Here is a 144,179-nt window from a genome sequence, read left to right on the forward strand (position 1 = left end):
GCTCTTAACATTTCCTCAACTTGAGTATAGGTCACTGTTCTATAAAACGTGTGTTTTTTTTTGTTCAGCAAAATACATCCAGAATGCAGCTGCCTCATTGGTATGTGGATGATTTAACAATGCAGACACCACAACACAGGACATTCTGATAAAATGTAAACAGCGCTGTTTTTTCCAAAATACCCTAATGTTTATAATGAGTAATAAGGCTCTCTTTCTGTTTTGTTTCCAAAATGCTCTCTGTCTGAGCAATACCTTTAATACCTTGTCAGTTCTTCAAATTTGATCCAGGTGATGTGCATCAACGGGATTATCAGCATGGGGGACAAAACTTTCATATATCTGGGCTTCCAATGTTGATCACCATTCACATCTTCTGAGTTAATCCACAGGAATACAGCTCGTCAAAGATGAGTTCATGTGACCAAAAGCTTAATCGGAGAGGAGAATCTGAGAGGAGATGGGTGAGAGATTGACGGAAGGAATTCCAGGGCTTACGAACCAGACAGGGAAGAGAAGAAACAGGTCATGCAAACCAAACCTGGGTTGGACCAGTTCAGAGATCTCAAAGTTTTGAACAGGATAGGGGAAATGGGCTCCTATGTCATAGATCATAGAACATTTAAACACAGTACAGGCCCTTTAGCCCACAAATTTGTGCCAACCTATGCAAACCTACTCCTCAACAATCTAATTTTCCATATCTCACACTCATAACCCTCGATTTTTCTTACATTCATGTGCCTATCTTTTGAATGTCCCTATATTCCAGCCTCCACCACCACTCCTGGCAATGCATTACAGCCTCCCAGCACTTACCTCAGACATTACTCCTTGCTCACCTTAAACAGTTACCCTCTGGTATTTTCTGTTATAATCCCATGAAAAAGGAGCTGGCTGTCCACTCTATCTAATCTTATATACCTCTATTAAGTCACCTCTCATCCTTTGTTGCTCCAAAGAGAAAAGCCCTAGCTCTATCAACTTTGCTTCATAAGACATGTTTTCCAATCCATGCAGTGTCCTGGTAAATCTCCTCTGCATCTTCTCCAAAGCACAAACATCCTTCCTGTAATGAGGCAACTAGGGCTCCCAGTGATTCTAGTCATCAGGAAGATGGGAGGTCATGGAAGGATTTGAAAATAAAATGATTTCTCAGATTGTCTCTGGTGGGACAAATTTCAGTCAGCTAGGTTTGTTTGGATAAATGATTCTGAAATGGAAGGGCTGATGAACTTCTCCCTCCCTACCCTTGTACTCATCCATCTCTTGGGCTGGAGTCTCTAAACTGAGAATTGATCAAAGCCTATACATGAAACATTGGTTCACCCAGTGAAAGAAAGGAAGAAAGCTTGCATTTCAATACCACCTTTTGCATCCTTATGGATCATCAGACATTCTTTCCAGTCAATGAAATACTTTTGAAGTATCATCGCTTTATAATGTTGGAGACATAGCACCTTTGATAGCACTTTACACAGCCAGAAAGACACAGATGCAAAAAAACAGTATCTCTGACAAGTCAAGCTGCACCCAAAAAAAATTACAGCAATGTATTCTGGAACAGCTGTGTCATTAAAGGATTGATTCTCCAACTTTGCCTAAGGTTATGAGAGATAATGCATCAACAAGCAATGTTGCTACTGAAGAAAAAGATCCGAGAATGTCTCCTCCAATGTTTTTCTCTGCATCAGGCATTGATACTACCAGTTATTCTTCAAGCTTATGAACCCCCATATGTATGTATGATGACACTATCCAAAACACAAATTTTGTGACTTGTTCATGACAATAAATTCTGATTCTGATCAAACAAATTGGGAACATCCTGTCCTAAAAGGCTGCTGAGGGTGGGCACAGTTAGAAACTTTAAACCTGAACTTGATAGATTTATTAGTCATGGGTTTGAAAGGTTATGGATTTAAGGGGGATAGAACAAGTGATTCAGCTGCTGTAACTGTAGATTTTTAAATACATTTCTGTAATTTTATTATCCTGTTTTAAACACCTTACTGGAATGTAATTTGTTAAAATCCTCTTTTTTAAATAGAATAACATGAGTTAAATCTTTGTTTTAACATAAGAACATAATGGGAGCAGAATTCTACCATCTGGCCCGCTCCGGCATTCAATAAAATCACAGCTGATCTAGCTATGGACTCGAGACCACCTACCTGCCTGTTCACCATAACCCTTAACTCCCCTATTATTCAAAAATATATCTCCAGTATGTCTTTAATACATATAATGAGGCAGTCTCTACTGCTTCCTTGTGAAGAGAATTCCACAGATTCTCTCTTTGCGAAAAGCAGTTTTTAAATTTTATTTTATTTCCAACATGGTAGAAGCTCATACTGGCCATTTAATCCAACCCTGTACATTTTGAAGGTTGGGAGGAAACCGGAGAAAACCCATGGAGTCATTGGGAGAATGTACAAACTCCTTATAGACAGCAGCAGATTCAAACCTGGGTTGCTGGGGTTGAAATAGCATTGTGCTGTCCACTAACCATCCTACTCTGTCTTAAGCCTACTTCCAGACCCGTAAGGATTTTGTCTCTACGTCTCCATATTTGTAAGTATGAAGCAAATGTGTAATACACAAAAGTGCTGGAGAAACTTAGCAAGTCACCCATTGTAGGAGTTTCTCCAGCACTTTTGTGTACTGAACTACAATCACAGCGTCTGTAGATTTTCTTGTTTAACAAGCAAGTATGTAAGTTTATTTGTAAGTGTGTCTCTATTCGTCTGGAAGTATGTTGTATGTATAAATATATTTTGATATTCAACATTCTGACAGCTTTCAGGTAAATGAGGTGCTGGCGTCTAGTGCAGTACACAAAAGTGCTGGAAAAACTCAGCAGGCCACACAGCATCCATAGAAAGCAAAAGGCTGTTTCAGGCCTGGGCCCTTCTTCAAGTATGCTGAAAATCTGGCAAAATGCCTGAATAAGAACGGGGGAGAAGGGGGATGAATGCAGGCTAGCAGGTGATAGGTGGATACAGGTGGGAAGGGGATTAAGAGAAAGAGAAAGCTCCAATTGTTGGCTAAGACTTGAGAGCCTCTCAATATCCAATTGTTCTTCAAACCTTTTCCAAAAATGACCCATTCTACCTTCTCTCATCATCCATTCCTCAACGTGGAAACAAGGAATGGTGACTATGAAATGATCAGATTGCCTTGAAAACCTAATATCTTTCAGGAAAAGAAATCTGCCATCCTGGCCAGACATGGCCCTGGATCCACCCATGTAATCAACTCTTAATTGTCTCAACACGACGGACATGGGTTATGGATGAAGAATAAACATTGGCCTTGCAAGTGACAGTCACATTCTGCGAACAGATAAACAAGAATAACATTCCCTGCAAGCCTGACTGCATCGAATCCTGGTCCCTCCAATTTTCCTGCCCTTTTTTATACTCTGCTAAGCAAACTTCATTCCCATATTGTTGGACTACATGATTTTACATTAAAGTCCACTTTTCAAGAAGGATCCATGCAGTGAAGGAAACATATTTTGATTTTAAACAGCAGACTGGCCTGCACCAGGCTAGAGAAGACACCGTCAGATTATTGGTATGACACTGTAAGTTGGCTTTGGGTCTGATGCAAAGATCCATGTTGATAAACCTTGCAAGTACTGGAGATAAACTGCGTTAAAGTTGTTCCTAATTTCAAGTCATCCCCCCCACCCCCAACTCACACACGCACACACTCTCCATTGTAATTTGGGAAAAATATTTTTTTCTTTAAGTTTACTTGTTTCTCTCTTTAACCTAAGCAGCAAGGCTGACAATGGGTGGACTTTGTGACGAGAGATTTCCAGAAAGATCAGGTTTACCTGGTGTGACTCTTCTACCCACTACAAACTGCTGCAGCTTCAGCCCAGTGAATTCCTGCCTGGTGTGGCTCGATCCAGGAGGCAAGCATTTCAGCCTCTAGCTGCTCCTTCTCATTGCATGAACTGCAAACTATTTTAGAAGCAACCTCTATCACGATAGAAATTGTTTGGAATTCCTGATGGTTCAGCACCTGGCTCACTCACATGCCTACCTCCTGGCTTCCTTTCCCTTGGCTCATCTTTCCTATTGTTTCCCTCACCTGGTTCCATCTGTCCATCATCCTCCCTTATCTGGTTCTACCAATCACCTTCCAGCCCTTTGCTTCCTCTCCCCTCTCCACTGGCACCATCTGCCTATGTTTTCCTTGTGGGTTCCACCTATCCACCCAGCAGACTTTGCATCCACCCAGCAGACTTTTCTCAAGACTCTCCCCGGCTGCATTTGCCACCCATACCCCAGCTACCCATCTGGTTGCACCTATCACCAACCAACCTCTCCCTTGTACAACTATAGAACACAGTACAGGCACTTCAGCTCATGATGTTGTGCTAACCAATGGAAACCTACTCCACAACTATCCTTCCCTACCTCACACCCAGACTATCTAAGAGTCTTTTACATATCCTACCAGCCTCCATCACCACTCACGACAATGCTTTCCAGGCACCCACTACTCTCTGTGTAAAAAAAACTTACCTCTGACATCTCCCCTAAACTTTCCTCCCCTCACCTTTAATAGATGTCCTCTGGTGTTTGCTATTGTCAACCCATATTGTCCCCCGCTAAACTTTTCCCCTTTCACCCTTTAACCCATGTCCTCTGGTTTGTATCTCACCTACCCTCGGTACCCCTCATCATTTTGTATACCTCTATCAAATCTCCTCTCATTCTTCTACACTCCAGGGAATAAAGTCTTAACCTGTCCCTGAAACTCATGGAATTCTACCCACAGAGGCTGCCTGATGTTCTGAGTTCCTCCAGCCATTCTTTGCTCAAGATGCCACCTGATAATGTAAGTGTGAATACAGGAAGTGGAAATGAATGAGACATTAATCCATTTTCCAATGGTTCAGTGGGCGAAGATGGGTGAAGTAGATGAGGAAGGGGGTCAAATAAATAAGCATAGCAAAAACTGAGTGTACATGAGGAGCTGGATGATCAAACAAGGAAAGGAATGCTGAGCCTTGCTTGTAATCCCAGAAACATTCACAAGATGACCGAATTCATGATTGTTGTGGCATCTGGGAATGCAACAGGAATCTTAAAAATGTGACTGAGACTTAATGATGGGGTTGAGCACATTGTGGAAAAGTCTGGAGGTCAGGAATTTAGTTCATTAGCTATTGCACAAACCTCAAGACAATTCTTGGAGACCATAGGCAAAAGCTTTTGCATCAACAGTCTCATGTTGAATTGAATTGCTTGTTGATCTGCACTGAAATACCATGAAAAACATTGTTTACCATGCTATTCAGGCAAGTCAACCTATCCTAAAGAACAACAGGTCGTGTAAAATAGACAAAAAGTGAAGAACATCATGCAGCTTCTTAACCTCTCTGTCAACTTGTGCTGCAACTTTGAGAAATCTACGCACTTGGGCCCCAAGATCGCCCTGTTCCTCCACATTGTTAAGAATGGTGCTGTTAACCACATACTCCCCCTTCAAGTTTAACCTTCTAAAGTGCATCACTTCAATCTTGAAGTCCATCTGCCACTTCTCTGTCCAACTCTGTATTCTGCCTTTATCCTGTTGTAACCTACAACAACCTTCTATACCGTCCACAACTTCTCCAACCCAACTATTGCTGAATGAAGCCAGGTGCCTGTCCTTCTGCAAAACTGTTATGTCCTTAACACATTTAAAATAAAATTGCAAATGCCAGAAGTTTGAAATAAAAACAGGAAGGGCTAGGGTTTATATTTGAGATAACTGGAAGCAATCTGCCGTCTTTGATCTACTGTTGTGGAAAGAGGTGATGCAAGAGTCATAACCAGAAAATACCAAGAAAATAAAATGACAAAACAAATCTGGGAGGGGGGGGGGCAGTGGGGGAGAGAAAAGAGTTAACATTTCAGGTTGATGACCTTTAGATCAAAGAAAAGTTAGAAAAGAGGGAGGGATGGAGAGCGGCAAACCTTCCCAATGGTGGGGTGAAGACTGCAAGAAGACCAACTGCCAGGCCCAATAAATCCTGCACAAGTCAGTTTATACGTTAATTGATCTCAAAGTTCGCACTAAAAGTCACTGTGGCTTTGTCCATGGAATCACCGCAGATTAGGAGATTCGCTGAAAACTTTCTCAGCAATTGCTCACTGAAACAAGTGTTCACTCTGTTCAACCAGAGACCAGAGGTTCTCCACATCACCATCTCTTTCTTGTTTCATCAACAGCTGAAGGGTTTGGTGCTCTGTCAGACGACTTCATTCCTCACACTCTGCCTGCTTCAGACAAACATTACTGAGGAACTTCTTATTGCTTTAAGTAAAAACACAAATTTTAAAATTAAAATTTAAAATTTTTATATTTTAAATTTAGACATACAGCATGGTCAATGGCCCATGAGTCTATGCCACCCAATTTACACCCAGTTAACTACACCTCCGGAACATTTCAAATCGTGGGAGGAAACTGGAGTCCCTGGGGAAAACCCACGCAGACACAGGGAGAAGGAACAAACTCCTTACAGACAGCATGGGATTAAAATCCCGGTCCTGATCACTGGTGTTGTAAAGGCATTGCGCTAACCGCTGCACCAACCGTGCCACCTGCTGGAGGAACTCAGCCAGTCTCGCAGCGTTCATTGGAGATAAAGACATATAACTGACATTTCAGGTCTCAGCCTTTCTTCAAGGTATAAGCAAAGAACAGGAAAGCTTCAGAATAAAGACTGGCAGGGGGAGGAGTCCCGACCAACAAAAGGTGTTAATTGGATATGATAAGAGGAGAGGTAAGAATTGATTTGGGCTCTGTGAAAGGAGACAGAAAAAAAGAGAGAGAAAGAGACAGAGAGCTGGTGGAAAGGCAACAGGGGGAAGAAAGGGGGGGGGGGTGGTTGGGTGGAAGGTTTAATAGGAACCAGAAAAGCCATTTAATGCCATCCGGTTGGAGGGTGCCCAGTCAGAATATTAGGTGTTGTTTCTCTAGTTTGTGGGTGGTCTCAGTCTGGCAGTGCATGATACCATGGACAGACGTGTCAGCAAGGGAATGGGATGGGGAATTGAAATGGGTGGCCATTGGGAAATCCACACTATTTCAGCGGACAGAGTCAGGGTGCTCAACGAAGCAATCAACTAGTCTATGCCCCATCTCTCCAATGTAGAGAAGGCCACAATGGGAACACCAGATGCAGGAGATGACCCCTGCAAATTCACAAGTGAATTCACATGGGGTCCCAAATGATGGTGAAGGTGGAGGTATGGGTGAAAGAGGAGCATCTCCTGTGGTTTCATGGATATGTCCCAAGGGGATGAATGGTGAGAAGGGAGGAATTGACAAGGGAGTCAAGGAGGGAACGGTCCCTGGTGAAGGTGGCGAGGAGAAAATGTGTCTAGTAGTGAGATCATCTTGTGGGTGGCATAAATGGTGGAGGAGGGTATATTGGACATTAGGTGAGGACAAAGGGAATCCTGTTCTTGTTGCACTTGGAGGCAGAGGAGGCCCAGGCAATTGGCAGGTAATGGGGGGATAGCCATGTTGTTTGAAGGAGGTGGACATCTCTGATGATCTGGCATGGAAAACGTTCTCCTTTCCCATTGACATACTTTCCCTATCACCCTGAGTCACGATAACTTCTCGCAGTTACCTTCGGGCAGAAGGTACATAAGCCTGAAGTCCAGTATTTCTAGGTTCAAGAACAGTTTCTTCCAACAGCTTTCAGGCTCTTGAATTTCCCCCATACCACCCTCATCAGAACATTACTCCAGGATTAAAAATCACGGCCTTATTGTAATATTACAATTATTTTTGCACAAACTGCTTATGTGAACATATATCCATCATTTTATTTCTTGTGTTCCAATTTAAATTTATACTTATTGTTTATTAGTGTGCAGGCAAACAAACAGAATTTCAGTGCATTTGTATTTTGTATTTATGTGTATGACAATTAACTCTCCTCCTCCTCATCATCATCATCTCCCCCACCCTGCCCATGGCTTTGGTCCTATCAAGAATGAAGCTTCACTCCCACTTTTGTCAACCCAGACCCATCACCTCTGAAGATCCAGGTTGTCTCCTTTTTTTAAGTGCCAATGTCTTTTGTTCCTTGCTGCTTGGAAGAACTAGAGTTTCCAACCAAGCCACTCAAGCGAGGGAGATCATTGGGATCCAAAGTCAAAGATCCATTTAGTCGTCACCAACAGCAAAGTTAGGGAGTGAAGGGGGGGGGGGGATCACTGTGTGCCTCATGAGGATTCTGCAGCAGCTGGTCAGACATGACAGACATGATGTGCAATCTACCCCTCTTTCCAAAGTACTGCACTTCACTGACCCATCAAACCAGGCACAGGTGTATGCAGTTCAAATCACCTCATTACAGGAGGATGTAGAAACTTGAGAGCGTTGCAGAGATTTACAAGGATGTTGCCTGCAATGGAGAAAATAATTTATGAAGCAAGTTTGACAGATCTAGGGCTTTTCTCTTTGGAGTGATGAAGGATATGAGGTGACTTAATAGAAGCATATTAGTGTACAAGATTATGAGGGCTTAGATTGGGTGGGCAACCAGTACCTTTTTCATGGGGTAACAGTAGCAAATACCAGAGTGCATCTATTTAAGGTGAGAGGAGGAAAGTTTTGGGGAGATGTCAGGGGCAAGTTTTTTTTTAAAATACACAGAGTTATGGGTGTCTGGAATGCATTGTCAGGAGGAGTGGTGGAGGATGAAACAACAGGGACATTTAATAGACTCTTAGGTAGGCACATGGTTGTAAGAAAATAGAGGTTGATGGATGCATAGTAGGGAAAGGCTAGATTGTTGTGGAGTGGGTTTATATTGGTTGGCACAAAATCATGGCTGAAGGGCCTGTTCTGTGCTGTAATGTTCTATTTTCTACATCATTAAGCATGGTGGGTAAGTATTTTGTCTATCGTGTGGAGGTCTGGGATTTGTGTCACTGGTAACATTGTTTTCTCTGCTAGGGCACTGCCATCCAATAAAGATAAACATCTTCCCACAAGTAGTGAGACTACTGAACCCTCCGAGACACTACTATTTATTTAATAATATTTATATATGTGTATACGTACTGCACCTGTATAGCTTGTCTGTATGCATGTTATGTCGATATGTATGTTTGCATGTTTTTACACCGAGGAGTACTTGTACAATCAAATGATAATAAACTTGAACTTTATTGTCGTGCACACAAGTACAGATGTACAGAAATTCTTACTTGCTGCTGCCACAGATACATTTTGTAAAAAAAAACACAATAGTGTCCATTAAATTACCCCAGATAATAAATATAGATAGGTTGGGCGGCACGGTTAACGTAGCAGTTAGTGCAATGCTGTTACAGCGCCAGCGATCAGGACTAGGGTTTGAATCCCGCGCTGTCTGTAAGGAGTTTGTACATTTTCCCGTGTCTGCATGGGTTTTCCCAGGGGTTCCGGTTTCCTCCCACCTTTCAAAATGTACTGGGGGTTGTAGGTCAATTGAGTGCAACTGGGCGGCACAGGCTCATGGGTCAAAATGGCCTGTTGCCGTGCTGTATGTCTAAAAAAATGTTTTAAATTCCATTATAGTAGAAGTTATGGTGGTACCTATACAAGATAAATATGTCATTTAAATCGTGCAAGCAGATCTTTTGTAGACCCAGAGTTGTTTTCAGTTATAGTAGTACAGGGAGGTTCAAGAACCTGATGGCATTGGATAAAAAACTGTTGTTGAACCTGAAGGTGCTGGTTTTCAGGCTTCTGTACCTTCTTCCCAAAGGTAGTAGTGAGAAGAGGTTGTGACCAGAGACAGTCCATTCCATGCACTCACCATGCATTAAACTTACCTCCATATCTCCTATAAACTGCCCCATAATTTTAAATACATGCCCTTTAATTTAACCCTGGGAAAAAGATTCTAATTGTTTATTGTATCAATGCTTCTCAAAATCAGGTCTCCTCTCAGCCCCTGATGCTTCTTCTTTTCTTTGGCTTGGCTTCGCGGACGAAGATTAATGGAAGGGTAATGTCCATGTCAGCTGCAGGCTCGTTTGTGGCTGACAAGTCCGATGCGGGACAGGCAGACACGGTTGCAGCGGTTGCAAGGGAAAATTGGTTGGTTGGGGTTGGGTGTTGGGTTTTTCCTCCTTTGTCTTCTGTCAGTGAGTGAAAACAACTCATGTTTGTCCAAGGGCCTTTGATCATATTGGGGTCTTTGAAGAGCATGTGGTTCTGGACGATGTGAAGCTCCCAGCCACACCCCGTTCCAGGAATTGCGTTGGGACCTTTCAGAGTCTGAGACATGGCCAGGGTCACTGGCTGCCAGGCCAACCAAGCAAAGCAATGGATGAGACAGTGTTAGAGTGAGTTGTTTGCTGCTGGGTCTGGTGAAGACCCCTGCCATCTCATCACTGCAGGTATCAAGGGCTTGTGGGCGCAAATGAACCTGGGCCAGGTGGTAATGTTCTTTGGAGCCCGATCCTGAAGCCCTCCAATGGGAGCTTGTCACACACTTTGTGAGCACTCTCCAGGTAATGCCTCCGTGTTGCTCCACGAGGTAGAGAGACCTCTCCTGCACACTCTGTGCAGTTCTAGTCACCCTGTTTCGGGAAGCATGTGGGGCTTTGGAACAGATACAGAAGAGATTTACCAGGATATTGTCCGGATTAGAAGGTATGAGCTATAAGGAGTTGGACAAGCTTGGGTTGTTTTCTCTGGAGCATCAGGGGCTGAGGGTAGATTTAATTTCGAGAGGGCTCAAGCCTGAAACATTGGTGATGTATTTTCACCTTTGCTACAAAAAGGCACTGTTTGACCTGCTGAGTTTCTCCAGCATTTCTGTGTTTTTTCAATAGAGAATTAGAATCTTTTTCCTAGGGTTGAATTAAAGGGCATATACTTAAGTTAGGTGGCATTTTAAAGGCGAATTTGGGGTAAATTTTCTACATGTGAGGGCTTGGAACCAGTTGCAAGAAGTAATGGTGGAAGCAGCTGCAATAGGAGCATTTATGAGGCTTCAACAGACATATTCAGGGAATAAGGGGAACATGGATCACATGCAAGGAGCAGTTTTAGTGTAATTCAGGCATCATGTCCAGCATAGACGTAGTGGGCCGAAGGACCTGTTCCTCTACTGTATTCTCCACTTCCTTACCTTGGTCTGCCATCCAAGCACACTGTGGCAGTCTGTTCTGCTAATCACCAGCAAGGGGAGGGGTTCTTTCTGCGGGAGTTCTCCCCCTTTACATTGGAGACCTGGTGTGGAGAGACTTGCCCAGCGAAGGGATGTGCCACAAGCTTTTTAATTGGCTCACAGACTCCCAGGCAGTACTCCGGCCCGATGGAGCCTGCATTGCATGCAGATACGGAGTGGAAGTTGATTTGAAGGGGCTGTTCGCCAAGTTCTGGTTCCTCTTCAGCTTCACTCTCCTGATCTTTGGGCAGGGAGGGATGCTGATCAGAGGAGGACCTCTTCATTGTTCTGCTCCTTGACCTGGCTGAGGCAGACATTCAATTGTCCTTTGAAAGTTTCAATGAGCTGACTGCCTCCCCCTCTTGTGAGGCTTATGTCTGTACCTGGGTATCTCTGGAGAGGGTACAGGCAGTGTACTGACTCTCTGGAGACCGTCCAGGACTGGCACATCAGAACAATGATGGTCGTGTTTTAATTTGAATTTGTATGTTGTATATATTCTAATGGACATGTACCAAATGTAAATAAATCTTTTACAGCAAAAAATGTTTAGATATAGAGTAATCCTCCCTCTGCACTGTCCCATTAAACACTCCCAGAGCAAGTCCAGCCTGGGTTAAATCAAAGAAAAACACAAAAATCAAAACTTCCTTGACAATGTCCCATCAAACACATTCAAACAAGTGAAGGCTCTCCACAGTATTGCATTCATTTCGAAAATACATTTCATCTGCTCTCTTTCTCTCTCTCTCTCACACACACTTCATAAAAGCAGTCACATGCTCACACACATCTCTCCCTCTCTCACCTATACACACAAAATGATGGGCAGTCTGTGTTTTTATACATTTCTTTACGTTTGCTGCTCTGACTGTCTCTAAATATTTTTTTCTTTGTCTCACTTTTCCTGATCTCTCATTTTTGCTGCAACGAGTAGAAAGGACGATGGTAGATTTGGGAAAATGCAAAGTGCAGGGTCCAGTTCCAGACTGCAGAGACCGAGGTGGAGGGCAGTGAATTAAGTGAGTGTCAAGATGGGCTGCATACTGATTTTCATACTGTACTAGGTATAAATATCTCCTCTTGAGCACAGATTACATGTTCTTTGCAGTCTCTCAGCGCCCTCACCTGACAGGTCTGCAGATTGACATGGCGAACACTCAATTGAACCAATATGTTCTTTTCCTTTTCCCTCTCTTTTATCTTACTATTTATTTATTTGTTTCTGTGCTGGGAGTAAAACTTTACTCTGTTTTGTAACCCCTTGTCCCTCTCTGGGAGTGTAAGATGGGACAGTTTAGAGCAGGAGTCCCCAAACCTTTTAGCTTCTTCATGGAAACTCCTTCATGGAATACTTTATCCCTCATTGACCCCCAGGCATGGAATCCTAATGGGGGGTGGGGACTAACATAGTAATAGTCAATCCCATGTAATAGTCGACCCCCCCCCCCCCACCCCACCCTTTTTTGGCCTAAAAAAAAAAATCAGGTGGTGTCTGTATAACCTGTGTAAAAGTCAATCCTCCCCCTCCCGATGCTCTGACCATGGATCTTCTCCCCAACGCTTGCCTATATGAACTCCCAACCACGGATCCTCACTCCAGTGCCCACCCATCTGAACACCTGACTTCAGATCTTCGTCCTGCCCGCCTGCTCATCTGAGCTACCAAAGCCCCGACCATGAACTTACCACCAGGTCTTGGCCATCTGAGCTCCCTACACCTTGAACGACGCAGGTACTCATGAGGATATAAGCTTGACCCATGTAAAAATCGACCCTCTTTTTTGCCCCAAGAAGTTAAATAACTACTTGAGTATAAAACATAGAACACCCATCTCTTTCCATCCTCCTGTTCGCTATAAACTAATTCAAAGACTGAAATCAAATACAACATGGCGGCCACGAAGTCCAGCTCTCGCGAGAGGTTGACCAAACTGCCATTGGCGCTATTTTCAATCGACCTCCACCCCCCTCGGGGTTATCAACACCCCCATCGGCATTATTGACCTCCTTTTTGACCTCGTGGTATTTATCGACCCCTTGGATGGACCCATTGATTCCCAGGGGTTCATATCGACCACTTTGGGGACCCCTAGTTTAGAGGGTGATTTATTTTGTATCCCACCCAATGATGTCCCTAACCTGGGAATTAGAGTTAGAGTTGTACACCAAAAAAGGCCCTTCAGCCCATTCTGTCTATGCCAATCATTATGCTAAGTACATATCAATCCCACTAACCTACATTAATTCCATGTTGCTCTATGCCCTGCTCATTCAAGTATGTGGAAGAAGGACTCACACCCAAAATGTCAGTTATCTTTTCCTCCTATGGACACAATGAGACCTGCTGAATTTCTCCAGCATTTGTGTTTTTACTTCTGTCAAATACCTGTCCAGATGCTTACCTGTTACTATTGTTCCTGCACCCACCACCTCCTTTGGCAGCTCAGTCCAAAGACTTCTTGTGTTAAAAATGTATCCCTCATTATTTACCCTTTTAAACATTCTACTTCTCACTTTAAACCTATACTCTACAGATTTAGACACCTCTACCATGGGAAACAGACACTGGCTATTTCCATCTCTCATCATTTGATGTATCTCTATTGTGGCACCTTCTTCGTTCCAGGGAATATATGCCCAGCCCATCTGATCACTCCTTCTAACCCCAATACGCCAATCCAGGCAGCATCCTTGTGAATATTTTCTGCATCCACTCTAACAATCACATCTTTCCTACAACATGGTGCCCAGAACCCACCCAATACTCCAAGTTGAGCCTAACTCATGTTTTATGCATCTGTGATATGACATCCTAACTCTTGAACACAGACTGATGAAGGCATGCTTGCCTTCCACACCACCCTGTGCAGCTGTGCCGCCACTTTCAGGGAACAATGTACTTGTACCAACAAACATTATCTGCTGGAGGAACCCAGCGGGTTGAGAGCAGCATCAGAAGGAGAAAAAGAATGGTCGACATTTCAGGCAGGAACCATTCATCAAGAATGAGAGTGCAGAACCAGGGTAATAAGGAGAGAGTAGAAGATGGTGGACAAGGGCTGGTAGGTGAACTGAAGGGAGAGGTGGGAAAAGGTGACAGACAGAGTGGGAAGAAGAGACAGGTGCCAGAAAAAGGTAGGGGAGGACAGAGGCAAAAAAGAGGAGCAAGACCTTTTTTTTTTGAAGGTTGTGATTCTGGTGGGGTAGGGGATGGCTGGAGGGGTGGAGTTGGGAATGGGGTGATGTGGAGACAAAGGCTCCCCATGCTGGATTCTGATAAAGAGGGAAGGTAACAATTGAAGCTATTGGGGGGAAGCTGAGGCAAAAGACCAATTAAACCCAAAAGAACTGAAAGTGGGGAGAATCATATGGGTGAATTCCCCCCCCCCCCAATTCCAGCATCTGCAATCTCTTGTGTATCTGTGTTATCCTTGTACCCCTCAGCCTCTTTGCTCTCCAACACTCCCTGTCATCACACAGCAAGTCCTGTCCTGGTTTAATTTCCCCAAATGCTTCATTTTAACACTTAGCTAAATAAAATTCCCTCTGATGCTCCTTTTGGCCACTTTCCCATTTGATCTATATTCTGTTGTAACCTTAGACAACACAGTCCTCTGGAGAAGCCAATCTCAACCGAGGCCTTATGGCCTTCCTCTGGAGGCCACAGCACATTTAAGTAAAAGTGTTGTTTTCTTTTCACCTCAATTAACATAAATATTTTTAATGTGTTTTTTTAAAATATAGTCAATAGGAGAGGTCCAGAAGAAACCAAAACGTAATTGCTTCACAGGGAAGGAGCCCCATAAACCTTGAGCAGGGTCCTAGGTGGGGCTTAAGCCACCTACACACTTATTCATCATGCTACCTGCATTCCCATCCAAATCTTTAATAGATGGCAGACAGGAGACAATCTTGCACCAATCCCTGCAGCAGACCATTGTCACAAGTCCCACATGGAGAATAACCCTCCTCTGTCACCATCCCCTGTTTTCTGCTAGCACGTCAATTTTGTACCCAATCTGCTAACTCACCCATGGATTTCACATGTTCCAATCTTCCAGACCAACCTACCACTTAGAACCTTGAAGTCCACGTGGATAATGTCTACTGGCCTGCCCTCATTGATCCTCTTGGTCACTTCTTCAAAAAACTCAATCAAATCAGTGCGACATTATTTCCCCATACACCAAGCCATTCTGATTATCCTGAATCTGTTCTTGCCTTTCCATACAAATCCCTTCACTCAAAATCCCTGCTCTCCCACTTCTGATGCAAGTCTCACTGGCCTGTAGTTCTCGGAGATCCCTTCTTTAATAAAGAACCAACGTTAGCTAATCCCTAATATTCTAATACCTCACATGTGACAAGGAAAATCTCTGCCAGGGACCTTGCAATCTGCATCTTCAGATCCTATGTCTCCTCTATCCAAGGATTTGATCCCATTTTTAAAAAATCAACAGAGCTACCCCACCCCAGACCCCCACCCCTTGCCTACCAGCCTGTCCTTTTGATACTTCGTGGATCCCTGGATATTTAGCTTCCAGCTGTGATTTTCTTTCAGCTACATCTCAAACAAGGATGAAATCAAAAACATGTTAATCTTGAAGTTTATTTCCTTTGAAATACTGTTCAATATACATCATAAAATAGATTCTGCTGTCAATCTAAAGAACAATTGATATGAAATGGAAGAGAATTAATGGAATACCAAACCCACTTCCAGGTATGATTTGGGAAGTAATTGAAGATTATTAAACAGATGCAAAGCTCGTTGGAGGTAGCCCAATCATTTAGAAGCTTAAGGCAGTGAATTTTAAAACACAAAGTTGGTCAAAAGATATAAACATGGCAAATGTTGCTTGGAGTGGAATGTGTATGGTGCTGATACTGGACCCTGTCCATATTACAGGTTGGAATTTACATTCAGCTGGATACATTTTAAGGGATCTCTGTGAACATTCCCTCTTTGGATGTCACCAATTCTGGTGGGGTCATGGGACCATCTTCCACAATTCAGTCTTTTATTCTTCATTCTCGTCTGTGGACAGGACAGTTTTGTGGCTTGTTGGTCACTGATTCACAAGAGTGGAAACCTCCACTTCAGCCTCACTGAGTGGCTCTTTGCACTTGCCGCTTCTCTCTGAGACTTGACCTGAGATAGCTCTGGAATGAGAGTTTGGCTCAACTTGTTGAGTTGGAAGATTTGAGGGTTCAAGCCTGACTTGAGCATGTACTCTAGTCATTTTAGTGCAAATATGAGGGTGCATTGGCTTAGAATGGATAGGAGTGCCCAAAGAAAAATAGCATTTTCCAAATTGTGGTTAATCCCTGTTCCATCACATTATGGATATTGGAGGACAACACAGAAGGGGCTCAAATAACATCCAATTAATCTGTATATAACGTTGGTTTAGCACCTCAAAACCTTCTAGTCCTTGAAAATAAATGTGCACATTGTATTTGCTACAGGTTCCAAATTTGAATAGCAGATTAGATTAAGTCTTACAACTGTTAACTCCATCTGAAAGGAGTTGCAGACCAGAAATTAACATAAATAGCTGATGTATCGCAAAGGTTTACATCCATCCCATTCATATAAACTGTGGTCCATCTGCGATTTGACCTTGGAAATGCTAAAGCCCACCTCGTGATTCTGGGCCTTTACAGATCTGTCACCTCTTGCTGTGCTGGTCAAGCTCCCTCAGTCAACGGCTCGCCTTCCTCCAACCACTGCAGCTCCTGCTGAGCCCTTCTGTGAATCCGCTGGAGTCTCAGCACGTATAGGACAATGGCCAGCAGGACCACGAAGAAACAGGCAAAGAACAGGTAGTGGTTATAGACGAATGAGAAACGCAGCCAGCTGGAATTATTTGTTTTAATGGCATCTTGCTGGATATCCCTGTCACCGTTGGTGGAATGAAGGTCGCAGAAAATAGGGATAGTGAAGAAAAAAAAATAATGTTCATTCTGGACATTTCCACCCCCACCCCCAATACCGTCCGGTACAGTTCTTGCCTTTAGTTATGGAGTTGGACAACACAGGAATTTCCTTCAACTGTGCTGAATCGTTTGCCCATCTACACTAATCCCAGCATTAGGATTGTATTGAAAATATCCTGTCAGGGTGCGTCACTCCATGGGACGGGAACTGCACAGCCCAAGATCACAAGAAACTGCAGAGAGTTGTGGGGTTAAATAATAGTCTGCAGATCCTGGGGAAACTCGGCATGTCACACAGCATCCATAGGAAGTAAACTGTCACCAACGTTTCAGGTCTGGACCCTTCATCAGGATTACAAGTGTGTTGCAGAGTTATGAATGCAGCTCAGATCATCATAGAACTCATCCTGCTCCACTGCATCCGCACTTCCCACTGCCTCAGAAAAGCAGCCCACATTAGAAGACTCATCCCGCCCAGCCACCGTCTCCTCACCTGCCTCACGTCAGGAAGATTCACTAGTGTGAAATTAGGAACCATCAGATTCAAGGATACTTTCTTTCCCACCATTATCAGATTCCTGCCCCACACTGTTGCCCTTGCTCTGTTCTTACTGATCTCTCCATAAGCCTACACTCTACACTGTACTTTAACTTGCTGAATAATGTATGTGATGACTAGCTGGACAACTTGCAAAATAAACTTTCTCCTGTATCTCAGTACATGTGACAATAAAGTTAAACTTGTTCTATGCCTTGCCCTTAAATGCCTCTTAAACATAGTGATAATATCAACCAGTCTGTGTTAAAGTCTTTCCCCCTCACTTGAAACCTATCCCCTCACATTTTTGAAACCCCCTACAAATGGGAAAAGTTTGATTATCGACTATATGGCTCTCAGAATTTTACTTCTCAATCAAATCAAAGCTTCCTTCGCCTCATGGACAAGCCCAGACTATCAAAGCTCTCCCTCTTACTACAATCCTCTAATCCAAACAACATCCTGGTGACAACTCTTCTCTGCACTCTCCAGTGCAATCACATCCTTCCAAGAGTGTGGTGACCAGAACTGCACATAGCACCCCAAGCACAGAGTTTAGTGAAATCGCAGAATAACATGCTATATGTCCGAAAGTATGAGGTAAACATTTATTCTGCCTTTCTTCATCTTCTTTGCCTAACTACACTCAGTACAAAGAGAAAAGGAGCAGAGAGGAAGCTGAAGCTGAGAGGTTAGTTTGCCAACGATACAGAAAATTCCTTGATAAAGGGCTCAGGCCCCAAACATTGGTCATGTATCTTTATCATTGCTGCATAAAGAAACGCTACATGATTTGCTGAGTTTCTCCAGCATTTGTGTTTCTTTATTGCAAATACAGTATCTGCAGACTTTCTTAATGCTCTGTACAGAAATAGGGTTGTTATGGAGTGCATTTTCTGATTATCCAGTGATTTGAATTCAAATTCCACAAGGGCCAAGGCAGTTACTTAAACAATTTTAGAACAAAGGTTCTGGTAACTAGGATTGGAATTCCATAAGAAGCAACAGGTTTACTCTGGGGATGAAAATCTGCCTCCTTTTTGTGGCCCGAGGTGATTCCAGATCCTCTCCTATAATTAACCATCTGAAACAGTCAATCAGCCACTTTGTTTAAGGAATGAAACATCAACTTAAATGTATGGAATTTCATGTTCTTAAGAGATTGTTAAATTTTCACTAAACCAGTTATATTTTTTCAAATATATTTTATTATATTCTTTGAAATAATTCAAATTAGATGGAATTAGGCTCCACACACTTGTAACAGCACGGTTTGAGTAGTGGTTAGCATATGCTATTATTGGACCAGAAACTAAGTTTCGAATCCAGCGCTATCTGTAAGGAGTTTGTATGTTCTCCCCGCGTTTGCGTGGGTTTCTCCAGGGTTCTCTGGTTTCCTCCCACTAATCAAAATTTACTGGGGTTGCAGCTTTATTGGGTGTAATTGGGCGGCACCGGCTCATATTACATAATTTATGTAATATCAATTTAAAAGCTACTTTTCAGTGGAAGACAGGTTGCTTCAATAGTTATATTGCAGATGACAAGCCCTTACTATTTTCAGCAAGTGTTGGGTCTCAGGCCACACAACCTCCCAACCTTCTGTGAGCTGAATGGAAAGTAATTTAGTGAGATACCATTTTTGAATAATAGGGCAGCTTGCATGCAACTTTGACTTCTCTGACAAACTGTACATGTGCCACTACTTGACCAGATTTTTCTTGTACTGCATACAAAATCCATTATCCATTGGGCTACTTCTTTATTGCACACAACGTACCACTCTGACTTTCAAATACAGATTTCTCAGTCCTCCTGCATTTCACCAAATATTCTATTGTTCATGCAATGGGCTACATACCTAAGAGGTAGAAAACGGGTTTTGTAAAGAATTGCACCCAGCGTCCACTGTATCTCCTTGTCATAGACCAACTGGACTGTCTTCAAGTTGGAATAGTCAGCTGGAAAGGCAAAGCCACTGTGCAATACTTCATGCATCCATGCAGACTTAAAGCACTGATATCTGTGAGGTGAGAGAACAAGTGTCATAATAACCCACAGTGGCTTCAAAGTATAACTTTTATTCATTTCCGTAAAAAGTCTCAAAAAGCTTTTCATTGACTTGCACGGATAGAGCACAACACAAGTTTTTTTTCATTGCTACAGGGGTCAATAAGCAATTCAACAAAATTTGATAATGGCCCAAAGAGGCAGAATTCAAGGAGCATCTCAAAAGGCAGGATAGAGAGGCAAGAAGATGGCGGCACAGTTAGCGCAACCCCATTACAGCTGTCTTTAAGGAGTTTCTACATTCTCCCCATTTCTGCATGGGTTTCCTACGGGTGCTCCAGTTTCCTCCCACCCTTCAAAAAAGAATGGGGTTTAATTGGGGTAATTTAATTGGGGTTTAATTAAGTTAATTGGGGTAGCATGGAAGGGCCTACTGCCGTTACAGGTCTAGATACTTTTTTTTTAAAATAAAGATTTAGAGAGGGAATGACACAACTCTAGTTTTACACAACTCTATTTTAGGATCCTTGTGGTTAAAAACAAAAACTGCTGTGAACAGTGATCAGGTCAGGCAACATTAGTGGAAAGGGAATCACAGCTAACCTTTCAGATTGAAGAATGGCCTTCTCCTGCTCGTTTCTATGATTAATGACAAAATTGGGAGGCTGTAATTGCTGGGTCACCATCCTTTTAATTATTAGGCTGTCCTCATTTTTACACATTTGCTAATGAGTTGTGTGAGAAAGAACTCTGTGAATGCAATATAATGTGGAGAAAAGCTGACTGGAGACAAAGAAACTGTGGATTCAGGAGAAAAAATATAACTGGTGGGGTGGGGGCATTTATGGAGGCAGAGGGTAATTGATGCTGCCCTACACGCTGAGTTCCTCCAGCAGTTTGCCTCTTGCTCTAGAAAACACAAGTCACTGAGAGTCAACATCAGGTGCTGCAAGCAGTTAAGAAGGTCAATTGTATTATGCCTTTTATTTGGAAAGGATTTGAGTTGAGAAATAAAGATGTCTTACTGGAACTATTTAAGCATTTGATAGTACTATATACAAATTTGGACTCTTGGCCTTAAGGAGAATGTGTAAATTTCCCATAAGAGAGACCGCGAGAATATGTGGTCACAAGAGACTGCAGATGGTGGAATCTGGAGCAAAAATCTCAAGCTGCTGTAAAAAAAAAACTCAGCAGGTCAAACAGCACTGGAAATAAAAAAATTGTTTTGATGGAAGGTTTAGACCCAAAACATCAGATTCATGTTTCCATGCTGCACGACTCTGAGTCAAGATCTAGATAAAAATCAGGACAGGCTAGAAGTGCCAAATGGCCTGATCTTGCTCCTTTTTTATGTTCTTAACCTAACTCCTGAGTACTATTCCCAAAAATACCCCATGTGGTTGCATCTGCATTGCTTTATGCAACATTTCAATCCACACCACACAAGTCTGCATAGGAAGAATCTTTGAGAAAACTCTTGAATCCATGTCTCCACTTGCGCTCAGGAATTTGCAGTTCAACATTTGTCTCTGGAACACTTACTTCAATCTGTAAAGGTCTGCATGAGATGAAAATAGGTTGAGATCAAACCGATCTTTTAAGGTTGCCCATTTGGTGGCACAATAATCCTGCAAAAGTGAATCAGTATGAAAAGCTTGTCAACATTTCAAGGAGGTAAAAGTTCAGCCACCTCATTCCCAACTTTTATCTTTACAACCTAATCTCACTCACTTTTACATGGACTCCCCTACCAACCACCCACCTACCCTCCTAGGGAAAAGCATGAAAACACAGGGAGAACAGGCATACTCCACCCAAGCAGCACCAGAAGTCAGGATCAAGCCAAGGTCACTGGGGCTGTAAGGTAGTAGCATGACTTGCACTGAGCTGACATGCAGGCAACATATTACACACAGACATATCCAAAAGTAGTGCACAACTGAGGCACCACAGGTGAACGTGGTTCCATTTTCAAGTCTCTTTACCCTTCCCCTTTCCTTCATTGTAAAACTGAATTTAGATGATGTGGATTGCCTATCAATGGATAGGCAATGGTTATATCAATGGATTCCAAGGGAGGTGGGGAAAGAAAAAAATGAGAATCTTGTTGGTGGAAGAGTTCAAATGTCTCAAGTAACTTCAGTGATATGTCAACCATTATATTGCTGAGGAGTAGGTTTACATAGTTCAGCATAACATCTTGGGCTGAAGGGCTTGTACCGTGCTGTAATGTTCTATGATACTTTAGGAAGTTGGTTAGAACGTGGAAAGCTACCACAAGGAGAGATAGAGGTAAAATGCATTGATGATTTAATGGGAAACTTGCAATTGTTTGAAAAGGGCTTGCAAAATCATTAAGGACTCCAACCACATGCAGCTTCATTCAGCTATTCCCATCGGGAAAAAGATATAGGAGTTTCAGAGCCGGTACCACCAGGCCGAGAAACAGCTTCTTCCCACGGTCAGTGAAACTGGTGAACAACTGAATCAACTACTCAGACAAACTCTCTGAGACTCTACTATTTATTAAATAATATTTAATTTTACATATATGTATACATACTGCATATGTATCGTTTGTCTGTATGTATGTGCGCTATGTCCAGATGTGTGTTTGAATGTTTTCGCATTGAGGAACAGAGAATGCTATTTCATTGGGTTGTACTTGTACAATCAGATGATAAAACACTTGAACAAAAACAGGAGAGAGAATTAATAGGTTCTGCTGATAGAGAACTATGTTATAAAATACCTCCATGGACCAGCCAAGCTAACAGCCAGTTTAATGTCAAAGATACAACATGTGATATTCTGAAAAACCAATTTTTTTGTCCTTACAAACACTGGGTCTTCATACCTTGGCTGCTTTAGTGTATCTTACACCATCATATTGGCCACCCATGCGCAAGACATCTTCAGTACAGTAATAAAACTCAGAGAATCCATAGAATTCACTGTTGTAGAAATCAATCGGTGGCTGATAAACCCCATTGAAGGATGTGTTGGTCTCATTGCCTTTGTTTAGGAATGGTTTGATTTGCTTGCAACACTCGTCAAAGTTCCCAACTCCTTTCAAGTGTAATATCTGCTCATCCTTCTGAATGGTGTCAGTTGTTTCAAGGGACAAACAGGGATCGAGGTAGGGGCTCTCTGCACTGACACCCACGTGTTGTCCGAGCAATCTGTGAAAAAGGCAACAGGCTTCATACTCTGAATACTCTTCATTGAGTTAAATAGCCTTTCCTTCCCTTTCAATCAGTTACAAATATTTTGTACCTCAAAAATAACACCTAAACTTTCACACTGATGTTTAAGACCCTCCTTTTGGGATCAATTTTATTTGTATGTAGCCTGTCCTCATAGAATGTGGATAAGCATAAATACACCTAGGCCAGTGGTTCTCAACCTTTTTCTTTGCACTCACATACCACTTTAAGTAATCCCAATGCCAAAGGTGCTCTGTGATTAGTAAGGGATTGCTTAAGGTGGTATGTGAGTGGGAAGGGAAGTTGAGAATCACTGCTCTAGACCCAATTGTTACTGAACTATTTTGCAAGAAAAATTGTCATTGGCCCATTTCCTTTGGAGTTATGAAACAGTGCACATAACGAGTCAATTAGGTACAATTAAAGCAGTGCCTTTCAAACTTTTTCTTTCTACTCACTATCACCTTCAGCAATCCCTTACTAATCACAGAGAACCTATGGCATAGGGAATACTTAAAGTGGCATGTGAATGGAAAGAAAAAGATTGAGTACCACTGCTGTAGGCCTATCGACGTTTAACCACAAAATAACTTTAAAATGATTGGTAAGTACCTGTTCGATGAAGCTTGAATCCCTTGTGTCGATGCCAGCCGGTAACTTGTTTTGGCTTTTCTATACACCATTTACAATTGGTATAATATATACGTGGTAGATACTCACTGCCACATTACTGATACTTTTATTGAAGTAGAAAGAAGACATACACTCAAAACTGTATTGATGCAGTCAGAGGTTCCCACCTCCTTCAAAAGGGCATCAATCATCCAAGAAGAGCCGTGTGAGCTACCTCAATGACTATCGTCAGTAGCACTAACATCTACTGTGATGAAATGCATTGAGAGGCTGGTCATGGCCAGAATTAACATGTACCTTAGCAAATATCTAGACCTACTGCAATTCGCCTATCGTCACAATCACTTCTCAGAAGACGCAATATCACTGGCTCTCCACTCAGCTCTCCTTTCCTTTGGCTTGGCTTCGCGGACGAAGATTTATGGAGGGGGTAAAAAGTCCACGTCAGCTGCAGGCTCGTTTGTGGCTGACAAGTCCGATGCGGGACAGGCAGACACGGTTGCAGCAGCTGCAGGGGAAAATTGGTTGGTTGGGGTTGGGTGTTGGGTTTTTCCTCCTTTGCCTTTTGTCAGTGAGGTGGGCTCTGCGGTCTTCTTCAAAGGAGGTTGCTGCCCGCCAAACTGTGAGGCGCCAAGATACACGGTTTGAGGCGATATCAGCCCACTGGCGGTGGTCAATGTGGCAGGCACCAAGAGATTTCTTTAGGCAGTCCTTGTACCTTTTCTTTGGTGCACCTCTGTCACGGTGGCCAGTGGAGAGCTCGCCATATAACACGATCTTGGGAAGGCGATGGTCCTCCGAACACCACAAAAACAACAACTCATACATAAGGCTGCACTTCATTGACTACAGCTCAGCCTTCAATACCATTATTCCCTCAGTGCTAGTCAAGAAGCTACAAACTCTGGATCTCCGTACCCTACTCTGCAAATGGATCCTTGACTTTCTCATCGGAAGACCACAGTCAGTACGAATTGGAAACAACATCACCTCCTCAATGATTATCAACACAGGTGCACCCCAAGGATACGTGCTCAGACCACTACTCTACTCATTATACACCCATGACTGTATGACCAGGCACAATTCCAATGCCATTTACAAAATTGCATTCGACACCACAGTTGTTGGCAGAATCACAAACGGCAATGAGGAAGCATACAGGAGGGAGATAGAGCAGCTCTCTGAGTGATGTCTCAACAACAACCTTGCACTCAACTTCAGCAAACCAAAGGAGATGATTGAGGACTTCAGGAGGAAATCAGGGGAACACAACCCTGTCCTCATCAAGCGTTCAGTAGTGCAGAGGGTCAAGAACTTCAAATTCCTGGGTGTCAACATCTCGGAGGACCTGTCCTGGAGCCTCCATGTTGATGCAATCATGAAGAAGGCTCGCCAGCAGCTAAACTTTGTGAGGAGTTTGAAGAAATTTGGTATATCATCGAAGACTGTCGAAAACTTCTAATGGTGTACCGTGGAAAACATACTGGCTGGTTGCATCATTGTCTGGTATGGAGGCACCAAATCTCAGGACAAGGGTTATTAACTCAGCCTGCAACATCACAAGCACCCGACTTCACTCCATCGAGGACAACCACATGAGGCGGTGTCTTAAAAAAAAAAGCAGCCTCTATCCTCAAGAACCCCTACCACCCAAGCCATGCCCTCTTCACTCTGCTACCATTGGGGAAAAAGGTACAGGAGCCTAAAGATGACCACTCAGTGGCATAAGGTCGACTTTTTCCCTGCTGCCATCAAATTCCTGAATAATCAATAAACAAGGGTAAGTGGGAAAAACTTTAGGAGAAATGTTAGAGGATGCTTCTTCACTCAGAGAACGGTGGCAGAATGGAATGATCTTCCAGAGGAGATAGTTGCGGCAGGGTCCTTTCTGTCATTTAAGAGAAGGTTGGATATGTACATGGATATGAGGGGGTTGGAGGGTTCTGGGCAGAGAGTGGGAGGGGAGAACTAGTGGAGCTGTTCAAGTGAACCGGCGCGGACTCGAAAGGCCGACGTGGCCTGTTTCCGCGCTGTAAACTGTTATATGGTTATATATAAAAGACACTGCCTTACTTTTTGTTCTCTACTATTTTTATATTATTGTTTGCACTACAATGCTGCCGCAAAACACCGAATTTCGTGACGTTTTCATGACAATAAATTCTGATATCGAAGGGTGTCTCAGTTAGTGTAGCGGTTAGCACAACTCCGTTACAGTATCAGACACCAGGTTCAAAACTGATGCTGTCTGTAAGGAGTTTGTACGCTCTCCCCGTGTCTGCGTGGGTTTCCTCCATATGCTCCGCTTTCCTCCCACCCTTCTAAATGTTCCCGATGTCTTTGGGTGGCATGAGCTCATGGGCTGAAAGGGCCTGCTATCGTGCAGAATGTCAATTTTTTAAAATTAAAATTAAATATTTAAGTTTCAGTATGCTCCCTCAATTAAAATATGAAAGATGCCACATGACTACAAGATCTTCTAAACAGATGCTTCTTTTACATCTAAGGAGTGCGGAGATCCATGTCCAAGAAAGTGTCACTCGTGCTTGGCAATTTAGACCATGAGCATTGCAGGATCCAAGGGAGCAGTGGATTAGGGCAAGGAAGCGGTGGACTGGGGAAAGAGAGCAGGACAGGAGAACACCACCCACCTAAAAACAGAAGCCTGTGAAAGGATCCTGCAGGAAAGGTGACCACAGCAGTGAGGACTCACACCAGGCTGTGGGTTACTGGCAACTGGCTTCTGGCAACCAGGTATGGGGACTGGGATTTGAGAGGGTGCTGATGGCGAGCAGGGCTCCCAAAGAGCCTTAGGTGCTGACAGCTTCCTGATCACATCAGGGGTTTGGAACCGGGGACGAGGAGTGAGACGTGGATGCCTTGAGCTTAGGCTTCACCACTGGAATGGACAGGAGGCTGCACAGCTACAAAGATTACGGGAGTGCATAAGGTGGTGGGATCCATGGACATTCGATGTTTCTTCTGGAAATCTCTTTTGTTTCTCTTTCTTGTCTTGGTGGGGCCTTGGACTAGTGGTGCCTCTTGATGTACCATTACAGGGCCAAACAAAGGAGAACAAATTTTGTCTATTTTGTGCACGTAACAAGGAATATTGAATCTTCGTCGTCATTTAGGAACTTCTAATAATAACCTTGTCTCACTGGGTATTTGTCCATGACCTTCTCCCCCCTCCATCTGAATCATTAGCTATTCCTTTTCTGACATGGTAAATATTGCTGACTGTTCACTTGTATGCCACCCACTGAGTTGTGTGGACAGCGATTGGCTGGCTGCAAAGGGAATGCAGTAGATGTTGACCTTGTCCTAAACTAAAGGCTAAACCATGATCAAAAACAAAATTCATGTGATTCCTTGCTTCCTGTCACGGAATAAAGTATCAGAATAACGTCCTAGACTTGTCCAGCACAGAAACAGACCTTTCAACCCAACTCATCCATGCTGGCCCATTTGCTCATGTTTTGCTTTTATCTCTCTAAACCTTCCTGTCCAAATATATTTTAAACATTATAATTGCACCTGCTTCCACCATTTCCTTCGGCAACATTCCACATACCAATCACAATTTGAGCAGACAAAGCTGCTCCTCAGGTCCCCTCTCTCCTCTCATCTTAAATCTATGCCCTCTAGTTTTAGACTCACCTATCCTGGGAGAAAGACAGTGGTTATTCACCTTACTATACACCTCTATAAGGTTAACCCTCAAGCTGCCAGGCTTGGTCCATAACCTTGGCGATTCAAGTGCTCTTCTGGGGTTTCTTGTTTTGCACACATCATTGCAATATTCTTACTGAGCTTTTGGGAAGTCAACCCAGTTAAAGTTCATCAGTGCAAAACTTCATACTCTATAAGAAGAACTGCTGCAACAGTAGAAATATTCACCGTCCTCTTAATTAACGTACCTGTTTGTGGTCGTGGCATTATTAAAAATTAGATCCTCATAGCGGTGCCGAACATAATTTCCGCCAAATCCTAGGAAGGTGGTTACATAAACCCTGTACACATGCTCAGTGTGATGAACGTCACACCCAAGGTTGAATTCAGCCAGTAAACCCCGAGCAGCTTCTTCCTGTAACGACAAATCTGTAGTTTAGAATGAACTTAATATAACTTAAGTGAAAGCTACATGAAGCAAACATTATCTGCTGGAGGAACTCAGCAGGTTGGGCAGCATCAGTGGGAGGAAAAGAATGGTTGACGTTTCGAGACTTGAAACATCAACCATTCTTTTTTTTCAACTGATGCTGCTCAACCCACCGAGTTCCTCCAGCAGATTGTGTTTAGCTTTAGATTCCAGCATTTTCAGTCTCCTGTGTGTCTACAGATATGGAAAATTCTTGCGTGTCAACATCTCTGAGCATCTGTCATGGAGCTTCCACGTTGATGCAATAATGAAGAAGCAGCTATACTTTGTGAGGAGTTTTTTTTTAATGAAACCATTCTGATCTTTATTTATGATCTTTGGCCGAGATGCTATGACCTTAGCTAACACTTTAATATCACCATTGAGTAGAGATAACGCCTATTGGAGCCATATGATGTGGGATCCTTACCCTTCTTTTTTTTTTAATTTTTTTTTATTTTTCACACTGTGAACCATATCAATCAAAATACATACAAACATTTCCCTCTTAAATATATACCCAGTGGCATTTTCTCCCCTTTTATGAGGAGTTTCAGGAGATTTGGTATGTCACCAAAAAAATCTCAAAAGCTTCTACAGGTGTACCGTGGAGAGCATTCTGGCTGGTTGCATTAGTCTAGTATGGAGGAGCCAGTGCTCAAGAGAGGAAAAAAACTCCATCACGGGCATTAGTCCTCACTCCATCAAGGGCATCTACAAGAGGTGGTATCTAAGGAAAGCAGCCTCTATCTTCAATCCCCACACCCAGCCCATGCCCTCTTCACTCTGCTACCATTGGGGAAAAAAGGTACAGGAGCCTGAAGACAAGCACTCAATGGCACAAGGACAGCTTCTTCCCCGCTGCCATCAGATTCCTGAATGAACAAGGAACCAGTGACACTACTTCATTTTGTCTTTTTCTTGCAAATTTTTTATTTGTTTTATAATGTGGTTTATGTAAATGTTTGCATTGTGATGCCACCGCCAAACAACAAATTTGTGACATGTTCATGACGATTCTGAAGTTTCCTATTAATCCCCACACCAAAAATAAAACTAATTTCTTGAAAAAACAAAGTTGCAAAGTAACTTTTAAAAGTGATTGCAAACATAATATTTTCCCTTTTATATTTTGGATGAACTTGGTTTTCAGGGCCAGAAATAGAACGATTTTCCAGTCTTTGCAACCAGTGTCATTGTGCAGTGAATACAAGTAACCCCAAGTGGTGATTTAAATGCTGCTCTTTATGAAAAGGTTCTGAAGTTGATTCCATCTATTTTGAAAAATTGTGATCGCAGTAATTACCATATTTACTATTTTAAATCGGTGAAGTGGAGAAAACAACAAAAATAAAATTAGAAGCTGACCTGCTCCAGGGAGGCAAAGGTCACAGGATTGGTCACCTCATATGCAATTTGAACAGAGGCACCGCCCATGTCAAGTATGCCCACAGTTCGCTTGCGAACCACAGAGCCTTGGTTGGGATTGCTGGACACTGTCACGGCCACATGTGCATCATCGCCTGAAACCATTAGCAAAGAGCAACAAACAGAAGCAGCTGAAATTAGTATGGCAGTCTCATCAAACCCAGAAGATAAATAAAAGAGAAAGAAAACAATTACATTTCTGAGGTGATAGTCACAAGCCCAGCAAAGTTACTGAGATAACTTCTGAAGTGCATTTACTGTTGCAAGGAGGAAAAATGAGAGCTAATATATATGAAGTATTTGCCAATAAACAGCAATGGGATGATGACCAGATTATATCTTTTAGTGATATTGACCTTGGGATAAGGAAGGACTTCATTTTAACAACAGGAAAGGTGGAGCGAGTTGCCAACTTAAGTGGTGAATGCAGGCTTAATTTTGACATTTGAGAAAAATTTGGACAGTTACATGGATGGAAGGAGTATGAGGTCTGGATGAAGGTCATTGAGACTAGGCTGAAGAATAGTGTGGCACAGACTAAATGGGCTGAAGGACCTGATCTGTGCTGTGGTGTTCTATAGCATCTCACATTCCAGAGGAGTCCATCAGCGACACGCCATTCTCAACCTGTTTTGCGTCAAAATCACTGCAGTAAGATCAAATGTAACCATCGCACTTAGAGGCAAGAATGTTATCAACAATATCATAGTATACAAATGATAAATGCAGAATCAACAGATTCTGCCTGATCACAGTATCACTAGCATTTTGTGGGCTGACAAGGCAATTTTTTTTTAAATGTTACACCTATATTATCACATGTCAATAAAGGGATCTTGAATCTTGTTTTATATACAAATACAGATTTTTTTTCAATATTCATTCTGGGGCATAGTGAAAGTTAACAACCCACCAGTCCAGAGAGAAATTAGGAGACACTTTTTCCACACGAGGGGTGCTGGAAATGCAGAACTCTATCCAACAACCAGTAAATGCGATCAATTTTAAACCTGAGCTCCATCAATTTACCTGCTAAAAGTGGGCTGGGAGTAATAAAGAGAGTCAAGATAAAAATCAGTTATTGTCTCACTGATGATGGAAAAACAGATGCCGTCTGATCTAGATACTTCAGAGTATTTTCAGTTCTTAAATTACATTTAGAACATTGAGTATTTTGTTCTTGTGTTAATTATTCTAACAAGCATTATGCGGTTCAGGAAGTGAGCGACAGGCTTAGTGCTTAATGGCAATAAAAGTTATCCCTGATGGTGAAGAAAATAGGAGCAGGCAGGGCAAACATATGAGAGACTGTAGATATTAGGATCTGAAGCAACAAAAAAAAATTTGCTGGAGGAATTCGGCGGGTCAAGCAGCATCAGTGGGAGAAAAAGAATGGTTGACTTTTCAGGGCGGAACCCTTCATCAAGACTGAGAACAATATACCAAAGAATCCAGAGATCTTTCTCCTAAGTAACATAAAAAACAAAGAATTTGGAATTGACTTGGAGGATGCACAAAAAAGATTTGTTAAGATAGCCCTAGCCGTAGCAAAAAAATGTATTATGTCAACCTGGAAATTGGAAGATAATTTGAAAATACAACAATGGTATATAGAAATGAATAAATGTATTCCATTAGAAAAAATAACATATAGTTTAAGAAATAATATTGAAATATTTGAACAAATATGGGAGCCTTACATTAAATACAATAGCGAAAACCTACCGGGGACAATCATTACCTAAGTTGATGGAAGGAGAAGAAAAGAAAAGAATGGACTCAGTAGAATTTCTGGTGTATTTTTGTTGAATGACAACATTGTCTGACTGGTTTAATGCAACCTAGATTGTATACCTAAAATGGATGAGAGGGGGGGGTGGGGGGGTGGCTTGGGAGGAGGGAGGGGGGGGAGAAAAAGTCACTGTATATGTGTGAAAAAGAAAAAGTGTATATCATGGCTAATGTGATTTATGGTGTGAAAAATAAAAAAAAATTTAAAAAAAGAGAGTGCAGCGGGGAGAGGAACAGAGAAATTAAAATAGAGTGGGAGGGGTTGGACAGGGACCAGGAGGCGTTTGGTTAACTGGGGAGGGGTGAAGGAAGATGGACAGTCAATTGGCAGGTGCCAGACAAAGAAACAAAGAAGCAAGAGAACAAAAGGAGTGAGGTGGATACACAATGGAGGGGTTGATAAGTGGAAGCAGAGGCTGCCAGTGCTAGAATCTGATAAGGAGAGAAGGTGTTAGGGGAGAGGTGAAGGATAGATGAGGCTAGAGTAGCAGGCGGACTTACCATCTTCAACATGGTCAAACCGTCCAAGAACAAAGTTGATTCCAATCCAGGCATAGACACCTGTCAAAATATTTCCACATTATTCACAAAATTGAAACTCATTATAAAAATTTATTTGAGCTTCAGAGCATCAATAACAGGTTCTGTCATGCAGCTCAAAATTTGAAGAATTGGATGATCTAAAATGGGGAAAGAGCTATTGAAGACACATAAGAGACTGCAGATGCATGAATCTGGACCACAAGCAATCTGCTAGAGGAACTCAGTGGGTCAAACAGCATCAGTGGCAGTAAAAAAAGTGTCAATGTTTCGTCCCAGAAACCTTTCATTAATTATTTTTCTCCCACTGATGCTTCTCGACCCGAGTTCCTCCAGAGATTGTTTTAACTAACCAATGAATTTCGAAGAGTCAGAAGTTTCTCATAATCTGCACATCAACAAAGTATGTTAAGGGGTGTTTACTGGAAACCAGGTTTCTTTTCTTGTTTTTCTTACTTTATTTCTCTTTTTCTATAATTTTTTTCTTTTTTTGGCATTTTGTTAAGGGGAGGAGGGGATTGGGGTTTTATACCATCATGTATAATAGACTTGATACTAATATTTAATGTATTTTACATTTGGCAATGATTACATGTATGTAAAATATTTTTAATTAAATTTTCAAAATAAAACAAGTATGTTAAGGTAGAAACAATTACAGTACAATTACGATTATCCAAAATTGGATTCTCCAAAATCCTCATTTATCTGAAATTTTTTCAGAGCTCCTGGGTAGGAGCGGGGCCTCAGTGGGGAGGTGTCGGTGATCAGCGGTTACCACCAATTTTTCGGGTGAGAATTAAACATTATTTTAATGCTAAAAAGCCTTACCTTGTTGTTTGCTGTTGTTTAAATGCTGTTACAAGTGATTTGCTGTTGCTACTGGGCTGTTTTTAAAAAAATGAGCAGTTCTCTGAAAAAAACGTTTATCCAAAATGGGCCCGGTCCTGATCATTTTGGATAATTGGAGTTGTACTGTAAATGGTAAACCAAGGCTTTGATCCACACATAAACAACTGCAATACCTACAATCAAGACAGTTTATCAGTGCTCCATCAATGTTTATGGAACAGAACCCCAACACTGAGACATCACCTTGGCTGGAAAAGGACAACAGCGAGATCAGACGTGAGGAAAATAACTGCTCTTTTATCAGCTCCATATTAATTTCCTTTCAGTGATCTAATTCTTAACCCCTCAGGAACCACAAACCATTTGGTTAAGAAACAAAGATTAATTCTGGAATATTCTTACACTTTAACCATGAACTGCATGCTTGACCTTAGCAGAACATTTAGGTCTGGTCATCATCTCTTTCCCTTTCTCTCTAACTGGATGTCACCAAATTATGTTCAGTTAATTAAATGCAAGTGAAACTCCCACAATAATGACCACAAACCTTCCAGAAAGTCACAAAAACAGAATTCCAGACTTGAGCTGAAAGTGACTGCTCTTTACATCAAGGCAGCGTGTTGATTCCTGCATCAAGGAACCCTGGTAAAACTGAAGTTCTTGGGCATTGAGGGGACAATACTCTGATGGAGTCATACCTTGCACAAAGGCTTGTTCCTCTCAACAGTTGCCCATCATCCTGATTTTGCAATATGTTACCAGTGCTCGCACTGCAAGACTCAGCATTGAGTGACCACTTTGTGGAACATCTCTGTTCAATCTGCAAAGTGATCCCACACTTTGAACTGCACCCCACTGTTTCACCATTCACTCCATCTCTCTCTGCACTCATGGTGTACACATGAGAGTACTGATGCTGGAATTTGGAGCAAAACACCAACCTGCTAGAGGAGCACAGTGAGAGACAAAGAATGATCAATAGTTTGGGTCAGAACTCTTCATCAAGACCATATTCAACCTCTGGCACTGTACCAAAGCAAGCTCGAGAAACAGCACCTCACCACTCAGCTTGGAACATTATTCCGTCCTGGACTCAAAGTGAAATTCCAGAATTTCAGATAAATCAGCTATTCCACCCTTCTAATCCATTTCCTGTCTTCACATTTTTTTTTGCTCTCTTCCTGGCATACCTCCTCCTTTTTAGACCTCCCTCAGACACATCTTTTGCTATTCACCAGCCTTCATCATTCACCTTCAGCTTCCAGTCTCGCACAAATACAATTTGCTGGAGGAACTCAGTGGGCTGAACAGCATTGGTGAAATTAAAAAAAGATTTAAATTTAGGCATCCAACATGGTAACAGGCTCTTCTGGCCCACAAGCCCATGCCACCCAAATACCCCAATTAACCGACAATCCCCATACAATTTTTGGTAAGTGAGAGGAAATCGGAGCACCCAGAGGAAACCCATGCAGATATGGAGAGAAGGTATAAGTTCTTCACAGGCAGTGCTGGATTTGAACCTGGGTTGCTGGTACTGTATTAGCATTGAGCTAACCATGCCACTCTTTGATTTTTGGGTTTTTTTTTGTTCGATTCTACCATCTGTAGTCTCTTGTGACTCCACCCTATCACTGACCTTACATTTTACAGTATTTCTCAACAATTTGAAACCTTTAATTTTTTTATTTTTTATTTTTTTTTAAATAAATCGCTAAATTTTCCCAGTGCTGATGAAATGTCATTGGCCCAAAGTGTTAAATCTGTTGTACTCTCCACTGTTGCTGCTTCATTTGCTGAATATTTCTTATTCCTTGATTTCAGTTTATAATACCAGCTGCAGTATTTTGCGTTTGGATTCCCAGTGACCCAAATCCAAAGAAATAGTTCACTTCCCTCTGTTGGCACCGAGTCGTTGATATTTTTTTTTAGTTTCTTCTGATGCAAAACCAGGATACAAGATGCATAATGCTCTTGACAAGATGAGGCTGCATCTTTTGTGCAGGTTCCATTGCACACATCTGTTCAGATGAAAGGTTGATGACCAGAAATATCAACTGTTTTACTTTGCAGGGATTTTTCCTGATCTAACAATGAGAAATTGGAGGTGATCAGCAGGCTAGGAGCATCTAAGGGGGAAGAAATGGTCAGTCAACATTTCGGGTCAGGACCTTCGTTGACCCACCAGCTTCTCTTTGTTGGCTGAAGACTCAGCATCTGCTGAGTGCTCCTGGCACGTTCAACTTCTATTTCAAAATTCCACTCTCTGCAGCTCATTGATCATCATAATACATACCTTCTTGTTTGCCAGAAATCACTTCTGCATGTGACTCTGAGAACAGGAAGTCAAATTCGACCGGCACCTTGTTATAAAGGTCTTGGAGAATGGTTTCCTGTTGACTGAAGACATAAGACACATTTGAATTCGAATCAGATTATCCTCCAATGTTACATCACTTTCAGGGGCACCTTGGAAACCAAAAACCCTCTCCGCAAATTCTTTGATTTTAATTGCAGCAAGCAGATTTAAGTTCACTGGCATCTGATGGTGGAAGATCTCACCTTCCAAGCACTCGCTGGTCTTGCACTTTTATTCGCAAGCATTGATGATTGGAGAATGTGATAAGACAATAGAGGCCAGGCTATGAAAATGATGGGGCATTATACTTACAAACCAACATTTTAATACATTTCTCTTGTAATCACATTTTTTTTTCAAGATTTTCCCATTGTTAAAAACATCTCAAAATCCATCGTCCTACCTCCTCAAGATTGTATACATCTCAGTAAGGTCACCCCCTCATCTTTCTGAACTCCAAAGGATACAGAGCCAAACTGTTCGGCCTCTTTTAGTTGGGCAGTCTATCAAGATTGGCTATCCACATGGATAAGAGTTTAAAAAGGTATTGAACAAAATGTTGACAAATGAGACTACCCCTTAATGCCAACCTGGTCAGCATGGGCTGAAGGGGCCTTTCCATGCAGTATGGCTCCATGACTCCAACAGAAATCATCACACGAATTAAACTGTACAATCTCCCTGGACCTGTTTACAAAGCTACTACAAAGTTGTGCACAGTATTCCAGATAAGGCCTCAAACATTATGTACAAAACCTTTCCTTTTTTAAAACCTAAGCCCTTTGCAGGTAAGCCCAGAGTAGGAGAACACCTTCCACTGGGAAAGAGAAGTCAGGGTGAAGATTCTACAGGGTAGGAGACCTCAGCAGTTGCCTACCGAGGGGCTCATCAGCTGAAGGTCTCTCTCAGGGTACAGGCAGCCGGATTGTGGAAACCAGGTCAATACCTGGGATTCATGAGGGTGCCAATGATGTGCAGGGCTTCTGTAGGGACTTAGGTACTGACAGCTTCCTGATTCTATTAGGGGTTTGGAAACAGGGTGACTTGGATGGAGGCATTTGCAGTCCTTTCTGGGAGAATGGACAGGAGGCCATGCGCCTATTGGAGGTATGGGAGTGCAGGGATGACAGGATCAATGGACACTTGACATCTCTGAAGGGCCTCTCATTTGCTGCTCGCTCGCTTGACAGAATGCTGGACTATGTACCTTTATAGGGGAATACAAAGAAAAAGAAATTTGGTATATTTGGTGTACCCAACAATGAAAGAATCTTGAATACCTCAAACTTTGTATTTGGAGCAAGTCTCCTGAATTCAAATGGTCTTACAAAAAAGCCCAAAGAACCACTTCTTTTCCCAACTGCTAATTTTGAGGTTTGTTTTAAAAATAATTCATCTGCAAGTTTCTTCTGAACACCAGAACCGTTCAATACCTCACTATTAAAAATGATCCTGCAGCAGGCTGGGTCAATCGCACATGTGACGGGCCGAATCGCTGTAGCAAACAGCCAGCGCGGCAGGGCACTGGGGCTTTCCATGCAGAAGTTGCAGGCTGCAGGAGTGCATTGCCAGGGGAATGGCCAGGACTCACAGCAGCATTATGACATCAACCCCATGAGTCTGTCACCTCCTCCTAAAAAAGGAATGCGCTTGGTTTGAATAAACGGCAGTTACTGGTTTACTTGCTTGGTGTGGACAGCATTTATTTCAGCAGCTCGGCCTTTATCAGTGCTACACTCCATTGTTTTTCCCTCCAAAGTGGATGACCTAATTTTTCTCCAGCGTTCTCTCTGCCGTGACCAAGCCCTTTCACTGAACCTGTCTATATCCTCGTGACCTCTTGGCATCCTCTGCACGTTGCATGACGTAGCCTCCAGATTAGATGCTGCATCTACACTTGCACAGGAAGGGCTCAGAAACTGCAATCAATCGTAATCTATCAACAATTAAACCCAGGATTTTAGACAAAGTGTGAGTAAAATCCCTATCAAATTGATGTCTCTTTTAACATTTAGGGAAATGTTTTAAATAAATTGTCCAGGCTTTTAGTGTTATTGCCATGATCAGTTCTAAAATTAGTTCAATGCAAAAGTTGTTTGTATATTTTGGAATTTGAATTAATTAGTTGTCTTTGAAAAATTATTACACTTCTGTAGGGCAAGTGGGCACCAGAACTATTCAGTGGGTCAGAGTTTATTTAGGAATAATGCCAGCTCTCCTCATCAGAGATTTCTCTTGGTGGTGTATGAAATTCAAGAGGGAACTCTTCACTGACTGGATACTGAAGGACTGTGGTATTATTAGTGACTTATTCGATCCAAAGACAGCAGCCCAGGAACTGTTTTTTGAACTTGCTGGGATATTTGCACAGGCTCAATATCCCTTTGCGGACCTAATAAAGCAGTGTTTTTTAAGAATGAGCTGTTATTTAATTTGCTGAGAAATGCAGTGAAATGAGCTCAAGTTCAAACCATGTACCTTTCTGGGAGAAGTCTCATGCCTGCTGTACAAAGAATGTACAATGGCGTCTCTTTGTGTTTTGCCATAGGAATGTGGTCAGCAGCAAAACGCAGGAGAGGACGGAGATAATCCATGGCTTTATCTGGGGAGAAGGCCAGTGTTGAGATACCTGAGAAAAATCATTAAAATGGCAAAATATTATTTGAATAATACAAATTACAAGAGCAAATTTAAAAGTCAATTACTTGCAAGAAATGTGGCCTTAGATTGATTGATTGATTGAAACACCAAAGTTGGAATGGATTTGATTCAGCATATCAGAAAACCTTCTGCTACGGTTTTCTCTGTTTCTCCTACCTGGTTGCTCCACAATAGCATAGGGTGCAGCTTGCTTTGATCTTGTTCTCTGGACTGCTTTTCTAAATTACCAAACCTCTTTACCCCCTGATTTTAGTGGCCGAATCCCAATCTGGTCAATACAATTTCTGAGAGGTGGATAAAGCTCCAGGATTTTATCTGCCTTTATGAGATTTTGAGTTCTCCCACATCTCCTCTTTTGCAATGTGGATGTGCTCCAAGACATTGTCCTTAATCCTTTAGTTTTCTCATTTGATCTTCTCCACAGTAAATATACATACTAAATGAAGACCTCGCACATCAAGTTTATTGTCATCTGATTGTACAAGTACAACCTGACAAAACAGTGTTCTCTGGTCCTCAGGGCAAAACATGCAGACACACAACCAGACATAACACATATACAGACAAATAATACATATTTTAACAATCAAACTAAATAATGTTGTTTTGTACAAATGAGAGTCTCAGATGATTAGTGGGAGCAGTTCCTTTGGTCATTCACATCTCCTGCGCCTCCACATATAGACAACCACACTGATCCCTAAGTGGATCTATTCTCTCCCTAGTTTCCTGGGTCTTAATATAAGTGGAGAATCTCTAGGAATTTCCTTTATCTTATTCACCAAAGTCATCTCGTGTATTCTTTCTGCCCTCCTAATTTACCTACATCTCTTGTACTCAAGGGCTTTGCTGGATCACTGCAGCCTATAAGCCTCCTCCTTTTTCCCATCCCACAGCCTCATCAACCAGGGGTCCCAAAGCAGGAACATGCTCTGCCTGATCTCACTTTTAAATGTCTAACGCTTTTGAATCTATTACACTCAGTGACCAGAATGAACATCATCAGGAGAGAAAATCTTGACTGTGCCCACCATACAAAGCACACTTCTATAAATGATTTGATTTATTATTCAAAACAATTCTAGCCAATTGAGTCTGGCTGAAATCTACTGGCCTTCCATTGCAAAAGCAGCAGAATGGTATATTCTATGGTGGGATTACATACTGAAAATCACTGAAATGCTCACAGTTTATGGTCTTCCAGCCATTGTGTACTGAGGGATGAGTGAAAGCTCATGAAATGCATGTAAAAAAAAATTGACATCATGCATCTAATGTAAATCTAATGTCAGCAAATGCAATATTTCCTGAATGATGGCATGTGAATGGATTATATTCATTACGTTTACAAATATATAATAAAAATATTTTAAAGAAAAATAAGCTGATCAATTTTACCATAACACTGTACAATTTTCAAATTTTGCTGTTAAGAGTTTACTGTATTTATTTCAGCTGTACCTCTTGCTTGGAATCTGAAGGTCACGAATTCCATTCCCTCTCCAGAAGGACAGGCATTTAATCTAATCTGATGGCACAGAAGGAGTGCTACACTGAGATCTTATTTATTTTCACAAACTTTTCCAAAGAAGCAGGTAGGTGACAAGGTTCTTTCAAATGCAGAGGTGGCATTTTAAAAAAAAATGTAATTGATAGGAAACTATTTCAGGAGTTCCCAAAATAAAAGATCTTTATAAATCACCATTCAGAACTGTTGTAGCCAATTGTAAAACTGTAGACACCATGGTAATGTAGGAAAAGTAAATCACAAAATTCTGTAGACACCGTGGTTGAAGTAAAAACACAAAATACTGGAGAAGCTCAACAGGTCAAACCGTGTCCTTTATGTAGCAAAGGTAGATACAGAACTGATGTTTCAGGCTTGAGCCCTTCATCCAAGTGTAGGAGCTACTTTACACAGAAAACTGCTCCAAATGAAAACGAGGTATCAACCAGAGAATCTCTTTGAAAGAGCAAAAAATATTGGCTGCCGGTAATGGGAGAAATCCCATATTTTTCTCTGAAAAAGTTACAGAGGATCTTTTTATTCTCATCTGAGAGAATCAGCTCAGTTGTACTCAGTCACACTGGAAACTGTGAGAAGTGACTCACACTTCTGAGCATGGCCATGGCACTTTTCAGCAGATGAATAAGAAATATGATTGGTAAATCTGGACTGAGTCAGTAGGTGTCAGCTTCAGCAGGAGTTTAACAGAGGAGGGTTTAATGCAGTGGTTCAAGCCCATTTTTCTACTTCACTGAATAGCCCCATATAGTTAATTTATTATTAGCTTCTGCAGATATGGACAAATCAATAAACCGCATCAGGCCAGAAAATTATGGGCCAGGTAGAATGTGATACATCTGCATTTACAATTGTATGAATATAATTGTTTATACACTCCACGGCAGTTAAAATATCGCTGGCTCTCCACTCAGCTCTGGATCACCTCAAAAACAGCATTTCATAAATAAGGCTGCTCTTCATCGACAACAGCTCAGCCTTCAATACCATTATTCCCTCAGTGCTGGTCAAGAAGTTACAAACTCTAGGCCTCTGTACCCAACTCTGCAACTGGATCTTGACTTTTTCATTGGAAGACCACAGTCAGTATGAATTGGAATCAACGTCTCCTCCTCACTGATCATCAACGCAGGCACACCCCAAAGATGCATACTTCGCCCACTGCTCTACTCATTATACACCCATGACTGTGTGACCAGGCACAATTCCAATCCCATTTACAAGTTTGCCAATGACACCATAGTTGTTGGCAGAATTACAAATGGCAAAAAGGAAGCGTACAAGTGGGAGATAGATCAGCTCATTGAATGGCGTAATGACAACAACCTTGCACTCAATGTTAGGAAAACCAAGGAGATGATTGTGGACTTCAGGAGGAAGTCAGGGGAACACAACCCAGTCCTCAATGAGGGCTGAGTAGTGGAGAGGGTCAGGAACGTCAAATTCCTGGTTGTCAACATCTCCAAGGATCTGTCCTGGGGACTCCATGTTGATGCAATCACAAAGAAGGTTCGCCACCAGCTATACTTTGTGAGGAGTCTGAAGAGATCTGATATGTCACCGAAGAGTCTCATAAACTTCTATAGGCGTACCATGGAGAGCATTCTGGCTGGTAGCATCACTGTCTGGTATGGAGGCACCAACTCTCAGGACCAGAAAACACTCCAGATGGTTGTTAACTTCGCCTGCGACATTACAGACACCAGACTTCACTCCATTGAGGACATCTACATGAGGTGGTATCTTAAAAAGAAAAGCAGCCTCTATCCTCAAAGGCCCCCACCACCCAGTCCTTGCCCTCTTCACTCTGCTACCATTGGGGAAAAAGGTATAGGAGCCTAAAGACGAGCACTCAGCGGCACAAGGACAGATTCTTCCCCGCAGCCATCAGATTCCTGAATGATCAATGAACCAAAGACACTGCCTCATTTTTCACGCACTATTGTTATTTTTTAAATATTGTAATGTTGTAAGATGATTATAATATGAATGTTTACACTGTGACGCTGTTGCAAATCACTGAATTTCAACGCTTGTTCATGACAATAAATTTTGATTCTGATAATGATGAAGTAATTTAGGTTCAACACCACAGGGAGGCAGCAGAGATCCACAAACAAAAAGGATGAATAACAGCAAAGTATTTATTGCTGGAGGAACTCAACAAATCATGCGACATCCATAGGTAGAAAGAAATGTTTCAGGTCTGAACCCTTCATCAAAGCTAATTACAACAAATTATCGAACTGCACGAAAACCAACAAGGTCGGGTCAGATACAGCAATGAGCTCTCTGAACCCTTCTCCATTAACAATGGCGTGAAGCAAGGCTGTGTTCTCGCACCAACCCTCTTTTCAATCTTCTTCAGCATGATGCTGAACCAAGCCATGAAAGACCCCAACAATGAAGACGCTGTTTACATCCGGTACCGCACGGATGGCAGTCTCTTCAATCTGAGGCGCCTGCAAGCTCACACCAAGACACAAGAGAAACTTGTCCGTGAACTACTCTTTGCAGATGATGCCGCTTTAGTTGCCCATTCAGAGCCAGCTCTTCAGCGCTTGACGTCCTGCTTTGCGGAAACTGCCAAAATCTTTGGCCTGGAAGTCAGCCTGAAGAAAACTGAGGTCCTCCATCAGCCAGCTCCCCACCATGACTACCAGCCCCCCCACATCTCCATCGGGCACACAAAACTCAAAATGGTCAACCAGTTTACCTATCTCGGCTGCACCATTTCATCAGATGCAAGGATCGACAATGAGATAGACAACAGACTCGCCAAGGCAAATAGCGCCTTTGGAAGACTACACAAAAGAGTCTGAAAAACCTCACAAAAATAAGCGTATACAGAGCCGTTGTCATACCCACACTCCTGTTCGGCTCCGAATCATGGGTCCTCTACCGGCACCACCTACGGCTCCTAGAACGCTTCCACCAGCGTTGTCTCCGCTCCATCCTCAACATCCATTGGAGCGTTTACACCCCTAACGTCGAAGTACTCGAGATGGCAGAGGTCGACAGCATCGAGTCCACGCTGCTGAAGATCCAGCTGCGCTGGATGGGTCACGTCTCCAGAATGGAGGACCATCGCCTTCCCAAGATCGTGTTATATGGCGAGCTCTCCACTGGCCACCGTGACAGAGGTGCACCAAAGAAAAGGTACAAGGACTGCCTAAAGAAATCTCTTGGTGCCTGCCACATTGACCACCGCCAGTGGGCTGATAACGCCTCAAACCGTGCATCTTGGCGCCTCACAGTTTGGCGGGCAGCAACCTCCTTTGAAGAAAACCGCAGAGCCCACCTCACTGACAAAAGGCAAAGGAGGAAAAACCCAACACCCAACTCCAACCAACCAATTTTCCCTTGCAACCGCTGCAATCGTGTCTGCCTGTCCCGCATCAGACTTGTCAGCCACAAACGAGCCTGCAGCTGACGTGGACTTTTTACCCCCTCCATAAATCTTCGTCCGCGAAGCCAAGCCAAAGAAAAGAATTTATTGCTGGAGGAACTCAACAAATCATGCGACATCCATAGGTAGAAAGAAATGTTTCAGGTCTGAACCCTTCATCAAAGCTAATTACAACAAGTTGAACTCAGCTAGTTACTGGTAGAGAATGCAGCTGAATTCAAATTGCTGTAACTGATGGAGAGGGTGAGCAAATTTAAGTTCTTGGGAGTCACTAACTCAAAGGATCTTTCCTGGATCCAACACACCAATGGCATTGTGAAGAAAGCACATCAGCGCCTCTACTTCTTTAGGGGTTTGTGGAGGTTCGGTATGACACCAGACACCCTGTCAAATTTCTTCAGATGTGTGGTGGAAAGTGTGCTGACTGGCTGCATTATAGTCTGAAATAGGGACATCAATAGCCCTGCAAAAGATAGTGGACACATGCCACAATCTCACAGGCAAAACTCTCCCCATCATCGAGATAATCTCAAGGGAATGCTGCCGTTGGAGAGCAGCAGCAATCATCAAGGATCTACAACACTTAGCACGTGCTCTGTTCTCGCTGCTGCTATTCTTTTCTTTGGCTTGGCTTCGCGGACGAAGATTTATGGAGGGGGTAAATGTCCACGTCAGCTGCAGGCTCGTTTGTGGCTGACAAGTCCGATGCGGGACAGGCAGACACGGTTGCAGCGATTGCAGGGGAAAATTGGTGGGTTGCGATTGGGTGTTGGGTTTTTCCTCCTTTGCCTTTTGTCAGTGAGGTGGGCTCTGCGGTCTTCTTCAAAGGAGGTTGCTGCCCGCCAAACTGTGAGGCGCCAAGATGCACAGTTTGAGGCGATATCAGCCCACTGGCGGTGGTCAATGTGGCAGGCACCAAGAGATTTGTTTAGGCAGTCCTTGTACCTTTTCTTTGGTGCACCTCTGTCACGGTGGCCAGTGGAGAGCTCGCCATATAACACGATCTTGGGAAGGCAATGGTCCTCCATTCTGGAGACGTGACCCACCCAGCACAGCTGGATCTTCAGCAGCGTGGACTCAATGCTGTCAACCTCTGCCATCTCGAGTACTTCGACGTTAGGGATGAAAGCGCTCCAATGAATGTTGAGGATGGAGCGGAGACAACGCTGGTGGAAGCGTTCTAGGAGCCGTAGGTGATGCCGGTAGAGGACCCATGATTCGGAGCCGAACAGGAGTGTGGGTATGACAACGGCTCTGTATACGCTTATCTTTGTGAGGTTTTTCAGTTGGTTGTTTTTCCAGACTCTTATGTGTAGTCTTCCAAAGGCGCTATTTGCCTTGGCGAGTCTGTTGTCTATCTCATTGTCGATTCTTGCATCTGATGAAATGGTGCAGCCGAGATAGGTAAACTGGTTGACCGTTTTGAGTTTTGTGTGCCCGATGGAGATGTGGGGGGGCTGGTAGTCATGGTGGGGAGCTGGCTGATGGAGGACCTCAGTTTTCTTCAGGCTGACTTCCAGGCCAAACATTTTGGCAGTTTCCGCAAAACAGGACGTCAAGCGCTGAAGAGCTGGCTCTGAATGGGCAACAAGACTCATACCACCAGGTTCAGGGACAGTTGCTGCCCCTCAACAATGAACTCAATCAGGGATTCATTTAAAGACTCTTACTTTTGCACTTACTCCTTTTATCTCTCTGTATTGCAGAGTTTGTTTACGTCGGCAAGTGCAACGACAATGGGCGCCTCCTGTTGGAGCTCTGCGCAGAACAGCGGCTTGTCATTACAAACACCCTTTTTCAGCAGAGGGACAGCCTTAAGACCACCTGGATGCATCCCCGATCCAAACACTGGCACCTCCTGGACTACATCCTGGTGCGAGAAAGTGACAAACAAGATGTGCTCCACACCAGGGTCATGCCTAGCGCGGAATGCCACACTGACCACCGGCTGGTTTGCTGCAAGCTCAACCTTCACTTCAAGCCAAAGCCCAGGAACAATAAAGCCCCCAGAAAGAGGTTCAATGTTGGAAAACTGCAGTCAGAAGAAGCGAGAGGAAACTTCCAGGCAAACCTCAAAGCAAAGCTCGACGTTGCAACCCGCCTCACGGACCCGTCCCCTGAAACCCTCTGGGATCAGTTGAAGACTACCATACTGCAATCCACTGAAGAGGTACTGGGCTTCTCCTCCAGGAAAAACAAGGACTGGTTTGACGAAAACAGCCAGGAAATCCAGGAGCTGCTGGCAAAGAAGCGAGCTGCCCACCAGGCTCACCTTACAAAGCCGTCCTGTCCAGAGAAGAAACAAGCCTTCCGTCGCGCATGCAGCCATCTTCAGCGCAAACTCCGGGAGATCCAAAATGAGTGGTGGACTAGCCTCGCCAAACGAACACAGCTCAGCGCGGACATTGGCGACTTCAGGGGTTTCTACGAGGCTCTAAAGGCTGTGTACGGCCCCTCACCCCAAGTCCAAAGCCCGCTGCGCAGCTCAGACGGCAAAGTCCTCCTCAGCGACAAGATCTCCATCCTCAACCGATGGTCAGAACACTTCCAATCTCTTTTCAGTACCAACCGCTCAGTCCAAGATTCCGCCCTGCTCCAGCTCCCTCAACAGCCCCTAAGGCTAGAGCTGGATGAGGTTCCCACCCTGGATGAGACATATAAGGCAATCGAACAACTGAAAAGTGGCAAAGCAGCAGGTATGGATGGAATCCCCCCAGAAGTCTGGAAGGCTGGCGGCAAAACTCTGCATGCCAAACTGCATGAGTTTTTCAAGCTTTGTTGGGACCAAGGTAAACTGCCTCAGGATCTTCGTGATGCCACCATCATCACCCTGTACAAAAACAAAGGCGAGAAATCAGACTGCTCAAACTACAGGGGAATCACGTTGCTCTCCATTGCAGGCAAAATCTTCGCTAGGATTCTACTAAATAGAATAATACCTAGTGTCGCTGAGAATATTCTCCCAGAATCACAGTGCGGCTTTCGCGCAAACAGAGGAACCACTGACATGGTCTTTGCCCTCAGACAGCTCCAAGAAAAGTGCAGAGAACAAAACAAAGGACTCTACATCACCTTTGTTGACCTCACCAAAGCCTTCGACACCGTGAGCAGGAAAGGGCTTTGGCAAATACTAGAGCGCATCGGATGTCCCCCAAAGTTCCTCAACATGATTATCCAACTGCACGAAAACCAACAAGGTCGGGTCAGATACAGCAATGAGCTCTCTGAACCCTTCTCCATTAACAATGGCGTGAAGCAAGGCTGTGTTCTCGCACCAACCCTCTTTTCAATCTTCTTCAGCATGATGCTGAACCAAGCCATGAAAGACCCCAACAATGAAGACGCTGTTTACATCCGGTACCGCACGGATGGCAGTCTCTTCAATCTGAGGCGCCTGCAAGCTCACACCAAGACACAAGAGAAACTTGTCCGTGAACTACTCTTTGCAGATGATGCCGCTTTAGTTGCCCATTCAGAGCCAGCTCTTCAGCGCTTGACGTCCTGCTTTGCGGAAACTGCCAAAATGTTTGGCCTGGAAGTCAGCCTGAAGAAAACTGAGGTCCTCCATCAGCCAGCTCCCCACCATGACTACCAGCCCCCCCACATCTCCATCGGGCACACAAAACTCAAAACGGTCAACCAGTTTACCTATCTCGGCTGCACCATTTCATCAGATGCAAGGATCGACAATGAGATAGACAACAGACTCGCCAAGGCAAATAGCGCCTTTGGAAGACTACACAAAAGAGTCTGGAAAAACAACCAACTGAAAAACCTCACAAAGATAAGCGTATACAGAGCCGTTGTCATACCCACACTCCTGTTCGGCTCCGAATCATGGGTCCTCTACCGGCACCACCTACGGCTCCTAGAACGCTTCCACCAGCGTTGTCTCCGCTCCATCCTCAACATCCATTGGAGCGCTCACACCCCTAACGTCGAGGTACTCGAGATGGCAGAGGTCGACAGCATCGAGTCCACGCTGCTGAAGATCCAGCTGCGCTGGATGGGTCACGTCTCCAGAATGGAGGACCATCGCCTTCCCAAGATCGTATTATATGGCGAGCTCTCCACTGGCCACCGTGACAGAGGTGCACCAAAGAAAAGGTACAAGGACTGCCTAAAGAAATCTCTTGGTGCCTGCCACATTGACCACCGCCAGTGGGCTGATAACGCCTCAAACCGTGCATCTTGGCGCCACACAGTTTGGCGGGCAGCAGCCTCCTTTGAAGAAGACCGCAGAGCCCACCTCACTGACAAAAGGCAAAGGAGGAAAAACCCAACACCCAACCCCAACCAACCAATTTTCCCTTGCAACCGCTGCAATCGTGTCTGCCTGTCCCGCATCGGACTGGTCAGCCACAAACGAGCCTGCAGCTGACGTGGACTTTTTACCCCCTCCATAAATCTTCGTCCGCGAAGCCAAGCCAAAGAAAAAAATTTGTTTACATGTATACATTGTGCAGAGTTTTTTTTGTACTACGAATAAGTGGTAATTTTGCCTTAGCCACAGGAAAAAGGATCTCAGGGTCGTATGTGATGCCATGTGTGGACTCTAAAAATAAATCTGATATCATATTCTGATCATTATCTTTATCGAGCTCTGCTGCCTTGGTCTGGTTATGAACATAAAATACACCCAGGATTCCCATGACTTTTTCCTGAATGATCCACTGCAGTATGTTCTTGTTTCCACTGAAGTGAAGGGCTTGTAATTATAGAGCATTGCTTCACGAGATGAACTGCTAGAGAGAGGCAGAAAGACTGTCAGCATCAGCTATGTTCCAACAACTCTCCATGAGACAACTGACCAACTAACACATTTTTTTTTTAAGACCAATCTTTAATGCAATGAGGATATAGAACAGTACTGCACAGGAAACATACCTTTACCTCTATATTTATGTCGAGCAAAATGCAAAATAAAACTAAATCTCTTCTACCTGTACATCCCTCCATATTCATGTGTCTATCTGAAAACCTTTAAAACATGACAAGTCTCTACTTCCACCATTACCCAAGTTGCACATTCCAGCCACATACTATTCTCTCAAGAGAATTAGAGTAATACAGCACAGAAACAGGCCCGTTGGTTTAATGAGCACACCAACCAAGTTGCCTACCCAAGCTAGACCTATTTCCCTATGTTTGGTCAACATCTCTCTAAAGCTTTCTGTGCAAGAAAACCTGGCCCCACACATTCCCTTTTAAACTTTTTCACCTCTTGCCTTAAATGCATCCCCTCAAGAGTTTGACAATTTTACCTTGAGGAAAAGATTCCAACTGTCCACGCTATTCAAGCCTTTTTATAAACTACTATCAGATCTCCCCTCAGCCTCTGGTGCTCCGGTGAAAACAATTCAAGGTTCTCCACCTTCTTCTGATAGCTCATACACTCTAACTCAAGAAGCATCCTTCCTGTAATGTGATGACCAGAATTGCACACAATACTTACCACTGCCGAACCAAAGCTTTGTACAGTGGAAACAGGACTTCCTTACTCTTATACTTGATGCCCTGAACAAAGAAGGCAAACATGCCTTCTTCCCCATCTTATCTATTTGCTTTGTCACTTTCCAGGATCTATGGGCAGATCCCAGATCCAATGGCATTAAAGGTTCCCCTTCTATTTGACCTCCTGAAGTGCAATATCTCATACTTGTTCAGATTAAACTCCATTTGTCATTTCTCTGCCTGTATCTGTAACTAACTGCTGTATCCTTTAATAGCCCTGGTGAAAGATCACTGTAAAATAAGTTATTACCAATTTTTTCTTACCAGAGATTTTGGCCAACATTTTCTATTTTATTTCAGTACTCTTTATGGGCATATTCTTTTCATTGATCTACGTTACATCAGTACAGAGGGTGGTTAAAACTGCTGAGAAGATCACTGTGGTCTCCCTTCCCGCTATTGATGATATCTTCTCGGAGTGGTGCTTAAAGAGGCTCACAGAATCATTGAAGACCCTTAGCATCCAGCCCACAGTATCTTTGACCCACCACCTCCAAGTAAAAGGTACAGGAGCATAAAAACCAAGACTGCCATACTGGGAAATAGCTTCTTCCCACAGGCGGTGAACAACCTTAGAAACCTGTAAATTACTTTATATAAATTTATTTTGGATTGCTTTGTATATACATATGTTGTATGTGCACTGTAGTCCAGAGATGCGCTGTTCCGTTGGGTTGTCTATGTATACGTACAGTCAGATGACAATAAACTTGAACTTGATTGGGTGAAATATTTCATTCCAAAATAACTCACTGTGTAGGAAATACTTTTGTGACATTCTGATAAAGATGAGCCGCATAGTAAATTTAAGATTAATTTCCTGCAGAGTATGGGAGATATCCCTTGGTGTTTTGGTAATGTGCATTACGACTTTGCCTGAATTCATATTGCAGATTATTCAGAAACATTGAATAGTGACCCCTATCCATGACAAAGCAATTTAAATACAGCAATATCCCCAAACAGCTGTAAGACCTTTGCAAAAATCAGTTCCAAGTTTTGTTTGCCCCATGCAGCTCATTGCCTAAATGCTGGAATTTTAAACACTTTCACAGATTTCAATAAAGTATACAATCTTAGATTAGATAGAAGGATAGATACTTTTTCCTCAAAAATATACACCAATACTTACGTAAATGTCTTATAATAGCAATCTGCTTGCAGCGTCTCTCAAGTTCGGCCCAATGACCATAAATGATGCTCAAGGTATGGTCTAAGCATCACATTTGTCCTTAATGGCCTGAAACATTGGTTTTGTACCTTTATATTTGCTATATAAAGTACACTGTTTGACCTGCTGACTTCCTCCAGCATTGTGCTTTCACCATTTTATTTGTACGGTTTGGTTCTGAGTTAGAGTGGGTGCATAGTTTAAAGCTATAGAGTCTTTGTAGATTACTGATCTGCCACAGTTGGACCCCAAGGCATTAACTATTAGTTTAAAGCCAGTCATGGTGTTGGTGTTCTTTTTCGTTCTTTTATAAAATGTGCACTTACACTTGCAAGAATTTTCATTTGTCATTTCAAATGTATTGGCACATGTTAAGGTGCAATGCGAACGTTTTGTTTTGTAAGCTTTGCAGCCAGTCATTTCAGACAGACGACAACATGGACAGAAGTGCAGAGTACAGAGAGAGATCAGTTAGTGCAGACCACATAACTTTACTAATGTGAGGTTCATTCAGGAGTCTGATGACAGCAGGAAAGAAATGTTCCTTGAATTGAGTGGTGCATGATCTCATAGATGCGCATCTTCTTCCCAACGAGAGGATGGGTGGTGAGAGGGAAGAGAGTATGGCCAGGGTGGGATGAGATTTTAACATAATAGATGAATTTCCAAGGCAGCAAGAAGCGTAGAGGGAGTTGCTGGGGGTGTTTGTATGATGGACTGGGCTACATTCTTGCCTATTTAAACATTTTGGTCAGCTCATCATGTGACTCGTTTCCTGGTCGTGTTGTTGAGGAACAACCATTGGTTGAGACACATCATGATAGCCTTCAATTAGGACTGTTGAACTTAATTATTTTTAACACCCATCTGACCTTCCAGAAATAACAGCTGAAACCTCTGCTTTACAGCATTACGAAGGGCAACCCTACCACTCTATCTTCAATGTGACAACACTCCCTCACTGCTGGACAGTTCTTGGGCTCCACTCTCTGGAGTTGGATTGGAACCAACCTTCTGAATCAGAAGGTACATGGACTGAGCCGGCAGACACAACCTGAAGAACATTTCGAAGGTACGGTGGGCACTGGAAAGCAGAAATAAATAACTTCTCAGCTGTTCAGAGCACGACTTCATTGTGGGGAAAATGGAATGACATACGCATCACAAAAGTCCACGGATCCATCTAGATCGTGATTACCTGGCTTGATTTTCTTAACCACCGGCTTCCTGCTCTTGTCTTTCATCTGTCTGATGTTGAGGAGATCGTGAGGATTCCCATTGTGCTGTGGCCAGAAGTAAACAAACACCCGGGACCCACTACTCCCACAGTCGATCACCACTCCATAGTTCAGATCAGCATCATTAATATTTGTAGGTTCCATATCTTCAATTCTGGCCAAGTACCTGTACAAGAGATATAGTACAATACAAGGACAATAAATAACTATTCTATTGACAGGATATCTACAATGCCATGTGTTTCTAATCGCTTTCATATCAACACAGACAACACCATTGAGAGTCACCCTCTATGAAACAATCAAAATAATTTTAAGTTTGCAACATCACTCTTGGCAGAACAAGAAATTTGGACACAAATTGAAGCCTCATCCAGCAGTCATCTGCTGGAGTAGGAAGTTATTTGACCCCAAGACAACCACTTCTTCCAATGTTTTCGGTTGTTACCAGACTTTGATTTTCAGTATGGCTCAGTGAGGAACACAGGTGTTTGTTTGAGGAGTACGAGCATAAATGTGATTCTTCAGCGCAGGAGAGAGTTGCACTGCAGAAGCCATTTTGTAGAGAAAGCATTAAACAGTGGAGTTTGGTCTTTCTGGTGGACAAAATTTTTTTTAAATAGGGCAGGTTGTTATATGCATCTAACCAAATATTTATCCCTCAGTTCACATGGGATAAATGTGCTTTAAATTCTTATTGTTCACTGGTTACTAAAACTGATCTGATCATCCAGCTATTAAATTGCTTTCTGTGGGAACTTGTCATGTGCGTTGGCTTCTGAGACCTCTATGTGACAACAGAGTTAGAGAAACACCACCTTCCTTGGTTCTACTGCAGCTTGGGATGCCCTGAAAAGATATGCAAGGCACAATATCTTTCTCTTTCATTCTTGACTGAACATGCCCAGTACCTAAGATCAGGAAGAGAATTCTTCTGTCAACATTAGCCCAAGAGGACCCGTCCATGACAACAATTTAACTTTGTTTATTTGTTACCAAATACCTAGGATAGTAAGAAAGCTACTTCTGTGAGCAGACCAACAGGGTATCTCTCGCATTAACATACAGCTGTGTAAAGAGCACAATTTACAGGTCGGCATGAAAAAAGAGCACTGAGTGAGGGCTTGCACGAGAGCACTGTTGCAGCATTCATTCAGGAGCTTGATGGCTGCAGAGAAGAAATGGTCTTTAAGCCGGTTGGTGGACGTTTTCACACCCTCAAGCCTTTTTCCTGATGGCAGGAGGGAAAAGAGAGTGTCTCCAGGGTGCGATGAGTCTTTCAGAATATTGGTTGCTTTTTCTAGGCAGCAGAAGATGTAGATGAGTCCACAGAGAGGGGGATGGGGATGGGGAAGCTTTCACTATGTCCTGAGCTGCCTTCACCATCTTCTGGAGCTTTTTCTGAACATAAGAGCAGCTCCTGTACCAAGCTGCAATCCACCCAGCATGTCTGTTTTTGATGGTGCACCTACAGATGTTGTTGAGGGGCAAGAGGGATGTGCTGAACTCCCTCAGTCTTCCAAGAAAGTAGAGGCATTGGGTGCATTTTCTTGATCCTTGTGTTAACGTGCTTGTCCCAAATCAGGTCATTAGAAATGTTTATTCCAAAGAACTTGAAGCTATCCCCTCTTTTAACTTCAATACAATTAAAGTGGACAGGTCGAATCTGCCCTCTCTCCTGAATAATAAATTTCACGTACGTAACGCAAATATAATCGAACATTAGTAAAACATGAAAATCTGCAGACACAGTGATTGAAGTAGAAACACACCTGCTGGAGAAATTCAGCCAGTTAAACAGTGTACTTTATCTAGCAAAGCGCCTGCCTACATTTTGTCCATGCCTTGTTGAAGGGCTCAAGCATGAAATGTTGGTTTATCTTTATCATTGCTATACAAGTACGCCATTTGACCAGCTGAGTTTCTTCAGCATTTTGTTTCTACAATTGAACATTTTTGCATCTGGTTACTGTTATTTTTGCCGATGTAGTTCCCAAATTTCATCCTGACATTAAACTTTCTTCTTCTCCATGGACTCCATCCACATCTCCTGCTGACAGAGGAAACCCACTTCATTTAATTAAACAAAATTATCAGTAAATGGTGTTGGCAACATTCTCCCACTTGCTAACATTGAGACAGGGCAAGCATCAATAAATCACTCTCCCAAGCAATGACTGCAATGCCTTGATACAAATGACATCAAAAACATGACTGCATTGATGAAAAGCTGATGCAACATAGGAATTCACCAGTACTGCACTATCTGCTAGAAAGGAATAAAATAAATGATCAACTACCAAAATTAATATTGATGCAAAATCAACTAATCCCTTTCACAATAGAGAACCTTTCCTTTAGAGAATGGGAGAGAAAAGGGAACAAAAGAATAGAAAATTGTTTTTCGGGAAATAAATTATTATCTTTTGAACAAATGAAGGACAAATATGGTATAACTCACGGTACAATATTTGCACACCACCAACTGAAAACCTACTTGAAGGACAAATTGGGAAGCAGGCTGAGGTTACCAGAAGGAAGCAATTTTGAATATGTGATTACAGACACAATGATAATTAAAAGATTTATAACAAGCATGTACATCAAACTGCAAGAGAAAGAGAACAAGGAAACAAGCTGTAAACCCAAACAAAAATGGGAACAAGATCTAAACATAAAGATAAAGAATGAAACATGGGAAAAGCTATGCTCCAGAACTATGAGAAATACAATAAACACGAGGTTACGCATGATACAATATAATTGGTTACACAGAGTATACACCATGCCCCAAAAGTTAAATAAATGGGACCCAACAGTATCAGATCAATGTTTTCGCTGTAAGAAGGAAACGGGAACACATGCAATTTGGGCATGTGAGAAAGTGGAAAAGTTTTGGGAAGATCTAAACCAGGTATTAAATAAAATCACAAAAAGCAACATACCAAAAAATCCAGAGATCTTTCTTCTAAGTAATATAAGAAGTAAAGAACTTGGACTCGATTTGGATGAAGCACAAAAAAGATTTATTATGATAGCCTTAGCTGTAGCAAAAAAATGTATAATGTCAACCTGAAAATTAGAAGATAGCCTGAGAATACAGCAATGGTACTTAGAAATGAATAAATGTATTCCATTGGAAAAAATAACATATAATTTAAGAAATAACATCACAGTATTCGAACAAATTTGGGAACCGTACAGGGAACACAACAGAGAAGTCCTACTGCGGACCTCCACCACCTAAAATGACAGGAGAAGACGACGAAATGAACTGACCCAGAGTGTAAAAGTAGATGACACAAATTTCTTGTTTACTTTCATTGTGTGATGACATTATTTAATGGGTTTAATGTATAATATAGGTTGAACGTTGAGTGGGTAGGGGGGGGTGAAGGAGGGAGGGAAGGGAGGGGGTAAAAAGGGAGAAAATGACACTGTGTATATTCAAGAGGGAAATGTTTGTGTGTATTTTGGTCAGTATGGTTCATAGTGTGAAAAATAAAAAAAATTTAAAAATTAAAACATGACTGCGTTTATGTAGTGTTCTTGAAAATCACAGATTCATCAGTGAACCAGTGAGGAGCTTGCACCTAGCTGCATGATACTGGAGACCAGCTTGTGGGAACCAGATAGCGGGATTGGGATTCAGGAGGATGCTGACAGCAAGCTGGGCTCCCAAAGGGACTCGGGTGTTGACATCTCCGGTTCAGAACCAAGAGTTGAGGAGGGATGCTTGGATGGTGAAACTCAGGTTCACTGTTGGAACATGCAGGAGGCAATGTGGCTACAGAGGTTACAAGAGTTCTGGAAACAACAGCCTTGGAGATCCACGGAAACTTGGTGTCTCTGAAGGGACTCTCTTTTTCACTTCTTGGCATGGCTGCTGGAGAAATGGCATCTCTGTGTGCCTTTACAGACAAACAAAGCAAACACATTTTGTGGACGGCAATAAAGGAATCTGAACTAAACCTGAAATAGTTCAGAACAAATGACATGAGAGGGAAGTGGGAATCTGACCAGACTTGGGCACTGGTGTAAAGGAGAAATGGTTAAAAGTTGATTTCAGATTTGTTATCAGAGTAAATACATGAAATCACTTACGATCTTGAGATTCTTCTTCTTGTGGGCGAGTCAGAATTACCACTCATTGGTTGTGCAAAAAAACTTTACACAATATACACATATAGACCAATAAAGAAATGTAAACAAACTGAATGTGTAATACAGAGAGAATAACATCAATAAAGTGCAAAAGTAATAGTCCTTAGTCCCTGATTAGTTTGTTGTTGAGGATTTTGATGGTGGAGGGGTAGCAGCTGTTCCTGAACTTGGTGGTATGAATCTTGTGGCACCAATACTTCTTTCCTGATGGCAGTAGCAAAAACACAACATGTGCTGGGTGGTGTGGATCCTTGATGATTGCTGCTACTCTCTGACGGTAGTGTTGTCAATTGTGGGGAGGGTTTTTCCAGTGATGTCCTATGCTGTGTCCACTACCTTTTGCCGGAACTTATGCTCATGGGTATTGGTATCTACATACCAATACATACAGTCAGTCAGCACACTTTCCACCAATCATCTGTAGAAATTTGCCAGTGTTTCCGACGTCATACCAAAACTCCACAAACTCCTGAGGAAGTAGAGGCGCAAACTCCTGAGGAAGTAGAGGCGCAAACACCTGAGGAAGTAGAGGCGCAAACTCCTGAGGAAGTAGAGGCGCAAACTCCTGAGGAAGTAGAGGCGCAAACTCCTGAGGAAGTAGAGGCGCAAACTCCTGAGGAAGTAGAGGCGCAAACTCCTGAGGAAGTAGAGGCGCAAACTCCTGAGGAAGTAGAGGCGCAAACTCCTGAGGAAGTAGAGGCGCAAACCCCTGAGGAAGTAGAGGCGCAAACCCCTGAGGAAGTAGAGGCGCAAACTCCTGAGGAAGTAGAGGCGCAAACTCCTGAGGAAGTAGAGGCGCAAACTCCTGAGGAAGTAGAGGCGCAAACTCCTGAGGAAGTAGAGGCGCAAACTCCTGAGGAAGTAGAGGCGCAAACTCCTGAGGAAGTAGAGGCGCAAACTCCTGAGGAAGTAGAGGCGCAAACTCCTGAGGAAGTAGAGGCGCAAACTCCTGAGGAAGTAGAGGCGCAAACTCCTGAGGAAGTAGAGGCGCAAACTCCTGAGGAAGTAGAGGCGCAAACTCCTGAGGAAGTAGAGGCGCAAACTCCTGAGGAAGTAGAGGTGTAAACTCCTGAGGAAGTAGTGGTGCAAACTCCTGAGGAAGTAGAGGCGCTGACAGGTTTTCTTCATGATGCCATTAGTGTGTTGGGTCCAGGAAAGATCCTACGAGATAGTAACTCCCAAGAACTTAAATTTGCTCACCCTCTCAACTTCTGATCCTTAATGATCACTGGATCATACACCTATGGTTTTCCCTTCCTAAAGTCAACCATCAGTTCCTTGGTTTTGGTGACGTCGCGTGCGAGGCTGTTGTTGGTGCACCATTCAGTGAAGTTTTCAATCTTCCTCCTGCATGCTGACTCGTCGCCCCTATTCAGTGGTCTGGGGGGATTGTGCAAGTTTTAGGAGCTGGTAGAATCCAAATCTGAAACTTCATCCCACCCTCACCAGCCATTTCTTATCTCATTTTAAAAATGGAAAACCAACATGTTTAATCTATACATGCTAGCAATTTGATTAAAGCAATATAAATAGAATAAACAGGACTTCAAACACTCATTGTCAGGCTAAATATGAAAAGAACCCTTGATCAGCTGCCAGTTTCCAGCAGCCTTGAAAATTAAGGTTGACAGTTCATGGGAATAATCTGTTTAACAGACTTCAGAATTAACAATTAAAAATAACGTGAATGCTGACAGCCATCATAAGATCAAGGGCAAAACTGGGAAAGACTGCCAATACTGTCAGCAATTGAAGCAGTCAAGTTTAGTTGGTTTCTTCCGTATTTCTCTCCTACCAACTACATAAAAAAAACATTAAAAATATTTTATAGTTTGTCTGTGGTTTCCCCCCCTCCCCTTGAATGTGCTCTGGCCCTCAGGGGGGCTGTGCCACTCCAGTTGAAAATGACTATTTCGAACCATATTTTTTAGATACCAGCAAAGGTATCTGATAATATGGCCTCTTAGCTGCACTGATTTGTGATCATTAATCAATGGTGCCTTGTGCAACATTCAATCTATTATCTCTTGATAATGACAATTTGAGCTTATGTTAAAAAACAATGGTGCATTCATCAGTGATAATATTGGATGAACCTGATGCACTCCAGATCAGAAAAAAAATCATGTTCACATATGTCTTGTCATTTGGAAACAAAAGGAGGAAGGGTCCCCTTTCCAGATCACTCTTTGTGTCGCTCTTGATAAATACCTATCAGGAGGTGTCAGGGTCAGAGCCAACTGAAATATTTTCCATCAACATTTACTGACCCAAATGCACAAGAAAGAACACGATAGGAGATGAACCATTTGCCACTCAATTTGCTCATTAGAAAGCAGAAGGAAGAAAATGCATGAAAGAATGCCAAAATAGACAAGTCAGAATTACTAGAGACATAAATTAGTAAAAACAATGGGACAAAACAATATATTGGCCAACTCCCTTTGGGTTCAATGGGAAAAACTAAACAAGTTTCTACTGACAGACTGGATGTCATATATAGATGAAGATGGTTATACTTCATAGTAGGGACAAAAAGTGGAGGATAAAACATCAGTGTTGTTGTAACCATATATATATATATATATATATGGTTATCCAACTGCACGAAAACCAACAAGGTCGGGTCAGATACAGTAATGAGCTCTCTGAACCCTTCTCCATTAAAAATGGCGTGAAACAAGGGTGCGTTCTCGCACCAACCCTCTTTTCAATCTTCTTCAGCATGATGCTGAACCAAGCCATTAAAGACCTCAACAATGAAGACACTGTTTACATCCGGTACCGCACAGATGGCAGTCTCTTCAATCTGAGGCGCCTGCAAGCTCACACCATGACACAAGAGCAACTTGTTCGTTAACTCTTTGCAGATGATGCCGCTTTAGTTGCCCATTCAGAGCCAGCTCTTCAGCGCTTGACGTCCTGTTTTGCGGAAACTGCCAAAATGTTTGGCCTGGAAGTCAGCCTGAAGAAAACTGAGGTCCTCCATCAGCCAGCTCCCCACCATGACTACCAGCCCCCCCACATCTCCATCGGGCACACAAAACTCAAAACGGTCAACCAGTTTACCTATCTCAGCTGCACCATTTCATCGGATGCAAGGATCGACAACGAGATAGACCACAGACTCACCAAGGCAAATAGCGCCTTTGGAAGACTACACAAAAGAGTCTGGAAAAACAACCAACTGAAAAACCTCACAAAGATCAGCGTATACAGAGCCGTTGTCATACCCACACTCCTGTTCGGCTCCGAATCATGGGTCCTCTACCGGCATCACCTACGGCTCCTAGAACGCTTCCACCAGCGTTGTCTCCGCTCCATCCTCAACATTCATTGGAGCGACTTCATCCCTAACATCGAAGTACTCGAGATGGCAGACGCCGACAGCATCGAATCCACGCTGCTGAAGATCCAACTGCGTTGGATAGATCACGTCTCCAGAATGGAGGACCATCGCCTTCCCAAGATCGTGTTATATGGCGAGCTCTCCACTGGCCACTGTGACAGAGGTGCACCAAAGAAGAAGTACAAGGACTGCCTAAAGAAATCTCTTGGTGCCTGCCACATTGACCACCGCCAGTGGGCTGATATCGCCTCAAACCGTGCATCTTGGCGCCTCACAGTTCAGCAGGCAGCAACCTCCTTTGAAGAAGACCGCAGAGCCCACCTCACTGACAAAAGACAAAGGAGGAAAAACCCAACACCCAACCCCAACCAACCAATTTTCAGATGCAACCGTGTCTGCCTGTCCCGCATTGGACTTGTCAGACACAAACGAGCCTGCAGCTGACGTGGACATTTACCCCTCCATAAATCTTTGTCCGCAAAGCCAAGCCAAAGAAAGAATATATTATATATATATATATATATATATATATGTATTGAAAAGAGGGTTGGTGCGAGAACACAGCCTTGCTTCACGCCATTGTTAATGGAGAAGGGTTCAGAGAGCTCATTGCTGTATCTGACCCGACCTTGTTGGTTTTCGTGCAGTTGGATAATCATGTTGAGGAACTTTGGGGGGCATCCGATGTGCTCTAGTATTTGCCAAAGCCCTTTCCTGCTCACGGTGTCGAAGGCTTTGGTGAGGTCAACAAAGGTGATGTAGAGTCCTTTGTTTTGTTCTCTGCACTTTTCTTGGAGCTGTCTGAGGGCAAAGACCATGTCAGTAGTTCCTCTGTTTGCGTGAAAGCCGCACTGTGATTCTGGGAGAATATTCTTGGTGACACTAGGTATTATTCTATTTAGGAGAATCCTAGCGAAGATTTTGCCTGCAATGGAGAGCAGCGTGATTCCCCTGTAGTTTGAGCAGTCTGATTTCTCGCCTTTGTTTTTGTACAGAGTGATGATGGTGGCATCACGAAGGTCCTGAGGCAGTTTTCCTTGGTCCCAACAAAGCTTGAAAAACTCATGTAGTTTGACATGCAGAGTTTTGCCGCCAGCCTTCCAGACCTCTGTGGGGATTCCATCCATACCTGCTGCTTTGCCACTTTTCAGTTGTTCGATTGCCTTATATGTCTCATCCTGGGTGAGGACCTCATCCAGCTCTAGCCTTAGGGGCTGTTGAGGGAGCTGGAGCAGGGCGGAATCTTGGACTGAGCGGTTGGCACTGAAAAGAGATTGGAAGTGTTCTGACCATCGGTTGAGGATGGAGATCTTGTCGCTGAGGAGGACTTTGCCGTCTGAGCTGCGCAGAGGGCTTTGGACTTGGGGTATATATATGTATGTATGTATATATATATATATAAAAAGTGTAAACGTCGACCCTCCCCCCATTTTTTTGGCCCCAAAATCTGGTATTTTCCATATATTGCATGTAAAGGTTAACCTCCCTATTTTTGGCCCCAGCTGCCTGCCCATCCAAGCTCCCATTGCCCAAACACGGACTTATCATCTGGTCGCCTGCCCGCCCATCCGAGCTCCTGACAAATCGAACAACACAGGTACTTACTGCAGTTAACAGTAGTATACATGTAATAGTCAACCCCCTAAATTTTACCCTAAAAATGAGTCCACAAAATTCAACTATTACATGCATATATACAGTAATACCTACTCTACACAATGCTCATGGAGGAAAATACACAATGCTCAAACCTGATCAGGATTAAGTTTGCAGCAATATTTCCTGTAGTCAAATGACCACCACAAAGAGTGACCATTTAAGTGAAAGAGAACTGGCAACAGGCCTGTGCAGGTGGCCCCTTAAGGAGAAACAAGGACACTGAGAAGATGGTGGCAGTGCGTGAAATGTCGAAGAGTTGCAGCAGAATCAAATTGACTGGAAACATTCTCACTGGGGTATAAGCGCTTAGAAAATGGGGATTTGCAAGTACATCTTCTCTGAGGAGCACTTTGGCAGAAAAATTGAGAAAGCAATAAGTAATGAGTACCCATCAAGGCACCCATCAATATAACAGCTTCTGAAGGGTTTGTATTAACTAGAATAAAATTGATGTTGAATATTGCTTATACGTATAATAGGTTTAAATCTCAAAAGATTGACAGCATTTGCATTAGTAAGTGGTGTCAAAAGATGGCTAGTTGTCCACAGACCTTTCCCAACAACTAAATTGCTGCACTGCCTGTATTAAATTTCAACCAAAGTCTATCTTGCATTTCTAAGTTGTTGGTTCAACGCCACGTTAATTAGTATCTGCTGCTGACAGACAGCTAAATAAGAAGGAATAGCTTCCGATTGCTCTCATTAGATCATTAGAAATTGAGTGTGTATTCACTGGTAACAGTGTTTATGCTCAACATAATTTGTTTCTGTAAGCAAAAATTTCGCTTTCCTGTTGTTGCATGAGAAATTCTATACTCTTTGGTCATAAGATGTTGTGCAGAATCCAAGTAAATTACATTAAGTGCATGGAGACTGACCTTATCTGCACATTTTCCTTCAATTTGGCCAAATTATCGCACATGAGAACTGAAGGACAGCTTCACTATAAAGTGCTTAGCCCATCATAGAACACTTAAAGAGCAAAGTAGCATTAAGTGTAGTGTGCATTAGCAAACAACCATGGGTAATCAATTCAATTGGTCATTTGGCTTCTGTGTTCAAATTCTGAAGGAGTAATATTGGAGAACTGGAAAAGGAAAATATTTCAAACCCAACACAGACTGAGAAGGGAAACTTGAAAGGGACAGTTATCTACTTTTCTGTCCAAATGTTAAGATTGTAAATAAAATTTTTCTTGTATTCTCACATTACTCAAGTTCTGTACAACTACAGTAGAAGTCCCAAAATCCGGATGCCAGAAATCTGGACCACCCAAGAAACCGATCTTTTTGAAAACTCTCAAATTTTTTTAATTTAGCGGGCTTTTGTGTAAGTGCGTGCATGGGTAAGTGCCACAGATACACAGCAGCAACAAGTAACCATGTTTGTTGACATTATTTTTCTTTAAAACTGCTCGTTTTGATAAAAGAAGCATGCTGTATTTGCTAATGAATAAACTAGCAAAATTCACCTGTTCATCTCTTCTTTATTCCTCCTCAAATTTGAATTTTAAAAGTACTGCCCGAGAATCCAGAAAATCTGAAAATCTGGACCAACCCAATCCCTGAGCAGTCTAGATTTTCAGACTTCTACTGTATCAAGATTTTTGTCATCCAGAAGAGAGAGAAAAAACCTTTAAGCCTCATTCAGTCTTCTGTTGCTTCTAAAACCTAAGTTATTTTTCTAAATCCGAGCTTGGAGCATTTACATTTTAGTATCAGCTTGATTGTAGTTGCATTATTATTTTCAATCTTGGTATCCATTCTCCATTACAAACCTTAATCAATGCTTCCCAATTTAAAAGGAAAATTAAATAACTATCTGCTGCTAATGTAGATTTCAAACTCTGACTAAAATTTGACTAATATAACATTATTTAAATCTATAACTAAAGCAATGCAACCTGCAAGATTCCCGAGACCTCTCAATGAGACCATTGCCTGGTATGGAGGTGCCTGTACTCGGGACAAGAAAAATCTCCAGAGAGTTGTTAATTCAGCCTGTGACATCACAGTCACTGGTCTTCATTCCATCAAGGATATCTATTAGAGGTGGTGCCTTAAGAAAGCAGCCTCTATCCTCAAGGACTCCCAACACCCAGGCACTTTTCACTTTGCTACCAATGGAATAAGGGTACAGGAGCCTGAAGATGACCACTCACTGGCACAAGGACAGCTTCTTCCCCTCTGCCATCAGATGTCTGAATGAACAATGAATACTACCTCACTTTGTCTTTTTCTATTCCTTGCAGTATTTTTATTTATTTGGTAAGGTGATTTATATCAATGATGGCACTGTGAAGATGCTGCCAAAAATCAATATATTTTGTGACATGTTTATGACAATAAATTCTGATTCTCATGACAAACGGGGGTAAAACCTGAAAGAAGGGAGTGATCAATTTAACAGAGCAACAGAACAAACAGGTGATTCACCAAAGTACTTATCAAATATTGAAGGAGACTTTAAAGATTTTTTTTTAAAACAATTTGGAATGCAATGGTCATGCCACCAAACAATATTTCATGTTCACAGTAAATATAATAAATAAAGATTTACTAAAAGTCCATTTTTAAATTGTACCAGAACAGGACGACAAGCCAACAATATAGTCATTCATAATGCCTTCCCCTCCAGATGCTTAGTTTATATCATCCATTTCAAAAACATTGCAAGAATTCCCACAGTCAGAGTTTGCTCTTGTGCTAGAGTTAGAAACTCAGTCCAACAACAGACAGTTACTTCTTGGCTGGTAACCTCTAGAAATTAGAAGACTAATTTCCATCCACATCCATCACAGGCTGACTTCCCAGCCACTGAGTGCATCTGTGCAAGGTGCTGTCTCAAGAAGGGACCCCCATCACCTGGGTCACAAACTCTTTTCACTACTACCTTCAGGTAGAAGGTAGAGCATCTCTTAGTTCAAGAACTATTTCTTTCCAACAGCTAGCAGGCTCTTGAGCCTCCCCAGTTACATCAATCAGGGACTATTCAGATACCACAAAAGGTCATGTGACACTATTATAAAGTCACTTTTCTTTTGCACTAGGATAACTGCGAATACATCTTTTTTTTTGCATTTATTGCCTATTTTAATTCAATTTACTATTGCAGTGTATTTATTTATTTATTTTTGTAGGGGTTTTTTTGACAAAGTACCTGTTCAACTGCAGCAAGTGAGAATTTTGGTGTATATGTGTGTTGCACAATGTGTTCAATAATAAACATCATTACAATTTCTCAGTGTCTTTCGTTCAGGCTTTATACAGTTCTGCCAAAGATCTGGAAGGGTCAGAAAGCATCAACAATCTGTGCATATCTAGACAAGTATCTTTCTAAAAAGCCAACAGAATTTTCCACAAGCTTAGAAAATATGACAAATCACCAGAAAGTAAACATTTCTGGCTGGTGGGTTTTTTAAAAATTTGGTTTGATGCAACATTCCATATCTTTGAATTCCAAACCAATGTAAACTTTAGAAATTCACAGCCAGCAGTATCTAGCGCACGATCCATCATAGTTATCTCCTAGGGTCTCCAACTGAACAGATCCCAAAATTTAGCAAAATTCTACAAGCTCCATGTGATAAAGATTTTTCTCCCTGGAGCATTAGAAGCTAAGTAGGGACCTAATAGAGGTTATAAAAATTATGAGGGACATCAGTTAAAAAAAAAACCTAGTCTTTTTCCATCAGAGTAGGTGAACTTAAAGTTAGAGGGTATAGATTTATGACGAAGGAGACCTGAGGGGCACCTTCATCACATAGAGGGTGATAGAAGCATGGACAATTGTTACATTCAAAAGTCATTTAGACAAGTACATGGATAGGAAAGGCTTAGAAGGATATGGGCTGAATGTTGGCAAAAGGGACCAGTTTTGTTGGCATGGACAAGATGGGCTGAAGGGTCAGTTTCTGTGCTATAAAACTCTAGGACTCTACAAATGGTTGGGATGCTGAAATCAGTAAAATTGATGGGAACAGATAGCATACTAGAAATAATATTCATGACATAGTTTAAGGAAGTAGTAAAGCTATTCCAGTACAAATGCAACACTTAACATCTGCCTATATGTGGAAAATTGCCCTGGTATGCCCTGTCCACAAGAAAAAAACAGGACAAAACAATTCTGGCAATTGTCCCTCCAGTCTACTCTCAATCAACAACAAGGTGATGGAAGGTATCATCTACAACTCTACCAGCAAGTCACTTACTCCGTAATCACCTTTCTACAAGCTTCCTGTGCCATGTTAAATGATATGGTCTAGGTCCAGGTCAGTGGAATCAGGCTAGTTTATGGTTCATCGTGACTAGTTGCGCTGAATGGCCTGTCTCTGTACTGTAGAGTTCTATAGTTATAAGAAAGTCTGCAGACACTGGATTGAAGACAATGCACAAAATTGCTGGAGAAATTCAAGCAGGACATGCAGTATCTATACAAAGTAAAGCATAAATAACATTTGGGGCCTTAGCCTCTTGCTCATACTTTGACAAAGGGCTCAGGCCTACAATACTGGTTAACCTGTGCCAGATTTGTATTTGATAAGGATCTCTTAACTCTTGGTTGCATTGCAGTTTTGGTTTAAACACAGACAGCAGTATTAAATTCCAGAGAGATACAGCGTAATATAATTTTTTTTTTCAGTAGTCAGTAGGAGAGAAGTACAGAAAAAACCAAAACTTTACCTGCTTCACAGGGAAGAGGACCATAAACTTTGAGCAGTATCCTATGGGGTGCACAGATGGAGAAAGGTTGAGAATGGCTGGTCTTGAGACAAGTTCAAACCACATCATGAAAAGTCAAAAAATCTAATAGAAGAAAGAACTCATCTTAATAACTATGGAGTTAATGGATACTTATCACCATCCAACTCATGAACATCCTACAGGGAAGGTAATTCTGCCATCTTCAGCTGTCTGGTCTATATGTACCTCCTGGCTGATGGATAGGTTGGATTTAAACTGTTTCAATTCAGCAATATTTAAATTCCCAGTGATATCCACACATGAAAAACAGGTGACTACCTGGACATCAAGGCAGCATTTAAATGTGTGGCCCTGAGGAATCCTGGAAAAAATGGTTACAGGAAACCCAGAGCAAATCTCCTTCACCAGCTGGAATGCAACCTGACATAAAAGAGATGGTTTTGTCTGTTGGAGATCTAACATTGCTGCAGGAATTCTTTAGGTTATTGTTCTTGGGCCAAGAGTTTTTAACTACCTGTGATTTTACCTTCACTAGGTTAGAAACTTGGATCATTGCTGATCATTGTAAAATTTCCAATTTTGTCTGACTCTCAGAAAGAAAGAACATCAAAAGCCAGAATACACATATGGAATGATTAACAGGCAAATAAAATACTCAACACTCAGTTGAAGAGCAATGATCATCTCTGACAAGAGAGTGATACTCAACACCAGTACAATTTTAAAAAACTGATTGGAGTTACACCTACAAATATGAAAAAACTCTTGTTTTCATTACAGTCTCTGATTATAACCAATGTTCAGGAGGCAAAGAAATCACAAGTGACCAGAAACTTAATTGCACCAAGTACTTTATTTCCATCACTACAAGACCAGGTCAGAGGCTGGATATCCGATAGCAAGTGACTCCATTTCTGACCACGTTGAGTGCTCCCACCTTCCGCAAAACGCATCAGGATTGTAAATGAAATACTCAGCACTTACCTGGGTGAGAGCTACATCAAAACTAAAAATGCTCAATACCATCTGGAACAAATCAGCTCGTATGTTTGGCACCCTACCTACTACCCTAAACATTCACTCCTCGCACCAATGCCTTACTATGGCTGCAGGGCATCATCTTAAAGAGGAATATAGTGACTCGCCAAAGTTTCCTTGAGAGCACCTTCCAAACTCAGCCCTTCTGACAACAACAAGGGAGGTAAACACTTGGGAACACCACTTCCTTTCCCCCCCCCCCCCCCCAAGTCATACAACCCAGACTTTAAAAAATACTGCCTTTCCTTTTTCATTATTGGATCAAATTTCTAGAAGTTACACAACTTTCTGCACAACCTCAACAGAAAGCTTCCAATGATGCAAGAATGCCACACTATTCACCACATCTCAAGGGTAACAGATTCTGCCCTCACTGGCATTATTTTTTTTTTTAAACTTTATTTATTCACTCAAGATACAGGTAATAAGTAACATATATAATAAACTAGACATGAACATTACATTTTATATAAAAGAAAAAAAAGAGAAAAAAAAGAGAAGAAACCCCCCCCCCTCTTCAGCCAACTCTCCTGAGGAGAGCCATGCTCTCTGGCATTATTCATATCCCAGGAATACCTAGCTGTAAAATGTAACCAAGAATGACACCAATTTTCATTTGTTCCTAAAGAACTCTCTAGAGGAGCTCTTGTTGATTCAGTAGTTAAGTAGGCACAACTGTGGGGATAAATATCCCAGGTTCATTTTCAGTCTTCAAAAAGGATCAGCACAGGAAAGTTCCCATTTTTTGTCAGTAAGGAAATATTTAAAATGGAAAAAGTTTGCAAATGAGAAAAATATAGTGATTTAGAAGATGCAGCAATGCAGCCTTAGAGAATAGTTTTGAAGTTGGTAGATGCCTAGTTTGCTGAATAAGGGGCACTGTTTAGGGGTGACAGTAACAAATGGTGAAAAATAGAAAGGAGAATGTTAGCAAAACAGTGAAGGATTGGTTATTGCTGAAAAGTGAAGTGCAGCATGTCCTGTACTCAAGACTGAACTGGTACTTTCTCAGTGTTATGCAGGGCATGGAGCTGCCTTCAATAGGAGGAAACCATTCCCATCAAGGCAATGTAAGAAGGTCACTGTCAGATGAAGCTATAAATTGAGATTGTACATAAACTGTCAGAGTTGCAAAAGAAAATGAGTGGCAGAACACAATGTGTGCAGATGATTTGAAATTGTGTGAGGAAATGTTTTCTGATACGAATTTAACATACCCAAAAATAGGCTCAGCCCTTCGCAAGAATGGAGAAACTAATAATAGTTAACATTTAATCTTGTATAGCCTCTGTGCTTACAGCTCAACTACCAGGAAAGCCTACAATATCAGTGTATGTAATTCTTTGGAGGTCAGGGATGACTTCCTTCAGTATTCTGTTATTTCATTTAGGGTAGAAACAAGGAAAATGTTTTGACCTCCAACTTATATTTTCAACTTTTCATGATTCTATTATCTAGCACAGAACTGTATTAGTAGAATAAACTGGAATTATTCGTTTGGACATCAGCAGTGGCTGAGAACAGAAACCAATTCATTGGATTGAGTTTATGCAAATATATAACATAATTAGTTTTATCCTTTGAGGAATTAAGTGAAGGAACATTTTAACCACAGCAACATAAAAATGGCTTGCATATTTAATTCACTAAGAAGGTTAATCCTACGTGTTTATGAAATCTCCATGAAAAATTAATGACTGCTCCACAGAATGTTATCAATGTGTTACCAAAATTCTCTCTTGCATTAATGCAGAATGATGAAAGTGACACCACAGTTAATGAAGGATTCCTGATTCAATGTCCAAATCCTGGACACTAACACTTCAGGAACAACTTCCTGCAAAACACCAAGTCGAAAACACCAAGTTGCCAACACCACCAAACAGCATAAGGTATAAAGGGTAATCTTGTTAGAGGCACCATCTTGTAAGAATGAAGAGGAAGAACATCCAATATACCCTAAGCTCTTCAACAAAGCAACAAAATCAAAAATATGAAAGTTTTATCTGTTACCAATGCTCTGAACAACAAAAGATATCCATAACTGGATATTATGCCCTTTCATTCATTGCTGCCCAATGTACATGCACACCAAGCAGGCCTAGTTTCTTTTTTTTTTATAATCCTTTGGGAATGAGGTAAATCTTGCTCTTTCTAGGTACAAGTTTTGTTGGAGGAATGTTAGATGGAAGAGGAGATTCATTGGATAAAAACAGTAATCAATGCTGGAACTTAAATTGCATTACTTTGAAGAAGCTTGCATCATACACATTTGTGCATGTTGAGTCCCACAAATGAGATGACAAGAGTCTATGCAATCAATCAATTTAGAGCCAAGAATGACATCACAAAACACCTCATACAATTTTCTTTTTTTCCCTACAGCACATCAGACCATACCATCTGAGAAATGTTCAAGTTAAGTAGGCTGGTCCCTGATGTAATAATAAATTTTATCTTTTATTTGTGTTTCCCTCCCCTATCGAGCCCAGCAAGGTTTTCCAGTAAAACCAAAGATACCCTATTAATTTCAGAAATGCTTGAGGTCCTACCTCACTTCATTGTTCCCACACTCATAATATCCTAAACATTGATAATGCTGGCATATTACAATACACTGTTGTATGTTAACAAACATTCCAAAATACGACATACATCACTTTCTGTCCAATAAGCATTCCAAATTCAGAAAAAAGGTTTTATGGTTATTGCTCAATTACTCCATATAGGGTTTTGCTGTGTATTACCTGCACCGCATCAAATTTTATTTTTTTAAATTTAGACATACAGCATGGTAATGGGCCCTTTTGGCCCACAAGCCTGTGCTACCCAATTACACCCAAATGACTCACAACCCTGATACATTTTGTGGAAGGGTGGGAGGAAATTTCCATCGCGTTGTCAATGTTAGTGTTCTGAGAACTATGCCACAAGGGGGAAAAAAAAATCAATATCAATAGGAGGAAAGTGGAAGATAAAGCATTTAGAGGGTCAGGATGAATATTCTTTTTTTTTTAAATTGATGATTTTATAGAATAGGTATGTAATGGCACAAGTTATCAACAGAATTGGAGCTGAAGCAGGACATTTGGTACATCAGTGGCATCACACTCACTTATTTCACAAACAAAACAGCAGTATGAAATGCTAATCAAGCCAAAAGGAAACTAAGTTTGAAAGAGATTGAAGATCTTGACATAGTGCTAAAATATTGCTTTTGGCTCAGCAGTTTATGGAAAGTCTTACAGGAAAAAGGAATAATACTCGCAAGTTTTGATGGCGATCGCTGACTGAATCTTCTTTGATTGGATGGCTGTCCCTTGCCACAAATGATAAAAAGCTTGATTGAGTTCCTGCAAAGTGGAAGATTTTCATGGGAATAAAATGACTAACAATGCCTGAATAACTTGGCAGAAGGCTACATCTGTTCTGTAGATAGAGCAAGATTGCTACAAATCTTCTAATGACAACTTATGGGCAATGATCCTGAATTTTAACTCCTTCTATACCAGACAAGTTTAAATCCTGCATATACAATTGCAGTATCCAGATTTTAATTCAATCAAACTCCTGCTGATAGGAATTTTGTACCTCAACTGTTTTCTGTAGTACATTCCAAGATCCATATTCATGATGCGAGTTTGTGCATTGTCGGTTCTTACAATTAGCAAAATGTTTTCTGAAATTAATTTATTTCTGAATTTTCTTTCCAAGAATTTGTCAGGTCAAAATAAGGGTTCAATCAAAACAAGCTCTGAAAATCACAGTGCGTACTGTAGTTCAATAGATGAAGCTATTTTTGTGTATTCAAGGGACAGATTAATAGGTTCTGGATTAGCAGGGCATGAAAGGTTATGGGGAGAAAGCCAGGGATTGGGGCTGAGTTGGAAAATGGATCAACTTATAGCAGGGCAGACTCAGTGGGCTGAATAGCCTACTTCTGCTCCTATGTCTTATTTTAATAACTATCAATACTTACATTAAAGTATGCATTAAAACTCTGCCTTTCCTAAAAACATGAGATTATAATTGATATGTTTGTCAAACCACAAATCTGTACTGACTCTATTTCACTGTCCTATCAGTTACACAGGAAAAAAAATATTTTTCTTTAATATCAGAGCCTCAGTTTAAAGGACCTCAAAATGAGTGAAAGAGCTTAGAGATGAAACTCAATTAACTGAGGTAAAACTAAGCATGGGGGCATTAAAAGTTTTTTTAAAAAACAAGCACAAGATGTGATAATATTACTTCAGTTTTCAAAAGGAAAGTTGAAGCCAGGTAATTCCCTTATCTGATTCATTGTTGGAAAGATCAAATATGTGAGAAGGCGGCTGATGAGAGGCAGAGAAAAGAAGAAAAAAACCAGCTTCTCAATCCTATATTTTATTGTTACTTTTTGAGCTTTTTAATTTTTTTTTCCTTTTGGGGCAGATGTGCTTTAGAACAAGGAGACCTCCAATGCCCTAACTTATAACAATTCTGATAAAGGAGTAAGTGGATGGAGGACACATGAGAGCAAGTCAAAAGAGAGATACATCAGTGAAAGAAATGAGGGTGTGAGCAGAAAGGTGATGCATACATTTACCACTGTTATGGATTTTGCATGTACAGTCAGACAAAGAAGAAAACATCAGCTGAACATTAATGCTCATATTGTCATTGTCTTCAGCACAACCTCTACAACTTTTTGTTGTGGGTTGAGTAAATAAATTCCATATATTTTATTATATCAATGGTAGATTTATTATACAAATGCTTTCCATGCCTGTACTGTATTTTAATATCTAATATTTTAACAGAACAATCTATAAATCAGGCCAATTTGTAAATATTTGTTTAGAAATAACAAATGTAAAATATTTCTTTATTATTCAACATATGCCCTGCTCATCTTTGCTAAATAGTGCCATATGATTTCTAAAGTGGTCTTGTTCATATATCACAATTGAAAGATTGCACCTTTAACAATACAGTACTCCCTAGTGACTGAAGTATTAAGTGCTCACAGTCATCTAGTTACTCTTACAATCATTGCGTCATAATGAAATTCTACAGTTCTGCTTACTTTTCCAGCTCTTTGTTCCCAAGCTGTGGCCTCCAATACTGATATTCCATGAAAATAAGAAGAGACATCAGACAAAATGTGAAGAGGACACCAGCAAATGCCACTTTCTGCCTGGTTGTCGTGTTAATGGGGGACACACTGAAGTGCCACGATGCAGGAAGCAAACAGGAAAAGCAAACTCTAGAAAGAAAAATAAAAACAACATATTAATTCTTTTTAAAAAGCATTAAATAAATTTTATGACACATTCAAATACTATGCAATTCTGAAAATACGGTGGACAAAATTTAGACAATAAGGTCCCAGGAACACCAATTCGCATTTACACCTCGGCAATGGACCAACCAAGTTGCAATAACCAAGGTGAGTAGGTATATTCATCAAGTTCCTGAAGAGGCATGATACAGCAAGGCAGCTCAGTGGCACAGCTAGAAGAATTATTGCCTATCAATTTCAGCAATCCGAGTTCAATCCCGATTTCTGGACTGCTGAGGGTGTGGAATGTGCATGGCCTTTTTTTGACTGCATGGGTTTCCTCTGGATTTTCTGCTTTCCACCTGTCTCAAAGATGTGCAGGTTGGGGAGTTTAATTAGCCACTGCAAACTTCCCTAGCATGTAGGTGGGTGCAGTGGCAATTATAGAATCTAGAGCAGAGTGGGGTTGATGAGAATGTTAGGGGGATATTGGGGCTTAATTGTTGGGGCAGATTGTTTGTAAGCTTTATGATACCATCAATAACTGTAGTGAAGAGAGAAGAGCCGCACCAAGTTCCTTGGAGTCCATTGAAGTAGTGACCTGTCATGGACACACAACATCTCCTCAATGTCAGGATGGTGCAACAGTGACTGTGCTTCCTGAGAAGAATGAGGCAGGCAAGGCGACCAGCCACCATCCAGTCAACTTTCTACAGGAGCTCCACCGAGTGTCCTGGTCGGCTGCTTCATAGTGTGGTACAGTTGCTGTAGAGCAATGGATTGGAGGACAATCCACGGGATCATAAGAACAGCAGGGAGGATCCCTGGCATTTCCCTTTGCACCCATCGATGTAATTACTGGGATTGTTGTCTGAAGAGGGCTCACAAAATTGTTAAGGACCCCTACCACCCCATACATAGCATCTTCCAGCTACTTCTGTCGAGAAAGAGATACATAAGTATCAGAGTCAAAACCACCTTCTTCTCGTGGGCAGCAAGACTGCTGAATGACTGATGAACTGCTCATATAAATACTCCGTCTCTACTATTTACTTAACAACATTTATTTTTTATATATATATTTATTGCAGATGTATCCCACCTCACTGACAAAAGACAAAGGAGGAAAAACCCAACACCCAACCCCAACCAACAAATTTTCCCCTGCAACCGTGTCTGCCTGTCCCGCATCAGACTTGTCAGCCACAAACGAGCCTGCAGCTGACGTGGACATTTACCCCTCCATAAATCTTCGTCCGCGAAGCCAAGCCAAAGAAGAATCATTTTTCTGTATGTATGCTGTCTGTATATGTGTTTGAATGTTTTTACACTGATGACCATACAATCCCTCCGAGAATCTACTATTGTTTAACAATATTTATTTGTTTTTATATATATATTGCATATAAATCTTTTGTAAATATGTGTACACATGTTTTTACACTGAACACTGTTTCATCCAGTTATACAATTATGTGATACAATCACGAAGAAGGCTCACCAGCGGCTATACTTTGTGAGGTGTCTGAGGAGATTCAGTATGTCACCAAAGATGCTCGTAAACTTCTACAGATGTACCGTGGAGAGCATTCTCTCTGGTTGCATCACTGCCTGGTATGGAGGCGCCAACTCTTAGGACAAGAATAAACTCCAGAGGGTTGTTAACTTGACCTGAGACATCCCAGGCAGCAGACTTTAATCCAAGGAAGACATCTGCAGGAGGTGGTGTCTCAAAAAAGCAACCTCTATCCTCAAAGACCCCCACCACCCAGGCCATTCCCTCTTCACTCTGCTACCCTCAGGGAAAAGGTACAGTAGCCTGAAGATGAGCACTCAGTGGCACAAGGACAATTTCTTCCCCGCTACCATCAGATTCCTGAATAATCAATGAACCAAAGACACTGCCTTTCTTTTCATACACTCTTATTATTTTTTTTTACAGTAATGTCATAAAATAGCTATAATATGTATGTTTGTACAAAGATGCTGCCACAAAACGCCGAATTTCATGACTTGTTCATGACAATAAATCCTGATTCTGATAATAAACTTGAACTATGAAAATGACCTGCAAGAGGATAAGAAAAGGAAAAAAAAATTCTTACGTTAAAGAAATACAAGAGATTGTATAGATTAATTCTTTACATTTCACTAGCATTTAGCAACTTGAGATAGCGTTATAATAGAGACTGATCTCTTATCTGTACTCCCAATAACCACAGGACAGCAGCAACAAACTGCTCAAAATGGTGCTGTGATATTTCATTCAACTGTCATCCAAAGATTGCCAATGCCAAAAAGTCAATTTATATTATTCTTGGAATCTTTCCATTTAAAATGCAAGCCAATGTGTTAACCATACAAATGACCCACTTAAGAGTTATGCTCTGGAGTGATTTAGAAAATTACATCGCTATTTTGAACTGCTCATGAAGGACAATGACTACCAGCTTCAACCTTGCCCATGTCCAAAGGGTAAATTAAAAATAAATACTGTTCACATAATAAAAGCTTTGTGTGCACAAAAGAGTTGTTTTTGAGATGGTAACATTATGTTAATCTAACTCTCTACATTACATTATAAGAAAGTATTTTTGTTAGGATGTGTGCTGGAAACACACGAAAAAAGTGTGTGTGTCAGATTTATTGTTAGAGTACAAACATACTATCACATACAACTGGGATTCCCTTTTCCTACAGGCATGCCAGAAGTACCACTAATTGGTAGTGAAAAAAATAAACTGAACCCAGCATAAAAACAAAGAAATGTAAACAAACTGACTGTGCAAAACAGAGAGAACAAAAAGAAAAATCAATAAAGTGCACATGAAAGAGTCTTTAAATTATTCTCTAATTGAGTTTGTTTTTGAGGAGTCTGATGGTGGAGGGGGAGCAGCTGTTCCTGTACCTGGTGGTGTGAGCCAAGTGGCACCTGTACCTTTTTCCTGATGGCAACAGCAAGAACAAAGCGTGTGCTGGGTGGTGAGGGTTTTTAATGATTGCTGATGCTCTATGATGGCAACGCTACCTGTAGACATGCTCAATAGTTGGGAGGGTTTTGCCTGTGATATCCTGGGCAGTGTCCACTACCTTTTGGAGGGCTTATGCTAGAGCAAGCTCTCAATTGGATTGAGGCAAGAAGGCATTTTCAACGACCCAGTCTTCTAGGTTGCCAGGCAACAAGCCCTGCAAAGGATGGAAAACTCAAACCTCACCTTGAACCCTTTTGAAAATGAGTTAAAATACTTAATAGTAAGCAGTTCAATGATATGTATTGACAAATATTATTGGATACATTAGGATCCCATACTGACGTACCAGCTGTTTGTAGCAGCCAGTGAGCTGGCCCTATGGGTGACTGAAACAGACAGGTTACCCTGTTGTACCCAGTAAGTTTGTGAAAATGTAAACCTTTCATTTTTCCATACATATACATCCCCATTCTCTAGGTGAGATAATCAGCATTACACAAAATCTCTTTCAAACAGTGAAATTACTGACTCTGGATATTAAAGGGCTTTGTTCTTTTCAACATTAAACTGTTGGAATTCTTACTCCTGAACAGAAAAGTGACTTCGGACTGAATGAAAAAAAAACCGAATGGTATATTGAACTTCAGCTGTCAAACCATTAAAAAAAAACTGCAGTACAGAAAGTTATACAACACAATTGGATTTCAGGAGAATTATATGCTTACCTAGCCATATGGTAAAGGTACAGTGGTAGAGAGGAAGGACCTTGACCACACAGCGATTATACCAGGCACCTCGTGAATGAACGTCATATCTCGAGTCGATCTGTACACATTGCTTCCTTTTAATATCCACAACTTTAAGGTTAACTGATTTGTGGAAGGAGAAAAACACATTGAGAGTGAAAAGGTTGGAAAGTAGCAGAAGGTTAGCAATAAAACACAGTAAATCTCCAGCAACAAATATTGATGAACTGAAAAGTGGCACATGGTTTCTCCATTTTTCTTCCCTCCCTAGAGAAGGGAACTAGAGGACATAGGTTAAGGGTGAAAGGTGAGATATTTAAAGGGAACATTAGGGGAAACCTGCCTTAATGACTATCGACCAGTAGCACTTATATCAGCAGTAATGAAGTGTTTTGAAAGGTTGGCAATGAAGCAAATCAGTACCTGTCTGAGCGATAACATGGATATATTCCAATTTGCCTACTGTAGTAACAAGTCTATGCTGGATGCCATCTTGCTGGCTCTACAGAAGGCCCTGGAATACCTGGACAGCAATGATGAATACATCAGGATGTTCTTTATCGACTACAGTTTGGCATTTAACACCATCTCCTCAAAACTGATCAACAAACTTCAAGACATGGGAGTTAATACCCCACTGTATAATTGGATCATAGATTCCTTGCCACCAGATCACAATCAGTGAAGATTGGTAAGAACATCTCCTCCACAATCCCCATCAATGCTGGAGCACCACAGGGTTGTATTCTTAGCTCCCTGCTCTACTCAGTTTTCACCTACACGACTGTGTAGCTTGGTACGACAATAACACCACCTACAAATTTGCCGAAGATACCACGGTAGTGGGTTATATAAAGGAAAGGGATGAGTCAGTGTATTGGATAGAAGATTGAAAACTTGGCTGAATGGTGCACCAACAACAATCTCACACTCAATGTCACCAAAACTAAAGAGTTAATTGTTGACTTCAGGAAAGGAAAGCCAGAAGTATACAATCCAGTGATCATTGTGGGGTCAGAAGTGGAAAGGGTGAGAAAATTTAAGTTCTTGGGAGTCACTATCTTGGAGGATCTTTCTTGGACCCAACACACCAATGGCATCATGAAGAAAGCAAATCAATGCCTCTACTTTCTCAGGAGTTTGTGGAGGTTATGGTATGACACCAGAAACCCTGGAAAATTTTTACAGAGGTGTGATGGAAAGTGTGCTGACCACCTGCATCCCTAAGCATAAAACCCTCCAAAAGGTAGTGGACACAGCCCAGGATATCACAGGCAAAACCCTTCCAACTATTGAGTACAGGAAACTCTGCCATCAGAGTTAGGGGGTAGTGGTCATGCGGTATCAAGAGATTTGGGGAACTTTCCTGGGGAAGTAGGGGATCTAATGGATATCCGGATCCAGAAACAGGAGGTTGTGAGTAAATTGTTGGGACTGAGGGCTGATAAATCCCCAGGGCCTGATGGGCTGCATCCCAGGGTGCTTAAAGAAGTTGCTATGGAAATTGTGGAAGCACTGGTCGACATTTTTCAAAGTTCCATAGATTCGGGGGAAGTCCCTGAGGATTGGAGAGTGGCTGATGTGGTGCCAATTTTTAAGAAGGGAGGGAGGGAGAAAACGGGAAATTATAGACCGGTCAGCCTGACGTCAGTGGTGGGGAAGATATTGGAGTCTATCATAAAAGGAGTAATAGCAGAACACTTAGGCAGAAATAATAGTATAAGGGCTAGTCAGCATGGATTCCTTAAGGGTAAGTCATGCTTGACTAACCTTCTGGAATTTTTCGAGGATGTGACAAAGAGGGTGGACTTGGGAGAGCCACTGGACGTGGTGTATTTGGACTTCCAGAAGGCCTTTGATAAGGTACCGCACGGGAGACTAGTGGGCAAGATCAGGGAGCATGGTATTGGAGGTAACGTGCTGACATGGATAGGAAATTTGTTAAGAAATAGGAAACAAAGGGTTGGGGTAACCGGGTCTTTTTCAGGATGGCAGGATGTGACGAGTGGAGTGCCGCAGGGATCGGTATTGGGTCCTCAGTTGTTTGTAATTTATGTAAATGATTTGGATGAGGGGATTATTAATAACTTGAGCAAATTTGCAGATGACACAAAACTGGGTGGTGGTGTGGGGTGTGAGGAGGATGTCAGGAAAATGCAGAGGGACTTGGACAGGTTGGGGGAGTGGGCTGCTGAATGGAAGATGACGTTCAATGTAAGCAAATGTGAGGTTATCCATTTTGGGGGCAATAATAGGAAAGCTGAGTATTATTTAAATGGAGACAAGCAAGGGAGTGGGGAGGAGCAAATGGATCTGGGAGTACTTGTTCACCGGTCACTGAAGACTAGCATTCAGGTTCAGAAAGCTGTGAAGAAGGCAAATGGCATGTTGGCTTTCATAAAGAGGGGATTGGAGTATAGGAACAGAGACACCTTTCTGCAGTTGTACAGGGCCCTGGTGAGACCCCACCTGGAGTATTGCGTTCAGTTCTGGTCTCCAATTTTGAGGAAGGACATACTAGCTATAGAGGGTGTGCAGCGCAGATTTACAAGGTTAGTTCCAGGAATGGCGGGGTTGATATATGCTGAAAGGCTAGAAAAACTGGACTTGTATCCGATGGAGTTTAGAAGGATGAGGGGGGACATGATTGAGGTATACAAAATCATCAGGGGGATAGACAGGGTGAAGTCGGATTACTTGTTCCCAATGATGGGGGAGACGAGGACTAGAGGACATAGTTTAAGAATACAGGGTAGGCCCTTTAGGACGGAGATGAGAAAACATTTTTTTACCCAGAGAAGTGTGAATCTGTGGAATGCTCTGCCACAGAGGGTGGTAGAGGCAGATTCGCTGATTATGTTCAAAAGAGAGTTAGATAAGACTCTAGTGGGCAAAGGAGTTAAGGGTTATGGGGATAAGGCTGGAAAGGGGTACTGATGGTAGTGATCAGCCATGATCTGTAAAATGGCGATGCTGGCTCGACGGGCCGAAGGGCCTACTCCAGCTCCTATTGTCTATTGTCTATTATCTGAAATCTGAATCTGAATTTGTATTTCTTCACATAGAGAGTGGTGTGAGAGTGGAATGAGCTGCCAGCTGAAGATATGAATGCAGGTTCAATTGACATTTTAAAAAATTTGGATTGGTACATAGATGGGAGGGGTATGGAGGGATAAGGTTAGTGTGAACGTCATTGGAACTAGGCAGAATAATTGATCAGCATGGACCAGATGGGCTGAAAGGCTTGCTTCTGTGCTGAACTGTTCTATTGTTCTCCCAGACTAATATGGTGCTATGAAGTTACTGACAAAACTCCAGAGGGCTGTTAACTTGGCCTGCACCAGTCTTCACTCCATCGAGGACATCTACAAGAGGCGGTGTCCGAAGAAAGCAGCCTCTATCATCAAGGACATCTACCACCCAGGCCATGTCCTCCTCACTGTATCTTCGGGATAAAGGTAAGGATCTTGAAGATAAGCACTCAGTGGCACGAGAACAGCATCGTCCCCACTGCCATCAGATTCCTGAATAAGTAATGAACCATAAACGTTGACATTTTTTAAAAAATTTTGTAAGGTGGTTTATATATTTGCACGGTGATGCTGCCACAAAACAAATTTTGTGACATGTTTAAGACAATTCTGATATCGAAATTACTGTTTCCATTACCTCAGAAACATCAGGAAGTTACATTTGCTTTTGAGTGGCCACATATTTTTGAATTTGTATGGCAAATGGAAATTTATTGATAGAACTTTTCCTTATCTGTTCTTAAGTGTTAGCATGTGCATTTTATGCATAATATGAGCACCTGTGAAAGAAAGTCTCATGATTTAGGGCACCCGATACAAGCATAAAAAACAATTCAGTGTTTGATAAAGTCATCTCAGGTGCAGTCCATTGGTATAATTCAGGGCCAAGATCCTTGATTATGGCTCCAGTAAGGCACATTTTATATTTTTAAAAATTTAGTCATCTAGCATGGTAAAAGTAAGAACACAATGCTGGAGAAAAGTATGAAAAGGCCCTCTGGCCCATGAGCCTGTGGCCCTCAAATACACCAATAAACTTTAATCCTTGTATGGTTTTACTCTTCTACTCCAGCTAACCTTAAGCCCTTTTTAAATAAAATTATAGTCAATACTTGATTAAAAACACATTAAATTTGTGTATAGCCATAAAGAAATCAGTATCTCTAAGGACATGGTCTTGGGGAAATTGATGGGATTGAAGGTAGATAAATCCCAAGGGCCTGATAATCTACATCCTAGGGTACTCAAGGAAGTGGCCATTCAGATAGCAGATGCTTTAAGAATTATTTTCCAGAACTCGATAGACTCAGGATCAGTACCCATGGATTGGAGGGTAGCTAATGTTACCCCACTATTTAAAAAGGGGGGTAGAGAAAAAGCGGGGAATTATCGGCCTGTGAGCCTTACATCAGTAGTGGGCAAAATGATGGAATCCATTATTAAGGATGTAATAGCGGAGCATATGACTAGCAGAGAAGGAATCGGACGGAGTCAACATGGATTTACAAAAGGTAAATCGTGCTTGACAAATCTATTGGAATTCTTTGAGATGGTGACAGGTAAAATAGATGGGGGAGAGCCAGTGGATGTGGTGTACCTGGACTTCCAAAAGGCCTTCGATAAGGTCCTGCATAAACGACTGGCTTCCAAAATCAAGGCTCATGGGATTGGGGGCAAAGTATTGATGTGGATTGAGAACTGGCTGGCAGGTAGAAGACAGAGAGTTGGGATAAATGACTCGTTTTCTGAGTGGCAGGCGGTGACCAGTGGGGTACCACAGGGATCTGTACTGGGACCCCAGCTGTTCACAATTTACATTAATGATCTGGATGAGGGGCTCCAGAAAAGTCGGGAAAAACAAAGGAAAACACAAAGGCACAGAAATAAAAGTTACAGAAAAGTGAGTATAAAGGTGGAAAGAAGATGGCGACAAAAAAAGAAAAATCGAAAGCAACGGTAAGAAGAGAGGAAGAGAAGACAAAAGAGGAAAAAGGTGAAGGCCTTACCTGTCCGAAGAGGCCCGCTGTGGAGAGAGAAACCCGCTCCCTCAGGTCGGTAAATAATGGACTACAAAAATGGCTCGCAGAGCCGAGTAAAAGTGCGCAACCGCGCATGCGCAATACTTCGCGCATGCGCGATGCGAATGAAAAAAAACACACCGACGTGAGGGGGGACCAGCTGGGGAGTCGATCTCCACAGCCGGCAACGACAGCTGCAGAACACCTGCAGCAAGAAGAGACCACAGAAGACAATAGAAACAAGAAAGAAGAGGAGGAAAGGGCACCAAAGAAACAACAGATGGTCAACCCAGAGGAAGAAGAAGAGGAAGAGGACAGAGAAATGGAAGAAGAAAAGAAAGGCAAGGTAAAGGATATACTTGCTCTTATTAAAGGATACATGGAGTCATTTAAAGAATGGCAAACACAGGAATTTAAGGATTTAAGAAAAAGAATAAACAACACAGAAGAGAAAATAAATAAAATGGAGATGACCTTAACAGAAATGGGAAAGAAAATGGACAAGATGGAAGAGCGGGCAGTAGCAGCAGAAATGGAGGTAGAAGACTTAAAAAAGAAATTGGAGAAATCTAATAAAAAAACTAAAGAGACACAAGAACTACTAGCTCAAAAAATAGATACAATGGAAAACCATAACAGAAGAAATAACATAAAGATAGTGGGCCTTAAGGAAGATGAAGAAGGCAAGAATATGAGGGAGTTTATAAAAGAGTGGATCCCTAAGACCCTAGGATGTCCAGAACTACAGCAAGAAATGGAAATAGAAAGGGCACATAGAGTATTGGCCTCTAAACCACAACCACAACAAAAACCAAGATCTATAGTAGTAAAATTCCTAAGATATACTACAAGAGAAAAGGTACTGGAGAAGACAATGGAAAAAGTAAGAGAGGGCAACAAACCACTGGAGTATAAAGGGCAAAAAATCTTCATTTATCCAGATATAAGTTTTGAACTCCTAAAGAAGAGAAAAGAGTTCAATACAGCAAAGGCGATTTTATGGAAGAAAGGGTATAAATTTATACTAAAGCATCCAGCGGTATTGAAAATATTTATTCCAGGACAACAAAACAGACTATTCTCGGATCCAGAAGAAGCACGAAAATTTGCAGAACAATTACAAAAATAGACTGAGGGAGGAAGACGGGTAATGAGAGTTAAAATGATCACGATTGATATGTATGTGGGTAAAGACAAAAATAGACTGAGGGATGAAGACGGGTAATGAGAGTAAAAATGATCACGATTGATATGTATGCGGGTAAAGAGGTATAAGAGTGAATAGAGACAATGAGCATACATGAATGTATCTGTACTTAGAGGAAAATATAGATAGTATAGACAAGAATTAATAAGGGAAGGTAATGGAATAGAGAGAATAAGGAGGGAATTAAAAGAGTGACCTTTGTGACATATGAAAAGTGAAATCTTTTCTGGGAGGGGCGGGGTGGGGGGAAATAGCGGTCACTGCAAAATCAGTTGACGCTTGCGAGTGGATTCGCAAATCCAAATGGAGAGGGGAGATGTGGTTGTCCGACAAGGGATAAAGGACAACTCAGGAGGTGAAGGGGAGATTGGGGATAAATAAGATAGAAATAGGAGAATAAGGAAAATGTTGGATGTTGTAGGAATGTTGTCTTATAAAGAGTTGAAAATAAGAAAACAGAAATGGAAAAGGAGGAAAGGTAATGATGGAAAAACGGAAAGAGAAGATAAACAAAATATAAAAGGGCTACGCTGAACTATATGACTTTAAATATTAATGGAATACATAACCAAATTAAAAGGAAGAAACTACTAAATTTAAATGAATAAATGTATTCCATTAGAAAAAATAACATATAGGTTAAGAAATAATATTGAAATATTCGAACAAGTATAGGAGCCTTACATTAAATACAATAGCGAAAACCTACCGGGGACAAACATTACCTAAGTTGATGGAAGGAGAAGGAAAGAAAAGAATGGACTCAGTAGAATTTCTGGTGTAATTTTGTTGAATGACAACATTGTCTGACTGGCTTAATGCAACCTAGATTGTATACCTAAAATGGATGAGAGGGGGGGGTGGGGGGTGGCTTGGGAGGAAGGGGGGGGGGGAGAAAAAGTCACTGTATATGTGTGAAAAAGAAATAGTGTATATCATGGATAATGTGATTTATGGTGTGAAAAATAAAAAATTTAAAAAAAAATGATCTGGATGAGGGGATTGGATGTAATATCTCCAAATTTGCAGATGAGACTAAGCTAGGAGGGGTTGTGTGCACGGAAGAGGGGGTCAGGAAGCTCCTGTGTGATTTGGATAAATTGAGGGACTGGGCAGATCCATGGCAAATGCACTACAATGTGGATAAATGTGAGGTTATCCACTTTGGTAATACAAACCAGAGGGCAGATTACTATTTGAATGGCAATAGATTAAGAGATGGGGAAGTGCAGAGAGACCTAGGGGTACTTGTGCATCAGTCTCTGAAGGCAAGCATGCAGGTACAGCAGGTGGTTAAAAAGGCAAATGGTATGTTGGCCTTCATATCAAGAGGGTTTGAGTATAGGAACAAGGATACCTTACTGCAGCTGTGTAGGGCCTTGGTGAGACCACACCTGGAGTATTGTGTGCAGTTTTGGTCACCTTATCTAAGGAAGGATGTTCTTGCAATGGAGGGAGTGCAGAGGCGATTCACCAGGCTGATACCTGGAATGGCAGGAATGACTTATGAGGAAAGATTGAGCAAATTGGGATTGTACTCGCTGGAGTTTAGAAGATTGAGAGGGATCTCATAGAAACATATAAAATTCTGGCAGGACTGGACAGAATGGATGCAGATGGGATGTTTCCAATGATGGGAAAATCCAGAACCCGGGCCCATGGTTTGAGGATAATAGGCAAACCATTTAGGACCGAGATGAGGAGGAATTTCTATACCCAGAGGGTGGTGAATCTGTGGAATTCATTGCCACAGAGGGCAGTGGAGGCAGGTTCATTAAATATATTTAAGAGGGCATTAGATTTATTTCTTCAGTATAAGGGTATTAAAGGTTACAGAGACAAGGCGGGGACGGGGTACTGAACTTTAAGATCAGCCATGATCTCGTTGAATGGCGGAGCAGGCTCGAAGGGTCGAATGACCTACTCCTGCTCCTATCTTCTATGTTTCTATGTAAATGGTTATGTCGAAAGGTAGGTTCCACTCATGAGAAACATTTCAAAGGGCACTATTCACAATCCAAATGTAAGCAAACAAAATTAACTTCATTAATTTCCTGTGATCTTTACACTGGAGTAAACAAAACAGCTTGCCCCAAAATAAAATCTAATGCTTTTTCAGTTTTGAACTGTTTTCTCTTGGAAGATAACTGCACAGTAGAAGTCAGTGATTATGTACCTGCTCCCAGGTGCTGAAGAGAGAGTTTGGACTAACTGATAATTACTCTTGTTGAGCACAAAATGTTATGAAAAATTTAAGTAAGTTCAAAGCAAAATAGGGTATAAATGGATAAATTATTTTTAATGTCAGACATTCTGTAATTTAAATAAAAACACAATTCTGCAGAAGTTCAGTAGGTCACACAGCAAACTTTACATCGCAAAGATAAAGATACATAACCAATGTTTTGGGCTTGAGCCCTTCATCAAGACATGAGCAAAATGTAGGCAGGCACCTGAATAAAATAGTGGGGGCAGGGGGAGGAGCACAGGTCCACAAGCAGGAGGTCTTTGGAAGATAGGGGAGAGAGGGCACACCAGAAAACTGGGGGAGGGGTATAGCTCTGTGAATTGTGAAGGAAAAGGGGTGGAGAGCTGGAAGAAAGGAGACAGAGGGATAACAGGGAGTAAGCTAGCAGAAACCAGAGGAGTCTATGTTAATGCCATCCGGTTGGAGAGTAATTTAAGACAATAAGCTGAAGTAGCTGGTAAAAGAAGCAGAAGAGATGAGGATTAGATTCTTTTAAAAAGTTAGATGAACTTGAAATTGTCTGAAAGGGGATTGAAAGCAAATTCATAGAATCAGAGGGGACCACTGAATTGTCACAGCATAAGAAATGTCTATTTGTCCCATCCACATTGCACCAATTCCATTAAATGTCATAAATCCTACTTGCCTCCTCTTTCCCAATATCCTTGCAAATTCTCTTTCATATGCCTATCTAAGTTCCTTTTAAGGCAATGATTAATTCTATTTCCAACACCGAATTCTGGATCACAACTAATCTCCAAGTAAAAGGTTTTCCTCACAACTCCTTCTACCTTTCTCCCAAAATATCCTTCACCCCTCCCCAAATTTTGAATCATTTGTTGATAAGGTCAGTTTTCCTATTTATTCTACCAGTCCATGTCCTCTTATTATCCTCCTCAGTTTACAATACTTAGAAGTTTTATGTCCTCTGCAAATTTAGAAATGCTATGCTGAACATCTATTTCTAAGTCAATCAATAAGAATGTTTAAAGTAATATCAATATATATTGCATTTGAAAAATGAAAGATGTCAAGCCTGAAGGGAAAGAGCAGAGATAGTTGATTAATAAGAAAACCAAAAATCATTATGGTTCCAAAAACCTGCTATGATATTTGATTCTATAAGATATGGATGCAAGTCTCATGAAAAAAAAATAGAGAACCAAATACAAAATATTTTAATCAATATGCTTGGGAGATCATTTGAAAAACCTTCACATCTGATAGAAAACAGTATACTATTGTAAACAGCTAATGCCATGGAGAAATTGAGAATCTTTTGCAGGACTACAAGGTTTTAACCAAGTAAATGCTTTTAAATTCACCAGATAGGCTGATGAAAATGAATTTGACTTGAATGTAAGCTGCCAGCCTGTAAAATTGATCAAAATTGCTGTGAAGTATTATTTAACATTCTTTGAACCTTAATATAGCCCATGTTTACTAGTAGAAGAATCAGGAATGGTTTTATCATTTGCAATTGGCTCCTGACTTGCAATTCATTGATTTTTAAAATACCATGCTAAAAGCAGGTACCTCTTTACTTTAGCAAAAGCAATGCAAGGAACAACTTTTATAGGCAGCCCCCCTCCTACAATCAATAGATAAGATTCAAATCTGGGTCCTGTGTGTTGTGTTACGCTAATCAAGCTATCAGTGGTTTTCTTTCTCCAAGTTTCATAGGAACTGCAGGCACCAAAATAATATGTCCAGCATATTATGATATGATCACCACATGCTTTACCGAATCACCAGAAGCACTTCTCAATAAAAGCCACAATACACACTAGAGAATCAATCTACCATATTGCAAAAGCACACTGTATTTGCAATCTCCTATAGGTTTCCATTTTTATACTGTTAATCAGGAACCACACTTTGACAACACTGACAAATCCATTTTTGAACGTAAAAAGTGTTTTCTGAAATGGGAGACGAGGTTAACTGTCAAGGAAAACACACACATATGCTCTCATTCTCTCTCACATGGGCTAGCTTTCAATAAAGAGCAGCAGAATTCAAAATAAAGATGATGACCATTCAGTATTATTTAAGCATGACTGCATCAAGCCATCAGTGTGTGGACAAGGTGAAAGTATTAATTTGTTTTCCCATCTTTCATTGTAACCTTGACTGTTTATTTCCCTCCTTCCTCCTTTTCCTGAATCTTTACACCTGCTCAATATGCTGTCTTCAATATTCCTTGCTACATTCTCCAATCTACCTCAACCTTCAACTTCTGTTCTTTTTATCTACCTCATCTGTTCCCCTATCCCTTTCACAATTTTAATCTTCATTATCTCCCCTGCACTAGTGATCTTCTCACCCTTTCACCTCCCTGAATAACCCCTAACTCAATAACCCTATCTACCACATGTTAATGATCGACATATCAATGTCTCCTCTTTATTAAAGTTTCCTCCTCATTGACTTCCTTTGCCTACATTCCCTTCTCTGCCCTAAACTGATGTAACACCTATCACCCAACCTTCTCTCATTTACCCCTGCCCAACTTTGACCTACCTCTTCTTCCCTGCAGTAATTTCCATTCTTCTCCACCCTTCACCTTTCCAGACCCCACCTCATTCCTCATCTAATGCAAATCCTATAACTTTGTCACAACTTGCTCTCTCCATCCGTCCACGATCTGAACTTCTCGCTCTTGAGACTGACATGCTCTAACGCCCTCCCTAAACCTATCCTTCCCTACCTAATCCTGCACTCCTTTGAACCCTCTCTCTAATCCTGCCAATCCCCTGAACGCTCTCCGTGAACTCTTCCTGATCCTCAAACTCCCTCCAGTCACAACCCCTCTCCCTCACCGTCCTGACCTCTCCCTCACCTTGTCCTGACCTCTCCCTCACCTTGTCCTGACCTCTCCCTCACCTTGTCCTGACCTCTCCCTCACCCCGCCCTAGACAATCCCTCTTCCTCGCCCTGTCCCGACGTGACCTCCCTCCCTCCCTCGCCACGTCCTGGGCCAATCCTTCTCCCTCACTCAGTCCTACATAACTCCCTGTCCCGACCCCTCCCACCCTCACTTCCCCCTACCTCTACGTCGGTCTCTACCGCTCACGGCGGCACGGTCAGTCAGCCCGGCCTAGTTCGACTGCAAGCACATCCACCCGACGGCAGCCATGTATCCAGGGTGACCGCCATAAACTGTCGCAAACTCTCCGCTGCTGCTTTCCGGCAATGGTTGCTATGAGCGATCTCAGTCCAAGAGGAGCGGCCCAGAGGTACCAGTTCCCTCAATCTCTTTACTTTGGTGACATTGAATTTGTGATGGATTTCCAATCGAAAGCGCTTTATGCGAATTGCTCACGACATAAAATTAGAAATCTTAACTCACCCATTTGTATTATTGCATCTTTCACCGAACAAAATATGTTAAGACAGGAGAAAAATGGATGTCAAGCCACGCAAGAATATATTAGGTCAAGTAATAAAAGGTGGGCAAAGGGGTTGTTAAGAAGTTGCTGGAACTGATTGATGGAATCGTTAAAATCCCCTAGACTTAAAGTGAGCAGTTGATGAAGATTAGATGACAAATTAATCATGATTAATTCCAACACCACTGGGAAATAAGACAGCGACGGATGGAAATGCAGAGAAAGAATGATTCCAAAATTTGCAAAATCACGATGAAGGACTGTGGTGCTACATCGCCGGCCTACTGCAGGGGACAAGCTCTGTACCTGCAGGAGCGTAAGGGGACAGGACAACACCTGTCCGGCTGTCAATCAGTCGGCCTGAATGGATCAAGCCCCACCCAGTCGGGTATCAATCACCCAACGGGATACAAGCCTGCGCCGGCCTCCCGAGGCCTCACTCAGAGTTGCTGCAGCCGCAGCCAGCCTGGCTCTGTGGAAGTCTTTGTGGATTAAAGCCTGTTGTACAGTCTTTACCTTTGTGTGTGTCTGATTCTGGCTAACAGTGCACCACAAGGATATCTACACATCAAATGGAAATTATAACCTCACCAAAATTATTCAGCAACTCACATCCTAACAGGCTAGAGTCCTTCCAATATCAGATCCACATAATTTTCAAAGATAGGAGGTGTTGTGGGCACCGAGGAAGATTTTCAGAGCTTGCAGAGGGATCTGGACCAGTTAGGAGAATGGGGCAAAAAATGGCAGATGGAGTTTAATGTAGACAAATATGAGGTGATGCATTTTGGAAAGGCAAACCAAGACAGGAGATATACAGTAAATGATTGGGCACTGAGGAGTGCGGGAGAGCAGAGAGATTTGGGAATACAAATACGTTGTTCCCTGAAGGTGCTGTCACTTGTGGACAGGGTTGTAAAGAAAGATTTCGGTATATTAGCCTTTTTAAATCATTGAGTACAGGGGTTGGGATGTTATGTTGAAGTTATTTAAGACATTGGTGAGACCAAATTCTAATTATTGTGTACAGATCTGGGCACCTAACTACAGGAAGGATATCAATAAGATTGAAAGGGTACAGGGAATATTTGCTAGGATGTTGCTGGGTCTTCAGGAGTTGAGTTACAGGGAAAGATTAAACAGGTTCAGACTTTATTCCTTGGAGTGAAGAAGAATGAGGGGAGATTTGATAAACATTTACAAGATTATGAGAGGTATAGACGGAGAGGGTGCGAATAGGGTTTTTCCACTTAGATTGTGGGAGATAAATAAGAGAGGTCATAGTTTTAATCTAATGGGGGAAAGGTTTTAGGAGAACATGGGGGGGGGGAAGTTCTTCATTCAGAGAGTGGTGGGAGTGTGGATTGAGTTGCCATCTGATGTGAATGTGGGCTCGATCTTGTGTTTTAAGAATAAATTGGTAGGTACATGGATGGGAGCAGGTCAGTGGGACTAGGATCGGCACAGACTAGAGGGGCCAAATGACCTGTTTTTGGTGCTGTAGCGCTCTGTGGTGAAGAAGAATTTTAAATCAAATACTACAACCAAGAGCAATGTAAAACCTATTGTCCTAAAGCCAACTGACACATTACCCAGAATGGGTTTATTCAGAACCACACAAAGGAAGCATGGAAAGTGTTTGACCAATGATGTGTGATGTTGATTTGTATATGGTCTTCCATGGGATTTCATCATCAGATAGACCTCAGATTGATGTAAAACACAAGAGCAGAAATAGACTATTTAGCCCATTGAGTCTGCCCTATTATTTGTTCTCTTGCAGAAGTTGCATGATCTCTGTGAGCAATGTGGAGAATTGAATAGGTGAATGAGTTAAAATAAGGGAAATAGAGTGGCAGGGAGCGTATTTGAGGTCTTGGGGTTGTATATGCTCGTAGCATGGCTACTAATGGTGAAGCCAATAATAGGTGTTCATGAGGAATCTCAGAGGGTTGTAAAGCTGGAGGAGGTTGCAGAGATGGAGAAGATGGAAAGGACAAACCAGCACTTAACAGAAAATGTTGAAATTGAGATATTGGTCACTAAGATTGGAGTGAGGGTACAGGAGCTCATATGTTTTGGAATTGAGGGAGTAGATTTTTTTGCTGAGTTTGTTTACAGGAGACAATATTTGGATCTCAGTCCGAGTTTATCAGGATAACTGAATCTTGACTGGAAAGTGTATAACAGTCCCTTTGAATATTTGAGTAATTAGTCAACTCTGGAGGTTTTGTATAAATCACCAATCATTAAGATTTAGTGAAGCTGCCTGCCATTATAGAGAATATCACCATCTTGTGGCAGTTGCTTAGAAAAACAACACCTGTGCATTATAGCTTTGAGTATAAAGCTGAAAAAAAGCACCCCTTGTTTAAATTCAAAATTCCATTTCTTGTCATCTACACCAAATGCATAAATATCTTTCCTTTGTTTACAGATCTGAGCAAAATCATGCATAAAAATAGTGAACTATGGCACCATGTGCAGAACTATGTGTTGCATCAAAAGTTTAACCTCTGACCCATTGATTCTGCTGCCTTTTGTCAAATTTCCCAACTGATCCAATCCTACATTCCAACACACAACCATTTTCATCATTACTCCGTGTTTTCAAGGTATTAAATTAGTATGATGTTTCAAGTTTGCACAGGTTCTACATCCACTCTCTGTGAGAGGACATCTTCCAAATCATCCATCAACTTTCTTAAAATATGTGTCTTTTGTCCAAGACCAATCCTTCTGAATTTATGCAATAGCCCATGAGAGTTTTAAAACCATAGTTTCTTGTTGCCTTTTATAACTTCATTTCTGGTGATTCTGTACTACACATTCCTCATGTTCTCTGGGGAAGAAAATTCTTATGTCAATATGAACTTCAAGATTGTTTTATTATCATGTAATAAAATGGAAAATGTAATATTACATCAAACCTACAGTAAAACAAAGATTCACCCAGCACCCCTTAGTAAGATGCAAAAAAATATTCCTTTCGGAGTCACTCAATGTCCATGGATTTACCTCCAGCATTCCCACAGGTGGCTTATATAAATCAGGAACCCTTCAGCACCCTTCAGGAGCCCTTCTTGCCCACAGCACTCCCTCGAATTCCAGTTCTGATACCTGGTTCCCTGAACCAGTCTCCAGCAGCCCACAGCCCTGTGCGGGTCCTTGAGCTCCCCAACTGTGACTAATCCTACTAACCCTCTGAGCTGGACCACCAAGCTGCCCATACCAGAATGGGGATGTGCAATAAATGCTAGTGATGTCCAATTTTCCAATATTTCTATTTTCTCCAAATAGTGTAAATCTGTCTACAAAGTTTCACTGAATCAAGAAGATGGTCAACATTGGGTTGCTGATCCAACACCAAAAGTATATTGCCATTTTTTTATGTGTTCCAATACATTTGTCTCTGTTCCCTTTTAAAATCATCTTATAAAATTTATCAGTTTTTAACAGTTTGAACTGTACCTGCTGATCAGTGCTCACCTGTAGTGTTTCACATGCTAGTTATAAAAAATACAAGGCAAAAAAAAATATATAGCAGTCTGTGTGTTTTAAAGACAGCAGTCCTCTCTTATCAAGTTTAGTTGATCAGAGTACGTTGCAGACATGCCCCTTTAGATCAGCAGGGCCAGGCAATAAGGCATAACGGTTTATAAAATACAAAACAGAAATTTGTCTACGGATAACAGGTTTAGCAAAATCTGCAACTATTATAGACAACGGTAATCACTCCATCGACAACATCTACAAGAGGAGGCGGTGTCTTAAGAAATCAGCCTCTATCCTCAAGGACCCACACCATCCAGGCCATTCCCTCTTCACTCTGCTACCATCGGGAAAAAAGTACACGAGCTTGAAGACAAGCACTCAGCGGCACAAGGACAGCTTTTTCCTTGCAGCCATCAGATTCCTGAATGATCAATGAACCACAGACACTGCCTTACTTTGACTTTTTCTTGCACTATTTTTATTTATTTTGTAAGGTGGTTTATATAAATGTTCGCACTGTGACGCTGCAGAAAAACATTGAATTTTGTGACACGTTTATGACAATAAATTCTGAATCTGCATCTTATTAGGACATGGAACACAACAGTGCAGCACAGGCATTTTGGCCCTCGATGTTAAGCTGAGCCACTTCAGATTTCAGGTTTATTTTCAGAGTACATACATGACATCACATACAATTCCTTTTTCCTGCAGGCATAGCAGAATTACCACTAATTGGTAGTGCAAAAAAATAAATTGCACAGTGTAAAACATGTAAGCAAGCAAACTATAAATTGTAAATAAATGGGCTGTGCAATAGAGAGAGAACAAAAAAAATCAATAATGTGCACAAGTAAGAGTCCTTAAATGAGTCTCTGATTGAGTTTGTTGTTGAGGAGCCTAATGTTGGAGGGGTAGCAGCTGTTCCTGAACCTGGTGATGCAATCTTGTGGCCCCTATACCTCTTTCCTTGTGGCAGCAATGAGAATGGAGCGTGTGCTGGGTGGTGAGGGTCTTTGATGATTGCTGCTGCTCTCAAATGGCAGTGTTCCCTGTTGATGTACTCAATAGTGGGGAGAGTTTTGCATGTGATATCCTGGGCTGTGTTCACTTCCTTTTGGAGGGCTTTATGCTCAGGGGTATTGGTGTTCCCATATCTGTCCATGATGCAGCCAGACACCACACTTTCCACCACACCTTTGTAGAATTTCCCAGGGTTCTGGTGTCATACCAAACCTCCACAAACTCCTGAGGAAGTAGAGGCGCTAATATGCTTTCTTCCTTAGGTTTGTTGACATTGAGTGCAAGGTTGTTGCACCATTCAGCCAAGTTTTCAATCTCCATTCTGTATGCTGATTCATACCCTTCCTTTATACAACCTACTACCGTGTTATCGTAGGCAAATTTGTAGATTGTGTTATTGTCATACCGAGCCACACAGTTGTAGGTTTAAAACCATATATTCCTTCCCAAAAAAAAGTACTAAACCCTTCCTGCCTTGTAACCCTTTATTTTTCTTTCATCCATGTGCCTGTCAAAGGGTCTCCTAAATGCCCCTCTTGTTCCACCACCATCCCAGGCAAGGCATTTCAGTCACCCACAACTCGTTGTGTTTAAAAAATTCACCCTTGATGTCTCCCCTGAACTTCCTTCCCTTCACCTTGTATAGATATCCTCTGGTGTTTGCTATTCCTGCCCTGGGAAAAAGGTGCTGGCTGTCCATCCTGTGTATGCCTCTCAGAATCTGGCAGAACTCTATTAAGACTCCTCTCCTCCTTCTATTCTCAAAAGAGAAAAGTCCTAACCTTGTCTCATAAGAATCATTTTCCAATCCAGGCAATACCCTGGTAAATCTCCTCTACACTCTTTCCATAGCTTCCACATTCTTCCTATAGTGACATGACCAGATCTAAACACAATATTCTAAGTGTGGTCTCACCAGAGATTTGTAGAGTTGCAACATGATCTCTTGACTATTGAAATCAATCCTCTTATTATGAAGTCCAGCTTCCCACAGGCTTTCTTATCAACCTGCGTGGTGACCTTTAGAGATATATGAATTTCGACCCCAAGGTCCTTCTGTTCATCCATACTCTGATGTAACCGACCATTAACCCTGTACTCAGCCTTCAGGTTTGACCTTCCAAAATGCATCACCTCATACTTGTCCGGATTGAACTCCATCTGCCACTTTTCCACCCAACTCTGCATCCTGTATATATCCTTTTGTAACATAGACAATCTTCAGCACCATCCATAACTCCTCCAATCCTTGTATCATCTGCAAACCTACTGACCCATCCTTCCTCCTCTTCATCTAGGTCATGTATAAAAATTGCAAAGAACAGGTGTCCAGAATAGATCCCTGCAGAACTCCACTAATTACTGACCTCCAGGCAAAATACTTTCCATCCATGACTACTCTCTGCTTTCTATATGCAAGCCAATATTTTATCCACACAGCCAAGGTTCCACTGATCCCATGCCTCATGACTTTCTGAACGAGTCTCTCATGGGGGATATTGTCAAATGCCTTACTAAAATCCATGTAGACCACATCTACCACCCTACCCTCATCAATTTATTTTGTTACCTCCTCAAAAAAAACTCAATTAGGATCATGAGGCATGATCCTCCCTTCACAAAGCGATGCTGACTGTACCTCTCCAAATGCTCATAGATCCTATCCTTAAGAATCCTCCCCAATACTTTGCACACCACTGATGCAAGACTCACCAGTCTATAATTTCCAGGTTTCTCCCTACTACCTTATTTTAATCAAGGGGACCACATTTGCCATTCTCCAATCCTCTCGCATCTACTCTGTGGCCAAAGATAACTCAAAGATCATAGCCATTGCCCCAGCTATCTCTTCCTTCACTTCTCACAGAAACCTGAGGTATAATGCCCTGGGGACATTAATCTTAATGTTTTTAAAGATCCAACACTTCTTCCATAATCTCAACATTGTTCAACACATAAGCCTGTTCTATTCCAATCTCACCCTGATTAAGGTCCTTTTCTCTTGTGAATACTGAAGCAAAGTATTGATTTAGGACTTCATTCTCCTCCACCTCCAGGTGCACGTTGCCTGCTTTGTCCTTTAGTAGCCCCACCTTTATTCTCATCATCCTTCTGTTGTTCACATACACATAGAACACCTCGGAGTTTTCCTTAATCCTACTTGCAAAGGCCTTCTTATGTCTGCTTCGAGCTCTACTGTCCTTTCTTAAGCTCCTTTATGGCTATCATATACTTCTCATGAGCCCTTCCTATTTCTTATATTTAATATATGGTTCCTTCTTCCTCTTGACTGGCTGCCACACCTGTTTTATCAACCACTGTTTCCTTTTCCTACCATCTTTTCCCTGTCCCAGTGGGGCCAACCAATCCTGAAACCAGAGCAACTTTCTCTACATCAGTTCTGTGCTTTCACTCTTGAACATCTGTTTTTAATTTACTCACACTAGTTCCTGCCTCATCCCATCATAATTAGTCTTTCCCCAATTAAACACATTTCTATTTTGTCTGCTTTTATTCTTAGCTATGTTTAACATAGCTATGTTAAAGCTCAGGGAGTTGTGGTCACTCTCACCAAAATGCTCCCCTCTGAGAGGTTTGCCACCTGACCAGGTTCATTACCCAGTATTAGATCCAGTATGGCCTCTCCTCTTGTCTGTTGGACCACATACTGTCAGGAATCCTTCTTGAACATACCTGACAAATTATAGTGTCTTAAAGAAAATATGAGTGTTATTAAAACAGAAAATGCAGGAAACGCTCAGCGGTTCAGGCAGCATCTATGAAAAAAAAACGTCAGGTCAGATGTTGGATAAGAATTGGCTACAGAGATCACACTAAATATCAGGACCTGTTTTATTTGTGATCAATAGAATGAACTATATTGAAACTGATGTGGCATGGTGTTACAAAGAAAAATACAACTTTACTGTTCTGTGGACCCTTGCATTTGAATATCTCAATCTTCTATGAAATATTTAAGAGTGACTCACAAACTGGAGTAATGTCATTTAAAGGTAGTGGAGCAATTTCAAGGCTCATAAATTTATACAATATTTTACTCATCCCAATGTGATCTGCAGCCCTTGAATTACTGTTGAAGCGCATTCTTTGTTACAATGTAGTAAATGTCAGCCATTTTGCCCACAATGAGCTCCACAACCACCATGAGGCAAAAACCAGCTGATGTGTTTTAGCAAAGCTGTAATGCTTAATGTTTACATCCGGTACCGCACGGATGGCAGTCTCTTCAATCTGAGGCGCCTGCAAGCTCACACCAAGACACAAGAGAAACTTGTCCGTGAACTACTCTTTGCAGATGATGCCGCTTTAGTTGCCCATTCAGAGCCAGCTCTTCAGCGCTTGACGTCCTGCTTTGCGGAAACTGCCAAAATGTTTGGCCTGGAAGTCAGCCTGAAGAAAACTGAGGTCCTCCATCAGCCAGCTCCCCACCATGACTACCAGCCCCCCCACATCTCCATCGGGCACACAAAACTCAAAACGGTCAACCAGTTTACCTATCTCGGCTGCACCATTTCATCAGATGCAAGGATCGACAATGAGATAGACAACAGACTCGCCAAGGCAAATAGCGCCTTTGGAAGACTACACAAAAGAGTCTGGAAAAACAACCAACTGAAAAACCTCACAAAGATAAGCGTATACAGAGCCGTTGTCATACCCACACTCCTGTTCGGCTCCGAATCATGGGTCCTCTACCGGCACCACCTACGGCTCCTAGAACGCTTCCACCAGCGTTGTCTCCGCTCCATCCTCAACATCCATTGGAGCGCTCACACCCCTAACGTCGAGGTACTCGAGATGGCAGAGGTCGACAGCATCGAGTCCACGCTGCTGAAGATCCAGCTGCGCTGGATGGGTCACGTCTCCAGAATGGAGGACCATCGCCTTCCCAAGATCGTATTATATGGCGAGCTCTCCACTGGCCACCGTGACAGAGGTGCACCAAAGAAAAGGTACAAGGACTGCCTAAAGAAATCTCTTGGTGCCTGCCACATTGACCACCGCCAGTGGGCTGATAACGCCTCAAACCGTGCATCTTGGCGCCTCACAGTTTGGCGGGCAGCAGCCTCCTTTGAAGAAGACCGCAGAGCCCACCTCACTGACAAAAGGCAAAGGAGGAAAAACCCAACACCCAACCCCAACCAACCAATTTTCCCTTGCAACCGCTGCAATCGTGTCTGCCTGTCCCGCATCGGACTGGTCAGCCACAAACGAGCCTGCAGCTGACGTGGACTTTTTACCCCCTCCATAAATCTTCGTCCGCGAAGCCAAGCCAAAGAAAGAATGCTTAATGAGGATTAATCTTGGTCTTGAATGCAAGGGATGATCTTCAAATTAGTGCTGTGGCATCTTGTGTCTGCTTAATTAAGTTGACCCACTGAAGGACATTGTAGTTAACATTTCAATCAAAAGGCAGCATCTCTGACCATGCAATGCAATGCTGACCCAGTCAGCATTAAAAAGATGTGAAACACAAAAGCTGTGATTATAGTAAAAAACACAGAAATGCTGGAGGAACCCAGCTGGTCTTGCAGTGCCCATAGGAGGTAAAGATGTATTACTGATGTTTCGGGCCTGAGACCTTCTTCAAGATATAAGAAAAGGAAGGCATCAGAATAAAGACTGAAGATTGGCTAGGGGAGGATTCCAGACCAACAAAAGATGTTAATTAGGTATGATTAGAGGAGAGGTGGGAATTGATTTGGCTCTGTGAAAGGAGAAGAGAGAAAGAGAGAGAGCATGTTGGGGGAAAGGTGACGGGGGAAATAGGAGGGAGAGAGGGTTTACAGAAACCAGAGAAGTCAATGTTAATGCCATCCGGTTGGAGAGTGCCCAGAAGATGAAGTGTTGTTCCTCCAATTTTCAGGTGGTCGCAGTAATTGAAATGGGTGGCCACAGGGAGATCCATGCTATTGTGGCGGACTGAACCGAGGTGATGACAAGGCGATCTCCCAGTCTGCGTCCAATCTCTCCATTGTCGAGGAGACCACAACATGAGCACCAGATGCAGTAGATGACCCCTGCAAATTCACCAGTGTTGCTTCACTTGGAAGGACTGTTGGGAGCTGGTGGTGAGGGAAGCATTTAGAAAGCTGCTGTTTTCTTCTACTGTTGCAACATATGTGTTGGGTATTTTGGGGTGAATATTTGGCAGCGATACGGAGATTGACGGAGGGAAAAATGGAATATCAAAGGCCAGACAATAGGATTACAATAAGAGGCCCTGAAATGAAAAGAGTTAGGATCGGTACTCAGCCGGTGGAGAAGAGACGGCTATCCTGAGGTTTCAGTGTGTCAACAGGTAGACGGTCCATTGAGGAATTGACAGAGATTATGTTTAAGCCTGAACTTGCTCCAAATACAGAAAATTATATTATTAACAAAATTTTGTTTCACTTGTGGACATTGGTAGCACAGATATTATATATAATCGATCCCTAATTGCCCTTGAGAATATGTTTTTGACCCATCTCTTTGAAGTACTGCGGCCCGTGTGGTGAAGGTCCAGTGCCTGCATGGTGTTGCTGAGTGGAGAGTTCCAGGGTTTAGAGCCACCCAATGATGAAGGAACAGCAATATTTTTCCACGTTGAATGGTGTGTAATGGGAAGGAGATCTGCAGATGTGCATGCACTTGATTCCCTTCTCCTCTATAAGGTATGAAATAAGAGTCAATTGTTCAGATGCTCTGAAATTCTTACTTGCTGCAGCCAGACAGGTACATAATATGTACCAACAGCAATAACAGAAATTAACTTGCCACAATGCATCATTATATATATCAAAGGATAGATAAATAAATTATAGTTAGCACCAAAAAAAAAATTTCAATAGTCCAAGCACATCCTTCTATGGGTCTGGAGTTGTTTCTGATTGCGGTAGTACAAGGAGGATCAAGAGCCTAATGGCAGTGGGGGAAAAAAATTGTTTTTGAACATAGAGGGGCTAGACTTTGGGCTTCTCAACCTTTTGCTTGAAGGTAGCAGTGAGAAGAGATCGTGACCATGGAGATGAGATACTTTACAATGTTGATGCATTGCCTCACAGAGAAGTCTGTAGACATGGATGGCAGAATGGATGTGTTCATTGGTAAAGTATGTAGGCTTCACAAGTTGCTTTTTGCAAAGAGTGCACACTAAAGCATTGCAATGCTGGTTGAGGGTGTGGATTGGGTGTCAATTAAGAGTTGCTCTGTTTTTAATGGTGCCAATCTTCTTAGTGGCAGACTTGTAGTCTCAAATGTTCAGATGATGTTGTGTTTTCCAAATGTCTGGGTTGAAGCTGACAGAAAATTTTGAATTTCTGTTGGCTGAATTCCAGCAATGTATAAACAACGTCAGACACTGATGACACGAAGAGTAACTGCAGGATTTAACCCTTCTCCTTTGCTATTTTCTGACTCCTCACATGGTTGCCAATGGAACTGACCTTTGTACCTTGGGCATTTTCTATCTACTCCATGTCAGTCTCTTCCTCTTTAAGATTCCTGAATAATAAGATGTTTGTCCTTTAGTAATGAGAGAATTTCCAGAACAGTTTATCTGCTGGTCTGTTTCTTTTCCCTTGAGAAGGGTATGAAATAGTTTCAATAACATAAAAACTACAATGTCCTTCAGTGGTGAGATACTTACCCCATTCCTGACACCTCACCCCATTAGGTTCTACCAAAATGATGCCGTTTTTTGGCAGAGAGAGAGAGATTAATACTTTGATTTGTTTTATCACCATTCTGACCACATTCAAAGGTTGGAATCCTCATGGGAGATGTCAGCTGGATATATCTGGATAGAGTTTATCAGTTTAATTTTGAATTTTAATTTGAAGATACAGCACAGAAACAGGCTGCCCAAATACATCCATGGACCAATTAACATAACAACCCTGTAAGTTTCTGGTGGGTGGGAGGAAACTGGAGCACCCGCTCGCAGACACAGGGAGAATGAACAAACTACTTACAGACAATGCAGATTCGGACCAAGGTCATTGGCGTTGTAACAGTGTTGCATTAACCATGCCGCCTTCTGACTCTTTGGGCTGCAGTTTGCTGCAGGAATGAAAACTAACTCTACTCAGTAACATGGAAAATTATCAGATTATGTCTTGATCACAAAAGCATAAATCCATCCAGCTAATTACTGCTCAATTAATCTATTCTCCATCAGTGAGGTGATCAAAGTGTGCTATGGGTCCTTTTAATATGTTAGCAATTTTTCTAAGACAGCAGGAGGTATTCCTCAGGGCAGTTCATTGGTTTAACCGTTTTATCAACAGCCTTATTTCTGTGATAAGGTCTGATGTGCAAGTGTTCACTGATGACTGCACCTGTTTGATTCCATTTAGCAAATGAAGCAGTGCATCCCTGCAAGCCGAAGGACCTGTTCAACATTCAGGCATGATCTGAAGAGTGACATATTACTTCTGGCCATACAAATTCCAACCAATGCCACCCTCAACAAGAGTGTGCATTTGTGGTTTTGAACATTTCTTGCAAATGTACTCACTTATTCCATACAGCTACAGATTTTTGAGCATAATGTCTTTTTAAATGCATTCACTTTTTGGAATACTGTATTGGCATTGCTGGTAAAGCAAAGACCATACTTGAATGCTCTAAAATGGGTGGCTTTTTAGGCTGTTTAACTCTCAATCACATTGTTCAGGATCTCATCAGCTACAGCTGAGACAATAAGCATGGTACATTTCCACCTGAAGGGCATTAATGAACCAAAATGATTTTTCATGACATTCTGCTACTTTCATAGTAATTGCTATTAAGACAAGCTGCTCCTTTTTCAAGTCCTGATTAGTGACAGAATTTAAATTGTTATGCTGGGCTCTGAAGTCAACAATCCAGATTGGTAGTTCAGGCTTCTGTCTTAACATAAGGCACCTCGATGCTCAATTGGTTGTAATGTTTTTCATTACTACTAGTGCCAATTGTGGCTTAGTGGACAGCAGCTACCACTCTGCACCTGGTGGCTGTAGGTGTTGATATTCCATTGAGTGCTGGTACTATTAGGGATGCCATCTGTAATAATGGAGGTGACATTTTAATGGGCATGAAAATATTCCATGGCGCTATTCTGAAGAGCAGATAAGTTCCCTTCCATGTACTGGTTGTTATTTATCCCTGTGATTGAATCATTATTAGATTGCTGTTTGTTGGAACTTGTTACGCACAACTTTACTATTCCTGTTCATGTATTTCAACAGTGACTTACACTCAATCATATGAAAGTTGGGCTACAAATGGAGGTCTTTTATTTTCCCTTCTCTCCTGAAGATGCTCACATTGAGAAACTGCTTCAGTAGCCTTTAAAGGCTTTTATGTCATCTGGGCAGTAAAAACCAACAGTGAACAATAATAAGCTGGAGGGACTCAGCAGGTCAGAGAAATGGACAGTCAATGTTTCAGGTCAGGACCCTTTATAAAGGGGACTGGGAGGGGAGGGGAGAGGGGAGGGACTGGGAGGGGAGAGGGGAGGGACTGGGAGGGGAGAGGGGAGGGACTGGGAGGGGAGAGGGGAGGGACTGGGAGGGGAGAGGGGAGGGACTGGGAGGGGAGAGGGGAGGGACTGGGAGGGGAGAGGGGAGGGACTGGGAGGGGAGAGGGGAGGGACTGGGAGGGGAGAGGGGAGGGACTGGGAGGGGAGAGGGGAGGGACTGGGAGGGGAGAGGGGAGGGACTGGGAGGGGAGAGGGGAGGGACTGGGAGGGGAGAGGGGAGGGACTGGGAGGGGAGAGGGGAGGGACTGGGAGGGGAGAGGGGAGGGACTGGGAGGGGAGAGGGGAGGGACTGGGAGGGGAGAGGGGAGGGACTGGGAGGGGAGAGGGGAGGGACTGGGAGGGGAGAGGGGAGGGACTGGGAGGGGAGAGGGGAGGGACTGGGAGGGGAGAGGGGAGGGACTGGGAGGGGAGGGGGAGGGACTGGGAGGGGAGGGGGAGGGACTGGGAGGGGAGGGGGGAGGGACTGGGAGGGGAGGGGGGAGGGACTGGGAGGGGAGGGGGGAGGGACTGGGAGGGGAGGGGGGAGGGACTGGGAGGGGAGGGGGGAGGGACTGGGAGGGGAGGGGGGAGGGACTGGGAGGGGAGGGGGGAGGGACTGGGAGGGGAGGGGGGAGGGACTGGGAGGGGAGGGGGGAGGGACTGGGTGGGGAGGGGGGAGGGACTGGGAGGGGAGGGGGGAGGGGAGAGGGGAGGGACTGGGAGGGGCGAGGGGAGGGACTGGGAGGGGCGAGGGGAGGGACTGGGAGGGGCGAGGGGAGGGACTGGGAGGGGCGAGGGGAGGGACTGGGAGGGGCGAGGGGAGGGACTGGGAGGGGCGAGGGGAGGGACTGGGAGGGGCGAGGGGAGGGACTGGGAGGGGCGAGGGGAGGGACTGGGAGGGGAGAGGGGAGGGACTGGGAGGGGAGAGGGGAGGGACTGGGAGGGGAGAGGGGAGGGACTGGGAGGGGAGAGGGGAGGGACTGGGAGGGGAGAGGGGAGGGACTGGGAGGGGAGAGGGGAGGGACTGGGAGGGGAGAGGGGAGGGACTGGGAGGGGAGAGGGGAGGGACTGGGAGGGGAGAGGGGAGGGACTGGGAGGGGAGAGGGGAGGGACTGGGAGGGGAGAGGGGAGGGACTGGGAGGGGAGAGGGGAGGGACTGGGAGGGGAGAGGGGAGGGACTGGGAGGGGAGAGGGGAGGGACTGGGAGGGGAGAGGGGAGGGACTGGGAGGAAACAAGAGTTGACATGATATTGCACCAAAGTGGAGAGGCAGCTAGGGGTGGAAACCACAGGTACTGTTGGGAGAGGAAAGGTTTGAGAGAAAAGTAAAAATGGGAGCATATAAAGGAAATATGTAAACAAATGAACCAGAGAGAGCCTTCCTTGTCTCATTTTAAGTTTCCTCATTAGTTTTGATAAAGGATACAGAACCAAAATGTTGACTACTGGTATTTCTTTCCATGGACACAGCCTCCAGGTTCTCATTGTTTGCTCTCGATTTCAACATCTACAGTTCTTTCCCTAATGAAAACCACAGACTATTTAAACATCATAAAAAGGATGTCCTCTTATTGTTTCTATTTTTTTTGTTCAAGACCAAATAATGAAAATATCTTTGGCCTTGCATTTTTGAACAGGAGTTAGCTTTGTGAGCTCTCCATTTTTATGGATCAGAGTTGGGTCATTCCCTTTCCCAGGGTTAGTGCTGCAAAAGACAGAGCTTTTTTTTCTTTGCTTACCTAATCCCAAAGTCAAAAATAGATAAAAATGAATATTTTAGCCAGCTGTTACTTGGCATATATTTCCCCACATGTGAGTTGATTATTTGCATTTTTCAAAGTACATAAGGAATATATCATCTTACTCTTTAGAGGCACACCCAGGTAGCAGTAAAATACAACACAACTTCATGCAAACAGAGATCTGGTAAATCGCAAGCTTTGATAGAGACCGAGGTGTTTCTGCTTCCAATCACCCAAATGCTCGAGAGATATTTGGGAACGTCAAATATCCTCATTGCTCAGTTCATCCAGCTGTAACTAACTGACCATGAAATATGAGCCCTATGGAATATGGGATGTTCAAATCTATGGGTCTCCTCCAAGGAGAGGAGAGGTGGCTTGTGCCAAAGAGAGGTGGTTGCTATCTTGGTTTTTCACAGTGTCAACACAATCCTTACTAACTAGAGGAGACTACACCCATGGCATCACATCAAAAGAGGGAGCCATAGACTTGCATCAGGACCCCATTTAGAGTACAGTGGTGTCTGAGGTGCCTTCTTTCAAATGAGATGTTAAACAAGACTCTGTATCAAGCAGCAGGAGAGACTGAGTCAGGAATTATCCATCAATGACATTTCAGGTTGAGACCCTTACTTGTTAGATGGACATTAAGGATCCTCTAGCTGCTGTTTCAAATATCAGGAGTTGTCCACAGCACTGGACAATATTTAAATTTCAACCAATGTAATTAAAAGTTGAAAATCAGAAAAACTGGATTCAAGAAATCTGAAATAAAAACAGGAATTACTGGGAACATTCAGTTGGTCAGGTAGCATCTGTCTGGGTTAATATTCCAAATCAAAGATGCTGCCTAATCTTCAGTGCTTCCAACATTTTATTTATTTACTAAAAGATTATTTTGTTATTACCATTGTGCTGCTTTCAGAAGCAGTGTTGCACTTGGGAGATTGAATGTATACAGTTAATGGCAGGGCTCTTGAAAGCATTGATGTGCAGAAAGATGGTCCTGGTCCACAGCTTGCTGAAAATAGGTACACAAGTAGATAAGGTTGTAAAGGAGTTGCATGGCATGCTTAGTTTCATTTGGCAGGGCGCTGAGTACAAAAATAAAGTCATTTTGCAGCTATCTAAAACTTTGTATTGGCTGCACTTGAAATACTGTGTGCAATTCTGACCCCATTTCCAGAAGGATGTAGTCCTTAGAAAGGGTCCACAAAAGATCAATCAGGATGTGGCCTGGTTTAGAGGGTGTGAGTTGTAGGGTTAAATTGGACAAACTTGGCTGGTTTTCTCTGAGGCTGAGGAGAGACATGATAATGCCATGAGAGGCATTATAGGGTGGACAGGCAGAATCTTTACCTCAGGGGAAAAGCATCATACAGGGGAAGACATTTTAAGGCAAGGAGGAAAAGTTTAAGGGAGAAGGGAAGGGTAAATATTTTACACAGTATGGTAGGGTGCCTGAAACAGGCTGCCAGGGGTACTGATACAAGCAGATATATAGTAGTATTTAAAAGGCTTCCAAATAAACAAATGAATATAAAGGGGGTGGAGGGAGAGTTTCAAGTAAATTTGGACATTATGCTTGGTTCAGACATTGTGGATCAAAGAGCCTGTTCCTCTGCTGTTCTGTTTTATGTTAAATATTCCTGCTGTGCACAAATTATCTGCTGCATTACAACAATGGCAATGATTGAAAGATACTCATTTGGCTAAAAAAAATATTTTGGCAGATTCCTGTGGTGAGAAATGAGTTATTCAAAGGCAGGTCTTTCTTTTTTTTTTAATAAATTTAAAAAAAAATCTCTTTACTAGAAGAGTGTCACCTCTGTATTTCTGTGCATGAAGTCTTCTGCAGACAGTGGTATTATGGGCCCAGAGGACCCCAAAACCCAGCAGCAATAGAAATTCACCAAGACAAATTGTTTTTAAACAAAAGTTGCTTTTAATCATCTTTAAACACAAAAACAGGATCAAACTTTTAACTTATTAACTTAGCCTAACTTAACCCCCTTCTAATTCTAAACATACGTGTATGTAACGTGTGTATAAGTTCAGAAAAGTTATTTGATTCACGGTCCAATCTCACTTCTCACTCCTCCAAGTTCACTGGTATCAGGCAATTCTTATACTGTGCACAGAATTTAACATTTATAAATTTCACCAGGCTTTGGTGCTTTAAAGATAATTAGTTACTGCTCAGGAAGGTTTTTGTCAGTTTTCAGAGAGATTTGTTGCTCGTTGGACACCCACAACTGATTCCTTCTGAACAGCCACTGCAGTGTCTTGGCAAAGAAACTTGCCCTATCAGGATTTTCCAGATGATAACCTCTCCTTTATTTCACGTGAAATATTATGCAGCCAATCCTCTCCTCTGGTATGGACCACAAAGGATTTCACCAAGCTCACAACCAGTCTTCAAAATGGTGTTTTCCACAAGCTTGTCAGATTCCTTCTGCTGAACTATAACACTGAATTCTCTCTCACTGAGGAAAAACCACATGACCCTCTTAGAACAGCGAACTTCACTCAGACTGTGGCACAGGACCTAGTCTTCTGAGTCGTTTATCTGTTGCTTTCCAAAACAATAATCCATTACTCCACAGCATGTCCAATTAACACCTATTTGTGAAGTCCTTATAGGCACACTCTTCAAAGTTTTTGCAAAGGCACCTGGAGCCTGGACCATCTGGCATTTTTAAATGAGATTTGTTTTGAAGTGTTTGTATCTGTAACTAAAAAAACCTGTCACAATTTATCTCCTTTAAAACATAATCGGTCATAGTGGTCATTGACACGTCCACATCTGCCTCCTGAAGAGTGTTTCTGATCTGCCAGACATATGTTTGGGAATTTTTCTTCATTATGATAAGAATTCTTCTGTCATCAGCAATGGAGATCTTCCTTGACCTACCAGTCCCTCGGCGATTACTGAGCTCATCAGTATGCTCTTTCTTCTTAATGATGTTTCAAACTGTTGATTTTGGTAATCTTAAAGTTTGGGTGTGTCTCTTACTGTTTTATTTTTGTTTTTCAGCCTCAATAGTTTCTTTGACTTCCATTGATACAACCTCATGCTGAAAAATGGCAACTACAGATTCCAAACAAAGGTGATCAAAAATTTAGAAGCGGCCTAGGTCTCTTAAACCAGCACCAATGAAGCAATTAAACATACTTGAGTACTCAAACACATGAGAAGCCAAATGTCTCAAACATTATGGTGCCCTGAAATTAGGAGATTATGTATAAAAAGTGCTGCAATTTCTATGTGGTTAAACCAAAATGTATACCAATAATTTTGAATGAATCTGGAATTTGCACTTTAATGGCATGTGCATTGTTTCATTATAAATTTAAAACTGTGGGGCACAGGGGAAAATAAATAAGTGTCTTTGTCCCAAACATTATGGAGAGCACTGTAAATCATGTTGCTCACAATGTTGAAATGTTATCCTCAAAAATCTACTTGTGATTTATGAGTCTATCTATGATGGCATTGTAAAGATGACCACTGCATTTTCCTTATGGAGACAAAGTCCTGGTTCACACCATGGACACCCTCCAGTGTGTCATCCAATAGTACAAATATGCCAAATGGGGTGGTCTCAGAACAAATCTGACATTTACGCCCTGGCTGTGGATCATAAATTGCAGAAATATACACTACCAACAATCTGTAACTTCGTGAGGGGGGAGAAAAAGATTTTAAGGGGCACATTTTTCACAGAGAGGGTGGTGGGTCTGTGGAACAAGCTGCCAGAGGAAATGGGAGAGCTGTATACAATTGTAGCATTTCAAGCATTTAGAGAGGTACATGGATCCGTTCAGAGAGATATGGACTAAATGCAGGTAACTAGGACTAGCTTGGTTGAACAAGGTGGGTTGAAGGACTGTAAAACTTAGACTCGTAGCTCAGCATATTTCCTCACTTCACTGCTGTGGTCAAGTAAGGGGATCAGTCCTGGTTCCATGAGGAGGGCAAAAAGGCTGGCAGAGATCAGCACTAGGATTACCTCAAAATAATGTAGTACTAACCTTGCAAAGTTGCTATATTGAACTATTTACATGCTAGGCAAAACATCATTCAATCAGTGGATCAGATCAAAATTCTGGAGTTCTACATCAAGTTATAAGTAGTGATAAACAGTTAAAATAAGGAACAGCTTCCAATAACACAACTTTCCACAATGACAGCAAGGTGAATATGAATTACTCACTCAGGCTACTCTTGACTTCTCCTCTGGCTACTGCTTGTGAACTCATGACAACTCCCAAAAAGAACAATGGTAACTGGCACATAGAACATTGCTATCAATAGGATCCCCTGCAGGTCCTGGAATAAGTTGACTTCAAAATACAATAAAAACCCTATACATAACCAAATTAAAAGGAAGAAACTACCAAATTTAAATGAATAAATGTATTCCATTAGAAAAAATAACATATTGGTTAAGAAATAATATTGAAATATTCAAACAAGTATAGGAGCCTTACATTAAATACAATAGCGAAAACCTACCGGGGACAAACATTACCTAAGTTGATGGAAGGAGAAGGAAAGAAAAGAATGGACTCAGTAGAATTTCTGGTGTAATTTTGTTGAATGACAACATTGTCTGACTGGCTTAATGCAACCTAGATTGTATACCTAAAATGGATGAGAGGGGGGGGTGGGGGGGTGGTTTGGGAGGAAAGGGGGGGGGAGAAAAAGTCACTGTATATGTGTGAAAAAGAAATAGTGTATATCATGGCTAATGTGATTTATGGTGTGAAAAATAAAAAAATTAAAAAAAAAAAAATACAATAAAAACCCTGATATATTATCACCTATGGAGAATGGTAGATGCCAGATATGCGAGTTTTCTGGCTGCTTGAGACTCGCTCTTACAATTCCTAACTAATACACCTGCATTAAGCATAAACAGTTTAAAAGACAAAAATACTAAGCTGGACAGTATTTGCACAGTACTTTTTTTTTGAATATTTTATTTTTGACTCTCAAAGGCTCATATAAAGCCAAATAAATAATACATTTTTCCAGCAATATTGTATATTATATAGTCTATTTTATCCCCTACCCATCTCCCCTCCCATATACACTGAACAAACTTCACTTGCATGAATATACAACTTTAAAGCATTTTACTTTTACTTATTTTCAGTCACATTCTTTAAAAAAATTTAACCATCACTGCATCTGCAGTTTCCTTCCCCTCCACAGAGCCATCTGAAAGTGGAGCAATAACATAGATAATTAACCCCCCCCCCTCCAATTTATAGATAAAGCCTTATGAATATACTTAATATACTAATAAAGATAAATGCTCTTGCTAAGTGGGGATAAGGAGACACTTTAAGAGAGTCACCCCAGTGGCATCAACCAGCTTCCCATCCTGGGCGATGCTATTTTATTCAAACACTTTATTCCAACAGCTCCTACGAGCAAAGCACAACCAAGGCACCAATATTTGCTCCCATCTTCACCAAAAGTTTATGTGTTACTTCAGAGAACTTCTACCATTTTAAACTTTTTTTAATGTATTCGTATTTATCTTAATTTTATTTATTTATTTTCCTTGATTTTTTTTTGCCAGTTGCTTCAATTCTGGACCGCAGGGATTTTACTGTATGTTGCTAGTTCTTTATCATCACTTGGAACTCTCTGTCCAACAGCACTGAGGGAATACCCAGCCACAAAAGGGCTGCAGCAATACAAGAAGGCAGCTCACCACTACCCTCTCTGGGAGATTTAGAAATGGGAATAAATGCTGTAGTGCTAGATCCTGAATCTTAAGGAGAAAGGCATATTCCCCAGTGGAAGTGTTGAGGAATTGCTCCAACTTTGTAATTTGCCACTGGACTCCACAAGGAGACAAACTCCAATGTGCATTTTGGAAATTGTGGGAAATCAAGTGAATTTGTCACCTCTCCATTCATGGACATGATGATAGAAAACAGTTATTATGGTTTCAATATCAAGAAATTTGCAGCATTGTTGGTATTTTCCTGGAAAATGGAAGTCAACTTTATTAAAAATTTATTTGTCACAAAACACCTGGTATAATGAAAAGGGTTCTTCTGCAAATGGTCTAAGAGATTATTTCAAATATTCAGACAGCCATGTAAAGAACACAGTTTAAAGTATAGGATTACAGCAGAGATTCTCAACCTTTTTCTTTCCACTCACATACCACTTTAAGTATTCCCTGTGCCATACGTGCTCTGTGATAAGTAAGAGATTGCTTGAGGTGGTATCTGGGTGGAAAGAAAAAGTTTGAAAATCACTATTTTAATCGTACCTAATTGACTCATTATGTGTACCGTTTCATAACTCCAAAGGAAATGGGCCAATGACAATTTTTCTCAAGCAAAATATTTCAGTAACAATTGGGTCTAGAGCAGTGATTTTTCAACCTTCCCTTCATATACCACCTTAAGCAATCCCTTACTAATCACAGAGCACTTACGGCATAGAGATTACTTAAAGTGGTATGTGAGTGGAAAGAAAAACTGGATTAGAGTAAAAGGAAAACAATTAGTACCAAGTAAGAACAATGCAACAGGGCTTTGGGGAGCCTGATGGTTGCAGGGAAAAAGCTGCCTTTCAGCCCGTTGGTGCATGGTTTCACATTCGAGCCTTCTCTCCGATGGGAGGAAGGAGAAGATATTGTCTGGTGTGTGATAAGTCTTTGAGTATGTTGGCTGCCTTTTCCATACAGTGGGAGATTCAGTCCAAAGAGGGTAAAGTAGTTTGCATTCTGTTCTGAGCGGCAATCACTACCTGCTGTTGCTTTGAATCGGGTTCTAACTTTAACTTAATGTGGTCTGCAGGAAGCAAACCATCCACTTACTAAACTGAGTGGAAAATGGGGCAAGCAATACAATCCTTTGTTTCCTCTTGAATGACTTGGATTAAGTTTCTTCTTTCTGTCATGTGTACATTCAGCAACTATGATAAATTGTACTACAGAGAAGAGGTGGAAAATCACATGAAATGGTGTGAGTGTAACAGCCTGAGTCTCAATGTGGACAAGAAGGAGATGATCATGGATTTCAGGAGGACCAGAACCCTCCACTGCACATCAACAACTCTGTAGAAGAGAGAGTGGAGAGCACCAAGTCCCTTAGAGTTCATTTAACTCATGTACATTCAACATCTGCTCACCTGTCAGGAATGCACAACAGCGACTGCACTTCATGACAAGACTGAAATGGGCAAGGCTACTGTCCACCATTATGTTAACCTTCTTTAGGCGCTCTATCAAGAGCACCCTGGCTGGTTGCATCACAGTATGGTTGCTGAAGAGAAATGGATCGGAGGTCAATCCACAGGACTATAAGTGTGGCAGAGAGGATCACTGGAGTCTCTCCCCAAAGTCGTGATCTTCCGACATCATTATCTGAAGAAGGTGCGCCAAATTATTGTGGACCCCTTCCACCCTGCATACAGCTGTCAGCTGCTCCTGCTGGGAAAGAGATACAGGAGTATCAGAGCCAGCACCACCAGGCTGAGGAACAGCTTCTTCCCACAGGCAGTAGGAACACTGAAGGACTAAAGGAACTGCTCACACTAACATGAGATTTACCATCAGTTAGGTTCAGTGGGTTCACAGAGAAGTGAGTCCAGACACAAGCTGACAAGCTGTTAATTTATTGTTCCCATGGAGAAATTGTAATAGGGAAGACACAAAACAACTTTTGATTCTTAAAACAACATCAGCATTCAAAGTAGTATAAACATTCACATCGGACATAGCATCTCTGATACCAGTGGCTCTCTTTCTTTATTACACACATGCAGGAATATATAACTAATAAACTCTTATAAGACAGGAATTTCAACACACATTCCCAATTCTCTGTACCAACAAGATACAGCTTAGAGCTAAGAATTCTCACACAATACTATGGTCCCACTCTAAGTGTAGTTAGTGCACACCTTACCAATGACACCTCCAGCGATATCTACAATTTCCAACCTGACATAGAGTACCAGTCAGGACCAAGGAGCAAAGAGAGTGGTCAGCTGCACCCAGTAGGCTTTTAAAATGCAGTAAGTTGGGGAGTCTGGCTCAGGTAATCAGTTAGTGATTTGAAGGGGCCAATGGTCAGGTGTGCACTAATGGGTGTGCAGAGTCTGACCTTGATTAGCAGGTGATGTTACTTCCAACTAGATTCCAGACAGAGAGGTCAGTGACCTCCACAATAAACTTGAATGAAACACGAAAGTCTGCAGACACTGCAATTGTTTAAACTTGACTTAATATTGAATGCATGCCTTCCATACCAGAGTTGGCCTGCAGGGGGTGGTACTGTACTAATAATGCCTTGTATCACTTCCCCCACTAACTGCACATAAACACCTCTCCAGCAGAGGGCAGGTAGAATAAACAGACTGCCTGTTGGAAACTTAAGGCTGATTCTATAAAAAATATGAAATCGTAGAATCCTCCATTGTTGCATCTGTGTTGAGATTTATGATAGCTGTGATAGAGAAAACTCCTCTGCAGAGAGACTCCACTGGGGATCCTCCTTGCTGCATTGACAGTAAGGGGGCACAGTCTATCTGAATGGAACACAAGGGCAAGTAAATGGAGAATGCAGGAACTGTTTGTACCTGAATGAGGATGGAATATGTGGAGAGAGCCTTGTACATTATAAATAGCTCCGTTCAGTTTATGTTCATTGCCTGGAGGAGCTACGAGTGCCAGGTTTGTGAGTAACCCAACTTCTTTCTCCAAACTCTCACTTACTACCACAAATGAGAAAGAGAACAATGATTTATTTCTGACTGGTTGTTTGGCACAATTCAGCCTATCTTTGGATCAGCGCAACAAAGCAACCACTGATTCCGTAACTGCAGGATAACTAATGCCTACAAAGCTTGGCAGGCCCACCCATCTCCCCTTGCAGGTCTCCCTGTTGCTTGAATTTGTGCCTTTTGCCATAACAAGTTGCACCTACCCTTATGCCAAAACCAGCATTGCACGGGAAAGAAAAACAGCATTGATCTGAAGTTGATAAAAGAAAAAAGCAGCTGGAGGGACTCAGCGGGTCAGGCTGAAAGATATGACACAGAATATGACATTGGAAGGATTGATAACTCAGTCAGTGATGCCAACCTTTAGGAAACCCTTTCTGACTCTGATTCGGAAATGGGCAGCACAGAACAAGTAGAACTGATACCTTGACTAAGGGCTGCAAAACAAAGGCAGATCCAGCAAAAAGACTCACCAAATGACTGTATAATCTTGAAGATTCAGAAGATGTGATGTGGGACACCACCTTTTTTGAGACTAAAGTAGGAAGCGGTGATATCAAGGGAGATGGACAAAGAAGCTGGGGAGGGGCTAAGAGGTGATAGGCTATTGGTCAGAAGGTGGAAGGGGTGGAGGAAGAAGCACAAGGTGGAGGATCCCTCCACTTTTATTATTGCATAACTATATATGCAGTACTCATGTATGACTTTCCTGGATAGCACAGAATACAAAGAATCTCACTGAACCTTGAGTACACATGCCCCTTAACAATTCAATTCTCCTCAATGCACAGTATTCCAAAAGTAGCCTCTGCAATTCCCAACATAATCAAAGCACAGGTTTTCTATATTTATGTTTAACCTCTCTAATTTTTAAATTTAGAGATACAGCATGGCCCTTCCAGCCCACAACCCCATACCGCCCTAATACACCCATGTGAATCATTTAACCTATTAACACCAAACATGTTTGGAACGTGGGAGGAAACTAGAGCACCTGGAGGAAACACATGTGGTCACGGGGAAAACGTACAAACTCCTTGCAGACAACAGTGGAGTCAAATCCATTACTGCAATGGTAACTATACCACCTGATATTATTTTTGCTTCCTCTGCCTCCATATCAACCTTTTAAGAATCTTGAACAAAATATTTCATCCTTTGGCCTTTCAAAGCTCAGATGCCTCTCACCATTTCAATCAGCCATTCTCTTTTTTTATATTTTATTTAAGATTTTCCAAACTTAAACTCAGTTATCAACATTATCAGTGTCAATATTACCAGTATCAGCATTGACTACAATTTACAATTATCCATTTTCTACAGTTTTCTAGAGTTCAAGCTCTTTTCATCTCCCTACCTCCCAAACCCCACATTTAACACAACACTTAACTAACCACGGTTACACACAACATTCAAGACACTCACAACAAAGGTATAAGACATATGTCAGGGTTTCATGGGTTTGTCATGATATGGTGGCCAGTGATCAGGCTGTTTTCTTCTCTTGATTTTTCCTGGTTGAAATGGGATGGAACCCCTGCCCCCCACCAATTGAGGGTAGACAGGGGAGGTAGGGCGGTGAGGTGCAATGGTCCACACTATGTATGGCTGCCAATTTTTTTTTAATGCTATACTTTTTTCTTAAGTTGTAAGTAATTTTCTCCAGGGGAACACAGCTTTGCATTTCTGCATTCCAGCGAGTCATGCTCAGGCAGGAGTCGGATTTCCAGGTAACTGCTATGCACTTCCTGGCCACTGGCAATGCAATCATTACGAATTGAATTTGAAATTGGAACAGCTTCACCTTAAGTCTTATGTCCATTATGTTTCCCAGCAGGAATAACTCTGGGTGAGTCCTGTGGAAATTCTTTACCTATGATTTTTTTTCTAGAACTTGGCCTAGTTCCACCCAGTAGGGTCTCACCTTGGTACATGTCACAAAAGTTCCTGTTTCAATCCCATATCTGAGGCATTGATCTGACAATTCTGGTTTAAATCTGTTCAATGTTTGCGGCATTAGGTACAGCTTGTGTAGAAAGTTGTAATGCACCAACCTGTATCGTGCATTAATGATTGTAGTAATGCTTATCCAACATGTCAGTCACCGCTTATCAATTGTTATTCCTAGGTCTGATTCCCACCTTTGCCTTGATTTATGAAGGCCTGGTTTAGGACCTTCCACTTAGAGCAGTAAATATATTGCCGAGATGAATTTCCGTGTGTTCCCCTTTGAATCAGGGCCTCTATGTCACTGCATGCTGGTAGGGCCATTCTTGGACCTAATTTGTCCTGCAAGAAAGATTTTATCTGAAGGTAGCAGTGGAACGTCTTATTTGATAAATCATACTTATGCCTGAGTTGTTCAAACGATATTAGTTGCCCCCACTTGTAACAATCCTCTATACACTTGATGCCATTATGACGCCATCAATTAACCATTCTCAATGGGAGGCACAGCCCATGGACTGAAATCATAATTTTAAAAAATGTTTTGTATGTAGTCAGTAGGAGATACCTGTAAGAACAGAAGAAGCCAATTAAACTTAACTGCTTCTCAAGGAAGGGGGCCTGTAAACAGAGCAGAATCCTAAGGGGGCCATGGTCAAAATAAAGTTGAGAATGGCTGATTTTGATTGTATGCTTTTTTTTAAATGTTCTTGCTAATGCGCCCATTTTCACATTTTCCCATATGATACCCATTTGCTAAATACTTCCCCACTCCTACCTATAAGTATATCCTGAACTGAAGAGCTGTGGGTGACTCTGGAGTCATATCCAAGTCAGACCAAGAATAGACTGTATAGTTTCCTTTCCTGAAAGATTTTAGTGAACAAATTAGTTTTTTTTTAACAATCCAGAGAAATACAAGAGCTGCCAATTCTGGAGTCTTGAGCAAACAATAGGAAGCTGGAGGGAAGGAGACCATCTTTCAAGTTTATAGAGGGAGAGAAGGGGAGATTGGCCCCTTTTTATATTTGCTCCCTCCCTATCCTATTTTAATCTTGAAAAAGAGTCCAGACTGAAACATTGACTGTCCTCTCCAGTAGATTGGGGAGCAGCTTCTCCAGCATTTTTTGACTTTTATTCTCCAGTAGTTTCATGTTAGGCCGGCAAGGTTAGTGTGGCAGTTAGCGCAACGCTGTTACAGCGCCAGCTATTGGAACTGGGGTTCGAATCCTGCGCTTTCTATAAGGAGTTTGCATGTTCTCCCCATGTCTGCATGGGTTTTCTCCGAGGGCTCCAATTTCCTCCCATTGTTCGAAAAGTACCGGGGTTGTAGGTCATTTGGGTGTTATTGGGTGGCATGGGCTTGTGGGCTGAAAGGTTATGCCTACATTTTTTTTTAATTAAATTCCCCAGCACAATTCCTGTTTACCAGATCATTGGTTACTAAATCAATCATTTTTAACAACATTACCAAAATTGAAAATGCTTGAAAGCAACAGAATCTCAATGAAATTTTTCCAGTGCTTTAGTTGGCAGGAATGCTGCCCAATGTGGAAATGTGGTTTAAGATGTGATCCATGGCAGGGTTGATCTGAACTGAACTGCTTTGTTAGCCTCTGGACTAAGCAGAAAACAAAATACCCAGAGCTTTCCAATCCTAACTATCATCCAATACTTGTGTGAATCTCAATACATGACTGAAATGGACCAAACACCAACATCTGCTCTCCTAGCTCCTTTCCTTCACTCCCTCCCCAAGTGATGGTTAAACAGGTTCACTCACAAAAAAAAACCACTTAAACTGGAGATAGTAAGGGAATGAAGGGATAATGAGAAACTGCAGACAGGCAGAGATGAGTCCATCTTCAACTCAACCATGATAACAATCAATGGCACAGCAGGCCTTCTCCTGCTCCTATTTCTTATGACTCCTATCATTGTCTGAGCATGCCCCTTTATTGGGGATGGGGTTAAAGGCAGGAGAGAGAGGTAAAATCCACCTTTTCTGCAATGATTAAATCATTAAACAATCTTGGCTAAGCAGCCAATATGAAAATATGAAATTTTTTTTAAAATTAATCTACTGGAGGAACAGTAGGTCAAGCAGCATCAGTGGGAGAAAAAGAATGATCAACCTTTCAGTCCTTTTTAATCATGAAAATATGTAATGTGTGTAGATCGATGGATCTACAGAAGGAATTTAATTGTTACACGTATGTCAAATAGAAAGCCATATACCAACAGTGTTCGTCATGTTGCCTCATATGGACATTTTGGCTAATGGAGATTTAGGCTGGAAAAGATTAAAGAAATCAACCAGAGAAATATTAATTCTTCAGCCTTAAGAGCAAATATTGAATAGAATACATCAAATGAGCTTATTGCAGATTACAAAGGACACGTTTCTGATGGGCATTAATAGGATTGAACTTAGACGATTACTGGGTGAGATGAGAAAAGAGGATTGCCAAATATCCTTGTGCAAGGCTGAGGCTGATCCTTCAATTGGAATATGATGCCATTCTGATCTACTCACATTTTTAGGGATCATGAGCGCTTGGAAGGAAATGAGAGGAAGCAGCAAAACTTGTTCCGAGTTTAAAATGTCATCCCTGCCTTGGCTTTGTTCAGCATCTGGGATCTGTATTCTTCAGGAAAAAAAATAGAACAGGTTGGAAGGACCAAAGGGTTAGGGTTAGGGTCATGCATATGGATTACAGAGGTGAAGACGTAGATGATTGGGATTTGAAAGTGGCCTTTTTAGTTGGCCTGTAAAACAGGCCGACTTCTCCTGGGACAGCTGATGAAATACTATGAAAATGCATGAAAGAAGGGGGCACTTCTGGCAAGTTAATGATGATAATGCTGGTAATCCACTGAAGCACATTTCTGACAGATGAAAGAATCAGAGAAGAAATTTTCAATCCATATTTTTTTTATCTGTTTTTTTTGTCACTGAAGATACCAAGGACAGATCTTGACCTGATCTATAATGCTTTACTGTGAAAATGGCTCCATAAATGCATTCGTTAAATGCACAATATAGAAGTAGTTCCAGACCTTGGCGATAGGGTACTTCATGCAGCCACCACATCACATATGATATAGGGCAACATTCTATCCCCACCTCTATATGGCTCAGGCTGCACTGAATAGATTAGGATAGAATGAAACACAAAAGCAATGTCTTTCCATGACTGGTTCCTCTCTACCATATCTGACAGAGTCCTTGACTGTATCTTTTTTTTTCTTTTTCAATCTTTTTATTCATTATAGATGTGGTGCTACACCACCAGCCTATTGCAAGGGGCAACCTCTGTACCTGCAGGAGAGTATGGGGGACAGGACAACACCTGGCCAGCTGTCAATCAGTCGACCTGAATGGATCAAGCCCCACCATGTCGGGTGTCAATCACCCTCCGGGATATAAGTCTGAGCCGGCCCTCTAAAGACTCACTCAGAGTTTACAGCAGTACAGCCGGCCCTGCTCTGTGGAAGTCTTTGTCGATTAAAGCCTGTTGTACAGTCTTTACCGTGTGTGTGTGTGTGTCTGATTCTGTCTAACAGTGCACCACAGTAGATAACCGATATATGAGGAGAATAGGAATACATAATCAAGAAGGAAAAAAAATCACTATATGACATCATGACTGCATCTTATCTATTTCTCATATCTCTGCATTCTCCTTTTTTTTTTATTCAGGACCGTTAGGAAAATTTTCTCCTCATGCTTGGCACTCACCCTATCCGGCTTCTTCATTCAGAGATGGAGAGAACAAGAATTTCATTTGGCCATTAAGGAAGTAGATTTATTCTAACTTTAGCCCAGGCTTGATGACTGAGATTGGAAAACTCTATCTTCAGAAAGCCTAGGGAAATATATTGGTAATTGTAATATAATGGTTAAATTACTGGATTAATAATCACAAATAATATGTTTCAAACCTACCCCAACAAATAGCAAATTTACACTTTATTAAAAATAAAGCTGGAATTTTAACAGGAAAGCAAAAGTGCTGAACCCAGAACAAATAGATTATTGTTAAACCTCTATTATATCCTTCAGGGAAGTAAATCTTCTGCACTTATTGTATCAGGAATAATGTGATAAATAAACTGAAATGACTGCATTTCCAGACCAATGAAATTGATTGTTGACTTGATTCCTGTGAAGTGGCTCAACAAGCTCTTCATTTGTATAGAACTTGCACGCTTTGTTGGAGTGTGCTCAACACACTGGACATGATGGTTTAAGGTGGTGGCCCGCCATTATCTTGCGGCCATTGAGGGTGGGTAATAAATGCTGGCTTTGCCAATTATATCCACATCCTGGGAATGAATGAAACCAACAGAGTGGCCTTTTCACTGGATACTTTGAACAAAACAGTCCCTTAGAAGAAAATATAAACGTGGGAAAAATTATGCTCACTGCTGAGTCGGAGCAGAATAAGACAAGAGCTTGACAGTATTCTTTCAGCGTACTGAGAGACAGAGCATAAATAATTGGGGGAATTTCTTCCAATACTTGGATCAAGATGAAATAACACCCGTGTTGTGTTTGGATGAGGGATGAATAGGAAATGAACTAATCACAGCAATAATATACTTAAATCAGAATTGTAAAGTGTGGAATCTAAAGTCAAATTTTGGTCAAATCTCTAACATTTTTCTGTTTCCTTATGATGTATTTATTCCTACCAAGTAACCTTAAGATCTTTGATCCAAGTAGGCTTGGTTAATTTTCTCTCTGTGGTTCTAGAGTTGGGAAGTCTGACTCCATGTTCAGACATTGCTCAGGCAGAAGCTTATGCCTGAGTGTTGTTCAGTCTGGCACAAACCGTAATGTGGAGACTCTCACCAGTGCCAGTTGACTACAGCACAAAAAAAACCTGTCCATTTCCAGCAAGAGGTATTGTGTTATGACTGGGCCAAGTAGGGAGGGCAACATGGGTGGGCACAGTGTTAGTGGGACAGTGAAAGAACATCAAAAGAACAGAAGTTGTTGGAAACCTGAAATATAAACGGAGTATGTTGGAAAAACACAGCACGTCACACAACGTCTGTGGAAATTCAAATGCTGTACTACCCAGCACACATGCTGACTAGGCTTTGATAGCATGCAAAAGAAAGCTTTTCACTTTATTTCAGTATATATTGATGACAAAACTATTCAATTTAAATGATGCCATCCAGAAAGCTTCATCTCCACTTGGAGGAGTCATGAGCCAAAGATTTCCAAGAATCAATGGGAATATTGCATTTTTCAAAGAGGCATTGAACACATCTCTGATTTTTTTTCTCTCTCTCCCGATCTGGTAATCCCTACTAAAAATAGAGCAATGTAACCTGCCCAATGAATGAGTGTAATTAGAACCTCAGTGCTCAGGGTGGGAATGGAAGAGAACACTGACATTGGTTCTGTGGGTGCAAGCTGGAACTCCTGGTTGTCAGCCATTTCAATTCCTATCACCTTTCACACACAGACATATCTGTCTATGGCCTCATCCATAACTTAGTGTAAACTTGAAGAACAACACATCATATTCCTTGTGCACTATCTTAAACCTAATGGGATGAACATTAAACTTCCTAATTTTGGGTAACCACCACCTCTATCCAATTCCACTATTTCTATCTCTCTGTACCCGCTCCTGTTCTCCCCCTCCCAGGCTCTCCTCCCCTAACTATCTCTCCAGATCTCCCACCTTCTGTCCAGTGTTCTATCAGTTCTGATCCCTCCCCATGCACTCCACTTTATCTACTTAATATGCACCCTTCCTTTAGCCTCAATAAAATTTCCCAACCCAAAACATTGGCTGACCAATTCTCTCCATGAAAGAATGCTGGCTGACCACTGAGTGCCCCCAGGTTCACTTTGTTCACTCACTGTTTGCATTATCCTGTTAGCAAATTTGGAGGATGCTTACAATCATGCAAGTGCACACACACACACACACACACACACACACACACACACACACACACACACACACACACACACACACACACACACACAACACACACACACACTCAAAACTGTAGATTCAAGAAAGGGTGCACTCCATGGCTCTTCTGTTGGACATGAAAGATTCCACACAACTCTTTATGATCCATCAAACTCCAGATTATCTGTCTGATATGGCCTTGTTACTTGTGGAAGTTTGAGGCACATAAGCTGGCAACCAGGTTTCCAAAATTACCACAGATTAAACTTTCAAAAGTATTTCAACACCTGAGACATTTCTGGTCCTGCAAAACATGATAGAAATGCAATAAAACCCCTACTCTCTGGAATTCAAGCAACCAGCAAAAAAAACAAGTAAAATAAATAGGTAAAAAATACAGGTTTAGAATTGGCACATCTTGCCATTAGTTTGCCAATCACGCAACACGCAATCTCTAGCAACTGGAAAATGCACTCATTTGGCCTCTGCTAATCCACATCTGTGTTGGATACCAGGAATCTTACTGTGCAAGTCTTTCATTCTAACTGCATTCCAATTCCTTATCAACAAAATCTGCAGAGACCAGGCCTACAACTTCTCACTTGCGAACCAAAGTGTGCACTCTGTAATCGAGCTGGTGGTGTGCCTGGAGGTAGGAGTGCAGAGGGTTAGAGTCAGGGAAAACAGATTGAACTAGTTTGTTTGCAGTGTCAGGCAGCCAAGTACATCCGATCCCCTGAAAGTGCCTGAATAGAGAGGTTTTTTTTCCTTCTTTGTTCTAGTCACAGAGAACAACAGAAACATAACAGCCAATTCCTGCTGCCCTCCCCTCTTAGGACAAACTTGTTGCCATGTTTTACAGAGACATAAAAACCATGACAGTAAATCTCTGTGAGATGAGACCATTCCCATGATAGTATTCTCCTTAGCTTCACGGTAGGGAGAAAGAGTGAAACAGCCCTTTGTGAAAGCTTTGGACAAGTGCCGATGTCTCTTCAAATGCTTCAGCCTCTGCCATAACTAACAGAAGCCTGTCTATGTCCGTGTGCATTTTAACATCACTGCATTTCTACAGTGATCTGGAAAGTAAGAATATAGGAGCAGATTAAAATCTGAGTATATTTGTTGAAAATGTATTTATCGTGCCAGGAAGCATTGTATATTTCACCTTTTACGGTTCCTCGCCTACAACTCATATTCCAGTAACTGCCTACACTCACAAATGGTCATTAATTAAAGCATCTGTCTTATGACGTACATTAGACATGAAAATCCATCATTTATTTTAACCTTAAATAGAACGGCAGACTTCTTTGCTCAGAGGGATAATGGAAAACTCTTATGAAAGGATCTCTCTCCTTTTCATTCCCAGTCATACTGACAACAAACAGTGTGTTAGCATATCAACAATGAGTTGCTATTATTTGTGTTGCTGGTGGAAAAGGCAAGATGCTCTTCTTGGTGGTTCAGTTGCGTAGTTTCCAGTTGATCCTAGACACTGCAGTAGCTGGATCCTGAAATCCTTATCATGTTGGATCCAGGAGCAGGAGCAGAAAACAACAAGCAAATTTCTGCTCCATGAGCCAAGTCAAATCAAGTTTATTGCCATCTGATTGTACAAGTACAGTGCTCTCTGGTCCTCGGTGCAAAAACACACAGACATACAACCAGATATAACACACATACAGACAAACAATACATATGCAGGAGAAGTATTTAATCTATAGAAGTAAATAAATAAATATGACTTCACGAATATGAGTCTCAGATTGTTAATGCAAACAGTTCCCTTGATTGTTCAGCATTCTCACTGCCTGTGGGAAGAAGCTGTTTGCCAGCCTGGTGGTGCACGTTCTGATCCTCCTGTATCTCTTCCCTGATGGGAGCAGCTGAAAGATGCTGTGTGCAAGTTGGAAGGGGTCCTCAATGATTTTGCGCACCCCCATCAGACAACGACCCTGATAGATCATATCGATGAGAGGGAGAACGTTAGACTGACACCATTACATGTACACATTGACGTGGGAAACTGATTTATACTGAACGCTTCATAGTAATGATTATAATGATTAATTAGTAAAGCACTGTGTTAGTCTGCACTGACTTTGTGGCTGTCGTTATTTACAATGGTGGGGGGAGGGGCCTCAAACCGCAGTTGGTATCAGAGTTTTCAGTGTCTGGGCTTTCTCCTGTCTCTTGTGCAAATTATATTTTTCTGGAGCCTAGCTGGTAATCTTTCTTATTTCTTGCCAATCCAGCTAAAGGTTGCTTAATCATTTGCGACTGAGCAATGCTGGCACGTCGGTGTCTATGACATAGAGGGGCAACTGGTTAGATTGATCCTTGTACTTAACGTGTACATTGCACTTTCCAAAAACTTGTATTTCCTCCCCCATAACAGTTTTTAAGACGTCGAGGTGGCCGATTGTAATCCACATGAAGAAAACGACTGTAGGTCAGACCATTGAAAAACTCAGAGGAGTTTTCACATCATGTGGATTACCCATTGAATTCATCTTTGACAACGGCCCGCTATTGGTATCAACAGAATTTAAAGCTTTCAAGTGCAACAATTACATTTGCCACATACTGTCTGCACCAGACCATCCAAGTTCAAACGGAGAAGCAGAACGTTTCATACAAACTTTCAAAAAAGCCATGAAAATGAGGCGAAGTTCGGATTCGTCATTTCCCTTAAGGTCGCTGATTTCCTGCTGAGTTACTGGAACATACCACACTCAACCACCAAAAGAACATCGGCAGAACTGATGTTTGAGAGAAATCTAAGGACCAGACTGTCGGCAATACATCGAAGTATCAGACTCAAACATAACAGAGGGAGACTCCAGTGATCCTCTCTGCTATTCTTATGGTCCTGTGATGCAGCTGACCAAGGCACTCTCGATAGAGCTCCTGTAAACATTGACCTAATGGTAGCCTTGCCTTCTTCAGTCGTCTCAGGAAGTGCAGTCGCTGTTGCGCCTTCCTGCTGCAATAGGTCACTAGTTCAATAAACTCCAAGGAATCCAAAATTGTTTAATCAACTTTTACTTGATACAGCCAGGATAAACCAGCTCACAATGAATATTTCATCTACTGCCCTGAATATCACTTCCACCTCTGCTGCTGTACAGCGGCTACACTGTAATGATACACCCTCCAATTCACCAAGGCTTCTTCACACACACGTGACTTGCACTCCTTGAAAGGAGACAGACGGTAGGTGCATGGAAAAACACTCACGGCAACAAAAGTGGATGGTATAAAATTGGGCGATGAGGGAGAGAAATTGAAAACTTGGCTGAATGATGCACCAACAAGAATCTCACACTCAAAGTCACCAAAATCATATAATTCTTCCCAGCTCACACACCACATTAACTTCGAAGCATATGGCCATTCTTTCATTCAGGTGGGTCAAAAGTAGTGGACTGCACCATTATCATTGCAAGAGAACCTTTGCCAAAAGGACAGCAGCAATTCAAGAAGGTTGTACATGACAATTCCTCAAGGGCAATTAGAATGGACATTAAATGTCAGCCTTGCCACATGTAATAAACATGTTTAAGCAAGAATAAGGAATAGTTTGGGGAACTGAATACAGAGGTAAAAGCAGATAAGGCTGACCTATATTCCTGATATGTATTTGATGTAAGACCATAGACATAGGAGCAGATATAGGCTATTCAGCCCATCAGGTCTGCCCTGCCATTCAATCATGAGTTGATGCGTTCTCCCACTCAGCCCCACTGCTCATCCTTCTTCACATAACCTTTGATGTCCTGGCTCGTCAAGAACCTATCAATCTCTCTCTTAAATACCAATGACTTGGCCTCTATAAATGTCTGTGGCAACAAATTCCACAGATTCACCACCTTCTGACTATGAACAAGATAATCTATCATCAACATCCCTCACCAAACAGGCCATGCCCTCTTTTCACTGCTACCACAGGAAGGAGGTACAGGAGCCTGAAGTCAAATACTCAACGGCACAAAAACAGCTTCTTCCCCTCTGCCCTCAGATTTTTGAATGGACCATGAACCACAGACACGACCTCACTTTTTAAAAATAGTGTATTTATGGAAATGCAATTTAAAACAATTTTTTGTACCTGTTCTGCACAAATCTGCTGCTGCAAAACAACAAATTTCAAGATATGTTCCTGACAATAAAACTGATTCTGATTCTGATCTGTCCGAACATCTGTTAGTAAATTAAAGAAAGCTACTTGGTGGAATTATTGCCATGCTATAAAACTATGTGAACTAATCTTGTCCTTAGGACAGTAGTCATGGGTTGGAGTTCCTCTCCTGTCTCAGGATTCAGGCAAAATACCTAGAGCAGCTCCCCAGTGCAACACTGAGAAAGTGCTGCATTGTTGAAAATGCCGTCTCTCAGCTGAGATTCTAAACTGAGACACCATTCATTCTCAGGTGGATACCAAAAACCCCTAATTCTTTTCTATTATCTCTTAAGCAGCAGTTCTGAAACTGAAAAGAGGTAATTGGGCTACGGTGCTGATTTTCATTGTCTCCATAGATGCTGCTTGATCTGCTGAGTTTTTCCAGAATATTCTGCATTTATGTTAGGTTTCAGCATCTGCAGTTTGCAAGAGCACAATTGAGAGTGTCCTGTCTGGTTGCATCATTGTGTGGGGCGGAAAATGCAAAGCATCGGACCAGAAGTCAACACAGATGATCATCAAAATGGCTGAAAAGATCACTGGGGTCTCCCTTTCCTCTATTGACCACAATTCGCTGGGAGTGTTGCTTAGATAGGGCTCAAAGAATTCTAGAAGACCATTTCCATCCAGCACACAGTCTCCTTCATTTACTACCATCCAGCAGGAGATACAGGAGCAGTAAAATCAGAACTGTCAGGCTGGGGAATGGATTCTTCCCGCAGGATGTGAGTAATTCATCCCAAAATATTTATTTTAAATTATATCTTTTTGTATATACGTGATTATTATGTACTGTGTGCAGTGCGAGTATCCGTGTACACCATGGTCTGGAGAAACTCTATTTTGGTAGGTTGCATATGTACAGCCAGATGATAATAAACTAGTTTAAACAGATCAAAGGCAACATTATTTTATGAATGGGAGTTTCATTCACAAGTCTGATAACAGTGGAAAAGAAACTGTCCTTGAATCTACCAGTGGGTGATCTTACACTCATGAATCTCTCCCAGTGGGAGGAGGGAGAGTGGCTGGGCTGAGAAGAGTCTTTTAATATGTTGCCTGTTTTCTGTCATATGAAGGAAGAAATTTGGGGAAAAAAATGAAAATTGTGCAAATGCTGGAAATCTGAGATAAACAGAAAATTCTTCAGACAATAAATTAGACAGGGGACTGTCCTATCTATTGATTTAAGGAAGAATTATCCTAGTATCCTTGCCAACATTCATTTTTGTTGATTATCACCACAAAATATTACTCAAGGGATCTTGCTGTGTTTGCAAACAAAATAGTGGCTGCCCTTCAAAGTGCTTTGATGTATATTATAAAGAAAACCCTTGCTCCCTCAGAACTTGCGTTCCATTAATGAAGCTTACTATTGCTCTCATGGCTAGTTGCTTGGTGGGGAAAAGAGATGGATCCAAAGAGATTAGAGTGGAACTAAGAAACAAAACAAAACACTAACAAATATTGTATTTCTAAAATGAGCCTTAGCAGATCCTAAACAAATGTATTTTCTTTTTTAAATTTTTAAAAAAATTTTTCACACTATGAACCATACTGACCAAAATACACACAAACATTTCCCTCTTGAATATACACAGTGTCATTTTCTCCCCTTTTCCCCCTCCCTTCCCTCCCTCCTTCACCCCCCTCCCCACCCACTCAACGTTCAACCTATATGATACATTAAACTCATTAAACAATGTCATCACACAATGAAAATAAACAAGAAATTTGTGTCATCTACTTTTACACACTGGGTCAGTTCATTTCGTCTTCTTCTCCTTCTGTCATTTTAGGTGGTGAAGGTCCGCGGTAGGACTTCTCTGTTGTGTTCCATGTATGGTTCCCAAATTTGTTCGAATACTGTGATGTTATTTCTTAAATTATATGTTATTTTTTCCAATTGAATACATTTATTCATTTCCATGTACCATTGCTGTATTCTCAGGTTATCTTCTAATTTTCAGGTTGACATTATACATTTTTTTGCTACAGCTAAGGCTATCATAATAAATCTTTTTTGTGCACCATCCAAATCGAGTCCAAGTTCTTTACTTCTTATATTACTTAGAAGAAAGATCTCTGGATTTTTTGGCATGTTGCTTTTTGTGATTTTATTTAATACCTGGTTTAGAACTTTTCCACTTTCTCACATGCCCAAATTGCATATACTGTTGTTCCTGTTTCCTTCTTACAGCTAAAACATCTGTCTGATACTGTTGGGTCCCATTTATTTAACTTTTGGGGCGTGGTGTATAGTCTGTGTAACCAATTATATTGCATCTTGCGTAACCTCGTGTTTATTGTATGTCTCATAGTTACGGAGCATAGCTTAGCTTTTCCCATGTTTCATTCTTTATCTTTATATTTAGATCTTGTTCCCATTTTTGTTTGGGTTTACACCTTGTTTCCTCGTTCTCTTTCTCTTGCAGTTTGATGTACATGTTTGTTATAAATCTTTTAATTATCATTGTGTCTGTAACCTCAGCCTGCTTCCCAATTTGTCCTTCAAGTAGGTTTTCAGTTGGTGGTATGCAAACATTGTACCGTGAGTTATACCATATTTGTCCTTCATTTGTTCAAAAGATAATAATTTATTTCCCGAAAAACAATTTTCTATTCTTTTGATATCTTTTCTCTCCCATTCTCGAAAGGAAAGGCTATCCATTGTGAAGGGGATTAGTTGATTTTGCATCAATATTAATTTTGGTAGTTGATAATTAGTTTTTTTCCTTTCGACGTGAATCTTCTTCCAAATGTTGAGCAGATGGTGCAGTACTGGTGAATTCCCATGTTGCACCAGCTTTTCATCCCACTTATATAGTATATGTTCAGGTACCTTCTCCCCTATTTTATCTAGCTCTAATCTGGTCCAATCTGGTTTTTCCCTTGTTTGATAAAAATTTGATAGGTATCTTAATTGTGCTGCTCTATAATAATTCTTAAAGTTTGGTAGCTGTTAGCCCCCTTGTTTGTACCATTCTGTTAATTTATCTAGCGCTATCCTCGGTTTCCCCCCTTTCCTGTAGATGTTCTTGATGGTGGGGAGGGCTTTGTCTGTGATTTCCTAGGATGTGTCCACTACCTTTTGGAGGGCTTTACACTCAGGGGTATTTGTGTTCCCATTACCAGATCATGATGAAGCCGGTCAGCACACTTTGCCCCACACATCTGTAGAAATTTGCCATGGTTTCCAATGTCATACTAAACCTTTGAAAACTCCTGAGGAAGTAGAGGAACTGATGTTCTCTCTTCACTATGCTATTAGTATGTTTGGTCCAGGAAAGGTCCTCCGAGATAGTGACTCCTAAAAACTTAAACTTGCTCACCCTCTCCACCTCTGATCCCCATTGAACTCTGGTTTTCCCTTCCTGAAGTCAACAATCTGCTCCTTGGTTTTGGTGACTTTGAGTGTGAAGTTCTTGTTGGTGCATCATTCAGCCAAGTTTTCAATCTCTCTCCCTCATCGCCCAATTTTATACCATCCACTTTTGTTGCCATGAGTGTGTAGGTGAGAGGTAGAATCCAAGAGTTGTTGATGAGAATATAGGGAGAATAAACTGGGTTAGGGTAGGATTATTGTATATGGGTGCTCAATGACCAGTTCAGAGTAAATGGGCTGATGGGCCTATGTCCATGCTTATCTCTCTATGCCTAGTCACAGTTATCCATTGTTCATTTTATGTGATGTAGGTGCTACAGGTGTGATAAACCTCATTGTGCTTCTGTTCATTCCAATGACCCTCCCTTTGATTCTGGTGTGATCAGTCTCCATCGCTGCCATTTTTCTTGAAATTGTTCATTAATATCAGCATGAGTCCAACCTGAGATGTCTACACATTACACAGGAGTACCTTCCAGGTTCACATTAGGAAGAAAATATAGTGTTATGATCCACAAACTGCAACCAATTTGTTAGCTCCTCAAAGTGATCAACTCTACGCTCCTGCTCAGACGCTAACAGGGCCCATGTGCCAGTAAGGATTCAAACACTTAAACCCAGGGGGTGTGATTCTGTCAATGGCATCATCATTTAGATGATACATTTAACCACATAAGTGATCCCCTTTTACTATTCGTGAGTTATACGTGGCCAGTTCAACATTTATCCACCATTCGTTATGGAAACTTGCCCTTCACTGATTTTCCGCTCCAAAATGACACTGTTGCAATTTAAGCTTACTTAATTGATTGTGAACACTTTCCAGTCATCCTGGGGATTTCAACATCACAACATAAAAAGTGGGAAGAGACCATCTATTCTCAAGGCTCCCCATCACCTCCAAATCATGGGTCCTCTACCGGCATCACCTACGGCTCCTAGAACGCTTCCACCAGCGTTGTCTCCGCTCCATCCTCAACATTCATTGGAGCGACTTCATCCCTAACATCGAAGTACTCGAGATGGCAGAGGCCGACAGCATCGAATCCACGCTGTTGAAGATCCAACTGCGCTGGGTAGGTCACGTCTCCAGAATGGAGGACCATCGCCTTCCCAAGATCGTGTTATATGGCGAGCTCTCCACTGGCCATCATGTCAGAGGGGCACCAAAGAAGAGGTACAAGGACTGCCTAAAGAAATCTCTTGGTGCCTGCCACGTTGACCACCGCCAGTGGGCTGATATCGCCTCAAACCGTGCATCTTGGCGCCTCACAGTTCGGCGGGCAGCAACCTCCTTTGAAGAAGACCGCAGAGCCCACCTCACTGACAAAAGACAAAGGAGGAAAAACCCAACACCCAACCCCAACCAACAAATTTTCCCCTGCAACCGCTGCAACTGTGTCTGCCTGTCCCGCATCGGACTTGTCAGCCACAAACGAGCCTGCAGCTGACGTGGACATTTACCCCCTCCATAAATCTTCGACGCGAAGCCAAGCCAAAGAAGAAGAATTATGTATTCATTTAAAAAATGTAATTTACAGCATTATTTGCACCTGTGATACCACCGCAAATCAATGAATTTCTCGATGTTTATGACAGTAAATTCTGATTCTGATTCCTCACATCTACTTTGCCATTCACAGAGATATCTTCCCACTCATTCCTCTCACAGAGTTACAAAATTCTCTGTTGCAGATTTAAATGAACAGCTTACCCTGTGGTGACATAATTTTGAACGTGAAAAAGAGTTCAGTGCATCTTCTCCACTTTGCATGGAAAAGATACTCATTACTCTGCAATTGTGCTCTTTGCATTGCTGAATGAATGTTAGAGATAACCTGTCAGTCTGCTCGCAGAAGAACCCTTCTCACTGTACTGGGTGTCTTGCAACAAATTAACTTAAAATGTACTATCTCATTCCTGAAAGGCCTTGCTTGAATGTTATACATTCTCCTATCCCTAGATCAAAACCAGTAGAAGTACTTTCTCTACCTCCCATTTTACAATTTTGACTACCCTGTAAATATATAGAGAGAAGTACAGCATTTTTTATTGAGCAATTGTTTCACTTTCCGCATGCATCAGGCTTATGTATTTTTGGGGAGGGGAGGGGGAAGATTAATACAAATCATACACGACACATGCATACATTTCAGTCCTATCACTTTCCATGGCCCATTTTATGATACTGGGACCACAAAGTTCCAGCCATTAAAGGGTAGGCAAGAAAACAGCAAGAAGTTTCCCTTATCCCTTATGTACATAACAAACTTATCCAAGGTTATGAAATTACTTAAACAACTGATTGTCTCCCATCTTCAGCTTTGTTATTACTCCCACTATCTGTTTTAGATAGATCACAATTTGTTTTCACTCAGGCTCATTCACATTTTTCCCTAAATGCATTCTACTTTCTCTCCTGCTGTCCCCAGCTTTTCGCCTTTGCTACAGAATTCTATCTGTCTGGTTGTATCTATTCCATTCATGATTTCAATGTTTCTGTAAGATCCCACCTCATCCTTCTAAACTGCAATGAGTATGGTCCCAGGCTATTCAATCTCACCTCATTAGCTCATCTCCTCTTTTCCAGAATCAACTTCCTCGGAACTGCCTCCAAAGCCAATGCAGGAGACCAGAACGGCACACAGTACTCCAGGTGAGGCCTCACCAGTCCTCTGTACAGTTGCAGCAGAATCTTCCTGCTTATAAATCTAATCCATGAAGCAATGAAGGCCAACTTCCCATTTGCCTGATTTATTGCAACTGCAAACAAACCTTTTGTGATTCATGTACGAGCAAGACCAAATCTCTCTGCACAACAGCATGCTGCAATGTTTCACCCATAATAGTCTGATTTACTATTTTCCCTCCAAAGTGGATGATCTCATATTTACCAACACTGTAATCCATCTTCTACATCCATGCCCATTCACTTAATGTGTCTCTATCTCCCTTTAGACTCTCTGTGTCCTCTGCACAATTAACTGAAGTAACAGCTGTGCATTTTGGTAGTACAGCTTCAGTGCACTAGGTATGGGGTAATTCAGTTCAAGGTGCAGGAAAGCCTCATCACCCATCATCTAGGACCTCCTTGTTACTAGACTAGAGCCTAGCTTGGTCAAGACCCTGTGAGATCTGGTTTGCAATAGTCACCCCATGTTAAAGAATCTAAACACAGGAGTCCTTCCCTGCTTAGAGCTGGATGTAAAAGGTTAACCTTAATCTGCAGACACTGTGACTGCAGTAAAACCACAAAAATGCTGGAGGAACTCAGGCCTGAGCCCTTCTCTAGAGAGATGCCTTGTAAAGAGAAGAGTGGTGGATGATGTTATCAACCAAACCAGCTGTTTCATCTTGCATGATACTGATTTTCTTGAAGTTTACAGTATATACTCATGGAATTATCTAATTTTTTTGGACCACTTTCTCGAGCCAAAAAAAAGGAGGGTCGACTTTTAGACAGGTCAAACTTTTGACCTCGGTAAGTACAGTACTTACATCATTCAAGGCATCAGAAGCTCGGATGGCCAGGGCAGGGAGATAAGTCTGCAGCTAGGGCATCGGGAGCTCCGGTGTGAGGGCGGCCATGGCATCGGGAGCTCCAGCGGGTAGGCGGCCGGGTCATCAGGAGTTCTGGTGGGCGGGCGGTCGGAACCAAAAATAGGGTGGTCAAGTTTTACATGGGTCATAAAAAAAACCCTGGATTTTTGGACCAAAAAAGGAGGGGAGGGGTTGACTATTACATTGTATCTATGATTACATGTATACGTGGTACTTAAAGATGCTCTCAGTCAAACAAGTAAAGTGTGTTCATCACACATTAGAGAGCCATCTTCTCCCACTGATGCTGCTTGATCCCCCAGCACATTGTTCGAGTTTTCATCACATTCCCGATTTGTGCCTTGTCAATGGAAGAAAGGCTTTGGGGTTTCAAGAGAAGAATTACTCATCCAGGATAATTCACCTCTGACCAGTTTTCAGGCCCACAATATACGTATGCCTGGTTCAGTTGAGTTTAAATTCCTGGGTGTCAATATCTCCGAAGATCTGTCCTGGAGCCTCCATGTCGATGCAATCGTGAAGAAGGCTCCTATACTTTGTGAGGAATTTGAGGAGATTCTGTATGTCACCGAAGACTCAAAAACTTCTACAGGTGTACCATGGAGAGCATTCTGGCCGGTTGCATCACTGTCTGCTATGAAGGTGCCAACTATCAGGACAAACAAAAACTCCAAAGGGTTGTTAACTTGGCCTGCGACATCACTGGCACCTGACTTCACTCCATCGAGGACATTTATAAGATTTGGTGACTTAAGAAAGCAGCCTCTATCCTCAAGGATCCCCACCACCCAGGTCTTACCCTCTTCACTCTCTATCATAGGGAAAAAGGTTCAGGAGTCTAAATACAAGCACTCAATGGCACAAGGACGGCTTCTTTCCCTTTGCCATCAGATTCCTGAATGAACAATGAACCAGAGGCACTAACCTTACTTTGTCATTTTATTTTTCGCACTATTTTTATTTCTTTTGTAAGGTGGTTTATATAAATGTTTGAACTGTGATGCTGCAGCAATAAATTCTGATTCTGATTGATAATTGGCACAGACTCAATGGGCAGAAGGGTCTGTTTCTGTGCTGTATGATCCCGTGACTTTAATCCAAGCCTAATCTTTCTGGATTTCTGCCCTTAATATTCCTCGATTTGCTTAGTATGTAGCTGATATTTGTAATTGATTTAAAATTTTAGAAAAGGAAAGGGGATGTTCTGTCAATGTGGGATTTCCAAGTGGCCACCCATTTCAACTGCCTGCCTCATTCCCATGCTGACATGTCTGTCCATGGTCTCATGTACTGCCAGACTGAGACCACTTGCAAATGGAGGAACAATACCTCATCTTCCATCTGGGCATCTTCCAAAAGGATGGCATTAACATTGACCTCCTGTTTCTGTTAGCTCCCCTCCATCACAATTTTCCCTGTCTCCTTTCCTTTAGTTCTCTATCTCTCTCTTCTCTTTTCCCTCTGTCTCCCTTACCCCAGCTTTGCATTCACAGAGCCAAACTCCCTCCCCCCACCAAATCAATTCTCACCTTTCCTCTCTGCCCTCCTCTCCATATCCAATTAACACCTTTTGTTTCCTGGTTTATACTCCTCCCCCTGCCCTTTCTTTTAATTCAGATGCCTGTCTGTATTTTGCTCATATCCTGAAGGAGGACTGAGATCTGAACATCAGTAATATATCTTTACTTCTATGGATGCTGCAAGACCTGCTGAGTTCCTCCAGCATTTCTATGTTTTTACTACTGTTATGGACCATGCGTAATGAGTAGCAATAGCCAATGAACCAGTGTTTAATTTTAAAACACTAATTTTATTTCTTAATCTTAAACTATAGTCTTAGCTCTTAAGCTATCCTTAACTCTAAATGTGTGTGTGTGTTACCCAAACAGTCCACACCAAAATCTAGTGTGTGTGTGTGTGTGTGAGAGTGTGTGTGTGTGTGTGTGTGTGTGTTTTACCCAAACAGTCCACACCAAAATCTAGTGTGTGTGTGTGTGTGTGTGTGTGTGTTTTACCCAAACAGTCCACGCCAAAATTGACAAAGTTACTTCAAATTTCAGTCTTTCAAATTCAGTGTTGAAGTGTAGGCCTTTGAAATTTTATGCCCAGAATTGATGATGAACTGATGGGAAGACTGGAGTTCTAACGGCTACAGACTCACAAATTCTCCTTGCTTTGTCTTTGAAAAAATGTCCATCCACATGAACTGTGGTCATAACACTCCTGGATCTTTTTCAGGCAAGACTCGAAGTGGGTGGCCTCCACGAAGCGTCCAAGACCCCGGCATCATTCTCTCCACGTGACATCCACTGTTAGCCACACTCAAAATGAAGCACTTTGCTTCCCAAAAGACCCTGGCACAGGTCAATCCACCGAAAAGGCTCAGTCATTCACACATTCACAAAGCATGCTTTCCTCTGAATTCCACAGAATGGCTGGCCACAACAGCTGCTTCAAAAAACAGTTTTCTCTTCAGCAATCAGAATGGGTCTCCCTTACAAAATCACAATGTCTTTGCAAATATATTGAATCCGGTACAAACTGTGACAAGTCCCTCAGTTCTTCCAATGTATGACTCGTGTTGTGATGGTGCTTGTATGAAATGTTAAATGTTAACTGTGACCATTCACTTCCTCCTGTCTATACTATCCCTTACAGTGATTAAAACAGGAGCTCGTAATACTACAATCACAGCATCTGCAGTTTCAGGTTTCACAGCCGTCAATGTGACACAAGTAATAGGGTCACATGATAGAAGGCTGCTATATAAATAAGAATAATATTTTCCACTAGGACCCTGGGGTTAATTATTTAGGGAAATTCAAGCTTTTCAGAAACGAGACAATACTATGAACAGAAGGTGAAAGACATGTGAAGTGCCATTTCACCAACAATGGCTGAAGTTGGGTTGTTTTCTTATGTTAATTTTCAGGTGGCCTGAAGACCCCATTGTAAAGCCACATATTCTCCCCCCATGTGGCTAAGGAAGTACTCACCAGAATGCTCTGAGAGTGCCTCCAAGGCACTGACACCAACACTCCTCAGGGAGGGATAATCAGCAGAGTGCCGGGCTCCACCTGGGCACCTGAATGCGCAGTCGCTATAAGTGGCTGCCTGGGGGTGGGCTGATGACTCTATCAGCCACCAACCCAACTCCCAGCCTGACAGCCCCCCTCCCCACTGCCTGACAGCTGCCCCCACCCATTTGCCTGACAGCCACCCTCCCAGCCCCATTACCTGACAGCTGCCCCCGCCACACTGAAAGACCCTGACCTACTGGGGGAGGGAGGTTGCCGGGGGCTGTCGGGACAGGGGTGGGCAGGGGACATCGGGGCAGGGGCAGCCGGTGTGGGCTGTCACAGCCCGGTTGTCCGCTCCTGCACTGGGGCGGCTCTCTGCGGCTAAAAATGTGACCTAGTAATGGTGGTCTTCCCTACCCATAATCCTTCATGCAGCTGGAACTATGGGAAACACAGAGTGGTTCCACCTGCATGAGGGATTATGGGTAGGGAAGACTGCCATTGCTATGCTACATATTTAAGACAGATGGCCCTGTGGCACCAGTTGCCCTTCCATCAGATCTGGAGGCACTCCGAGGTGCCTCTGGATATGAATAGGCCCTTTCAGGTGGACCAGGCAACGCTGCAGCAGCCTTTTAGGGGCACCACCTGAAAGGTGAGTCTGCTGGTTAAGATGCGCTCCTGCTGCTGCCTTCAAGGCGGAGAGTCCACCTGAAAGGGCCTAATATCTGATCTTGACAGATTCTCCTTAACCCAATTATCAAGGATAAGGGGGGATTAGAATTAAGTTAAAGATCATGATTTTGTTGAATGGCCCATCCTACCTGGGATCTCTGCAGGTTTTACTAGAGGCTCCAGTAAGTTATGACATTTGGGTTAATGTAAGGTAACTAAATTCACCTGTGGGACTCGGGCTGCTTAGACTCTGACAACCAAGGTCACAAAACTAGTTCCCGGGCAATGTCCTTGGGGTGTTCATATCATTCAGCCCAATCAACCTATCTCACTCTTACCATTCTCACCTCTTCTTCAAGAACCCCAAATCACCCTTCGAATGTCTCTGAGCTGCAAAGTTCAAGAGGACCACAGAGATTTGCTTTCACTGTGGAAACATTTTTTACATGAACTGCAACTATGTATATTTACTTACCTATTCTATTATATTATATTACCTCTATTTCTGTCTCAAGCACATTATGATCATTAAATTTAATTTAATCTGATGTTGTTGATGTATCTGTGTAGCTGCAAGAAGTAAGATCCTTGATGCATCCGGGCATTGTACTTATGTCTGTGACAATAAACTCTCGTATCTCATCACTGTACTTCTCAGTAGCTCACTTCACAAGTGTTAGTCTTTCTATGTTAACAGTTTGCATATAGAACATTACAGCACAGTACAGGGCCTTCGTCACTCAATGTTGTGCCATATATATTCATACAAAAAATACTCAACCCTTCCTACTCTATAACCCTCTATTTTTCTTTCATCCATGTGCCTGTCCAAGTCTCTTAAATGCCCCTAATGTTTCAGCCTCCACCACAATCCCTGTGTGTAAAAAAAACTTATCCCTGATGTCTCCCATTTGAATCATCTGCCAGGAACAGAGATGAAAAACGATTTAACAACCACAAAAGTGAAACACAAAAGTCTGCAGACACTGTGATTGTAGTAAAAACACAGAAAAGCTGGAGGATCTCAGCCATTCTTTTCAATGTTTAAAAAAGCAAAAAAAATTGCCGACGTTTTGGGCTGAGCACTTCTTCAAGGAATAAGAAGAATGAGCTACTTGCACGGCTTGCCATTTTATTGAAAGAAATACACATATACTGGAGTTTTGTATAAGTTTTGTAGCATGGAAATTAGTCATTTGGCCCAACACATCAAGGTGACCATGTTATTGACCAAAGAGAGTCCCTTTTCAAACTTTTTCTATCCACTCACATAACACTTTAAGTAATCCCTATGCCATGGGTGCTCTGTGATTAGTAAGGGATTGCTTAAGATGGTATGTTAGTGGAAAGGGAAGGTTGAGAATCACTGCTCTAGATCCAATTGTTAATGAAAGATTTTGCTTGAGAAAAATTGTCATTGGCCCTTTCCTTTGGAGTTCTGAAACTGTGCACATAATGAGTCAATTAAATACAATTGAAACAGTGATTTTCAAACTTTTTCTTTCCACTCTCATACTATCTTAAGCAATCTCTTACCGATCACAGAGCACCTATGGCATAGGGGATACTTAAGGTGGAATGTGAGTTTTAAAAAAGAGATTGCCCATCCCAGCATAGCAAAAAAAAGTTTGAAACCATTGCTCTAAACTTTTCCTATCCATGTACCTGTCTCAATGGCTTTTTAAACATTGCAAGTGTACCCACATTTACCATTGCCTGTGGCAACTTGTTTTATACATCCACCACTCTCTGCATGAAGGAGCCCCTCAGGTCCCTTTTAAACCTTTCTTCTCCAGTTTTAGACTTCCCTACCTGGCAAAAAGACTGGTGACTATTCATCTTATCTATTCCCTTCATGAATAGTCAGGTTTGCTAATTGAAATAATGCAAATTAATCAAATGATTCTTTTGCATAATTTCCCTTTTGTTGCCAAGGTTTTTTTTTAATTTTTTATTTTTCACACCATAAATCACATTAGCCATGATATACACTTTTTCTTTTTCACACATATACAGTGACTTTTTCTCCCCCCCCCTCCCTCCTCCCAAGCCACCCCCCACCCCCCCCTCATCCATTTTAGGTATACAATCTAAGTTGCATTAAACCCGTCAGACGATGTTGTCATTCAACAAAAATACACCAGAAATTCTACTGAGTCCATTCTTTTCTTTCCTTCTCCTTCCATCAACTTAGGTAATGTTTGTCCCCGGTAGGTTTTCGCTATTGTATTTAATGTAAGGCTCCCATATTTGTTCGAATATTTCAATATTATTTCTTAAACTATATGTTATTTTTTCTAATGGAATACATTTATTCATTTCTATATACCATTGTTGTATTTTCAAATTATCTTCCAATTTCCAGGTTGACATAATACATTTTTTTGCTACAGCTAGGGCTATCTTAACAAATCTTTTTTGTGCATCCTCCAAATCAATTCCGTGAGAGACCTCTTAAATGATCAACTGAATTATTGAAAGAAAAAAAAATCATACAACCAATGTTCCCTCTAATTTTTAGTAGTCAGTGTGAGCAAAAATCTTAAGTTGTACAATTTCTTCCCTGTGTTGAATGTGCGCATTGAATGCTTATGCAAATGTAAACTTGATAAACTGACTAACTAGTTCACAGAAACAGCGAACTAAGAAATTATTTTCAATAAGTATAACTATTAATTATTATATTATTTTAGGTAACTAACCTTTTATGCATGCATTAATTTCCTTTGTGTGCTGGTTGTAAAACGTAGATGCCTGCGCACACGCGCAAAGCTTAGAGGGAGCAGTGCATACATCACCCATGATCATATCCACATATATGAATGTACAAACACAGATGCAGACAAACACACAACACACACATACATACGGATATGCCACGTGATACTCTAGAAAACGGTAGCCAGCATCAGGGAGTTGCTTGTCGTAATGCAATTATGAGGCTTCAGGTGACCTTAACTAATTATTTGAACGATACTGCCACAGTACCTAAGGTCAATGCAAACCCGTAGAATTTTTTTTATTGTCAGTAGCAGTTTCCAACTCAACTATTCTTCCATTGGTAATAGACAACTAAACTTATTGTTTCAATAGCACACAGAGAAATCAGTTGCAGTGCCTTAACAAAATCTTATAAGGGAAAAGGGTGTGCTCAAATTCATGTGCAAAAGAATATACAGTGAAAAGTGGTTAACCATTAGACTTCAGTGTGGGGGAGGTGAACACAAGTGGCCATTTATGTGTAATTTAAGGCATTGTTGTGAGCTGTATAAACATAGAGATATCTAGTTGCCATGGTCACTTGTGAATTAGGTAACAAAGGCAGGGTAGGGTTTAAATGCTAAAGAGTTGGACTCGCCTATGAATAATTTTACACCAAACAGAAATACCTTCCACCTGTGTGATAGCTCAGCAACTTATCAATAATTTGCATGCCTTTGCCATTTTAACTTACACCTCAACCCAGCAGTAGTGACTCAGGCTCGAATCTGGCGGTGTCTGTAAGGAGTTGGTGCGTTCTTCCTGTGACTGCATGGGTTTCCCTGGCTGCTCCATTTTTCTCCCATCCTCCAAAAAAAGATACGGAGGTTGTAGGTTAATTTGGGCGCACAAGCTTGTGGGTCAGAAGGGCCTGTAACTGTGCTGATTCTCTAAAAAAAAAGGTTTTAAAAAATTAGACCAGCAACTATTTCCCCCCTTAGCTTACTGTGAAAAGAAAAGGGGCCTATTGCAAATCAAGTTTCACTCCACTTGATTAAAAGGTTAATTCAAGATTCAAGATTATTTTATTGTCATGTAATTCAACAGAAAATGTGATATGACATAGAATTTCCTTTAGTCTACCGCAAGGCAAAGATTCACTATCTGCAGATTGCTCAGTGCCCTTACAGCCGAGAAAAAGAAGCAAAAGTGAGTCCTACCAGAGTCAAAGAGCATCAGTATATTTATCTCCCACAGTCACTCCGCCTTCAGTCCAAACCATCAGCTATGAGCTCCAGATGCACACCTATGACCTATCAGGAAGCCTCACGCACCCTGGACAACCTCTCGCATCCTGGTTCTGATACCTGGTACCCCTTCAGCCAGTCTCGAGCCATTCTCCCACAGCTCGCAGCCTGTTGCGAGTCCCTTGTCTTGAGTCACCAACAGCCCGCCGCTGAACCAGGTCCATCACCCTGGTCGCCGTCCTGTGGGTTGTCTTCTCCTTCTCAAACATGGGGTGGTCTCCCCATTTTCTGGTGCCCTGCCCCAGTCCTCTGCATCTCCAGGGTTTACGACTCCTGTGACCACTGCTGTACACAGGCGTCACCATCTTCAGACCAGACCCCGCGGTCACAGGATTTTAAAATAAAATCAATATCGGCTCCTTTAACGGGCTGTTTAAAGCCTCTTCAGAGCCGAAGGCAGTTGGACTGGGAGGTAAGACCCCGTGAGGGAGCACTGTGCCTCTGCTCCCTGCTCTCTGCGGGTCTGCACCAGCGGCCACGCTACTATTACAACAGATCCGGCAGCACCTGCATTTTTATAGAGTAATAATTATCAAGTTAGGTCCATCCCTTTAGGTTATGTGTGCAGCCCACTTTCTTCTGCTGGGACCTTCCTTCCTGTCAGTGGCTCACATTGCATCTGCACCACTCCCATCAGGCAGAAGGTATCAGAGTAAAGGATGGTTTTTTTCCTGCTGTTGTCAAACTATTACATGGTCTTTTTATAAGTAAAATAATGTTGACTTTGCACTGTTTCAACTGAACTTTTTCCTCTATAACATTATAACACTTTTGGTTTATTTTGCACTCTACCTGTTGTATATGTCAAGGTTGACTTGCCTCGATAGAATGCAAAATAAAGTTTTTCACAATTTCTTGGTGCACATAGAACATTACAACCCAGAAAACAGGCCCTTCGGCCATTGTAGTTTGTGCCGATAATAGTATTGACACAGATTAGAAGCAATTATGGGACAGCAGACAAATCAATTCAATTCACTTCCATTCCATTCTATCTCCATCAGGCCTGCAGCATCCAATACAGAGGCAGAACCATCTTACAAAATAAATAAAAATAGTGTAAGAAAGAGAAAAAAAATCAAACTAAGGCACTGTCTGTGGTTCATTGTTCATTCAGGAATCTATGGCAGAGGGAAAGAAACTGTACTTGTGCCGCTGAGTGCTCGTCTTCAGGCTCCTGTACCTTATTTCCGATGGTAGCAGAGTGAAGAGGGCTTGCGATGGATGGTGGGAGTCCTTGAGGATAGAGGCTGCTTTCTTAAGACTCCACCTCTTGTAGATTTCCTCGATGGAGTGAAGTCTGATGCCACTGATGTCGCAGTTCAAGTTAACAATCCTCTAAAATATTTTCTTGTCCTGAGCATTGGCACCCACATAGCAGACAGAGTGATGCAACCAGTCAGAATGCCCTCCACAGTGGACCTGTAGAAATGTTCAAGTCTTCAGTGACGTACCAAATCTCCTCAAACTCCTCACAAAGTATCGCTGCTGGGGAGCCTTCTTCATGATTGCATCGACTTGGAGGCTCCAGGACAGAGGGCATGGCAGCTATTATATATATTCCAGAAATGCAATGGTATCGCAAAGAATTCACAATGAAGCAATGATATGTGGTGCAGGAACCTCTGCCCCTTAACAGTCACCCAGATTAAAGTGAGCTTCACCGACAAGGACGAGAGGTTGCAGCTTATTTTTTAACCACTCTATTTATAATTTTTTAAACCACAATAGTAGTTACATTACATTCATTTCTAAATGATTTCAAAAGAAATTATGAATGTGGTATATATCGTCCCACCCCAACCCAACCCATCCTCCCATCTCCCTCCACCCCCCCACCCCACCCCTAAAGGAAAAGAAAGAAAAAAGAGGAAAAAAATCCAGAGAATGCCAAGAAACTAAAGGATTTATACAATAAAATCTATTGGAGGTTACCAAGAAGTGAGGTCTTTAGAGAGCAAACCAAAATTTTGTAAATATGGGCTCCATATTTTCCAAAAAACATGATAGGTATCTTGCAGATTATAAGTAATGATATACAACTATGAAGTTCTGCATGCCATCTTTCCATATCTAAATCTATCTCTGACTTCCATAATATTGCTATACATTTCCTAGAAACCGCTAAAGCAATTAACACAAATTCAATTTGATAAACATTTAATTTAAATTTTGGCTTTATAACCTTTATATTACGTAATATAACTGCCTTACCTTGATTTTTTCTCTTTCTTACACGATTTTTATTTATTTTGTAAGGTGGTTTCACCTGTCGATGCTGCTGCAAAACAAAGAATTTCTTGATATGCTCATGGCAATAAATTCAGATTCTAATTATAGGATGAAACAGAGCGAGGTTGTGATAGTACAGATTCTATCACCAATGTGTATATGTACAGATGTACAGATGGTCATGTAGGATGACTGTGATTGGCTGACAGTGTAGCCACACCAACTGGCAGGTCTTAAAGGATTGCTCCTAGCCAGACCAGGTCATTCTGCACTGGTCGACCTACTTGTGATACGCTCCAGTCTTTTAGTTAATAAAAGCCTTGGTTTGGATCAACAAATTTAGAGTACTGTGTGCAGTTCTGGTCACCGATTCATAGGAAGGATATTAACAAGATAGAGAGAGTGCAGAGAAAATTTACAAAAATATTGCCTGGGTTTCAGCATCTGGAATACAAGGAAAGAATGAGCAAATTAGGTCTTTATTCCGAGGAACGTAGAAGGCTGAGAGGGGATTTGATAGAGGTGTTTAAGATAATGAGAGGGATAGATAGAGTTGATGTGGAAAGGCTTTTCCCAATGAGAGTAGAAGAGATGGATACAAGAGGTCATGGGTTGAGAGTTGACAGGCAAAGGTTTAGGAGTAACATGAGGGGGAACTTCTTTACTCAGAGAGTGGTTACTGTGTGGAATGGGCTTCCGGGAAAGGTGGTGGAGGCAGGGTCAATTTTGTCATTTAAGGAAGAGTTGGATAAGTATATGGATGGGAGGGGGATGGAGGGATATGGGCAGAGTGCGAGTAAATGGGATTAGAGGAGGGTACTTTGATCAGTGCAGACTAGAAGGGCCAAATTGGCCTGTTTCTGTGCTGTAATTGTCATATGGTTATTATTATTATTAAATCTTTGGTTCTTTCGACGTGCATTACAGAGGTTAAACAAGGAAACCTATGAGGGTCCTCCCCTTCCCTTTGTAAATTTAAACAAGATCTTGGCCTGGAGATTAAACCACATGACATTTCCCTATCAGGTCCTGTGGGAATTTAACCCCCATAATTCATTTCAAAAAATTAGCTACCCCTAACCAAAATTGTCCAATTTTAGGACATTGCCAAGTTGAATGTAAAAAGGTTACAATCTCAGATCTACACCGAAAAAATAAACCTGATATGGCAGGATTTAATCTATTTAATTTTTGTTTAGTCAAATATAATTGATGTAAAAAATTATATTGAACTAATCTATATCTTACATTTATCAGTTTAGTCACATTATTCTTACATTAACTCCATCCAATCCTTTTCACTTATTTGTGCATTTAAATCTGTTTCCCATCCTAATCTTGATGGATGCACCCCAATTTTGGGGCCTTAGTTTGAAGTAAATGATATATTACTGAGATAAATTTATTTATAGTAGTGCTACAAATCAATAATTCTAATTCACTTTGATTATGTAACATCAAAGTAGGATCTATTTTGCCAGATAAAAAGCTTTAACTTGATAACAAAATAAAGTATTGTTATGTACATTAAATTTTTCCCTCATTCTTTCAAATTTTATAAATCTTCCATCCTTAAAACAGTCTTCAATCCTCTTAATACCCATCCATCTCCAAGTCCTCAAAAATTGGTTATCCATTGAAAATAGAGGGATTTTCCAAGATATTAAAACTTTCATTAAACCTGCAAGCTCACACCAAGACACAAGAGCAACTTGTCTGTGAACTACTCTTTGCAGACGATGCCGCTTTAGTTGCCCATTCAGAGCCAGCTCTCCAGCGCATGATGTCCTGTTTGGCCTGGAAGTCAGCCCGAAGAAAACTGAGGTCCTCCATCAGCCAGCTCCCCACCATGACTACCAGCCCCCCCACATCTCCATTGGGCACACAGAACTCAAAACAGTCAACCAGTTTACCTACCTCGGCTGCACCATTTCATCTGATGCAAGGATCGACAAAGAGATAGACAACAGACTCGCCAAGGCAAATAGCGCCTTTGGAAGACAAAAGAGTCTGGAAACACAAAAAGATCAGCATGTACAGACCCGTTATCATACCCACGCTCCTGTTCGGCTCCGAATCATGGGTCCTCTACCGGCATCACCTACGGCTCCTAGAACGCTTCCACCAGCGCTGTCTCCACTCCATCCTCAACATTCATTGGATTGACTTCATCACCACATCGAAGTACTCGAGCTGGCAGAGTCCACAAGCATCGAATCCATGCTGCTGAAGACCCAACTGCGCTGGGTGGGTCATGTCTCCAGAATGGAGGACCATCACCTTCCCAAGATCATGTTATATGGCGAGCTCTCCACTGGCCACCGAGACAGAGGTGCACCAAAGAAGAGGTACAAGGACTGCTTAAAGAAATCTCTTGGTGTCTGCCACATTGACCACTGCCAGTGGGCTGATATCGCCTCCAACCGTGCATCTTGACGCCTCACAGTTCGGCGGGCTGCAACCTCCTTTGAAGAAGACCGCAGAGCCCACCTCACTGACAAAAGACAAAGGAGGAAAAACCCAACACCCAACCCCAACCAACCAATTTTCCCTTGCAACCGCTGCAACCGTGCCTGCCTGTCCAACATCGGACTTGTCAGTCACCAACGAGCCTGCAGCAGACGTGGACATACCCCTCCATAAATCTTCATCCGCAAAGCCAAGCTAAAGAAGAAAAACCTTTCATACCAATTTCATGATCGATATTGTTGCACAACTCAATCAAATGTTTCAAAATAGATGATTCCCTACATCCAAATAGCTTAGACTGCTCTGGTCTGCTTGACTCAGTCTGACACTGCACTGGCTACCAAAACCATCAGCCCAGCTCCAGTGAGACACCTCTATGGTCAGAAGTAAACCACAAAAGTCTGCAGACAGTGTGACTGATGTAAAAGCACAAAGCTGGGGAAACTCAGCAGGTCAAACAGTGTCCTTTATATAGCAAAGATAAAGAGACATAACCAACATTTCGGACTTGAACCCTTCATCAAGGTGTGGAGACACAATGCTGGGACGATGGGATGACCTTGACTGGTAAACTTGGACTCCTCAACTATGTCACACTAATTGATACAAATTCTAATCATTATGTTGCCAATAATCCCTCAAAAATGAAAAGATGTGGAAATAATACAGTATTTGAGTTCTAAAATTCCATTCATAATCCAGAAAAAAGGCATAATTGAGTCCAAAAAGGGCATAAACAGAAATATGATTGCTAGAAGGTTCAACATATTGAACATGCAAAGAACACAGATCAATAGAGTTAAAAATAAAAACACAATGCTGGATAATCTCAGCAGGTCAAACAGTGCACTACTACAGCAAAGATAGTGGTACATAACCAAAGTTTCTAGCTTGAGCCCTTCATTTAAGGTAATGCTTTATCTTTGCTCTATAAAGGACACTGTTTGACCTGCTGAATTTTTCCAGCATTGTATTTTCACCTTCTTAGTCAAATTAAGACAGGACAAGCCAGACAAATGTTTTCAGACTTTGTTCTCAGAATGAAAAAAAAATCTAGAGCAAACTAATTATGTACATTTAAAAAAGATTAAACATGAAAAGGAAATAAAAGAACAAGATTTCCCAATGGTGTTGTGGTTGAGTGAGCTGGATCAGAGCCCAAGCTTGTCCTCAATGAGATCAGAAAGAGGAATGTAACATGCTATATGCTAACCCAATTAGTGGTATTGTTCCGGCAAGGCTTAATGGGGAGAGATTGAAATACTTTGATACTGATAATACATTGCCCGAAATGAAGCTGCAATGCTTAATTAAAATTCAATTTACAGCACTTGTTACCAGTAATGAGGAAGTTAACTGATTGTAAAGGGCAGTCAGGGAGTTCTGCAATGATGAATGGATTCTGAAAACCTACTGGGATTGCAATGGGAGATCAGTACACTTCTGTTTTCCTTTTCTCAGTCTCTTTCCTCTGAACTTCCCTGGGCTGCTTAGCCCTCGGCTCCCAAGCGCTCTTCAAACTCTTTCAACATCGTAATTCATTGTGAGAGTCATTTGCTAGGCCATTCCTTGATCACTCTTGAAATACGTGGAAAAATCAAAGTTTTTAGACCATTTTTTCATGGGGTTGACTATTAGATGGATACTACTTCATATGAGCATATGAACGTAAGAAAAAGAATTAGGTGTAGGCCATCCGGCCCGTAAAATTTGTTCTGATGTTCAGTGTGATCGTGGGTCATCTCTGCCTACCTGCCTTTTCATCATATCCCTAAATTTCCCTACTATGTAGAAATCTATCCAGCCTTGACATCCACACAGACGCACACAAGTAAGAGAGCCGAGAGATTCTTGAGGCTATGACTCCTAGTTCTGGTCTCCCCACAAAACAACTTACCTACCTCTATCTTATCAATGCCTTTCATAATTTTATACGTTTCTAAGATCCCCTCTCATTCTTCTAAATTCCAGCAAGAACAGTCCCAGTCAACTCAATCTCTCCTCATAGGCCAACCTCTTCATCCTGTGTTGTGGGAGGCATCAGGAGTTCTGATCAGTGGGTGGCCGAGATGTGAGACCATATTGGAGGCATCAGAGCTACGATGGGCCAAGGCACAAGACTACATTAGATGTGTTGGGAGTTCTGGTGGGCGGGTGGCTAGGGCCAAGGTGTGAATTAATTAGTGTGGCTGCAGCAAGTAAAAATTACAATATATATGTACATTATGTTTTTTGTTTTTTTTTTAAATTTTTTATTTTTCACACCATAAATCACATTAGCCATGATATACACTATTTCTTTTTCACACATATACAGTGACTTTTTCTCCCCCCCCCTCCCTCCTCCCAAGCCACCCCCCCACCCCCCCCTCTCATCCATTTTAGGTATACAATCTAGGTTGCATTAAGCCAGTCAGACAATGTTGTCATTCAACAAAAATACACCAGAAATTCTACTGAGTCCATTCTTTTCTTTCCTTCTCCTTCCATCAACTTAGGTAATGTTTGTCCCCGGTAGGTTTTCGCTATTGTATTTAATGTAAGGCTCCTATACTTGTTTGAATATTTCAATATTATTTCTTAACCTATATGTTATTTTTTCTAATGGAATACATTTATTCATTTAAATTTAGTAGTTTCTTCCTTTTAATTTGGTTATGTATTCCATTAATATTTAAAGTCATATAGTTCAGCGTAGCCCTTTTATATTTTGTTTATCTTCTCTTTCCGTTTTTCCATCATTACCTTTCCTCCTTTTCCATTTCTGTTTTCTTATTTTCAACTCTTTATAAGACAACATTCCTACAACATCCAACATTTTACATTATGTTTAAGTCAATAAACTATCATCTCATCTGTCATCTCTACATCAGAATCAAAATCAGGTTTATTGTCATAAACGTATCACAAAGCTTGCTGTTTTGCGGCAGCTGTACTGTGCAGTACAAGGTACAAAATTGCAATAAATTACAATTCTGTAAATACAAAATTTTAAAAAAATTAACAAAGGAGGAAAAGTGAGGCGGCAGTGTCCATAGGTTCATTGTCTGTTCAGAAAACTGATGGCAGGGGAAGAAGCTGTTTTTGTAACATTGGGTGTTCATCTTCAGGTTTGTGTACTTCCTTTCTGATGGTAGCAGTGAGAAGAGGGCATGGCCTGGGTGGTGAGGCACCTTGATGATAGAGGCTGCTTTCTTGTAGCCATCCTCAAAAGAGCGACAAGTTCACAATTCTCTGTAGCCTTTTTCTGTCTTGTGTATTGGCACCTCCATA

At 41.8% G+C, this 144,179-nt stretch overlaps 1 protein-coding gene and 2 long non-coding RNA genes across 8 annotated transcripts; 2 read left to right on the forward strand and 1 right to left on the reverse strand.

Moving 5' to 3' along the window:
• Window positions 1-248: 248 nt before the first annotated feature.
• Window positions 249-85,727, reverse strand: LOC138744297 (ectonucleoside triphosphate diphosphohydrolase 4-like). Of its 6 annotated transcripts, none has more exons than XM_069900198.1 (13): window positions 85,613-85,727; window positions 74,036-74,179; window positions 70,144-70,323; window positions 50,120-50,325; window positions 37,120-37,270; window positions 34,579-34,682; window positions 31,392-31,451; window positions 29,040-29,194; window positions 27,451-27,617; window positions 22,546-22,870; window positions 21,231-21,316; window positions 19,537-19,698; window positions 249-450 (listed from the first exon to the last, which is right to left on the reverse strand). In XM_069900198.1, exons 2-13 carry the CDS (start codon window positions 74,041-74,043, stop codon window positions 417-419), a joined length of 1,638 nt encoding a protein of 545 aa, XP_069756299.1. In that variant the 5' UTR covers window positions 74,044-74,179; window positions 85,613-85,727; the 3' UTR covers window positions 249-416. The 6 variants fall into 6 exon arrangements, with proteins under 6 accessions (XP_069756299.1, XP_069756298.1, XP_069756300.1 ...); XM_069900197.1 differs by lacking the exon at window positions 249-450 and adding an exon at window positions 6,045-6,321; XM_069900199.1 differs by lacking the exon at window positions 249-450 and adding an exon at window positions 15,737-15,758.
• On the forward strand, window positions 85,331-104,044 carry LOC138744299 (uncharacterized). The gene is made up of 3 exons (XR_011345433.1): window positions 85,331-85,800; window positions 98,776-98,907; window positions 103,756-104,044. It is a non-coding gene; the product is annotated as an uncharacterized lncRNA (long non-coding RNA).
• A 7,196-nt stretch (window positions 104,045-111,240) lies between these two features.
• LOC138744300 (uncharacterized) lies at window positions 111,241-114,954 on the forward strand. The gene is made up of 2 exons (XR_011345434.1): window positions 111,241-111,328; window positions 114,703-114,954. It is a non-coding gene; the product is annotated as an uncharacterized lncRNA (long non-coding RNA).
• The last annotated feature ends 29,225 nt before the right edge of the window (window positions 114,955-144,179 follow it).

The sequence above is a fragment of the Narcine bancroftii genome, chromosome 10, assembly GCF_036971445.1.
Source record: "Narcine bancroftii isolate sNarBan1 chromosome 10, sNarBan1.hap1, whole genome shotgun sequence".
NCBI lineage: Eukaryota > Metazoa > Chordata > Chondrichthyes > Torpediniformes > Narcinidae > Narcine > Narcine bancroftii.

Bases quoted from the DNA above. Each gene is read 5' to 3' on its own strand.
- LOC138744297 (XM_069900196.1), bottom strand. The intron at 34,683-37,119 runs GTACATGGTTTG...TTATGTCTTCAG, and splicing joins ATGAGACTTCTCCCAGAAAG to TCAACAGGAAACCATTCTCC. The intron at 27,618-29,039 runs GTCAGCTTCTAA...TTGTCGTTACAG, and splicing joins CCTTTGCCTCCCTGGAGCAG to GAAGAAGCTGCTCGGGGTTT.